General features: G+C 44.0%; 1 protein-coding gene across 7 annotated transcripts; it reads left to right on the top strand.

Moving 5' to 3' along the window:
* Positions 1-70,597: 70,597 nt before the first annotated feature.
* Positions 70,598-140,939, top strand: TMTC4 (transmembrane O-mannosyltransferase targeting cadherins 4). 7 transcript variants are annotated; one of them, XM_050765970.1, is made up of 18 exons: positions 70,598-70,692; positions 76,714-76,929; positions 81,140-81,255; positions 82,284-82,500; positions 88,900-88,987; positions 103,305-103,405; positions 107,546-107,638; positions 107,866-108,030; positions 108,837-109,039; positions 110,368-110,539; positions 110,934-111,065; positions 119,654-119,733; positions 119,912-120,019; positions 120,129-120,270; positions 130,038-130,152; positions 132,588-132,700; positions 138,443-138,512; positions 139,721-140,939. In XM_050765970.1, exons 2-18 carry the CDS (start codon positions 76,768-76,770, stop codon positions 139,867-139,869), a joined length of 2,226 nt encoding a protein of 741 aa, XP_050621927.1. In that variant the 5' UTR covers positions 70,598-70,692; positions 76,714-76,767; the 3' UTR covers positions 139,870-140,939. The 7 variants fall into 7 exon arrangements, with proteins under 7 accessions (XP_050621927.1, XP_050621929.1, XP_050621926.1 ...); XM_050765969.1 differs by having other exon boundaries at positions 70,674-70,692; positions 74,956-76,929; XM_050765973.1 differs by lacking the exon at positions 70,598-70,692 and adding an exon at positions 106,720-106,893 and having other exon boundaries at positions 71,314-76,929.
* Positions 140,940-144,179: the final 3,240 nt, after the last annotated feature.

Here is a 144,179-nt window from a genome sequence, read left to right as displayed (position 1 = left end):
TATGTGGTTGTGGTTGCCTGTGTGCAGACGTCTGCTGGCAGGAGACTGGAGGTAAGTGGGGAACAAGATAGTATCTGTGTTAAATAAGATGATTTTCACATATTTGTCATGGGGGTAGGAGAGAATCTTTGTTTCATATTTGGGTGGTTTTCTCGCTTTCATGCTTGTGGAATACCGGCAGTGTGCTACCCAGACCCCACACGTTTGACTATGCCTCATCTGACATGACCTAGGAGGGACACTGCCTCTCCTGGGCTTCCACCCCAACCTCTCCAGTCCCCAACAATATTCTGAGCAACACACATAAAAAGGCTTAGGAAACAACCTAGTCTAATGTACACTTCTGTAAAAGATGCTTATTCCACCACAATACCACACGTCCCTATAGGCCCTATCTCCAAACACAGGGGAGTCAGGGCTTCAACATATAAAGTGGGAGAGGGACAACCAGTCTGTAGGTGGAGTCCGGGCATCTGTCGTTTGCGATAACAACTCTCCCAGGTGATTCTGCTGTTCATCCAGGGCTTGTGCCTAATGGCCCTGGGTTGGAGAACTCTAATTCCTGCTTTACTTCCCATATGAGCAGCACAGGCTACCCGTGGGCTGCCCTGCCCAGTACCTGGCCTTGCTCACTCGGCTGTGTTTGGTGATGGCCTAACCATGGAGTTCCAGGCTCTGCTGCTGCCAACCTACTATTTACCAGCCTTGGAAAACTGGGCGAGTCATTGCCCTTCCTTTGGCCTCAGTTTCCTCATCTGACAATGAGGGGCTTGCACAGAAGAGTCTCTGTCCCAACTGACACAAAACTCCGATCCTTAATAGTAACATTCTAGGGGTTCCATCAGGCCCAATTCAGTTTTAGTATGGAATTTTAAAAAGCATTCAGGGCTCCTTACTCCATCCCAACTAAGAATACACTATCTCCCATGCAAAATGTCCAACCAAAAAAGTACCTGGCATGTCGCCATCCTGTGAAATCTAGGTGTCAGGGAGATCAAAACGGAGGTTGTCCTTTTTCTTTGAAGTCGGACATGCCATGTTCTTACCATGAGTCAAAATCCTTTCCTTATTCAGTTCAGGACACAGGTTTATCTCTGGCTTCCTGACTCATGGATTTTCTCCCCTGAACAAAGCATAGTGCTTCTCTACAACCTCTCCAGGCTCCTGGTAGAGATGCGACTTTGAGAAGGATGTTTAGCGGGCATGGGTAAGTGACATATAAGCCCTCCACACCCAGTATCGAAGCCAAGAAGGGGCGAGGGGGGAGGGGAGTGCACCTCTGCCCTTGCCGCCCTGGTTAGCTTTGTCCAGCCTCAGCAGACAAGACCCTTTCACTCCCTTTTGTCTTCCTAGGCCGCTTCCCGCTTTGCCTCCTCCTCTGGTCTTCTTGATGTTTGGAATGCTGCTCTCTTCTGTCTACCTAAATATACTTATTTTCCAAAGCCTAAAGAGTATATATGAGGGACCAGGGAGAGCGAGAGGCAGAAGGAGGAAATTCTCTGAATCATTCCAGCCTACGTGATCTTCCTCTGCTATAAATTACTGTTGCACTCGTGATCCTGACCATTGGCATCCCCTATGCCAAGCCCAGAAAGGCAAGCACTGTGTAGGTTGTGCACAGCGCTGAGTCCCTAGGGTCTGATAGCACTCACCTGGCCCAGAGTGAGTGCTTGGTAACTATTTGTGAAGTAGGGGAATAAGGGAGCCCCACGAGTCATCCTTACCTTACAGTCCCTGCCTCCTCTTGCAGTCTTTTCAAGGACTGTCTTCACGCCTTGGTTCTAAGATAGACACAGACTGTTTGCTTTTTTCTTTTTATCTCCAGAACCTGCAAGGAGCCTGGTCCACTGTATGCACTCAATGAATGCTGGAGTGAATAAATGAAGAGCCACGTCTGAACTGGCATTCAGCACTGAATGGGAGACCCTCCTGCGGAGGTTAACGGTGGAAAAGCAAAAAGGTGTGGAAGGAGAACAGGCACCAGTCCACATCTAGCCACCCAGATGTCCTGGGGTGGTGTGGCCTCCATGGGAGGGCTGCGATGGAGCCTTCTTCCAGATAGTGTGTCAGCTGGCTTAGCAGGCACCTCCGGTGACCCCTGCTGCAGCTGTGGACAGCAGTTGTGTGTCGCTTTTAGGCTCTGCCCAGTATATCTGCCTTCACCCACACTGCTCTGATCCTGCCATGGGAGACCTGGGAAAAAACCCACTCCCTCCATCTCCACGCATTGCTTGAGAGTTCTAGGAGGAGCCACAGCTCCTGGAGCAACACAGGAGAGATGCCTCTGTAAGACCACTCTTGGGTGGACAGAAGGATTGGGCAGGATGGAGTCCCCTTGCTGACAACAGTGGCCTGTCCTGTAACCACCCCTTATACTGACTTTTCCTCCTTCCATCTCTCTCTCTCCCTGTCCCCTCACATACACTATTTAGGCTCTGAAAAATAAGTACATTTAGGTGGACAGAGAGAAGAAAGCCACATTCTAAGCATAAAGAAAAACAGAGGACAGACAAAGAGGCAAGGAGCCTAGAAAGAGAAAAGGATGAGAGAGGCTGCTTGCTGCAGCCACCTGTGTGGTTCATGGTGGGGCTTGTACGCTAAAAGGGTCACAGTCTGCAGGACAATCAGTGCAGGTACCAGACCCATGCTGGTTATCAAAAATACAGAAACATAGCAGGAAGGGCAGGGAAGAGGGAGAGTCCAAACTCGCCTGGGCGCGCGTGTGTGAGCAGCAGCCCTGGCAGAGGAGGCACCTCCACAGGTTCCCTCCATTTAATAATGTGAGGCTGCATTGCCAAAGCCATCCATTCCAAAGCCATCACTTGTGGCTTTCAATCAGTTTTAGATTGGCTTGATCAATCCTAAAGAAGAGGAGCACCGTGCCATCTTTGTGATGCATGGACTAAGACATAAATATGTAAGCAGTTCTATATTAACATTAATTAGCAGCAGTAGCCTGGAAGTGGTTAGCATAACACTGGCAATCGCTAATGGAATTGTGTATCTTTTTCCTGCACCATGAGCAGTCAAGAATCATGCATAATGTAAAAGCATAGATTGCAGCTGGTAGCAGCAGGCTGGATCACAGGAGATGATTTTGACTTGTTTTTATGATCATGCAGAACTACCTTTCAATCAGGCCCCCAAAGCACATACTAGCCTACAGTCCCGGGGGTGCAGAATCACACTACATAACAGTAAATAACGATCCTGCTCAGAGGCCCAAAAGCTGGGCTTTTTATTTATGTTCTGTTCATATTTATAGAGTCTAGAAGGAGCGCAGGCAGAAGTGACAGTAAGCAGGTGCCACCTGACCATATGGGAGGCTGACTGAGACACGGGAAATGAGCTCAAGTTGAGAACAGACAGCTGAGTTCTGGCTGGGCAGAGGATGGTCAGCCTGGAAGCATCATGGACGTGCCGCCTCCTATACAGGAAAGAAGAGCTGCTGGAGAAGCCAAGCCTGTTTAATGGTTTCAGCTCATCTCCTGGTAATAGGGCCTCATCAGTGGGTTAGAACAAGGAAAAGTGGGGAAAATTCTGGCAGACTCCTCAATTTAGTCTTTTGGTCTCCGTCACCTGCGTTTTCTCAACCACTACAATCTATTGCATGGTTTTTTTCCAAAAGTGATATTGAGACATGATTCACCTACCATACAATTCACCCATTAAACATGTATAATTAAATGGTTTGGCATCTATTACGTTATTGGCAAAATTATGATGAAATATACATAACAAAATATACCATTTTCACCATGTTTAAGTAGTATACAGTTCTGTGCATTACATACAGTCACATTGTTGTGCGGCCATCACCACCATCCATCTCTAGAACGTTTTCATCACCCCAAACATAAACTCCCTACCCATTAAACAATAATTCTCCATTCTCTCCTCCTCCCAGCCCCTGGTAATGTCTAATCTACTTTACCTCTATGAATGTGTCCATTCTAGCTATTTCATATCAGGGGATTATATAGTTGTCTTTTGTGTGGTTTATTTCACTTAGCATAAAATCTTCAAAGTTCATCCATGTTGTAGCACATATTATAATTTCATTCCTTATGGCTGAATAATATTTCACTGTATACATATTCCACATTTTATCCATTCCATCCGTTGATGGACATTGGAGTTGTTTCTACCTTTTGGCTGTTGTGAATAATGCTATAAACATTGGTATATTAGTCTGTTCTCACACTGCTAATAAAGACATACCCAAGACTGGGTTATTTATAAAGGAAAGAGGTTTACTGAACTCATAGTTCCACATGGTTAGGGAAGCCTTACAGTCATGGTAGGAAGCAAAGGAGAAGCAAAGTCATGTCTTACATGGCAGCAGGAAAAAGCTTGTACAGGGGAACTCCCATTTATTAAACCATTGGATCTCATGTGACTTATTCACTATCACAAGAACAGCACAGGAAAGACCTACCCCATGATTTAATTACCTTCCACCAGGTCCCTCCCATGACACGTGGGAATTATGGGAGCTACAATTCGAGATTTGGGTGGGGACACAGCCAAACCATATCAATTGGCCTATAAGCATCTGCTAGAGGTCCTCTGTTTAGTTCTTTTGGATATATACACAGGAGTGGAATTACTGGATCATATGCCAATTCTATGTCTGGCTTTTGAGGAACTGTCAAACCATTTTCCATAGCAGTTGTACCGTTTTGTAGGAGGGTCCCATTTTCTCTACATCCTCACCAATACCTCTTATATTTTCCATTTTTTGTCTTGTGCATGTGTGTTTATAGCCACCCTAGTAGGTATGAAGTGGTATCTCCTTGTGATTTTGATTTGCACTTCCCTGATGACTAATGATGTTGAGCATCTTTTCATGTGCCTATTGGCCATCTGTATGTCTTCTTGGGGGAAAGTTGCATGAGTTTGCTAGGGCTGCCATAACAAAGTACCAAGAGCAGGGTTCAACAACAGAAGTTTATTTTCTCTCAGTTCTGGAGGCTAAAAGCCCCAGACCAAGGTGTCAGCAGGACTGATTTCTGCTGAGGCCTCTCTCTTTGGCTTGTAAATGGCAGTCTTCTCCTGCATCTTCACATGGTCTTTCTTCTGTGGTTGTTTATGTGCTTTATTCTGTGTTTATGCTCTAATCTCTTCTTATGAGGACTAGTGCTCACCCCAGTGATCTCATTTAACCTTAATTACCTCTTCGGAGACCCTGTATCCAAATACAGTCACATTCTGAGTACAGGAGGCTAGGACTTCAACATATGAATTTTGGGGGATACATTCAGCCCATAACAAAGGTCAGTTCAAGTTCTTTTTGCCCCCTACCCCCTCTCTTTTGAGACAAAGTCTCACTCTGTTGCTCAGACTCAGAGCATAGTGGCATGATTTCAGCTCACTGCAGCTTTGACCTCCCAACTCAAGTGATCCTCCCACCTCAGCCCCCTGAGTAGCTGGGACTACAGGCACGCAGCACCACGCTCAGCTAATACTTGTATTTTTTGAGGGGATTTCACCAAGTTGCCCAGGCTGTTCTCAAACTCCTCAGCTCAAGCGATTCTGCCTGCCTCAGCCTCTCAAAATGCTGGGATTATAGGCATAAGCCACCATGCCAGCTTTGCCCATTTTAAAAATTGGGTTGCAATCATAAGTTTTGATGTTGAATGCGTGGTTTTATTATTCATTTTGGGGGTGGTGAAGGTGTCAGTAGAATAAGAAAGAGAAAGGTTATAGAGTTTTTAGTCTTGGACTGTTTAATGTGATCAGTTCTAAGCACAGTCACCGTCCCAAAGGAAATGTCTCCATTTTTTCCCCACAGAAACCCAACCATACTATCTCTCTTCCAATAAGTAGTGCAATAATAGTCATCAGAGGTAAACAAGAAATCACTGTATTATGATTAAACCAAAGTCAAAGTCAGTTTTCAAATGTCTGCTAGACTGTAAATTTCTTGAAGGTAAGTGTAATTTTTTTTTTTTTTTTTTTTTTTTTTGGAGACAGTCTCACTCTGTCACCCGGGCTGGAGTGCAGTGGTACAATCTCAGCTCACTGCAACCTCTGCCTCCCGGGTTCAAGCGATTCTCCTGCCTCAGCCTCCTGAGTAGCTGCAACTACAGGCACATGCCACCACACCCAGCTAATTTTTATATTTTTTGTATAGACGGGGTTTCACCATGTTGGCCAGGATGGTTTTGATCTCTTGACCTTGTGATCTGCCCACCTCAGTCTCCCAAAGTGCTGGGATTACAGGCATGAGCCACCACACCCAGCTATCATTTCTTACTCAACTTTGAGTTGGAGTATGCCTCAGGCCATAAAAACATTTTCTCATGTAATAAACCCAATATCCTATGTGGTAGGTATAATAATCCCCACTCCATAGATGGGGAAACAGGGCTCGTAGGGGTCAAGTGGCTTGCCCGAGTTGATAAGGCAAGCAGCAGAAGGAAAATGTGGGGTCCTGAATCTGTCCAATTCTTCTTTCCACTACACTACGATTCCTTCCTCCCTCAACATGGAAATAAGATATGCATGCTCTTAAATCAGGAGAAACATTCATTCCCATGAGATCTCTGAGTGAGCTGAGCTCATCTCCTACAAGTACATGTTTACCATTTAGAAGGTATCATTCATTATCTGTCTCCATAAAAGATTTTTCTGCCTTTCCCCACTCCCTTTTTAGACCTTACATATGAATTAAATAGATTTTTTGTTAATAGACAAGAACTCAAGCCCAGGCAGTTTTGTTCTATTCATGATAATTGTAATAAAGACATGGGATTCAAAAGAAAAAAGCAATAGGATTGGGAGTGGGTAGGCAAAGGGAAATGAGATATAAGTTTCAATACACCAAGAAATGGAAAACGGTCAACAGTTGTTCTCCTCTTTTGTAAATGCTTAATCCAAAACAAGTGACTCACAAATTATACATACTGGTTTCAGCCCTCTGCTTCTGAGATAAATATCTCTTTGTGTGGACATTCAAATAGACCTGGGCTTTTCTTGTAATGGACAAGCAGCTTCTGCAGGTAAGTCACAGCCCACCCCCACAGACTATCAGACAGCTGCTTCCCAAAGGGAACGTGTCTCTGTTTCTGCCACAGTAGAAGCCTGTGCCACGCTGAATCCAATCACATCTCTTCATTTAATAAAGCCTAATGGGCAGTCTTTCTCCAGTGACTACATCAACCATCAGTCACCAACATTGTTAAAGAGAAAATTCTAAAAATTCTAAGAAATTTTGCAAACATTACACATTCTTCTCATGCTGAGTTATTTGTTTTTTGAGGAAGGACATACACAGCCATGTGGTAACTTGTTTAATAATCAGCATTCATATATCCCATCTTTTTGCCCAGGAAGGAAAAATAATCACATGCATAGAACCTGTCAATGAAGTCCCTGTTTCATAAGAGGCAATCTGACCAAGGGTGTCCCAGAACACCTTTTTATATCTATATGTGGTTTTTTGTGTGTGTTTTACTTTTTGTTCTCAACATACTCATTGCTCTACAGGTATGGCCTAATACAGTACATGGTGGTGTGTGTTGTGAAGACATGTTATACTTTGAGGGCCTAAATGATTGGGGTCACATGCTCTGTGGACAGTTTTATAGCCCAAATCACATGCGCTGTATCAAAGTCATCTGGTTTGTACTTTATACAGTTCTTCTGGTGGGTGACTATTTGGGTGGGCTCAGTAACTAGTGGGATCACATGAATGTCTCTGACCAGCTTGGACACTTGTGTCCAGTGCTAGATTCAAAGCCTGGCAACATGTATGGGCCTCTAAGAACAGGGATTCCAGAGCAATCCTGCAAAATGGTTTGGGTTGAACAGTCAGGCAATGTCCATTGCTGTTACTCACTTTTTATCCCGTTTCCCCTTTGATCCCATCCAGCCAGTGGTGTGCTAGTAAATGTTCAACAACCAGCTCTCCAAATAATGCATGGAAATATATACATACCTGAGGTGATTACTGATTTTACTGATATACAGAATGTGTATCACACAATTTACAAAAAGTAAAGTCTACATTGTAAATTCCACATAGCCAATTGATTCTCATAGAATGCTTTCCTTGATTTTTGCCAAGCTCTTGTTTTCATAGCCAACCTTTGGTTGCAGCTGATATATGAGTGTAGTTTTTATTAGAACGTTGACATTTTTGTTTGCATTAATGAGTATGGTGAAGGTGAAATAATGAAGATATATGTAGAAACACTACTTGATCATCAATGATCAGAGCAACTTCTTTGCTGATTCAGGTAACAGTTTTCTAATGCTAAAAGAATATTTCCTCAAGTTTTTGTGCTATTGACAAGGTAATGGCTACAGACATGACAATCTTTAAATTTCATATGGATAACATTAAGAGTCATCAGAACAATAAATCAAGCTTTGATTTATAGCAGTTGCCAATTTCCGTGGCACAAATATCCCTACTATGACTGACTTTAAGCTACCGAGGTGATGTCCTTGGACATGGATTTGGGAAGAGATGCCCCATAGTGCTCCAAGATATACTATTTGCATGATATAAGTGAAATAAATGTAAATAATTCAAAAGGTCAGATGATATTAAAATAAGTAGAAAGTACTGAGGGTTTGAGTACTATGTTTTTAATATAATTTAATTACAAGTTTAGACAATTTAATAAACCTGCTGTGTTTAACAAGTGCTAAAAATTCTGGAAAATTCAACAATCAGTTCTTGCATGCAAGCTATTAGGAGTCAGCTCCAGCATGCTATGCCATCCAACCCATAAGAGGTTAGGTTACACCATGGAGTTTTGGGAACGCTTTAAGCTCTAGGTAACAGGGTATATGACTAAAAGTGTCTAGAATACAGCTCTATGGAACTCAATGATTTTTGTTCATATTTGGAAAGTACTTAAAACAGTGACTAACAGATAATAGATGTCAATAAACATCTGTTGAATTGAATCTATTAAAATAGAGGCATTTAGTAATCACACATTGTGAGAAGTCTACGCACAGGTGATTCTAGAGCCGATCCCTCCAGGACTCTGGGTGAACCACTCTGTGAGGTTCTTGGTCTTTTCCCTTTAGCTGAAAGGTGGCCACCCTGAACACCATAGCCCAAACATAGCCCTAAACACCAAATTCTCACAGCACAATTTCTAAGAAAGGAAACAGGGAACAACCAGATTGATGGGTGATGCCTCCTTGCCATTTTCCTGTTTTCTCAAGTAGCTAGAACAGGATCCCCAGCATCTCTTTTCTAGACCCTCTGATGGGAGATGGGCAAAAAGAAGGAGGTTGGGTATTCCTATGACAGTCAAATAATTTCCCTGGTTTCCTACCAGGCCAATTCAATGCAAGGAATCAAGCAATACAAATATTTATTTCCGTTCAAATATCTTTTTCTGACTAAGACATAATCATTATTCTGGAACTTTCCATTCTCCTTGAAGTATTTTGAAAATAAAATCTACAATGACTCCTTCTAATTACCAAATAATTACCCTTAGAAAGAAATCTTTCTACCTTAATTACCTCTTCAGTGTTTATGTACAACTTGACTGAATGTGGTCTATATCAGATTACAAATTATCATAGTCAAATTTTTAATAAATATAATCGTATTTTTAAATCCCTTATAAAAATTTCCAAGTCCATAAAACATTTACATAAGTTACAATAAGGAAATTTTAACATCTTTAGGAGTATATTTTCCTGGGTTTTGAGTACCATATATGTTATGATTAACAAAGAGAACAATTGAAAGCCATTCACACATAAAACGTTTGTACCCAAGTAATCTTCAAATATTTCAAAAGTTCCTTTCTACCCAATACTCAGAGAGTGCCCAAGGAAATAAATGCAGCTTACCTTGGGCTCCCAGGCCTTTGGCATGGATTCTGGTCACTGGAGAAGATTCCCATCTGTCAACATCCAGACACATCTGTGGCAGAAAGAATTCCTGAGTTCAGGAAAATGCAGCAAAGACATGCCAGAAATAATAGCGACCAGGATTGACCGTCTTTTCAAAATCAGAAAAGAGCCATTGGACTTAGAACCACAAGGGATCCTAGAGATGGTTTTCCTCACTTGCATCCAAAACTATGTTCTCCATGGTTAGTTCCTTCTGGGAAATGATTTTATAGAGAGGATATTAGATTTTTTTTTTTTTTAACTCAAGACTTCTCAGGGGGCTGGCCATGGTGGCTCACACCTGTAGTCTTAGCACTAGCACTTTGGGAGGCCAAGGCGGGCAGATCACTTGAAGTCAGGAGTTCGAGACCAGCCTGGCCAACATGGTGAAATCCTGTCTCTACTAAAAATACAAAAATAGCCAGAAATCACTTGAACCTGGGCGGTGGAGGTTGAAGTGAGCTGAGATCGTGCCACTGTACTGCAACCTGGGCAACAGAGTGAGACTCTGTCTCAAAAAAAAAAAAAAAAAAAAAAAAAAAAACACTTCTCAGTGGATTTGTATACATGAATCTTTAAAATATATATGTATAACTACCTTTTCCAAACCTGATGTAACTATAGAACCTTTTTTTGAATGGAACACTTTAATTTTTCTGCTTTTGTGGTAAAATATGCATAACATGAAATTTACCCTCTTAACCATTTTTAAGTGTATAGTTTTGATAAGCATATTCACATTGTTGTGCAACCAATCTCCAGAAATTCTTCATCTTGCAAAACTTAAACTCTGTATCTGTTAAACAAAAACTCCCCATTTCTTCCCCTACCCCTGGCAACTACCATTCTACTTTGTTTCTATGGATTCGACTACCCTCGGTACCTCATACACATGGAATCATAAAGTATTTATCTTTTTGTGACTGGTTTATTTTATTTAGCATAATGTCCTCAAGGTTCATTCATGTTACAGCATTTGTCAGAATCTCCTTCCTTTTTAAGGCTGAGTAATACTCCATTGTATGAATATACTACATTTTTTTAATCCATTCATTCACCGATGGACATTTGACTTGCTGCCACCTCTTGGCTATTATGAGTAATGCTGCTACAAACACAGGTGCACAAATATCTCTTTGAGATCTTGCTCTCGATTCTTTTGGATATATACTCATAAGTGGAAATTCTGGATCTTATGGTAATTCTATGTTTAATTTTTGAGAAATGACCACATTGTTCTCCATAGCTGCACCGTTTTACATTCCCAGCAACAGTGCACGAAAGTGTAACTCCTTTTTAAAGAATGCTTTAATTAACATAAAGCTTAATAAACGCCAGTCTAGTCCAAATCCATCCTTTTAAAATGGAGAAGTAGAAGCTCAAGAGGGGAGGGACGTGTGCAACATCCCACAGCTCCTCAGTGGTGCGGCAGCCAGGGGCTTGCCAGGAAACAGACCACTCAGCTAGTTATGGAGAGAATTTAATTTCGGAATTGCTTACAGAGGATGGGTAGCATTGCAGGGTGCCAGTTAGGGATATAAAGACACTCAGGAAGAGTGACAGTGAGAAACACTTACCACCCTTTGGCCTAAAGAGGAAAAGAGAGAAAATGAACCCAAGGAAACCTAGCACCTTGAGGGCGGGTTGCTCAGCAGGAGCTGTGCTTGGAGGGTGTGGTCACCACCAAAGCCACAGCACAGAAGAAGCAGGTAAAGAAATACCCCAATCACTCTCTCTTTCCAGCCATTGATCTCCTGCCAGTATCTCCAATGGCCAAACAAACCCAAAGCCAGAGTGCAGGGGAACAGGGCACATACGGCTAAGTCCCCAGGTCCCACAGAAGAGCAGAAATAGGTGAGGAGGAAAGAGAAAGGAGGGAGGATGGTGTTGGATGGGCAATCCAGGGTGTCTGATGCAGAGGGTGGCTGTAGGTGGTTTTCTACACTCAGTGTGTATCATAGAAAATTAAAAGTTTAGAACGTTTAGGGCCAGGCATGCTGGCTCATGCCTGTACTCCCAGCATTTGGGAAGCTGAGCCTGGCAGATAGTTTGAGCCCAGGAATTCAAGACCAGCCTGGCTAACATGGTGAGACCCCTGTCTCTACAAAAAATACAAAAATTAGCTGGGTGTGGGTGTGATGGCACATGCCTGTGGTCCCAGCTACTCAGGAGGCTGAGATGGGAAGATTGCTTGAGCATGGGAGGTCGAGGCTGCAGTAAACTGTGATCGCACCACTGCACTCAAGCCTGAGTGAAAGAGCAAGACCGTGTCAGAAAAAAAGAAAAAAAGAAAGAAAGGAAGGAAGAAAGGAAGAAAGAAAGGAAGGAAAGAAAGGAAAGGAAAGGAAAGGAAAAGAGAAGAGAAGAGAAGAGAAAAGAAAAGAAAAGGATGTTTTGGACATTAGAAAAATAAAAATTAAAAAATTACCAACAGTCTCATCACCCACAGATACCCAAGTTAACATTTCTGTTTCCAGTGTATAACATGTTGCAAGATGATATTGACAAATGAAGTTGGGCTTGTTTTCACTGCTGTGCAGCGGCAGCTCCAGAATGTCTACAGAAGGAATAAAGCAACTGAAAGGAAGGACTAGACGTGAGTCCTGACATCATACTTAAGGAGCAGGCACACCAGTTTTAACTGGATTCCGTGTTTATTTGGGGACCTATCTGGAGCTGCCGATGGAGACAAAAGGCTTTATTTCAAAGCTGCCATGTGCAGAGAGGCCTTTTCGTTTATTGTGGTAAGGTTCAGGAAGAAGGTGATGATTTATGTGGCAGATGAAAGCTCCCCTGCTCAAGGCACCCCTTGACAATGCTGTGAAAGAACTAATATGAGGGTTCTCGGGGAAGGGAGAGAACATATTTTACATGTAGAAGAATGTGAACTGTGGTGGCCAAAGGGCAGATTGTGTCGCATTGTGTCTTCCAAACGTCACCACCACAACCTGCCCCATCCCACTTGCCCTTCTGGCAACATCACCTTGACGCTTTTCTTGTGGTGGTAGTCTCAGTCCTCTCTTCTCGAATCCGGACAAAACTCGGGCTGCTGTCGCCAATATAGTAAGTGAAGCGGCTATGAACTTCCAAGGCTAGGTCTTAAACATGCCCCACACTCCTGCCTTGCTGTCTTGGGAAGCCAGTGCTTGGAACCCAGCCACAGTGAGGAAGCCCAAACAAGCCCATGTGGAAACAGCCCATGGAAACGACACCTCGAGGTTTTTAGGCTGATAACTCAGCTGATAATGAAAGTTACTTGTGGTTTATTCTCTGGATTTTTCCTTGCCCACCCCAAGAAAGCCTTTGTGTTTTCTTCCCCCATGAATAGAATCAGAAGTAGACAGTTCTCGAATCCTATCACTCTTTTGGAGATTACATCCTGAGAACAGAAAGGAGAACAATCGGTGTTTGGAAAAGGGAGAGGGGACATAAAAGGAATGACTATATATAAGGGAGAGTCCCCTACACTAGGAAACTAGAACAGAGGTAAGTACGGGAACTTCCAACCCACCAAGTCCCTCAAAATGACCAAGGACGGTGGCCATACCTCAGGGGAAATGGCTACTTGTTGTGTAGACACAGATTGGACTCCCAGCCCAGGGCACTGCTTTGGCAGAGATTTCTGGATCCATGATGGCAAAGAAGCCACAAAACTAGCAATGGGCCTCAGTGATGGGTTTCTCGGGAGTAACCAGGTCAGACTAGAGGTCAGCTTCCAGGATAACTATTCCTGCTTATGATACCCCAGGACCTTTCTATATAACGGGGTACCCCCAAATGACTGAATTTTTGCCAATGATATAAGAAGGTGGCTTGGAGTTTACTTTCATTTGACATTTTAAACAAATGTTCCAAAACAGATTACCAGTCCCTCTTACATGACATTCATAGAAATTAAAAAGATATAAAAAAGTAAACACGTAAGTGCATAGCCATGATTGGAAAGAAGAACAGAAACTCTGGATGAACCAGAATCATACAGAATCTCTTTGTTTTTGAGACAAAGTCTAGCTTTGTTGCCCAAGCTAGAGTGCAGTGGTACCATCTCGGCTCACTGAAACCTCTGCCTCCAGGGTTCAAGTAATTCTCCTGCCTCCACCTCGTGAGTAGCTGGGACTACAGGTGCATGCTACCATGCCCGGCTGCTACGTTTTGTATTTTTAATAGAGACGGGGTTTCACTATGTTGTCCAGGCTGATCTCAAACTCCTAACCCTGTGATCTGCCCACGTCGGCCTCCCAAAGTGCTGAGATTACAGGCATGAGCCACTGCGCCCAGCCCAGAATCTCTTAAAATTGGAAAGCAGGCAGGCATAAAGAGGAAAAACTGCAGCCCAGCTGGGAGTGGCAGAATTCTGCTATGAGCCTCAAGGGGTGCACCTGACCAAGAAGGGGGGGATCCAGAAAGAGGAGGAGAAACTCAGAGTGGCCAAGGTGAGAGCAGCGTGGTAGGGCAGCCCCTGGGCTGGGCACCCATGCCCATGGATGCAAGTGCGTGCCTTCCCCACAGCAGTAGGTACAGGAACTCTGGGAGCAAGAGACGCAGTGCAGTGCCGCAGGTATGCCTTAAAAACCCACTGTGAGATGCCATCTCCTTACACACCACAGGAGCCTCTGCCAGGCTCACTAAAGCCAGTGTAAAGCAGCAGCGACAATGGCAGTTCCCACCCTGTCTCAATCATCTGTGTGAACTATCATAGCAGATCTTCTAACAGGGAACCTTGGCATTGATTTACATAAGCAGAATCAAATATTCCAGCAGATCCAGCATCAGAAGATAGAAATAAGTGAAAAAGGAAAAACTTTCATTAAAGAAGCAGGTTGGTGAATAGAAGCTGTGTGTGTGTGTGTGTGTGTGTGTGTGCGCGCGCGCGCATGTGCACTTGCACATATAAAATATCTTTAAATATTTAAGGACATAATGTGTGTGATCACAAGAATAGAAAGAGGCTGGGTGTGATGGCTCATGCCTGTAATCTTAGCACTTTGGTAGGCCAAGGCAGGAGGATCACTTGAACCCAGGAGTTCAAGACCAGTATGGGCAACAGAGCAAGACCCCATCTCAAAGAGAAAAGAACCAATCAAAACTATTGGATGAACATTTTAGTGGTTGAAATGTAAAAACCTAGTATGTGGGTGAAAAACAAAATAAGCACAGTGGAGAGGCAAATAGATTGGAAAATGGAACCACAGAATTTGCTCAAAATGACACAAAAATTAAGAGGTTTGTAGAATAAATCTAGTTCCAGCATCCACGTAATAGGAGTTACAAAAGAAGAGCCTAAAGAAATTAAAAGTAAAAAAAAAAAATTTTTTTTTTTTGAGATGGAGTCTCACTCTGTTGCCCGGACTGGAGTGCAGTGGCGTGATCTTGGCTCACTGAAAGTTCCACCTCCTGGGTTCACACCATTCTCTTGCCTCAGCCTCTTGAGTAGCTGGGACTACAGGCGCCCGCCACCGCACCAGGCTAATTTTTTGTATTTTTTTTTTTCAGTAGAGACGGGGTTTCACCGTGGTCTCGATCTCCTGACATCGTGATCCGCCCACCTCTGCCTCCCAAAGTGCTGGGATTACAGGCGTGAGCCACCGCGCCCAGTCAAAAGTAAATAAAATTTTAAGAAATAATTGATTAGAAATGTACAGAATTGAAGTAAGACATGAGGTCTCTGAAAGAAGCCATCAATACCCAGCAGGATAAACATTTTTAAAATGATCCAGACACAGTTGATAAAACATTTGCATCCACATGGCTTAACTATTAGGGCCAAGGACAAAGACCACCTGTTTCAACATGACTTAATTATTTGCTCCAGGAAATCCTTGCCCAGAAAGATAAAGCTGTAAACCAATAAATAACTGCTATTTACTTTAGAAAATTCCTGCAAACCAATTTGTCTGGGCAAATAGTTTGGGCATCTGGCCAGTTTTCCTCACAGGACAACCATGTTTTCATCTGGGCAAAGAACTCTTTTATCAAACAATTTACTTATCAATATTTGCTTTGAGCCCATAGCTTCACTGTGGCCACAATCCTAAACTATTAGTTACACAAACTTTGCTCATCCCAGTCAGTTCCCCAGCTTGAAAGAACTGCCTCAAATATCATGAGCTTAGACCCCAAAACATTATAAATATCCTCTCCTGACTTCTCCCTTTGAGCCACTGCTAAGATCTCAAAGTGATGGTCTCTCTTACGATAGTAAGTTTAATCAACTTAGCTTTGCTTTATCAAAAGGTTATTTTGATAGATATTTTGGAGAGTTGACAGTTGAAAATCCATGAAGAAACTTCATCATTAAAATAAAAAGAAAATCCTTAAAATCTTCTGGGGAAGAATAAACTGGATATCTACAAAAGAAAAATAATATGGCCAGGCATGGTTGCTCATGCCTGTAATCCCAGCACTTTGGGAGGCTGAGATGGGTGGATCACCTGAGGTCAGGAGTTCCAGAACAGCCTGGCCAACATGCTGAAACCCCGTCTCTACTAAAAATACAAAAATTAGCCAGGTATGGTGGTGGGCACCTGTAATCCCAGCTACTTGGGAGGCTGAGGTATGAGAATCACTTAAACCCAGAAGATGGAGGTTGCAGTGAGCCATTGCATTCCAGCCTGGGTGACAACAGTGAGACTCCGTCTCAAAAAAAAAAAAAAAAAATCTGATTGACCTCAGCCTTCTTGACAATAACCATGGGCACAGGGAGACCTTGGAGCAATTATCTTCAATATCTAAAGGAAAAGAATTTTGAACCTAAAATTTTCTAGCCAGACAAGCTATCCTTTAAAATTGAAGTCAGCAAACTATAGCCAATGGACCAGCCCCATTTTTACAAATTTTTTTGGAATACAGCCACACCCATTCATTTATGTAGGTATCATTTGTGGCTGCTTTTGCGCTACCTTGGCAGAGCTGAATAATTGCAACTGACACCATATGGCCAAAGTCTAAAATACTTACTATTTGGACCATTTAAAAGGGCTTGCTGACACCTGCTTTAAAATAAAGACATTCAAAAACTAACAGATGCTGGCGAGGCTGCAGAGAAAAGAGAATGCTTACACACTGTTGGTGGGGATGTAAATTAGTTCAGCCACTGTAGAAAACAGTTTGGAGATTTCTCAAATAACTTAAAACAGAGCTACCAGTAGACTCAGCAATCCCACTATTGGGTATGTGCCCAAAGGAAAAATAAGTCGTTTTACCAAAAAGACACATGCACGCGTATGTTCACTGCAGCACTATTCACAATAGCAAAGACATTGAATCAACTTGGATGCTCATCAACGGTGGACTGGATAAAGAAAATGTGGTACATATACACCATGGAGTACCGTGCAGCCATAAAAAAGAATGAAAGCGTGTCTTTTGCAGCAACCTCTGTTATCCTAAGTGAACGCAGGAACAGAAAACCAAATACCATGTGTTCTCATTTATAAGTGGGAGCTAAGCACTGGGTACACAGACATCAAGATGGGAACAATAAACACTGGGGACTACTAGAGGGGGGAGAGATGAAGGGAGCCAAGGGCTGAAAAACTACCCATCAGGCACTATGTTCACTCCTTGGGTAACAGGATCATGTGTCCCCCAAATTTCAGCATCGCTAAATTTACCCATGTAACAAACCTGCACATGTACTCCTATATCTAAAATAAAAGTTGAAATTATAAAACTTTCTAAAAATTAAGATAAAGACATTTGCAGATATGTAAAATCTCAAAATTTACTATCCAATGATCCTCCTTGGAAGAATTACTGAGAATTCTGGGGGAGTGGGAGGGAAGGTTCCATGAGGAAGAGATGAGAGGTATAATGCAATGAGTTATAAACACAATAGTAAAATTTATTTTTACATTAAAATAAGTGGTAAATGTTTAAGCTTTATGTTTTAAAATCCCATGCAATGTTAAATGCAATGGAAGCAGGTGAGATTTTAAGTAGAGAAAACTAAAAGATCAGTAAAGTTTGTCTTCTCAGTGGGACTGAGGAAAGCAGAGGAAAAAGATAATTGCAGACAAAGCTTATTAATTCTAGATAATTTCTAGGTAATTATTAATTCTAGACAATGTTAAGTATTTAAGTATTTGATATTAAATGTGTACATTTCCAACTTACAGAAGGTAAAAATGGAAAAATTAAACACTAATTAAAGGCAACTAGAAAGCCCAGTAGGAGAACACAAATTAAGAAAATAGGAAAAGAAAATAGGAATAAACCCAAACATACCAGTGAATTTCGTAGATATAACTAAGGGATTTAGTTCATGTATTAGTCCATTTTCACACATACCCAAGACTGGGCAATTTACAAAAGAAAGAGGTATAATGGACTTACGATTCCACGTGGGTGGGGAGGCCTCCCAATCATGATGGAAGGTGAAAGGCACGTCTCACATGGCAGCAAGGGAAGAGAACTTGTGCAGGGAAACTCCCATTTTAAAACCATCAGATCTCGTGAGACTTACTCACTATCAAAACAATAGCAGGGGAAAGACCCACCCCCATGATTCAATTCCTTCCCACCAGGTTCCTCCCACAACACATGAGAATGGTGGGAGTTATCATTCAAGATGAGATTTGGGTGGGGACACAGCCAAACCATATCAGTTCAACCTTGTGCTGATGATGTGTATGCTTTGTGGCTGGCATTATTACAGGCACTAGAGACACCACAATTGATGGCTGTCATGAAGCTTACACTTGAGTAAGGAAACAGACCATCAACCAATAGGTATGTTATAGAATCTCGAATATAGGTGCTATTTTAGAGAGAGAAAAGGCAGAGTTAAGGGCTGGAGAGCAACACAGGTTGGCCAACTTGGAGGTTATTGTCTTAGTCCAGGCAATATGTGATGGGGACTTGGATTAGGGTGGTATTTGTAGAAGCAGTGACAACTTACAGAACTGGGGAGTTATTTTGGAAAAGATGACAGGATTTGCTGATGGAATCTATGACAGGTAGGGGGAAAGTTAGGTTAAATTGGTGTTGAAGGGGATCAGGATTTGTCACCCCAAAACATGCCATTTTGGCATAAAAATTATTTTGAGCTGAAGGCAATGGAGAATGAACAGGTGCAGGGAGTTCTCTGCCGTCTCCCATCCCCTAAAACTAGGGCAAACATTTCCCTTTGTGAAGGTAGCATGTTTCCCTTTGTAAAGGCGTCCCCCTCTCCTGTCCCAGGAAGAGGAGAATGACTCTTATCCCCTGAGATGGAGAGATGGCACCAAGATGAGTCTGCATAAACACAACTTACTAAAATAACCCTTTTCTTCGTTTGTTTCCCCCCACATATTTCATTGTCATTTCCCCACAATTTGTTACCCCTTTAAGCCCAAAGCCCCTTTCCTTTATCAAAATGATATTCAGGCCTAGTGTCTAATCCCCTCTTTGAGTTTTACTTCTCTTCTCTGAACTCCCACACACATAAATACTAATACAACTTGTGTCTTTTGTTTCTTTAATTCATGGGTCGCCATCACTAACGTTAAGAGGGTAGAGGAAAAAGTTTTTCCCTCCCTATGGCATATTAAAAGGAGTATTCAATTTAATATTAAAACACATACACACACAAACACAAAATCAACTACTTGTTTATAAGACACAGACTATAGTAGACACTTGGGACTCCACCCAGACCCCTTTTCAGCCTGGTGAAGCCACCCCCAGCTGCTCTATCTGTTCTCAAAGCCTCACGGGCTGCCAGCCTTCTCTAGAGAACTGCTGACTGCAGCTGCCCTCCCCCACCCCGCCTCCAGGGTGGTTACCCAACCAAAAGCCCTCCAGGTGGAAAAGAGGAGCTGTCTTCAATGATTAATCATGTCATAGGACACCCTGATAGGATCCAATTTCTTTCCTGAGTTACACACATTTCTGTTAACTATTATATTGTAAGAAAGTAGAACTGTTGAGTCCTGTTGGGGTGTTCTGATTTCAATTTAGAGTGGAGTGAAATGGTGGGAGTAAAAACTTTCATCTCCATTGCCACATCATTCTGAACCATTGTGAAAGGATAGTCCAATCTCAAAGAAGAATCCTCAAAAGAGCAAAGCGAAGAGAGCATTTACAAGAAACACTGAAAGCAAGAAGTACCTTTTTTCATTATATTTTTAAACATAAGCAATTATTTTCAGCTGCTCTCAATACTCATGCCTAGGATATTTTAACAGCCAGAAAGAAAAACCATTCAAATAGCAAGAGCAGTAAGAGTCGTGATGTTTTTGTTTTGGTTTGGTTTGGTTTTTGTTTGTTGTTGTTGTTTTTTAGTGTAACCAAAGGCTGGTTGCAGGAGCACATGCCTGTAATCCCAGCAATTTGGGAGGCTGTGGTAGGAGGACTGCTTGAGGTCATGAGTTTGAGACAAGCCTGGGTAATATAAGATCTCATCTCTACAACTTTTTAAGATTAGCCAGGCATGGTGGCACGTGCCTGTAGTCCCAACCATTTGGAAGGCTGAGGTGGGAAGATCCCTTGAGCCCAGGAGTTTGAGGCTGCAGTGAGCCATGATCACACCACTGCAGACCAGTCTGGGCAATAAAGCTAGACTCTGTCTATAAAAATAATAAAATAATATAAACAGAATTTTTCTGGAAATAAACTTTTAACATATTCCTGACAAAACTCACAGATAAAACACTAATATGATTTCTTGCAGATCAACAAGACACTTAAATAAAACTTTTTTCTGACCATAGTCTCTCCTCATGCCAGTTTATCACATAAAGTATTTTATTTTCCACTTCCTATTAAATGAATTAAAAATAAAGTGGATGCTGTGTCCTCTCATTTTAGTAATAGACCATATTGAACTATCAAATTCGCTTACTGTTGCTATAATAACAAATTATTACAAACTGAGTGCCTTAAAACAACGCCAATTGATCATCTTGCATTTCTGGGGGGCCAGTCTGAAATGGATTTCAGAAGGCCACAATCACGGTGTCTGCAGAGCTGCCTTTCTTCTGGAGGTTCTAGGGGGAGAATCCATTTTCTTGTCTTTTCCAGTGTGTAGGGGCTGCCCACGTTCCTTGACTCATGGCCTAATTCCTCCGCCTTCAAAGCCTGCAACGTGAGACTGTCCTTCTCATGCTGCCATCTTTCTGGTTCTCTCTCTTCTTTCTGCCTCTTCCACTTATCAGGATCCTTGTCATTACACTGGGCCCACCTAGACAATCCAGACTCATCTCAAGGTCAGTTGACTGGCAACTTTGCTTCCTTCTAAAACCTAATTCCCCTATGTCATATAACTGAACATATTCACAGGTCCTAGACACTAAGATACAAACACCATTGGGTAGCTGGTATTTTGCCTATCACAGCTGTTAAGAAACAATTCTAATAACGTGTAGTTTTAGGTTTATTATTTATCAAAATTTGTAGTATATTACTCCATATAATACATTCATATATTATTTTGATCAATTGTATTCTAATTTGTTATAACTAAATATAAAATAAACTTGTCACTAAAAGTCTAATATTGATAAGAAATAAAGCAAGATTTTGAATCAATAGACACAATTTTACTGCAAACAAATATAATAGAGTGAGTACTAAAGACTTTCAAGCATAAAATTCCATTATATTTATTGGATAAAATTCTATGGGAGAAGTAGAAGAGAAATTCAAGCCAAAGAGAGAGATGAAATATACATTTTCCCAATGTTTAGGAAAGCTTTTTGTGTGTACGTTTGTAAAAGATGACAATGTATAACAAATCACTATAGCATTTAGGTTCCATTGGATATATTTAAAAGTATAATTGACAGGTTTGCTTTAAGATGTTGATACCATCAAATCTCACCAACTATTGCTGAGAAAAAGAAGTCAAATGAAATGATTCATTTATATACTCAGGACAGTCCTCCCTGTGATCTTGGACCAACCCAGCTCTCCCCTCTCCCCTCACCCCCATCCCCCACCCCTACCCCCATTCTCATTTGTAGTTCTCAAGAATAACTGTAGAATGTGCTGGGATGGGGGAGCTGGCCAGAACAGCCCAGGCTCTATTCTAGCCCCTACCCTGGAAACGAGATGTCCTTCAACACTTTAGCCCAGCAATTCGCGTTTCTCCAGGGCATAAAACCCTAGGTGCAAAGCCCAGGGCAGGCTGCTTTTCAGGGTCCCTCAGCTGTAATGGAAGTGGGTCATGCACAGTCAAGATTCCATCTGTCCTGGGCAGCTTTCCAGAGCTTGGGGGAATGGCTCATGGTGGATCCTAGGCTTCTGTCATCCCTTGCTGCCTATATGTGAGTAATGAACCTGCTCTATGTAATTTGTATGTGGGGGTGCTCTGTCTCACCAGACTCAGAGAAGTTGGTAACCAGGGCACAGTGAACTTATTTCACAAGATAAAATTCAAAAATAAGCAAACTAGCCAATGGTATTAGAAGTCAGGATGGGCCGGCGGTGGTGGTTCACACTTATAATCCCAGCACTCTGGGAGGCTGAGGCGGGTGGATCACTTAAGGCCAGGAGTTCAAGACCAGCCTGGCAAACAAGGCAAGACCCTGTCTCTACTAAAACTAAAAATTAGCCTGGCATGGTGGTGCATGCCTGTCGTCCCAGCTACTTGGAAGGCTGAAGTACAAGAATCACTTGAACTCATGAGGTGGAAGTTGCAGTGAGCCTAGATTTCACCACTGCACTCCTGCCTGGGCAACAGAGTGAGACTGTGTCTCAAAAAAAAAAAAAAGTCAGGATGGTGGTTATCCTTGAAATGGAGCAGGGAGTGACTGGAAAGGGGACAGGAAGCTTCCGGGAGAGTCTGCTAATGCTTTGTTCCTTAATCCAGGTGCGGTGCTGGTTATACAGGTGTGCTTGCTTTGTAGAAATTCATGAACTGTACACTTATGCTTTATTCACTTTTCTGTATGTGAGTTGTAATATAATAACATCATTATTTAAGATGTCAATATAGCCTTTATGCATTATGGATATCTGTACACTGTTATTTATTTTCAGATATTTTTCTCACTCTGACAGTTGTACTTTAAATGCTTTATAGAAAACTGGACAAAATTGACAAGGAGGTAATTCAAAGAGGGTGCCATACATTAAATAGCCAAACAGACATGAAACGACATGCAGTTTCACTGCTAACCAGGGAAATGCAAATGAATACAACATATAACTCTTTCACTCAAATTGGAAGACTTTCTAAAGGTTTATAACATACACTGTTGACAATGAGAATGGGGAAAGAGGCATGCATATGATTTTGTTCAGGGTATTAAATAGTACAAAATTGCTGAAAGGCAGTGTATTAGTCCATTTTCATGCTGATGATAAAGACATACCTGAGACTGGGTAATTTATAAGGAAAAAGAGGTTTAATGGAGTTCCACATGGCTGGGGAGGCCTCACAATCATGGCTGAAGGCAAAAGGCACATCTCACATGACAGCAGATAAGAGAATGAGAGCCAAGCAAAAGCGGTTCCCCCTTATAGAGCCATCAGATCTCGTGAGACTTATTCACTAACACGAGAACAGAAGAGGGAAACCACTCCCATGATTCAATTATCTCCCACCGGGTCCCTCCCACAACACAAAGGAATTATGGGAACTACAATTCAAGATGAGATTTGGGTGGAGACACAGCCAAACCATATCAGGCAGCTTGGCAGTATCTAACAAAACTCCACATGTAAGAACCAGAAGAGCCTTCTGACATTCTTGAGCAGCTGAATTGATGTAACCAACCATCTATCTGCAAATCTCTAGAGAAGAAAATAAACCCTAATAATTCTTTTATTCTCAATATAGATACCCCCACCTCCATCCAAATTCACACCTTGTGAATTCAGGAACCAAATAGAGTTTGGGTAAATCCCTCACTATCTGAACTCTCGCTACACAGCATCCAAAATTTAGAAATTGAATATTATATTTACTATTAATATTATTCAAACATTATATTCTTTTGAACCATTTAAACTTAGTCAATTTTTTTTTTTTTTTTTTTTTTTTTTGAGATGAAGTTTCACTCTGCCACCCAGGCTGGAGTGTAGTGGTGCAATCTAAGCTCACTGCAGCCTCCGCCTCCTGGGTTCAAGCGATTCTCCTGCCTCAGCCTCCTAAGTAGCTGGGACTACAGGCACCCAACACCATACCTGGCTAATTTTTTGTGTTTTTAATAGAGATGGGGTTTCACCATGTTCACCAGGCTGGTCTCAAACTCCTGACCTCAGGTGATCCACCTAACTCGGCCTCCCAAAGTGCTGGGATTATAGGCATGAGCCACTGCACCCAGCCTTACAGTGAGTATTTTTAAATGCCAACTTAAAAATGTACAATGGGGAAAGGGTGTAAATTTTTGAAAAAAGTGTTTTAGAGCAAAAGCCTTTGAAGAAAGCAGTCTTAACATGCCTCTTTTGAAATATATTCTTCAAGCAGACCAAAAATAAATAAGCAAGCAAAAATTCAGGATTTTATTTAAACAATTAACAAGACTAAACAACTTATGTTTTCTGTTTCCCAAAGCAGAGGATATGCGTTTTTTTTCAAATGCCCACTTCATATTTTGAAAAATTAGCCCTATTATAGGCCACACAAAGCTCAAAGTAGTTCAAAAAAATTGATATCATACTGTGCCAATCACTCCCCATGAAATAATGTTTTAGCCCCAATATATTTTTGCCTGGAAATGTTTAAACACACATCTACATAGCCTTGAATTAAAGAGGACATCAACATAGAGGGAAAAAAAGAAACTAACATTTCTTACACTTCTCATGTGTCTGTGGGGTTCCCCTGGGTCTCCCCATGTTGATACCCAGCTGCCATGCTTGCCATGTCCCCTCCACTGACAGCACCTCCCTATGGCCAGGGCTCTCCCCACCTCCCCCAGCCAGTGTAACTAGCAGGCAAAGGCACCCAAGAGGCAGGGCTGCAGCAAATTGCTTGGGCTCTCCACACCCTCCCAGATAACCTTAAGGGGCTCTGCCAGTGGAAATTCCTGTCCTTCCGTGACCAATTAGTGCTGTCTTATTGTTACACATTCGATGCCTATAACTCCTCCTTTTCTTTTGAAAGGGAGGTTTTGAACTTCTTTTTAGTTGCCTCCAGAAAGATCTTAGTTCATTTTGTTCTTGGACTTCATATTTTTCCTCAGCCTAAATTTTCTCATTAAAAAATCTCTTTTTTGTTCTATTGTAAGGCTTCGGCTTTTGGCTCTTGTCTAAGTGACTTGACGGTATATAGCTCCTCAAATCATTTTTGGAAATAGATATGATATAAATATAAAACATACATATACAAACAAAACTTAAAAGGTGAAATTTTCATGATAGACTGGAGATCGTCAAAGGTGACATTTTTTGGCAGCTAAGCTCTTGATGTATTGTACAGTCATATCAGGGATATGACCACTTTGTACAAGAAATTTTCTCCATTCAGAAACAGTATAGATTGAACAACACTGAGAAAACCTTGAATACGGTTATCTCCTGTCCTGAAAATGGTTCAAAATTGCAAAGGAAGAAATGCCGCCTCTGGAAAACTGAGAGTTTAATATTCTACAGACAGCCCTGTTGGGGACCCCACAGCAATTTCCTGTAGTAATTAATAGATTAGCTCTTGGGAGGTTACAACCGTCATTCTGTGCAGAAATGACTGAAAAAAAGACACAAGAGTTGCTTGGGGAACACAGTCATTTATTCAACCTTTGAGATAGAAGAACCTGCAATTCCAGTTGTATTATAAAGAGTCACTCAAAGTGGAGATAGCTGTATTTGCAATTTGGCACATTGCAACTTCAGTCATTCTTAACATGCTTTAGTTGGTTTTCCATCAAGTAGCCACTACAAAAACACACCAAACCTTTTGATCTTAAATATTTCAAAGTGACATATTCACAATAAATTTCACAAGAAATAAGTAGAAGTTGCTTTTAGACTTTCAGGTAAAAAACAATATAAACCTTAAAGCTCTGTTCTTGGGAAAATTTATTTTTCTGATGGTTTCCCAGCATGGTTTTTGAAAGCAATATAGAAGAGATGTCTCTTATTTTCCAAAATGCTGTACCAAAGAAAGTAGCTGTTGGCCAAATGAACCCTTCTTCTCAACCTGATGTTTGTTTCACAATGTGGTTTCCTGGAAGAAGGTTAGCTAATTTTAAGAGATTTATACCTGGAACAAGTAAGCCTAAAATGAAGAACGACCAAAAGTGGAGCTGATTGTTTTTTCATCAAGGACAAATGCTGTCTTTGTTTGAGTTGCTATAAAGTAATACCTGAGGCTAAGTAACTTATAAAGAAAAGAGGTTTGGCTCATGGCTCTGCACGCTGTACAGGAAGCATGGCACCAGTGTCTGCTTCTGGCAAGAGCCTCAGGCTGTTTCCACTCATAATGGAAGGTGAAGGGGAGGCCACATGTGCAGAGATCACAGGGTGAGAGAGGAAGCAAGAGACAGTGGAGGGAGGTGTCAGGCTCATTTTAACAACTGATTCTCATAGTCCTAAAAGAGGAAGAGCTCACTCACCCTTAAAGGAAGGCATTCATTGATTCATGAGGGATCCACCCCCATGACCAGACACTTCTCACAAGACCCCACCTCCAACAATGGGGATCAAACTTCAACTTGAGGTTCGATCCAAACAGCCAAACTATAGCAAATGCTTTTTCCATAAAATGCTAGCATTATGATCCTGCTACCCACCAGGGTCAGGGCAGTGAGCTAGAGGAAGTCCTGAGCCAGCAAAGAGTTCCACCATCTTGAGTTACTGTCCTCTCCTGCTCTTTTCTGGTGCCTTCCCTCTGGCACTGAGCCTACCGATGCCCCTACCCACCACACCCCTATGTCACCCTCACCCTCTCCCCCACCATGAAGAACAACCTGGAATTAGGTATGACCTCAGGCCCTGGCCCCAGTCCCTTCCCACCCCCAGCTCTGTATTCCTCTCCTATTGCTGCTAGAACAAACGACAACAAACTCAGTGGCTTAAAATAACAGAAAAATATTAGTTCTCAGCTCTGTAGGTCAGAATTCTCGGTGGGCTCAGCTATTTCTCTGCTATGGGTCTCCCAAGGCCAAAATTAAGGTGTTGGCCTGCATGGGCTCTTTGCTGGAGACCTGGGAGAACCTGCTTCTAAGCTTATTGAGGTTGTTGGCAGAATTCAGTGTCTCCCAGCTGTAGGACTGAGGTGCCCATTTCCAGGAGCCTCTCTCAGCTGCCTAAGGTCACCTGCATTCCTGAGCACATTACCCCCTCTGTCTTTAAACCAGCACTAGCACATGGTATCGTCCTCACACTTGAGTATCCTACTGCCCTCTCCTAGGACTCTCTGCTTGAAGGGTTCATGTGACCACACTGGTATCCCTCCAACCCCTCCATGACTCAGGACAGTCTCACTATCTTCATGTCAACTGACTTAACGGTAATCTCAATCACATCTATAAAATCCCATTTGCCATGTAATGAAACATATCCACAGGCTCCAGGAATTAGAATGCGGACACCTTTGGGGGACAATTCTGTATACTCCCCTCCCTCCCAGGATTCACTTGTTGCCAAGCACATCTGTCATCTCTAGTGCCTGGGCTGGGGCAAGCCCTCTGCACCCAGGTACACCTTATGCTGGAACTAAACCACGGAATCAGCCTCCAGCCTTCGTTCCTGACTGTGACACGTCATCCTGCCAGGGGCCCAGGTCTCCTTCCCACCTGAGCACCCATATCACAGAAGCTGGGTTTTGGACAGAAGGGAGGCAGTTGGCTTCCTCTCCAGGAGCCTGCCACAGGCTGGTGTTACACTACAATTGCACAGCACTCTAGGAACTGACTGCCATCCATCAATATCCTCCATCCAAGAGTACTGGCCTCTGCCATGCCCTGCTCCCAGAATCCGGTACCAACGATGGCCAGAATTATCCCCCCTCCTCCATACTCCCGACTGCTGCCACCAAATAGACTCTCTTTGCCAAAGCCAGCAGCAGGAGAGCAGGAACCATAGGAGGCTATGAAGCTGCAGGCTGCCTCTTTAAGCCACAAATCAAGACCAGTTAGTTTTTCTGTTGGAAATCCTGTAAATATTTCTGATCAAATCACATTTTTGTAATTTGTAGATGGTGATGTGTTCTCCCAAATATTGCTTGTTTAAAAACATTTCTCCCTAAAAAGAAATATGTTCTAGCTCTCTTTTCTCTAAAGCCAGAAACATAAACAGCACCAAGAATTTATATAAGAAAGATTTAACATTTCCCAACCTCCTCATCATTTCTACTCAACTTTCAACTCCTACTCAATGCATTTTCCTCAGGGAGTCTAAGTTCTTACCCAATTCACAAACATGGAAAGCTGACATAAAGAATCGCTGCAAAATCTGTAGTAAGGAAAAGAGACAGGAAGGGCAAAGAAATCTGCCCACAGAGGTAAACCAACATGCTCCTTGACGCCAGCTAGTGAGTGGCCAGATAATTCATCTATCTCCCCTACTTGATCTTCCAGCCCCCCACACCATGAGTGTTTCCGTACATACAGCCCACCCTGAAATTATGCATACACACGTGAGATCGTTTGTATTAATTCATTCGATGACCCTTTTTTTGTTAATTTCATGTAAGTATCAAGTTCATACAGGAATTACAGTCCACAAACTCAGGAAACAGCACATCTATTTATATAAATTAATTTGATTTCTGATCCCAATGCTAATAATATCAGGCTGATAGAAAATTTAACCTCAATGACTTTCAGAGTTTCCGGATGGCTCCCTAAAGCTATCGCACGGTGAGGGAGGCCTCTGTGCACTGCTGCAGGTCTGTGACAGGCCCCCTGGACTAGCATCAGTTTGCTAATTGCTGAGACGTCTTCTTCCACCTGCATGGCTCCAGCTGGGCCCCATTGCTGCCATGAGACTCCATCTCCCTAAATGAGCTGGATGGCCCTTGGATTCTTGGGTTCTCCCCTGGGTCCTTTGGCACCTCCAGGTGCTTCCAGGAAGCCATGACCAAGACCCCCTCTCCTCCAAGACTCTCAGACTTCCTGATATTAATTCACATACCTCTCCCTCTTGCCTCTCTACAGTATCACATCTCCAAGCAGGACACCTCATCATTGAGGTGCCTCTCAGGGACCTACAGTCTTATCTCCTCAGTGGGCTTAGAAGCAAGTCAGGCAGCCTCACGCCTTCCTGGGGGCAAAGAATCTAAGGGTCTATCTGCTTGAAGGAGGTGGGTAAAGGGGGAAAATTGGGCTGAAAGGCCATAAATATCTCAAAAGCCTATTTAGCCAATAGCAATGAAAATACATAGCCTTTCTCATGCATTTATGGACAGTTATGCTCATGTCCAGCAGAGAAATCCTGAAGTATACATGAGCCCTCCAGTGTCAGTGATGCAAGCCTTTCTTAGAACCCTGAGCTGGCAGGAGGCTAACCCTAGCCACCAGCAGCCTTAGCGTCGGTGACCTCAGAGGACTAATTCTCCCTTTGGAGGTGGGACAACATGTCTCCCTTCTCAAAAACAGTCCACACGTTATTTTAGCACTACTATATCAGAATTTAAAAGGAGGCTCTTTAGGAATGCACCATGGTGTTTTTCAGCAGATTGCTGCAAGGTTGCCTTCCCAACCTCCTAGGACAGAAGGAATTACTCTTTCCTTTGTTCCCACACAGTGTGAAATTTGTAGGTATTTTTAGCACTTTTTTATTCTGCCTTTTCTATGTAGAAATAAATGAACACCACCCACATGAGAAAAGCAAAGGCTATTTATTCAGAGCTTGCTCCATCAAGGGAGTTGGCCACCATCACTTTCGTTTGGCAGGAACTCAAAGGCAGGCAGGGAAGTGGGAGAACTTTACAGAGCACACAAGGGACAGCTTCAGGTGTGCCCTGATCAGAGGCTGTTGGCCTGGGGAAGCCCACGGTGGCCAACCAGGAGCATGGAAGCCTATCTGATTGGTTGGAGCCACAGTTGGCTTTCTCTGGTTGGTTTTAAATTGGAAGCAGGCACAAAAATTAGGGAAGCTGTCAGTTATTAATCAAGTCCTGTCCATTTGGGGCTGACTACTAGAAGGGTTATTGTTTGGCTTCTTAGACCAGTTGCTAGAGATATCTTTCTTTCTAAATTTCTTATAGGAAGTAGCCTGACTTCCCATAAGTCTGGCTTTTAAAGGCAGCAGGTGGCTTCCTGGGCTGGTTACTGTATACAATGGGTTGATTTTCTGAGGTAGTTGCTGCAGATTTGGGGGTCAGAGTTCTATTTTTATATATGGTCTGGCCACTATCTATTTGTATATTCAGTCTCTCATCTACTACAGTTGGCTGTTTATACTGAAGGCTGTAAGATCCTTGAGGACAGGAGACAGATCTTTGTGTTTGTATTGCCAATGGACAGGGTCTAAGACAAACATATTTTGAAAATTGAGCTGAATCAATTTCACATACACATTTGTAGAGGTAAACTGAGTACATTTCATTTTCCCTAGTATAGTCATTAGTCTTATTTTTCCCTTTAGCACAAAATATTAACAGATAGCACTGTACTGTCTTCCATTTTAAGCAAGGCTTGCTCCCTGGCTAACAATACTGCTAACTCCACTGTATTAGTCTGCTCTCCCATTACTATAAAGACATACCTGAGACTGGGTAATTTAGAAGGAAAGATTTCGTTGACTCACAGCTCCACATGGCTGGGGAGGTCTCAGGAAACTTACGATCATGACAGAAGATGAAGGGGAAGCAAGGCACGTCTTACATGTCAGCAAGAGAGAGAAAAAGGGGGAACTGCCACTTTTAAACCATCAGGTCTCATGAGAACTCACTATCACAAGAACAGTATGGAGGAAACTACCCCCATGACCCAATCACCTCCCACCAGGTCCTTCTTTGGACATGTGGGGATTACAATTCGAGATGAGATTTGGGTGGGGACACAGAGCCAAACTATATCATCCATGTATGAATAATTTGTCCTCAATTACATCTCTATCCTTTTGTTATTTTCCTGCAACTTCCCTTGCCTGCCTTCTGTCTGAATTAAGGCAACAGCCCATGAGCTGGTGAATACCACCTGATGGGGTTTGTCAATCTGTATTTTTTTATTGTTGTTATGAAATTGAGCTGTGTCTACCTTTCCCAAGTTGGCTTAAAAACAAGATGCATTTGTATTGAACCAATATTTTCCTAGTATATTTTGGCTTAAGACATACCACAGACTGCAGAGATTTGAAGAGGGCCTTCTCTCCCAGGTGAGAGAATTAAGAATGTATCATTGGTATCCCTTTGGCTTTGGTCTGAACACCCAAATAAGTAGTCCTCTCCTCTCTAATCAAAGTAAAATTCTCATATATAACATTAACCATTTGGAAGTATATAATTCAGTGGCATTTAGTACATACACAATGTTATACAATGGTCACCTCTAATTCCAATGCATTTTCCATCACCCCAAAAGGAAATGCCATACCCATTAAGTTAATCTCCATTCCCTTCCCCTACTAGCCCCTGACAAAACTAATCTGCTTTCTATCTCTATGTATTTACCTATTCTGGATTTTTTATGTAAATGGATTATACAGTATGTGATCTTTTGTATTTGGCTAATTTCACTTCACATAATGTTGTCAAAGTTCATCCATGTTTTAGCACGTATCAGTATTTTGTTTCACTTATGTTATCTGTTCATGTGTCAGAGGCATTTGAACCAGAGCAACCCCATCTTGAATAGGAGCTGGGTAAAATAAGGCTGAAACCTACTGGGCTGTATTCCCAGATGGCTAAGGCATTCTAAGTCTCCAGGTGAGATAGGAGGTCAGCACAAGATACAGGTCATAAAGACCTTGCTGATGAAACAGTTTGCAGTAAAGAAGCCAGCCAAAACCCATCAAAACCAAGAAGACCATGAGAGTGACCTCTGGTCGCCCTTACTGCTACACTGCCACCAGTGCCATGACAGTTTACAAACGCCACGGCAGCATCAGGAAGTTACCCTATTTGGTCTAAAAAGGGGAGACATGAATAATCCACCCCTTGTTTAGCATATCATCAAGAAAAAACCATAAAAATGGGCAACCAGCAGCCCTTGTGGCTGCTCTGTCTATGGAGTAGCTGGGTTTTTTCCTTTCTTAATGAACTTGCTTTCACTTTATTCTATCAACTTGCCCTGAATTCTTTCTTGCACAAGATCCAAGAACTTTCTCTAGAGGTCTGCATCCGGACCTCTTTCCTGTAGCAGATGGACATTTTGTTGGTTTCCACCCTTTGTCTGTTGTGAATACTGCTATTATGTATGTGGGCATAAATGCTTTTGTGTAGACGTATGTTTTCAGTTTCCTTGGGTATATACCTGGGAGTGGAATGGCAGGGTCATGTAATAATTTTGCATTTAACTTTTTGAGGAATCTTTTCTTGTTTTAAAGCAGCAGACGTAAAGAGTGCTGAATCCAATTGAAACATGCAGGGGGGCTAGAGAGAACTGGAATGGTTCTGCAGACGCTCCAGGGGTGTTCGCCTCCTCCCTGAAGCCTGCTGAGCCCTGTGTACCATACCAGACTGCACGATAATAATCTGTTTCCTACGTCTGTAACCCCAAGTAGCCTGCAAGTCTCTCTGCAGCAGGGGACACATTTTATAGGCACCTCTGTGTGTCCCCAGTGTTTAGCAGTTAGCACTGTGCCTAGCACATAGTAGGCATTCAAAAATGTGGGTGGAGTCTAAATCAATTTGTGAATGATTAAACTAATTAAGGCAGCATTGGCTTAGCAGTTTGGTCCTTGTTTAATAAGAACATACTTTTCCTTGGGATACCCACTGAGAGCTGCTGAAAGAGTACAGCACCATCATCTAACACAAAGAACATGTAAATTTGGAAAGCAATAAAGCCTGAGATGCGCTAACGATGATAGCAATCTCCACTCTGGGATGGTACATTGAACTTGTGTTTAAATTAAAAGTGAGCGCCTTGGAGCATTTCTCCATTCTTAGTACAATGGCTCATTATCTAAAGCAAAACACAATCTCCAAAAACACTGTTCAAATAAAGCTACGTATTGTGTCTGTAAGAACAACGATCTAAGTGATTCGCAGTTATATTGTGTCTTCATCATTCAGAATTTCTAGGACTAAGAGTTCACCCATTCTGCTTCTACAGAATGATCAGTACATCTTAGGATCGTGAAGGACAGAGTTAATTTTTAAAATGTACAATAAACTCAGCCCTACTATTAAACGCTACAGTTTCACAGCTCAATCCTCACAGCTCACTGCTTTGTTGGCATTAGGTGTTATCTGAATGCAATACCATGCCATTCAAAAAGCTGTAAAAGAGGACTTAACACACCCAGCTCTGTGAAACTGGGTGTCATCGCAATGAGATCTTTTTCGTTCCCCTGTAAATTCTCCCTTGATGTTGAAGAGCCGAGACTAAAAATGATCAAACACCAATTAAGCCATAATGATCTAAGAATTATGCCAGATGATGACTTGGAAAGGAGGGTCTGCTCCTGGAAGATAAATCAAGAAGAATGCGAGGGAAAGAAACATTAATGCAGAGTGAAAGGGTATGATTTCAGAGTGGCAGACAGGGATGGGAGATGGAATTCCCCCTCTCCCTTCTAGACCAGCCCTTCTCTCTGTGTTTCAGATTCCTGCCAATGGCACCGCCTCTCCCCTCACTCCAGGGCATCAGTGGGGGTGCCTTCTCTCCTGCCCCCTGGCCAATACAGCGTCTGAAGTCCCCCTCCTGTGCACCGCATTCCTCACCCTCCTGCTGCCGCACCCTAAAAACTGATTTTAAGCTTTTGAGAACTCAGGATTATTAAAATAGCCTTCCAGCTGCCTTATTGCCTCCAAGTTTCCCCCACGCTAATGTATAGATTAACCCCCCTCCTGTAGGCTGATTGGCAGTTGAGGAGCTGCTGCTGACATCCCCTTCCTGCAGAATAGAGTGCAACCCAGCCTTGCCTGGCACTCGAAGCCGACTGCTCTTTCTGCACTGCAGTTCAAATGAGCTATTTCCACTCCCCAGACACTTTCCTGCTGTCTCAGGTGGGGTTCTGCAGAGGCCCTGAGATGAGAATTCATGTGCAGGTGACTTACTGAGGAAGCCAGACAGATGACAGGCAAAAGCCTAGACGGGGGTGACTTCAGACACAGACCTTGGAGGGAACAGAGGGGAGCTCTGAAGTTTATCTTTGTCCAGGCTGAGGGCACTGGGCCTTCAGACCCCCTATCGCCCCCAGCCCCTGCCTGCCACTGGAGAAGGGCCAGGTGGGGGCGGGAGGGAAGACGGGCTGTAAACCCAGGCGCTCCCGGGCCTCAGTAAGAGAAGGCAACGCTAACTGAGTCCCAGGTACAGAGCTGTGGGAAGCAAATCACACAGAAGTTTGTGTAGGGGGATGAGTGGGTGGGGGTGGAACAAGAGGAATGGAAAAGGGGCCTAAGGACTTTGGGTGGAGTCACATGTCGGTCACACCTGCTTCCTACCTGGTGTTTTATGGGTGACCATAGAGAAGGCCATACCTTCATCTCCACTTGCCTAAATCTAGACTATCTTTCATAGCCCAGCATCCACAAGCCTTCCCCAACCACCAGACACACACGCATGGACACACACATACACACACACAGAAGTAGGCCCAGGCAACACTGACCAGCTACCAAATGGACAAGGTCCTGATGAACACAGTATTCCCAGGCCTGGCCCTGTGAGATGGGGGCATTGGAGGAAGAAAGGAGAGTGGGCACCCCAGCAGGGCACTGAGCCCAGCGACCCTGGGTCACCAAGGGTGGGTGGCACCTGGGAGTCCAGGTGGTTAGAAGAACAGGGCCAGGCCTCTTCGTGGGTGGTGGGGCTCCAGCTCCGGTACCAAGTTGGGAGCAATCCCTACCAGTCTTCCTGGAGGGTGGTATAGCTGCGGGAGGCAGAAATAAAATCAGAAACAGAAGCCAAAAACAGAAGTAAAATTACATGAACTGGAACCAACAGTGGAGACAGAAGGATGAGAGAAAGAAAGCTGCAACTTGGTAGGTGACCAGGCCCAACCAAGGTACCACAGCCCAGTCAGCCTGGCTGAGCAGGGGGCCAGATATAGACCTCCACCCACAGTCAGGAGGACGAAGCTGCTGAAACACAAAGAGGTCCTCTCAAGGATCAAAGAGGCTGCCTTTAAAGTTCTTGAGATGAAATGCCAAAAAAGAGACTAGTGCCTACTTGCTCATTTTCAATACTATGTCCCTCTACAGTAGAGACTGGCAAACAAAATATTCAAATTCCCCGCCTCCTTTGCAGCTAGAGGTAGTCACATGCCACAAGCCTGGCCACTGAAAAATAGGTAAAAGTCCCCAGAAAGCGTTCCTCTCTCCTCTTTCCTGGTCTCCTTTCTTTTCTGGCTGGGATGCAGCTATTGGTGGCTGGTGATGTGGCAAGTCATCTTATGACCATAAGGATGAAAGCTACATCTCAAAGGTAGACAAGGTAGAAAGAGACTAGTCTCCTGATGTAATCTTTGTAACTTAACAATAACTGCAGTAACAGGCAAACTCTGAACTCTCACACAACAATCGTTTATGATGTATGTAAAGTTCAACTAGCAGGGGATGGAAGGAATTGCTCTGCTCCCTGTCATGATTCAGGGACCCAGGCTGATGGAGGTGCTGCCATCTTCAACATGTGGTTTCTCAGATTACCCTGGGTGTGAACATCCAGCCAGCAGACAGGAAAAGAGGGAATGAACCAATCCTTCAGTAAAGTTTTATGAACCAGAACAAAAAGCAGCATGTATCACTTCCAACTGCTTTCCTTTGGCCAGAATTCAGTCATCTGGCCACACCAACGGCAAAGAAGTCTAGGAAATGTAGTCCAGCACAGGAGGAAGGGAAAATAATTTGGCATCTGACATAATACTCTCCTGTGGCTATGCAAACCCCAAACTGCCTCCCTCTTGCCTTCTGGTGGCAGAAGGCTGGAAGGAAGATATACATCTTCCTTAAGATATTGTTTGTTGGGGGTCCTTGCTATTCTCAGCCAAGTATAAACCCAGGATAACAGACACTGTGGTACAGTTCAAACATTTACATGTATAAAATTAATCCTTTTAACATTCCTACAACAAATGCAAGATTGTTTTTTTGGTTTTTTGGTTTTTTTTTTGAGATGGAGTCCCGCTCTGTCACCCAGGCTGGAGTGCAGTGGCCGGATCTCAGCTCACTGCAAGCTCCGCCTCCCGGGTTTACGCCATTCTCCTGCCTCAGCCTCCCGAGTAGCCGGGACTACAGGCGCCCGCCACATCGCCCGGCTAGTTTTTTGTATTTTTTAGTAGAGACGGGGTTTCACTGTGTTAGCCAGGATGGTCTCGATCTCCTGACCTCGTGATCCACCCGTCTCCGCCTCCCAAAGTGCTGGGATTACAGGCTTGAGCCACCGCGCCCGGCCGCAAGATTGTTAATCACAAGATAATTAAAGCATGTACTAAAAATATTAATTTATAATGCTATAGAGGTGTGGTTAGTAATAAGATGCAAGGTTCAATTTATATGACATCATTTTTTCTCTATCTTGTCAATGATTTCTGTCCCTGTGTGTTTAACTTCAACAGGAGAAGTGAAATCTAATGTCTGAAGTTTTTCATGGATGTGGGGCCTGGGCCAAAATGCTCCCCCTGCTCAAATTGGGAGAGGGGGAATAAAGGAAGAGAGGAAAAGAATTGATCTACCTCTGCCTCTGCCACTGGATTAAGAATAGAATTTATGTGACTCATCTTTATATTTCCAACACCTAAAACTTAAAAGTGGATAATGGATAAGACTTTCAGAGTGACTGCTACAATGTCAGATATTAGCAGCTACAATTTTCTACACAAAAGACATAATAACTTTGGAGACATGTAAAACTGAAGATTTCACTTTTGGTAATTTACGCATTTTTGAAATAAGGTATAATGTGGCTTTGTGAAATATGATTCAATATTCATTTCATAAATCTTAGGACTGGAAGGGATCTTAGTCCAGGCCCCTGTTTAAGAGGAAGAAAGGAGGTGAGAGGATGAGGTGACTCGCCCAAATTACAAGTGACTGAGCCAGGATTGAAACCCAGACTGGGCTGACATCCTTCATATCGTGTGTGATAAAAAGAAGTGCAGCAAGGGTTATGATCCAGCATCTTTTGGCTACATACCCAAAATAACTGAAAATAAAGACTCAAACAAATACCTGTACACCCGTGTACATAACAGCCTTATTCACAGTACCCAAAAGGCAGAAACCACCCAAATGTCCCTCAACTGATGAATGGAGAAGCAAACTGTGACATATACCTACAGTGGAATACTATTCCACCTTCAAAAGGAAGGCAGTTCTGATACCTGCTACAACACACATGAACCTGAAAACATGTCAAGTGAAATAAGCAAGACACAAAAGCACAAATGTTAGAGTCCACTTATTTGAAATAGCCGGAAAGCAAACGCACAGAGACAGACAGCAGAATAGAGGATACCAGGAGCTGAGAGGAGGGGGAATGGGAGTAACAGGAACAGTTTAACAGGAACAGAGTTTCAGTTGAGGATGATAAAAAAGTTCTAGAAATGGATAGTGCAGATGGTTGTACAACATCACGACTATACCTAATACCACTGAATTCTTCACTCAAAATATGGTTTAAATGGCCAATTTTATGCTATATATATTTTGCTACACGAAAAAAAGGAACTACAAGAACTTTAAGAAAAATACTTCTGGCGGGCCGGGCACGGTGGCTCATGCCTGTAATCCCAGCATCGTGGGAGGCTGAGGTGGGTGGATCACTTGGTCAGGAGATCGAGACCATCCTGGCTAACACGGTGAAACCCTGTCTCTATTAAAAAATACAAAAAATTAGCCGGGCGTGGTGGCGGGCACCTGTAGTCCCAGCTACTCGGGAGGCTGAGGCAGGAGAATGGCGTGAACCCAGGAGGCGGAGCTTGCAGTGAGCCGAGATTGTGCCACTGCACTCCAGCCTGGGCGACAGAGCGAGATTCTGTCTCAAAAAAAAAAAAAAAAAAACCAAAAAAAAAACTTCTGGCTGGGCCCAGTGGCTCACGCCTGTAATCCCAGCTGAGGGAGGCTGAGGCATGTGGATCACGTGAGATCAGGAGTTCAAGACCAGCCTGGCCAACGTGGTGAAATTCTGTTGCTACTGAAAATGCAAAAATTAGCTGGGTGTGGTGGCGCGCCCCTGTAATCCCAGCTACTCAGGAGGCTGAGGTGGGAGGATTGCTTGAACCCAGGAGGCGGAGGCTGCAGTGAGCCAAGATCGTACCACTGCACTCCAGCCCAGTCGATGGAGTGAGACCCTGTCTCAAAATAATAATAATAATACTTCTAATACGTATTTGGGAGAGAGGGTTCTGCCTAAGAATTTGATCTCACCAGGTATAAGAAAGTTTCAAACACAAACTTTCAACCTGCTATTTGTTCTGAAGATGAGTGGTCCCTTGGCAGAACGCCTTGGAGGGTGCCTCAGGTCACTAAAACAGTGCCTGTCTCCTGGCAGGTGTTCAGGAAATCAACGCTGAATTATTTGGGGGTTTTCTGGATTTTTTGTTTTGAGACAGAGTTTCACTCTGTCGCCCAGGCTGGAGTGCATTGGTGTGATCTCAGCTCACTGCAACCTCCATCTCCCAGGTTCAAGCGATTCTCCTGCCTCAGCCTCCCAAGTAGCTGGGACTACAGGCATGCACCACCACGCCTGGCTACGTTTTTGTATTTTTAGTAGAGATGGGGTTTCACCATGTTAGCCAGGCTGGTGTCGATCTCCTGACCTCAGGTGATCCACCCACCTCGGCCTCCCAAAGTGCTGGGATTACAGGCATAAGCCACCGTGCCTGGCCCAAATGATTTGTTTTTAACTCAAAAAGAAGGCCCAGAGTCCAGTTAGAGATGAGGATAGAGAACTAAATTGCTTTTTATAATTCAGTAACAGTTTTTTTAGTCTTGCATTGGTAATTGGAGAAAAATAGTTTGGAGGTGGATGTTAGAATGGAGGAAGGAAGTATGGGAGGTGATTTGAGAGAGAGGAGGAGGAAGAGAGAGAATAAGAAAGCACACATACCAGGAAACATGTGGAAAGCTAAATTTAGGAAGAACGTGGGCTGGCAGGTGAGGGATTCGTGTGCTCAGATTGGCTACAGAGCTTTCAGATGGAGATGTTTAGAATATGGAGCTGGGATGAGCACGGGATTACAAACTCCAAGGAAATTCCCAGAAGCATGTAGAGAAGATGCTCAACACCCTATTCTATGCTCAATGAGACACGTGCCATGTTGCTTTTGTGTTAGAGAAAAAGGTAACCCCAGGAGTCTGTAGGACCTGGAAACACCTAGAATATCAAAGGGTGCCAAGTGAAGTGGCTCATACATGTGATACCAGCTACTGGGGAGGCTGAGACAGGAGGCTTACTTGAGTCCAGGAGATTGAGGTTACAGTGAGCTATGATTGCACCACTGCACTCCAGCCTGGGCAACAGAGCAAGACCCTGACTCTCTCTATATATGTACGCATGCGTATACATATATGGATATCTATACTTATATTTGTGTGTATATATACATACACACTATACACAAAAAGATATATAGTCATGCATCAAGTAACAACATTTTGATCAACAACAAACCACATATACAACAGTGGTCTAATAAGATTATAATGGAGCTGAAAAATGTCTATCCCCTGGTGAAATCCTAACTGTCCTAATGTCATAGCACAACATATTACTCACACGTTCATGGTGATGCTGGTGTAAATAAACCCTCTGTGCTGCCAATCACATAAAAGTATAGCAATACAATTATTCATGGTAAATAATACTTGATAATAAATGACTATTACTAGTTAATGCATTTACTATACTACACTTTTTATCTTTAGAGTATGCTCCTTCCACTTATTTAAAAAAAGGTAATTGTAAAAGAACCTCAGGCAGGTTCCTCAGGAGGTATCCCAAAAAGGGACACCGTTACCATTGGAGATGACAGCTCCATGCAAGTTATTGCCCCTGAAGACCCTGCCATGTGACAAGACAGTAATATTGATGATCCTGACCTGTGTAGGCCTAGGCTAATATGTATGTGTGTATCTTAGTTTTTAACAAAAATGTTTAAAAGGTAAAAAAAAAATTTTAAAGCAGAAAAAATGTATAAGAATATAAAGTTATTGTACAACTGTGTGATGTGTTTGTGTTTTAAGCTAAGTGTTATTACAAAAGAGTCAAAATGTTTTAAAAATGTAAAGTTCATAAAGTTAAAGCATTACAGTAAGGTAAGGTTAATGTGTTATTGAACAAGAAATATTTTTCCTAAGTGTAGCCTAAGTGTCCAGTGTTTATAAAGTCTAAGTAGTGACAGTTGTGTCCTAGGCCTTCACATTCACACTCCACTGACTCACTGACTCACCCAGAACAACTGCCCATCCTGCAAGCTCCTTTCATGGTAAGTGCCCTGTGCAGATGGACCATTTTTAATCTTTTATATGGTATTTTTGCTGTACGTTTTCCATGTTTTGATACATCAATACTTACCCTTGTGTCATCATTGCCTCCAGGATTCAATACAGTCACATGCTGTAGAGGTTGGTGGCCTAAGAGCATAGGCTATACCATATATAGGTATATATAGGCTAAACCATATAGCCTAGGTGTGTGATAGGCAATACCATCTAGGTTTGTGTAAGTGTACTCTATGATGTTTGCACATGAAGAAATTGCCTAATGATGCATTTCTCAACCTATCCCCATCAATAAGCAACACATGACTATATACCATATATATATAAGACTGTATATGCAGATGGTCCCCAACTTATGATGGTTTGACATAGGATTTTTTTGACTTTACAATGGTGAAAAAGTGAAATGCATTCAGTAGAAACTGTTCTTTGAGTACTCACACAACCATTCTGTTTTTTCAATACATTACACGAGATAGTAAATACTTTATTATAAAATAGGCTTTGTGTTACATTATTTCTGCCCACCTATAGGCTAGTGGAAGTGTTTTGAGCACATTTAAGGTAGGCTAGGCTAAACTATAATGTTTGGTAGTTTAGGTGTATTAAATGCATTTTTGACTTACAATATTTTCAAATTATGGTGGTTTATTGGGATGCAACCCCACCAAAATTGAGGAACATCTCTCTATATATAATCTTACTGGTTTTAGAAAGAATGTCCAAGGCAATTTTGCTCTTTGATTTTCCTCTGAAGAATTGCATGATGCCTAGAATTGTCATGTTCAACACACACTCATGGAATTCCCCGTATTTAGATGACAATAATTTATAATCACTACAGCTATTTGTTAATGCTTCAGTAATAGTCTGTCCTTACTGGTCGAAACATCAGCAAAATAGAGTTATGCACAGTTCACCCACAGCAACCTGCTCTTTCTCTGCAACTTTTATTCAAAAAGCATGTCAGCATATTAAATAAGTAGTGACCAGTCGTTAGTTTTGTCAAGTCAATCGTCTCCAGCTGATAGTGACACAACTCCAAAGTTGAGTATTCTTTAGAATTACCTGGAGAAGTAATTCTTAGGAACGTACAGGTTCCTAGGCTACAACCCTAAGAGATTCCTATTAATATCATTTCAGGTAGCCCAAGAATCTGCATTTCAGCAAGTACTCTAGGAAATACGAAGCTATTTGGAAACCCTTATCTTAGAGAGACTTTATTTTTAATACAATCTCCAGAGGTACTACCTAGAAGTGCCCCATCAAGGCTCTGGATGGTGGGGGTGAAGAAAAGGAAGAAAAGAAAGTCATATGCTTCTTCCAAAACCAATTCCTCTCGGCTAATCAGCTGTTACGGGCTAAACTGTGTCTTCCCCCACCCCCATATTCCGATATTAAAGCCCTAACCTCCAGTACGTCAGAATGCGACTGTATTTGGAGACAGGGCCTTTAAAGAGGTGATTAATTTAAAATGAAACCATGAGGGTGAGCCCTAACACAACCTGACTGGCGTCCTTATAAGAAAAGGCAATTTGGACACAGAGATACCAGGGATGTGTGCACACAGAGGAAAGACCACGCAAGGACACAGTGAGAAGGTGGCCGTCTGCAAGCCAAGCAGAGAGGCCTCAGAAGAAACCAGACCTGCTGACACCTTGAAAAAATGTGTTTCTGTTGTTTAAGCTCCCCTGTCTGTGGTATTTTGCTACAGCAGCCATAGAAAACTAATAAACCAGCTGAAATGAGTCAGTTCTCACACTGCTATAAAGAACTACCTGAGACTGTGTAATTTTTAACGAAAAGAGGTTTAATTGACTCACCGTTCCACAGGTCATAGAGGAAGCAGGACTGGGAAGGCCTCAGGAAACGTGCAGTCATGGCAGAAAGCAAAGGGGAAGCAGCATATCTTGCCAGGGCAGGAGCAGGAGGAAGAGCGAAGGGGAAGGTGCCGCCCACTTTTAAACAACCAGGTCTTGCGAGAACTCACTCCCTATCACAGGAACAGCCAGGAGGAAGTCCACCCCCATGATTCCATCCGCTCCCACCAGGCCACTCCTCCAACAGTGGGGATTACAATTTGACAGAGATTTGGGTGGGGACACAGACCCAAACCCTATCACCAGCTCTCCGTGCCTGCCTCACCGTTGGCTCACAGCCGGTGGAGCTGGCGCACAATGTGTCACCATGATATAACTCTCTTCATTTTCCCACCTGGGATGCCAGAAATCAGGACCACAAAGCCCACTAATGTTCCTTTGTGGGTGAGTCGCAGGTTTGTGGGAGAGAGAAACTGGAGATCGGCTCATCAACCACTGAGCTAATACAACTGTGCCAATGAGGGTCTGACCTAACCTCTCACTTTTGCATGAATGATGGAAGAGAGAGACACCTGAGGTTTTGAGGCTCGGCTATCAGAAGCTGGCTCAGCTCGGTAAAGCCTCTTCGTCAGCAGTTACATGCGGCAGCTCATACAACTGATTGATCTAATTGGAATCCCTCAAGTATTCCGCAGGCACCAATGATGTACTAGCCAATAACAAACCCCACTGTGAGACAGAGTCCATGGATTCAAAGTCTTATTGCCAAAGTTAGGATCTGTAATCCCTTCTTACTTATTTTGAAATATGCTGCTGCACTTCAGCGAAATCTGATAACATTCTGGCAGGTATTATAAAAGTAGTTGAATAATATTAGCTTAATTAGACTAATTGCTTGCTGTGATTATCTAGGGAATTTCATCCTTATCTTCGCTCTCCTTTCTGGGCTCTTTCCTTCCAGTGTGTTTCCTTATGGGTGGTATATTCAAGATTGCAGGACACTGAGTGAATGGGAGAGGGAGCAATTGCTGAGAGGCGTGTCACGCTAAAGATATTCACCTGTGCTCTTGCTCGCCTTCATACCCCTCTGGGCTACTGTGCCCCAACCCCAAGGGAGCCAGCACCACCACCAGGAGAGACATGGAGACTCCTATGAAGCTGGAAACGAAGGAAAGGCTGGTCTGGGGTGAAGGTGAATGAGACGGTAAGATACAACTGTGTAAAGAGAAAAGGGAACGGTAAAGAATGGAGTAGAAGAGAAGGAGGTTTCATCAGAGGGGAAGAGAAGGAGGAAAGAAGAACTTTGTGAGTGGATTGAAGACATGTTGAAGTCTTAATCCCCAGAACCTGTGAATGCGCCCTCATTTGGAGATAGGGTCTTTGCAGATGGAATCAAGTTAAAATGAGGCCATACTGATGACAGCCGGCCCTCATCCAACACGACTGCTGTCCTTCTAAGAAGAGAAAAATTTGGACACAGACACAGAGGGAAGATCACATAAAGACGGAGGTAGAGGTTGGAGTGATGCTGCTACAAGCCGGGGAGTGCTGGGGGCCACCACAAGCTGGAAGAGGCAAAGAAGGACCCTCCCCTGGAGCTCAGAAGGACAGCAGCCCTGCCAACAACTTGATTTCAGACTCTAGCCTCCAGGACTAGAGAGAGAAAGTTTCTGTGGGTTTACAACTCCCAGTCTGTGGTACTTGGTTATGGAGCCTGAGCAAACTAACAAGGAGAGAGTGTATGGAGAAGCTTCCTGAAGGCTGTGTACTTCTCATGCTGCCTGGAACACGGTGGTACTCAGTAAGGAAGTGTGGATTAATAGACTAGGTGACACGTACACAAGGCACTGATGACAGACGTGTGAGAGGAAATAAAGTGCAAACTGATGCCATATCATATGTCTTTTTTTTCCCTCATTGGCTAGCTCAGTGCCTTACAGAAAACAGGTGCTTAACAAATGTGTTGACGAACTGATTAAATCATTTCCATAGTTATCTAACATTTATAAACGCGGGTGCGAAGTTCTGCAGTGAGATCTTTTTTTTAAGAGGTGGAACGGCAATTCACCTTGAAAAAACTGGGCATCTCATCATGGACAGTTTTATCTCTTCGTGGTTTGCAAAGGAATGAGGAGAAGGACAAGGAAGCAGAAAGACAAGAAGAAAGAGAAGGGGAGAGGAAGGAAAAGAAGGAAGGGAGGTTGTTTTCTCTCTGAATGTAGGAGAAGTGGTGAGTGTAGCTCATGCGTGGTACATGGATAGAGAAAATTTCACTCATCATAATTCTCTTAAAGGAGAGACTTTGGCAGGATGCCTTCCTAAGTTCCTGCCCACTGAGAACCTGGGTCAGCAGGCATAAAGTCCTCAGGGTGGGGAAAGACATTTTAAGTGAGGACAGAGGAGAAATTTGGCTAGTTTGACTCTTGAAGAGAAGTGATGGTGTTGGCAGGAGCAGGGGTAGAGATGGGGAGAGGATGGGTGGGGACCCAGCGAAAGTGGGAGATGTAGGGAGAGATGAAGGTTAAACTCAGTGGTGGAACAGCTACTTCAGTTATGTACTGTTCTGTATAAGACAATCCACGCTAAATCTGGAGTCACCTGGGTGTTTCTTTTGCCCCACAGGATGTGAGCTGGGTCTGAAGACATCTAGGAGCTCAACTGAAATCTCCTTAGCGAAATCCACAAATTCATTGGCTACATTTCCTATCTCCCACATTATCATAAGCAGCTGGAGTTGTGACATCTGGGTACTCAGCTAGACTAGAATGTCCAAGAAGGCTCACTCACAGGGTTGGGATCATTTTAATGGTCACAGAAGACATTCTCATTTTTAAAACTCCATCAGCTGCCTGCTGTTAAAGATGGCAAACAAATTCTTTGTCATTCTCCTCATTAGAAGATAGAGTTTATATCCCCTTCTTTTGAGTCTGGGCTGGCCTCACGCTGCTTAGCCAATAGATTGCAGTACAATTGATCGATATCAGTTTATTTGAGGACTGGTGGCTTCTGTGACCATTAAAATCGTTTGCTTTGTTTCAAAATAAACCTCTTCAGCCTTCTTTGGGAGTATACATTGTTTATAGAAGCTTTGTATAGAGGATTTTTTTGAATCCAAATATTAACTTTCTCTTCTGGATTAATGTGGGATAAAATAAAAACATTAGATGCAGAAAAAGACAGCTGTAAGAATATGTATCCCTGATAATTCAGTGGAAGCCAGTCTGTTCTCTAACACTGATAAATAAATATAAATAAAATAGTATTTTCTTAACTTTTAGAAAGTCATTACAAACAATATAAGTAGAAGTATTTAAAACAGGGGATCCTGGGGAGTAGAACTGGATATCAGGCTGGTACAGATGACATATGAATTTTAAAATTTTCAGTGTTTTATTTGAAATATTTTTGAAAACAAAATTAAGCTTTTCTTGCCTATCAGAAAAATCATATATGGTGATAAAACCTGTTTGGGCAAAACATTGAGAAATGAGATTTTATGTATTGTTGAAGGAAATATAAATGGGTATAACCTTTCTAGAGATGTTTTGTAAAATGTTTGCAAAATGCCCCTTGATAGAGAGTTAATTAAGTAAATTATGTTACGGACAATGCGATAGTCTCCAAACATCATAAGTGATTTTTAGATTTAGATTTATCAAAATGAAAAGATGTCCATGACGATGGAGTAATGATGCTGATTACAGAACATGTATAGTATACATTTATAGAAAACTGTATACATATACTTAATGTGCCCGAATGCACCAATGTAGTCATCACTGTGAAGTAGAATTTCTAGTGTTTTCTTTCTTTACTTTCTGCTTTATTTAAATATTTTCCAATAGGTAGCATTTTCAGATATAAAGCTAAGTTTAAACATAGCTACGAAAACAACCATAACAGTATTTGCAACAATTCAAGGTTAAACCTAGGCTTTTGTATATCAACTACTCAGAAAAGATGAAAATATCTCTGTATTTTTGTAAAACAAAAACCATAAAGAATAATACAAAGTGTACTTTGGCAACTGTCAAAAACAAAGCAAAACAAACAAAACAGAAATTGTGGCCTCCTCTCTTCTGAATGAGGTTATTCTACCCAATTTTCTTAACTGGTTTTCCAGAAATAAGAACAGCACCATTCTAGGCAGAAAGCCAGATTTGTCACACCAAGAAAAGAAAAAGGAAGCGTCACTTACCTTGGGGGTGACTTATAGTGACAGAAAAACAGGCAAAAGAAAATGTTACTGAACATTATAACCCGTTGAGCCATTTTGTCAGCCTGGGAAACAACCAAGGTCAGATCATTTTTCTAATTTCTTGTTTGAGCCCCTGCCTGTGCTATTTATTAAAACTTTCATTATCTGCTTCTTGAATGCTTCGCTATATTTGCCATCTCAGTGCCAAGAATTCAAAGTTCAATTGCTCAGCCCCAAAGGAGCAGGCAGAGGAAAAGCTCAGCTGTGCAGACAGAATCCAGCACCACTGCTCGGAGGCCACTATGCCCAGTAGACGCCCAGCACTTTCTGGTCTCAGACACAGCAGTGCCCCTTAGTGGGACCTTGAGGCGCTATCACATTTAGTGCAGCCATCTGCACAGCTGCTTTCCCCTGCATGATACTCGGCCAGAACAGCTGGATTTAGAAAGGCCACAAACAGCTATGGCTTGTGCTGAGCCTGGTTCACCAACCCAGACACCTCCTCCACCCGCACAGATACATACATGTGACGTGGGATTTGATTTCTGGTCACAACCCTGCTGACTGAAACGGAATCTGGTCCATATGGGCTGAAGTCAAGGAACCAGCAACTAGCAGATGGTGAAAAAAGCGATCCCTAGCTGTCCTCATTGCTCATTAGTGTAAGACACTCCCACCAGCACCGTGACAGTTCACAAATGCCATGGCAACTACTTGGAAGTTACTGCCCCTTTCCATGATAACAACCCAGAAGTTGCCACCCCTTAAGGTTCTAAATAACTCCCCAAATTTGCATTAACCCACCCCTTAGTTTGCATGTAATTGAAAGTGCGTATAAGTGAGTACAAACACGGTTGCTCAGAGTCCATATGTTGCTGACCCTGGGATCACTGCCTATGAGTTAACCCTGCTCTGCAAGGAGCAGTGCCATTCAATTAAAGATTGCTGTTTAACACCACCAGCTCACCCTTGAATTCTTCCCTGGGCAAAGCCCCAATTTTGGAGCTCACCTGTCTTGCATCATCTGGCGACCATGAAGAGACAAAGATGTTGGCAAATGGCAATCAGTGGACAGGCAGTGAGACAGCAGAGACAGTGGTGATTGGCAGAGAGATGAGATGACAAGAGACAGCGAGAGATGATGAGATGGTAAGATGTCAACCAGAAAGATGGTGAGAGGTGGTGCTCAACAGGGCAACAAGACACCAAGAGGTGGCGATCAGAGAGAGGTGGCTAGTGGCGATCAGCAAGCAGCAATCAGTGATTGGTGAGAAAGCAGAGAGACAGCAAGAGACAGCAATGGGCAAGAGATGGCAAGACGCTGATAAGCGCTACAGCAATCAAACCAGCAGAGCTACAGTACCAACCATAGACTCTTTTAAGAGCCATTATCTTTCCTGACAAGTGGCAGCGCCAGTCCCCTTGCATCAACCGAACCCACGCAACTGGGAAAACCTGGAGAGACTTTCACCTGGGTCCCATGTTGGAGACTGGACAGCTCCATTTTGGCTCCATTGAAAGGGTGTTCCCTCTACCACTCACCTCAATATCAGGTGAGCCAGAAAATAAGGCTTTTGGCTAGACAGTCGATTCAAAGTCCCCAAGAGCAGGACAGATCAACTACATCCTTCTTGCAACTTCTCTCGGTCGTTTCTCCTGTAATGCCATTTTAATTTGCTTCACTGGCCATTTTCTTTATTTCTGCTCTGAAATGTATGTTTCATTTGCAATTTTTGCTGTCACTCCCTGTTAACTATACTTGGGCAATTGTTTACGGCAGGACACTTGGCTATAAGAGGTCCCCTGTTGTGTCGACCCTGGGATGACAGAGTCACATTGTTCTGTCACCTGAATGAGGCCTTTGGCGTTCACTGTTGGTCCCCTCTGGATGTTTCAGGGTTTTCAGCCTTTGGTGTGGGAACCCTAGTTGGCTAATACTTGGGTACTCTGGGTTTTCAGCTTTTGGTATTGTTGGCCACCCCCAGGATTCTCTAGGGTTTTGGTGTTGGTATTTCCTCTAGGATTGGGGGTTGAAGACCCATCCAAAGGAATCTTGGTCTACCTTTTCTTGTTTTCTGTCCTAAAGTTATTTTCCATAAAAGTATTTTTTTCTTATTGTCACTGTATTATACGTTTCCTTCTATACTTTTATTAATCAATATACTTCTTTTGTCATATTTTGTTCACCGGCAAACACTTATAGTCCACTTTTGTAATGCCTTGCTGCCTATACTTACACCTTCTCTGCAGGAACTGGGAATCTAAAAGGGAACCTAATGAGCCCAATTGCTTTCCCTCTCACTAGACTTAGAAAAACTTCTGTGTCTAGTAGAAATTCTTGTTAGATATGGGACAATGATGAGCATATCATAGGACTTGCCACTAGGGTGACTTTTAGGCTATTAGAGCAAATTCAAATCCAGCTTAAAGCAAAAGAAACTCATTTTCTTTTGCAACACCATTTGAGTCCAACACAAATTAGAAAACCAAGGTATTTGGCCTAAATATGGTTCTATACATTATAATGCTATTTTACAATTGGACTGATTCTGTAAAAACAGAAGGAATGTGGGAGGAGGTCCCTTATTATGTAAAGGCTTTTGTGGCCCTTTTCTGGCTCATGTTACTTCTAGGTACCAGGATGCCATGCCTAAGGGATCCCCTCCTAGCGGCTCCCCCTAGAGGACTACGCCCTCCTCAGAGCCTCCTCTGCCCCACAATTCTGAGTCAGTCTGCCTCTTCTCTAACACAGGATTCCACTCCAAGGTCATCAGGCACTCCTCTCCCTTATCTGACTAGCCCCAGCTTATGTCCCCTGCTGCCCAAGAGAGTAAGCCCAACCAGTACCACCAGGAGTGGGACTTTATCTCAGCCTCTAAAATCAAAACTGTATCCATCGTGGGAAGTAGCTAAAAGAAATGAGGAAACACTCAGAGTATGTGTGCCATTTTCTATCTCGAATTTGGCTTTATACAAGGAGAAATTTGGCTGGTTTTCAGAAAATTCAAGGAGGTTTATAGAGGAGTTTGTTCAGTTGACCACATCCTTTAACTTGGCATGACTTGCAAATTTTTATCATCCACTTGCTGTGCCATGGAGAAGATGCAGAGGGAAAAGTGTGTGGTTAAGCCAGTCAATTATGACAAGGTTAGAGAAGTAACTCAGGGGAAAGATGAAAGTCCTGTTCTGTTTCAGGGTCGTTTGGATGAAGCACTCAGGAAATATACTAATACAGACCCAGACTCCCCAGCAGGGCAAGCTCTACTGGGTATGCATTTTATTACTCAATCTGCCCCTGACATTAGGAGGAAACTACAAGATGCAGGAGTGGGACCTCGAACCCCTATAGCCAACTCTTTTTTTTTTTTTTTTTGAGACGTAGTCTCACTCTGTTGCCAGGCTGGAGTGCACTGGCATGATCTCAGCTCACTGCAACCTCCGCCTCCCGAATTCAAGCGATTCTCCTGCCTCAGCCCCCCGAATAGCTGGGACTACAGGTATGTGCTACCACGCCCAGCTAATTTTTATATTTTTAGTAGAGATGGGGTTTCACCATGTTGGCCACGATGGTCTTGATTGCCTGACCTCGTGATCTGCCCATCTTAGCCTCCCAAAGTGCTGGGATTAGAGGCATGAGCGACTGCATCCAGCCATGAGCCAACTCCTAAATATGACCTTTTAAGTTTACAACAATAAAGACAGGGCACAAGAAGTGAAAAAAACAACTAAAAATAATCAAAAAACACAATTATTTGTGGCTGCTTTAAGCTCTCTGCCACCTCACAGTTACCTATGCCAAGAAAGTGTCCTGAGGTCAGTGTCTGGGATCCCCTGACTCACCTCCCAAACATTTTGCTTTTCTCCTTTTTTGGTTTTTGAGACAGAGTTTCGCTCTTGTCGCCCAGGCTGGAGTGCAATGGCACAATCTCAGCTCTCTGCAACCTTCGCCTCCTGGGTTCAAGCGATTCTCCTGCCTCAACCTCCCGAATAGCTGGGATTACAGGTGCCCGCCACCACGCCCAGCTAATTGTTGTATTTTTAATAGGATGGGGTTTCACCACGTTGGCCAGGCTGGTCTCAAACTCCTGACCTCAGGTGATTTGCCCGCCTCAGCCTCCAAAGGGCTGGGATTACAGTCATGAGCCACCATACCCAGCCCGAAACATTTTTCTTTGGCGTCTCCACTGAGTGAGTTCTCCAGCAGCTCAGGGACTCTGAGGTCTCCCTGGAGCAATGCAGTTCACCCCCTCCATTCCTTATTTGAGGCTACAGGATCCCCTTCCCTGCATTGTCCTGTCTTCCATGTCTATTGGGGCAAACAAAATTTGGCCAGCAGACGAGTCCCAATTTTATAAATAACTTAGATCCAGTTATCTCGTGTAGGTCACCTCATTTGTGTGATGTGTGTTGAGTCCAGCGTGCTATCCAATTGGCTTATGAATAGAAGAGTGCTCATAAACTCAACAAATAAAACGAGTCTAAACTTACCAGTTTGAAAAATATGTGTCTTCTAGAATTTAAGAATTTTACCTGGATAAACCACTGAGGATTCATAGGCTTTAGAATGGTTTAAATGGCTTTGAGTAGAGAGTACTTTGTGTGGCTTAAAATCTTAAAATTGTTAAATGGTTCTCCTCTATAAAACACCAATAGGCATTTCAGGATTTCTTGCTCCCTAGGTTTATATAGAATATGCCAGGGAAGGTGTATTTTTTATTGTGAAAAAAATTTTGTTGGAAAAAAGAATAATTTTTGTTTAATTCGGAAGTTACTAAAAGGAAGGATCAAAATAGGAGAAAGCCAGTCAGTAGAAAAGAGAGATGTGAGGAAAGCTATAGATGGAAGATATATTTTTTGCAGGGAGAGATGTGGAAAAACAGTGATTTTATATGAAGAGAGATCTTGTGTGGTAGATTCTTGTTTTAAAATAAAGTGACTGGTTGTTTAGGAGGTACGTGGTACAGGCCAGGTTAGAGGGTCAAGCCATGTCATTGAATGGTCTTTGTGGGGTCATAATAGGGTTTGTGAAAAGGAATTTGCGACCGAAGTTTTGTGTGTGATTAAGCTGGCTGTGATTAAAGGGAAATTGTTTGCGGTAGACTTTCTAGAAAAATGGTCTATGTGTTGGACCTGGGTTTTCTTAAAATATTAATTTGCCAAATTGTCAGAAATGTTGCTTTTCAATCCCATGATCTATTTCTTTCAAAAGCTTTTCAAATTCGTGTCTTGAACATTCAGTTGTTATTGCGTCTTGAGGCTTTCAGATTTTTCTCCCTGTTAGTAAAGGCCTGAAATAACTCTTTCCTTTAGCTTTTCCACCAGCTCCTGTGACTTTTTCTCCTGTTTCTGATTATTGTTGTTTCTTAGAGGTCTGGGGGAGCAGTGTTTTCCCCCAATATAGCTTGATTCTATGCTCTTGGTGTCTTAGTCTGTTCTCGTGCTGCTAATAAAGACATACCTAAGACTGGGTAATTTATAAAGGAAAGAGGTTTAATGGACTCACAGTGCCACATGGCTGGAGAGGCTTCACAATCATGGTGGAAGGCAAAGGAGGAGCAAAGTCATGTCTTACATGGTGGCAGGCAAGATAGCGTGTGCAGGAGAACTTTCCTTTTATGAAAACATCAGATCTCATGCCTGTAATCCCAGCACTTTGGGAGGCCAAGGCAGGTGGAGTACCAGGTTAGGAAATTGAGACCATCCTGGCTAACATGGTGAAACCCCATCTCTACTAAAAATATAAAAAAATTAGCCAGGCATGTTGGCGTGCACCTGTAGTCCTAGCTACTCAGGAGGCTGAGGCAGGAGAATCGCTTGAACCTGGAAGGCAGAGGTTGCAGTGACCTGAGATTGCACCACTGCACTCCAGCCTGGTGACAGAGCAAGACTCTATCTAAAAAAAAAAAAATCAGATCTCATGAGACTTATTCACTATCACGAGAACAGATTGGGAAAGACCCACCCCCATGATTCATTTATCTCTGCCTGGCCCTTCCCATGACATGAGGGGAATATTGGAGCTGCAGTTCAAGATGAAATTTGGGTGGAGACACAGCCAAACTATAGTACTTGGTTTTTCTTGATATATAACCTTGTTTGTGGCTTTTTGTTTTTGACTCTTATATTGCTTAAAAAAATTTCAAGGGCTGATGAGGGCCCACTTTCATTCACATCTCACCTGAAATATTTAATTGGTTATAAGTCTTTTGACTCTAAGTCCCTTAACCAAAGGGGGAAAAAAACAAACCTAAAAAAATGAATTCAGGCCATGATTGAAAATAGAGTATCAGACATGCCTCACCATGTCCTTTCTTAAATTTCAGGCCAGGTTCAAAAGGCCTTTCAAAATTACAAAATAAAGTATTGCCCTTCTCCCCCATCCACAAAAAAAGAACAGCTTCTCTGTTCAACCAGAAGACCTAGTCTTACTAAGGACACACACACACACACACACACACACACACACACACACAAAAAAAAAAAAAAAAAAAAAAAAAAACATCGAATCCCTGAAGGATTGTATTAGTTTATTCTCACACTGCTATGAAGAAATGCCCATTGACTAACAATTTCACATGGCTGGGGAGGCCTCAGGAACTTACAATCATGGTGGAAGGTGCCTTTTCAGAAGGCAGCAGGAGAGAGAATGACTGTTAAACAAAGGGTGAAACCCCTTATAAGAACCACTTGAGCTTGTAAGAACTCACTCAACAGCATGGGGGAAACTGTCATTCTGGGGGAAACTGCCCCCATGATAAATTATCTCTACCTGGTTCCGCCCTTGACACATGGGGATTATTACAACCCAAGGTGAGAATTGGGTGGGGACACAGAGCCAAACCATACCCTGTCCCTGGCCCCTCCCAGATCTCATGTCCTCAAATTTCAAAACACAATCATGCCCTCCCAACAGTTCCCTGAAGTCTTAACTCATTCCAGCATTAGCCCAAAAGTCCAAGTCCAAAGTCTCATCTGAGACAAGGCAAGTCCCTTCCTCCCATGAGTCTGTAAAATCAAAAGCAAGTTAGTTACTTCGTAGATACAATGTGGGTATAGGCGTTGGGTAAATAAACTCATTTCAAATGGGAAAAATTGGCCAAAATGAAGGGGCTACAGGCCCCAAGCAAGTCTGAAATTCAGCAGGGCAGTCAAATCTCAAAGCCCTGAAATAATCTCCTTTCACTCCATGTCTCATACCCAGGTCACACTGATGTAAGAGGTGGGCTCCCATTGCCTTAGGCAGCTCTGCACCTGTGGCTTTACAGAGTACAGCCACCTTCCCAGCTGTTTTCACAGGCTGGCATTGAGGGTCTGTGTCTTTTCCAGGTGCATGGTGCAAATTGTCAGTGGACATACCATTCTGGGGTCTGGAGGATGGTGGCCCTCTTCTCACAGCTCCACTACATGGTACCCCCATTGGGGATTCTGTGTGGGGGCTCCCGCCCCACATGTCCTTTCTACACTGCCCTAGCAGTTCTCTGCGAGGGATCCACCCCTGCAGCAAACTTATGCCTGGACATCCAGGCATTTCCATACATCCTCTGAAATCTAGGTGGAGGTTCCCAAATCTCAATTCTTGACCTTTGTGCACCCACAGGCCCAACACCACATGTAAGCCATCAAGGCTTAGGGCTTGCACCCTTGAAGCAATGGCCTGAGCTGTACCTTGGACCCTTTTAGCCATGGCTGGGACATAGGGCATCAAGACCTGAGACTGCACAAAGCAGGAAGGCCCTGGACCTGGCCCATGAAACCGTTTTTTCCTCCTAGACCTCTGGGTCTGTGATGAGAGGGGCTGCCAGGAAGGTCTCTGACATGCACTGGGGAGATTTTTCCCACTGTCTTAGTGATTAACATTTGTCTTCTTATTACATATGCAAATTTCTGCGGCTGACTTGAACTTTTTCTCAGAAAATAAGGGACAGCATTAGGAGAAATACCTAATGTAGATGACGGGTTGATGGGTGCAGCAAAGTACTATGGCACATATATACCTTTGTAACAAACATGCACATTCTGCACATGTATCCCAGAACTTAAAGTATAATTTTGTAAAAGAATATAAAAAAGAGTTTTTCTTTTCTATCACATTGTCCAGCCTGCAAATTTTCCAAACTTTCATGCTCTGCTTTTCTTTTAAACGTATGTTCCAATTCCAAACCATATCTTTGTGACTACATAAAACCAAATGCTTTTCAATAGCACCCAAGTCACCTCTTAAACACTTTGCTGCTTAGTATTTTCTCTCACCAGATACCCTAAATCATCTCTCTCAAGGTCAAAGTTCCACAGAGCTCTAGCCCAAGGACAAAATGCCACCAGTCTCTTTGCTAAAACATAGCAACTGTGACTTTATTCCAGTTGCCAACAAGTTCCTCATCTCCATCTGAGACAACCTCAGCCTGGACTTCATTGTCCATGTCGCTCACTATCAGCATTTTGGTCAAAGCCATTCAACAAATCTCTGGGAAGTTCCAAACTTTCCCACATCTTCCTGTCTTCTTCTGAACCCTCTAAATTGTTCCAGCCTCTGCCTGTTACCCAACTCCAAAGTCACTTCCCCATTTTCATGTATCTTTACAGCAGTACCCCACTTCTGGTATCAATTTAAGGATCAAGCATAACCAAAATAAAACAGCCCTTATCAGGTATTATTGAGTACCCCCACTGTGGTTAAACTTCAGAGAATCAGTAGCTGGGCACACCTGTCCAAGATTAAACCTTTTTTTTATGAGTCCCTGCAGGCATAAGAGGACTGAATGACCTATACTTGTGAACCTGTAGAAGACTTAAAGCTGTTGTTTCACAAATGCACAAATAAATAACATGACAAGGAGGAGTATGTGCCATAATACACCACACTTAATATTCTCACCTAGTTTTTACCTTTCCTAAGACCTATGATAGCTATTTTATTATTACTAATTTTTGCCCCTTGCTTGTTTATTCTCTTAGTTAAGCTTATGTCTTCTAGACTACAATTCCACCTGAAGATGATGCTGGCACAACGCTTCCAACCCGTCCTGTTTTCTGATGCAGAGAATGAAAACATTCTGCCATTGGGTCCCTTAGGTTAGGTATCCAGAGATTTTTATTCTTCCAATGCCGGGCAGGGCCTGTGCCCAGAAACTCAGCAAGAAGCAGCTACAGAAGATGGACCTCCACCTTTCTGCACCCCCCTTAAGATTAAGAAGGAGTATCTAATCTCTGAGTAGGGAACGCAGTAGGATACTGGGAAGACTTGCTTTCTGGTCGCAACTCTGCTGACCAAAACAAGACCTGGTCCAGATGGGGTGAAATGAAGAAACTAGCAGGAACCAGCAGATGGCGATGAAAGTGATCCCTAGCTGCCCTCATTGCTCATTAGCATAAGATACTCCCACCAGCTCCATGACAGCTTACAAATGCCATGGCAGTGACCCAGAACTTACCATCTTTTTCCATGGCAAGAACCTGGAAGTTGCTCTGCCTTTCCTTGAAAATTCTAAATAACCCACCCCAATGAGCATTAATCTGCCCCTAAATTTGCGTGTGCTTGAAAGTGGGCATAAGTGAGAATAAACACAGGTGCTAAGAGCCCATATGTTGCTGACTCTGGGCAAACTGCCTGTGAATTAGCCCTGCTCTGCAAGGAACAGTACCCTTCAATAAAATATTAGCTAACACCACCAGCTCACCCTTGAGTTATTTCCTGGGCAAAGCCAAGAACTTTCCTGAGCTAAGCCCCAGTTTGGGGGCTCACCTGTCCTGCATCAGATGGATGGATGGCTTGATAGAAGGATGAATGAAGAGATTCCAAATCAATCTCTGTCTCATTTGGGTTCTGAATGGCCTTTACCATCAGTAGAGTTCATCTGGGTTGAGGCCACCTTAATTCATCTAAAAGATCTCGATAAGGTAATCTCTAATCAGTGAAAGATAGGAGATGCGTCTCAATCTTCTATCTCTCCAATTTACCCCTCTTCTAATTTAGTAATCATCTCTGCCAACCAGGATTTTTGGAAGAAAGTCTAGCCAAAAAAGTTCCTATTAAATTAATATAGAATCTTCCCTGTGGTAGGGAAATGCAGTAGTGTAATGAATCCCTACTCACCTAACATTTGTAGTATTAAGAAGCACCCTGGCTGGGTATGGTGGCTCATGCCTGTAATCCCAGCACTTTGGGAGGCCAAGGCAGGCGGATCACAAGGTCAGGAGTCCAAGACCAGTCTGGCCAACATGGTGAAACCCCATCTCTACTAAAAATACACAAATTAGCCGGGCATGGTGGCACATGTCTGTAATCCCAGCTACTCAGTAGGCTGAGGCAGAATTGCTTGAACCTGGGAGGCGGAGGTGGCAGTGGGCCAAGATCACGCCGTTGCACTCCAGCCTGGGCAACAGAGAAAGACTCTGTCCCACGAAAAAAAAAAAAAAGAAGGGACCCCACTTCCCCCAAAAAATTCTGCAGAGACTTGCTGCAGAGGCTAACCTTGATAAGTGCTGGTAACTCCTCTGTTAAAAAAAAAAACAACAACAAAACTAAATTCTGCCCGACTGGACTTCCTACAAAAAAGCTTTTATTTAAACAAAAAATGGGAGGAGGTGGAGAGCTGCCTATATAACTTAAAATTTCCTCCCCTATTCTTAATGTGTGCCAAGACTGACTTTCCTGAGTCTGCCTTAATAATTCCAGGGACATGTCACACACCAAAACAGCTCATGAAAATGATTTTTCCCAAAATAGTAACTGAACAGCTAGAGACCTGCCCTGGAAATTAAGTCTTTTGTATCATTACATTCAAACATTTTTATTTGATCCATTTCTTACATTTTTTATTTGAAACATATGTAATATCTTTCCTTTGTGTGGCATCATTAAATATAGAGCTAGCTCCAGCTGAATGGCTGACAACATGTGTGAGATGCCAGTGGAGAGACTGGGAAAGTGAGACTGGGAAAGTAAGCGACTACCCGTGGTAAGAAGAGTACTTAAAACTTGGAAATAGGGGAAAAGAGTAGGTAGGATGTCCCTTTCTCTGTGTTATGGAGTATATTGAGTTGAATAATCCCTCCCTCAAAAATAAAAAAAACAAAAAAAAAATAAAAAATCATGTTCCTTCCAGAACCTCAGAATGTGACCTTATTTGGAAATAGGGTTTTGCAGATGTAATTAGTTAAGACTAAGTCATACTGGAGTAGGTTGGGCCCTAAATCCAACATGACTGGTGTTCTGAAGAACACCATGTGATGACAGAGGTAGAGGGTGACATGTCTACAGGGCAAAGAATGCCAAGGATGGTGTGTTAGTCTGTTCTCGTATTGCTATAAAGAATTACCCGAGACTAGGTAATTTACAAAGAAAAGAGGTTTAATTGGCTCACAGTTCCACAGGCTGTATAGGAAGCATGGCTGGGGAGGCCTCAGGAAACTTACAATCATGGCAGAAGGTGAAGGGGAAGCAGACACATCCTACATGGCTGGGGTAGGAGGAAGAGAGGGAAGAGGGAGGTGCTGCACACTATCACAGACAATCAGGTCTCATGAGAACTCACTCATTATTATGAGAACAGCAAGGGGGAAATTCACCCTCATGATCCAATCACCTCCTACAAGGCCCCTCTTCCGACATCGGGGATTACAATTCGACAGGAGATTTGGCCGGGGACACAGATCCATACCATATCAGATGGCCAGCAACTACTAGAAGCTGGGAGAGGGGCATGAGACAGATTTCCCTCAGAGCCTCCAGAAGGATCTAACCCTGCCCACACCTTGATTTCAGATTTCTAGCCTCTTGAGAGAATAAATTTCTGTTGTTTTAAGCTACTCAGTCAATTATAGTTTGTTATAACAGCTCTAGGAAACAAATACCCTGGGCTATTGTTTAATAGGCTCACCCAAGTACCCAAGTATTATTAAATTTTTTAGGGGACTGTGACTTTGCTGTTTCTACTTATTACAGTAGGTAAGGGTACAGTCTCTGTAAAGTTACAGATTAATTTGTAGACCTTGACCAGTGGAGATGCAAATAATTTTTGTCTAGTGAAAAAGATAACCTTAAAAGTTATTATTTTAATATCCTATAAAGTATTAACCAGTTTTGCTTCAAACTCAGCAGATGTACCAGAATGTGTTTTCTGGTGGAGACAGTTCTGATCCTTCTAATTTTCATTTGAATTGGTTTTACCACCTGTTCCCTTATTAGAAAGTGAAATAAAATTCTCGATGCTTCTTCATTCTACATACAGATTAGTCATGTTTTTAACTTTTTTGAAATTATACTTTAACAACCCAGAATCTTCACGGACCAGACATCTTTCTGAGGTGGTCTGGTTCAATGTCCCACTGAATGGAGGAATGCATTCTTTCATCTGTGCATTCATCAATAGGCTTGGTCAGTCTGTGCTTGAAGATTTTACTTGATGGGGAACTCATGATTCTTTTTTTTTTTTATTTCAATAGACTTTTGGGGGAACAGGTGGTGTTAGATTACACGAGCAAGTTCTTTAGCGATGATTTATGAGATTTTGGTGTACCCATCACCTGAGCAGTGTACACTGTAGTGTATACCCAATGTGCAGTCTTTTATCCCTCATGCCCCACTCTCAGTCTTTCCCCCAAGTCTACAAAGTCCGTTGTACCTCTTATTTTATTTTATTTGAGACAGAGTTTCACTCTGTCACCCAGGCTGGAGTTCCATGGTGCAATCTCAGCTCACAGCAACCTCCACCTCCTGGGTTCAAGCGATTCTCCAGCCTCAGCCTCCCAAGTAGCTGGGATTACAGATGCCCACCACCATGCCTGGCTAATATTTTGTATTTTTGGCAGAGATGGGGTTTCACCACGTTGGTCAGGCTGGTCTCAAACTCCTGACCTCAAGTGATCTGCCTGCCTCGGCCTCCCAAAATGATGAGATTATTGCCATGAGCCACCATGCCCGGACGATTGTATCATTCTTACACTTTTGCATCCTCATAGCTTAGCTCCCACTTATGAGTGAGAACGTATCATGTTTGATTTTCCATTCCTGAGTTACTTCACTTAGAATAATGGTCTCCAATTCCATCCAGGTTGCTGTGAATGCCATTTCTTTTTCTTTTCTTTTTTTTTTTTTTTTTTTTTTTTGAGATGGAGTTTCACTCTTTTTGCCCAGGCTGGAGTGCAATGGCGTGATCTTGGCTCACCACAACCTCTGCCTCCCGGATTCAAGCGATTCTCCTGCCTCAGCCTCCTGAGTAGCTGGGATTCCAGGCACACACCACCATGCCTGACTAATTTTGTATTTTTAGTAGAGACAGGATTTCACCATGTTGGTCAGGCTGATATCAAACTCCCGACCTCAGGTGATCCGCTCTCCTGGGTCTCCCAAGGTGCTAAGATTACAGGTATGAGCCACCATGCCCAGACAAATGCCATTATTTCATTGCTTTTTATGGCTGAGTAGTATTCCATGGTATATATACACCACATTTTCTTTACTCCTTGATGGATGGGCATTTGGGCTGGTTCCATATTTTTGCAATTGCAAATTCTGCTGCTATAAACATGCATGTGTAAGTATCTTTTTCATATAATGACTTCTTTTCCTCTGGACAGATACCCAGGAGTGGGATGGCTGGATCAAATGGTAGATCTACTTTTAGTTCTTTACGGAATCTCCACACTGTTTTCCATGGTAGTTGTACTAGTTTACATTCCCACCAACAGTGTAAAAGTGTTCCCTTTTCACCACACCCACACCAACATCTATTTTTTAAATTATTATGGCCATTCTTGCAGGAGTAAGGTGGTTGTACTGTGGTTTTGATTTGCATTTCCCTGATCATTAGTGATATTGAGCATTTTTTCATATGTTTGTTGGCCATTCATATATTTTCTTTTGAGAACTGTCGATTCATGTCCTTAGCCCACTTTTTGATGGGATTGTTTGTTTTGTTCTTGCTGATTTGTTTGGGGAACTCATGGTTGTTTTTATGGTAAGCTGTTCTATTGCTAGACATTTATAATTAGAAAATTATTTCTCAAACTAAGGCAAAATCTCCTTCCAACTTCTATCCACTAGTTTGAATTATGCTTTCAGGAGCAGCACAGAATCTGACAGCCCTTAGGATATTTGATATTATACTCTTCTTGTTTTTTTCTCCCCCAGGCTAAGTATCCTTAGATCCACGTGAGCACTAGAGTGTTCCTTACATATTTTGTCATCCTATTGAATTTGGGAACTGAATTAAATTCAACAACTCCACTCCTGTTTTTTGAGCTTCTACTGTGTTCAGTGCTGTGCTCAGTACTGGAAAAGGAATCAGATGAGAAAACACTACTCTTATAAAGGAATCTTTGCAAGAGCAATGAACAGATTGGAAAGACTCAATAGCTTTATGGGATCCATTGAGGAGAGCATGATTAATTCTACCTGAGGATTTAAGCAAGGCTGGTTTACAAAGAAAGTTCTCCTTGAACTAATTCCTGAAGGTGGGTGCGAAGTATCCAGGTGTGAGGGACATCCCAGGCAAAGGTAGAAAGACATATGAGAAAAAAAAAAAAAAAAAAAAGAACAAGAGAAAATTCTCAAATAATCACAAGGTATTAGAGCACCCTCCAAATTCCATGAGAGCTAAAAAGATATAAATGTGATTAGTGGGTAAAATAATAATTATGGAAATAAACCTGTCCCTAAAAATGTAGGCAGGAGGGTGGTAGTCTGCACAAAGACCATAGAACTTGAGCTAAAGAGCAAGATGTGTCAATGTTTACTCAGCCCAATCCAAGGAAAAGGGAGCATATTGGGAAGATTTATCAATTTGCAGGAGAAGAGCAAAAATTTGTAAAACCAGTAATCAAATGGTAGGAAATTTTGTGTGCCGATTTTACAATGGGATCTGATGTCAGTTTGCCTAGTGCACATCCCAGTTCTGACTCTTGCTCTCCACATGACCTGGAGCAAGCTACTTAATATCACCAAGATTCAACTTCCCCATCTGTAAAATGGGTCATAATAGGCCAGGCACGGTGGCTCATGCCTGTAATCCCAGCACTTTGGGAGGCCAAGGCAGGCGGATCACAAAGTTAGGAGATTGAGACCATCCTGGCTAACATGGTGAAACACTGTCTCTACTAAAAATACAAAAAATTAGCCAGGCATGGTGGTACACACCTGTAGTCCCAGCTACTTGGGAGGCTGAGTCAGGAGAATGGCATGAACCCAGGAGGTGGAACTTGCAGTGAGCCAAGATCGTGCCACTGTATTCCAGCCTGGGTGACAGAGCAAGACTCTGTCTCCAAAAAAAAAAAAAAAGAAAAAGAAAAAAAGGGTCATTATAGCAAACTTCAAGGGATTATTAGGTTTCTATAACATAATTAGGTTCATACACATAATGGAAGTGTGTATCACGTGCCTGGCACATGCTAAGTTATCAGTGCAGAATAAATTTTATTATTATTGTCTCATTTATTTAAAATAGCAATTTAAGGTGAGGAAGCTGCAATTAAAAGAGAACAAGACCCAGGGAGGGGCTCTTACAATCAAGCTCTTAGAATCTTTTACTTCGTATGCACATTTTCCTTCTACATGACCTTCTGGGCCTTGGGATCCTCCCTGCTCTCCGGGGCTGTCAACCCCATGACCCACAAGTCACGGCAGAGACCAAAGTGTCCATTCTCAAGCCCGGCTCATGCGGACCACTCGTTCTCTCTAACTCCGGTCAGACAGCTAAGATTGAAAGCAGACAGGGCAAGGGATGGTGCGTAGAAGTTAAATTCACCCACAGGTCTGGTTCCTTGTCTGACACAGATAAATTCTCAAATCTTCTTTCCAACAACCTTCATCTTAATCAAGGTTCCTTCATCTAAAAGGAAGAAAAGCTATTCAACATATCTAAAGAAAAAAAGAATATATTGGAAGGAAACAAAAGCATCTCCCCGAATCATGGGGCAATAAGATCTAGGAGGCCTCCCAAATGAGAGACTTTGGACTTAAGTCACCTCTCTTGGCCTCCAGTGCTGCATGGTATCTGGGCACCATGTCTCTCTAAACATCTGATAAATCCTTGTTTTTCCAGCAAACTCCCTGCTGCTGGAGAAAAACAGGGTTGCTTCAGCCCTGGCCTTATCCCATCTCACTGTGTACAATTTCTGCTGATTAATCCCCTTTAACATGGCTCGGTTAATTCATTCTCTCAAGAGAAATTTCAGAGACCTCCTACTGCCTATAGAAAAAAGTCCAAGTTTCTTATGACATTGCATACCCTCTTCAATCTGGAAAGTTCAACCCTTTCCAGCCTGCTTCCTCCACATGGATTCCATGTTTAGACAGTCTGGATTTCTATAAATATGGCCATAACTTTCCAAAATCTCATGCCCATTCATGGCTGGAAAGCTGTCCCTCACCAATCCTCTCCTATTAAAATCATACACAAGTGAAACCAAACTCATTTTGTCTTCTAGGCCTATAATTAAACTACATCGTCCAGCCCTCTTGCATCTAGACAGCATGACTGCTTTTCTCCAGTAGAAAGAGAGTGGAAGTAATGTGTGTAACTTCCAGGCCAAGGCAGTTAACAGCACATGTGTCTTTTCAATCTATTCACTCTTTTCTCCCCTCCTCCCAAGGAATAACGTAAAGCAACTGTTAAGCCAGTTAAAGATGAAAGCCTGGAGCCACGACATGGGTGGAGTCTGGGTTCCAGAATGACTATTTGGAGACTGTGCATGGCTAGGACATGAGAAAGAAAACTTGATCAGGCTAAGTCACTGAGACTCAGCATTGTCATAATAGCAATTGAACTACTCTGATGGCACATCATACCTCGACACTTTGCTCAAATTTTATACCTTCTTATGTCACTCCTGTAGAAAATGACCACTCTGTCATCTGAGCATTTTTCTCTAGTGCTCCATTTACAGTATTTATCATTTAGCCTTATGTCATACAGGTTGTTTATGTGTTCTCTCTTTCTCTCTAGATTGTACATTTTTTGAGGACAAGTGTTGAGGTGTTCCTTGCCCAGCAACCACATTTTAGTCACTGCTAGTATATGGCGAGGGTTGTTGCTGCTGTCCAGTGTACATGCTGTTCCTTGATGGAATTTCTATCTGGTGAACAGGGGTGGCAAGCAAGAAGGAAATATGAGAGTCCCCTTACATTCTCCTAGGGCTGAGGGGCTCTCATGAAAGGAGTCCTCCAAGTCCAGGGAAGCTGTGTACACCTGGGAGAGCTGTTTCCTGCCCAACTCCAGAGGGCTCTATTCATGCAAATTATAGTGCACCTGTGTGCACATTTCAGAGCCCAAAGACTTCCCAGACACCAAAACCATTTCAACCACCCCCAAATCTACAACCAAGCTAACTGAAAGTAGTTATCCCCAAAGGCTCAAATGACTCATCTCCCTCCAACAACTTTTGACATCCACTCTTCATAAGGGAGAAGGTATGGGGAGACAAGACAATATGTACTCACTTTTTTGTTCCAGTTCTTTCCAGTCTGACATAACCTTATTAGTCAGGTAAGGGGTTCTTTAACTCTCTGACTACATCCCTTGGTTGCATGCCCAACCTTGGCTTCACTGAGTAAAGTACTGACTGTTTAACCCCAGACCTCTCTCTGTGCTTCCTTCCTCATCTGTAGGATGAGGATAATGATATGCACTTGGAAGAAGTTGTTGCAGGAAGTCAGGGACCCCAAACAGAGGGACTGGTTGAAGCCACAGCAGAAGAACATACATTGTGAAGATTTCATGGACATTTATTAGTTCCCCAAATTAATACTTTTATAATTTCTTATGTCCGTCTTTACTGCAGTCTCTGAACATAAATTGTGAAGATTTCATAGACACTTATCACTTCCCCAATCAACACCCTTGTGATTTCCTACACCTGTCTTTACTTTAATCTCTGAATCCCATCATCTTCGTAAACTGAGGAGGATGAATGTCGCCTCAGGACCCTGTGATGATTGTGTTAACTGTACAAATTGTTTGTAGAGCATGTGTGTTTGAACAATATGAAATCTGGGCACCTTGAAAAAAGAACTGGATAACAGCAATCTTCAGGGAACAAGGGAGATAAGACTTGGAGTCTGACTGTTGGTGAGCAGGACAGAACAGAGCCATATTTCTCTTCTTTCAAAGGCAAACAGGAGAAATATCGCTGAATTCTTTTTCTCAGCAAGGAACATCCCTGAGAAAGAGAATGAGCCCCGGAGAGTAGGCCTATGAATGGCCCTTGTGGGAGTGGCTGCCTTTTATGGTCGAAGCCGAAGGGATGAAATAAGCCCCGGTCTCCTGTAGTGCTCCCAGGCTTATTAGGATGAAGAAATTCCCGCCTAATAAATTTTGGTCAGACAGGTTGTCTACTCTCAAACCCTGTCTCCTGATAAGATGTTATCAATGACAATGCGTGCCGGAAACTTCATTAGCAATTTTAATTTCACCCCATCCTGTGGTCCTGTGATCTTGCCCTGCCTCCACTTGCTTTGTGATATTTTATTACCTTGTGAAGCATGTGATCTCTGTGATGCACACCCTATTCATGCACTCCCTCCCCTTTTGAAAATCACTAGTAAAAATTTGCTGGTTTTACAGCTCAGGGAGCATCATGGAAACTGCCGACATGCGATGTCTCCCCCGGACACCCAGCTTTAAATTTCTTTCTCGTACTCTTTCCCTTTATTTCTCAAACCAGCTGAGATGCTTAGGGAATAGAAAAGAACCCATGATAACCGTCAGGGGTGGGTTCTCCCAATAAGAAGTTATGTTTTTTTGTTTTTTTGTTTGTTTGTTTGTTTGTTTGAGACAGAGTCTTGCTGTATCACCTAGGCTGGAGTGCAGTGGTGTGACCTTCGCTAACTGCAACGTCTGCCTCCCAGGTTTGAGCTATTCTCCTGCCTCAGCCTCCCAAGTAGCTGGAATAACAGGTGCCTGCCACCACACCCAGCTAATTTTTTCTTTTTTTTTTTTTTTTCTGTATTTTTAGTAGAGATGGGGTTTCACCATGTTGGCAAGGCTGGTCTTGAACTTCTGACCTCAAGTGATCTGCCCCTCCTCAGCCTCCCCAAGTGTTGGGATTACAGGTGTGAGCCATCATCCCTGGCCGGAACTTTTGTGAGAATTAAATAACACAAGCACAGCCCCTGGAGCACATTGAGTGGTCCACCACCATCATGCCTTTCATGTGTGACAGCAACCCCAGAGCTCCTGTCCAAGAGGCTGGGGGTTGCTGTCACATGCAGAAGGCATGATGGGGGCAAGGGGTTGTGGTCAGTTTAGGGGAGCAGGAACAGGGAAATTCTCCCTGCGTCTTATCCTTCTTACTAAACCATAAGATTGTAAGAGGTGGAATCAGTGTCATGTTTACCTTTATCCTCTCCACAGAGCCTGCCCCTATGCTTTGCACATAGTGTTATATCATTTTGGTCATGGTTGGCTTTGCAATTTACAGCACAAAAGAACATTGGATAAAGTCAGGAGACTCTGATTCTAACTCCAGTATTGCCAATAACATGTAATGCGACCTTAAGAATTGTGCGCCTCTAGGAGATACCTTGTTAAATGCCTGCTGTGTGGTAGGCATGGTAGCTGCAGGGGTGCAGGAGTTAACTACACAGACATGGTTCTTGCCTTCATGGAACTTACAGTCTAATGAGATAGAGATAGACTTTATACAAATGGCCACACTGTCAGTTAATTATAGTTTTAATAAAAGCTATGAGAGTATATACAGATGGACCTATATGTGTTTGGGGAGATAATTCAGGGAAGGGTTTTCAGAGGAGGTGACACTTGAGTAGTGACCTGAAGAATGAATTAGGGCAGCGAAAGTTTGCTCCCCAACCTTTTTGACACCAGGGACCAGTTTAATGGAAGACAATTTTTCCATGGATGGAGTTGGGGCAATAGTTTCAGGATGAAACTGTTCCACCTCAGATCATCAGGCATTGGTTAGACTCTCATAAGGAGATTGCAACCTAGATCCCTCGCAGGCACAGTTCACAGTAGGGTTCCCACTCCTATGAAAATCTAATGCTGTTGCTGATCTGACAGGAGGTGGAGCTCAGATGGTACTGCTCCCTTGGCAGGCTCACTTCCTGCTGTGCCGCCTGGGTTCCTAACAAGCCATAGACAGATACCCATCCATGGCCCTGGGGAGCTGGAGACCTCTAAACTGGAGGTAGCCAGGTGTGATGGAGGAGGGCAGGAGGGAGCACTGCATGTGCATGTGCACAGCCCAGGATGGAAAGGAGCTCAAGCACACTGGAGGATACAAGAAGGCCGACATGGCTGGGGCCTAGGGAATGCAGGAGAGAGAGGCATGAGATGACTCAGGAGCACCAGGCAAGGGGCCTGATCATGCTGTGGCACTGCAGATCATGAAAGATTGAGGCCTTCAATCCAAGAGTACTGGGAAGCAGGGGCCCACCAAGAGGGGCCATGTGGGGAAAAGCCATCCTGAAGGCAGGAAATAAGGGGTGCATTGTCTATAGAGAGTTGACAATAATAAAACTGACTAGGCCAGGCGTGGTGGCTCGCACCTGTAATCCCAGCATTTTGGGAGGTCAAGGCGGATGGATCCCCTGAGGTCAGGACTTTGAGACCAGCCTGGCCAACCTGGTGAAACCCTGTCTCCACTAAAAATACAAAAATTAGCTGGGCGTTGCGGTGAGTGCCTGTAATCCCAGCTACTCAGGGAGGCTGAGGCAGGGGAATCACTTGAACCCAGAAGGCGGAGGTTGCAGTGAGCTGACATTGCACCATTGCACTCCAGCCTGGGCAACAGAGCGAGACTCTGCCTCTTTGGCAAACCTGACAAAAACAAGCAATGGGGAAAGGATTCCCTCTTTGACAAAGGTGCTGGGAAAACTGGCTAGCCATATGCAGAAAGCTGAAACTGGATCCCTTGCTTACACCTTATATAAAAATTAAGATGGATTAAAGACGTAAAAGTTAGACCTAAAACCATAAAAACTCTAGAAGAAAACCTAGGCAATACCATTCAGGACATAGGCATGGGCAAAGACTTCATGACTAAAATACTGAAAGCAATGGCAACAAAAGCCAAAACTGACAAACGGGATCTAATTAAACTAAAGAGCTTCTGCACAGCAAAAGAACCTATCATCAGAGTGAACAGGCAACCTACAGAACGGGAGAAAATATTTGCCATCTACCCATCTGACAAAGGGCTAATATCCAGAATCTTCAAAGAACTTAAATTAACAAGAAAAAAAAAATCAAAAACTGGGCAAAGGATATGAACAGACACTTCTCAAAAGAAGACATTTATGCAGCCAACAGACATATGAAAAAATGCTCATCATCACTGGTCATCAGAGAAATGCAAATCAAAACCACAATGAGATACCACCTCATGCCAGTTACAATGGTGATCATTAAAAAGTCAGGAAACAACAGATGCTGGAGAGGATGTGGAGAAACAGGAACACTTTTACACTGTTGGTGGGAGTGTAAATTCATTCAACCATTGTGGAAAACAGTGTGGCAATTCCTCAAGGATCTAGAACCAGAAATACCATTTGACCCAGTGATCCCATTACTGGGTATATACCTAAAGGATTATAACTCATGCTACTATAAAGACACATGCACATGTATGTTTATTGCAGCACTATTCACAATAGCAAAGACTCGGAACCAACTCAAAAGTCCACCAAAGATAGACTGGATTAAGAAACTGTGGCACATATACACCATGGAATACTATGCAGCCATAAAAAACGATGAGTTCATGTCCTTTGCAGGGACATGGATGCAGCTGGAAACCATCATTCTCAGCAAACTATCGCAAGGACAGAAAACTAAACACCGCATGCTCTCACTCATAGGTGGGAGTTGAACAACGAGAACACATGGACACAGGGTGGGGAACCTCACACAGCAGGGTCTGTCAGTGGGTGGGGTGCTGGGGGGAGGGAAAGAATTAGGAGAAATACCTAATGTAAATTACGAGTTGATGGGTGCAGCCAACCAACATGGCACATGTATACCTATGTAACAAACCTGTACATTCTGCACATGTACCCTAGAACTTAAAGTATATATACATAAAAAAAAAAAAAAAAAAACCTGACTAAAATTTCATCTGCTTTTTATTTCCACCAGGCACTGGTGATTCTATATCAGTCAGCAGTGTGCTGGTAAATGTTCAACAACTAACTCTCTGGGGAAAATAGAAATGTGTGCCTACATATACAACCAAATGTGTGTTATAAATGTTTCTGATATAAAGGATGTGTAATAAACAATTCACAAGTAAAAAATAGGCAGACACTCTTTATTGTCAGTTCTGTCTACTTGACTGATTCTCACAGAAAGTTTTGGTTCCTTTTTGCCAAAGGCTTGTATCTGAATCGATTCAATGCTTGTAACTCAACCATGATGTGACTAGTGAAATTACACACCGATTTTTGCTAACAAATTTATTGTCCTTAAATCTGATACGTGATCTGTTAGACTACTTCTAACCCTCGTATAAACTCATTAAACTGCAATCTTTTTGTTTCAGCACTAAGCACAACACATTTTAAAGTTTAATCTACATTATTAACATTTTCCCCATCACTTTCTTAAGTCTAGAGACAATCGGCAAAACAAATCGATCCCTGATTCATAATGTTGGCTAACTTCCATGGTGTAAATACTTCGACCATGGCCCATTACAGTCTACCAATGAGACATCACTGAGTGTGGGCCGGGAAGACGCATGCGCAGTAAGCACATTATGATACCTAATACTGGAAATGGAAGTGGACAGACTGCAGAGATATTTAGGAAGTAGAATCTTGGCAATTTGTTAGATGCCGGGGTGAAGGCAGAGTTTGGGAAACACTGGATGGTGGTGTCTTCACTATCACAGGGAGACAGGGATTTGAAAGCAAGCAGGGAAAGGACACATTCAGCTTTGGATGGGTTCCATTTGAGGTGCTTGTTACGAGGAATAGCTGAATAGGAAGCTAGACAAACGGATTTGGAGTTCAGAGGAGCAAAGATTAGAGTTGTAAATTTGGGATATATTGAGTTAAATGTTGACAGCAGGTTAAATCATTCAGGGAAAAATTGTGGAGAGGAAAGGTCTGAGACCTTGAAAACTCTGTTACTTGGTGGTCACCCAGAGCAGACAAGCACGCCAAGACTGGGGACAGACAGGAAAGTGGAGCACCCTCCCGCCACAGGAAGACGTGTTTTAAGGAGGAAGAAGGAATTTTTGCTCAGATCAGGTAACACAAGAAAGGAGAGTGTCCTTTGACTTTAGTGATGTGGATGTTACTTGCGACCACTAAAAAGGCAATTTCACCGTGTGTGAAAACGAACACGTGAATGGAGTTGAGAGACGACAAAACTGGGGGGAGGCGCCTCTTTCACCAACTTCAGCGGTGCAAGGGGAAGTGGAGTAGAGTCTTGGGAATGATGAAATGCCGAGGATACGGATTCCAGCCCAGAGGGAGCAATGGATCGGATTCTTCGATACTGGAAAAACGGACGGTGGGGGGGCTCGGTGATGTAGGGAGCAGGTAGTGCAGCTTTGCCGGCGGAAAGTGGAAGAAGTTTCTCTTTTTTCCTGAAGCAGGCGGCAAAGACCTCTGAGAGTGGGAGTGTGGGGGATGTGCCGGTCACCCGGATGGGAGTGGAGGTTTGGGACCAAGTGGACCGAGCCTGCGGTGAGTGGGCCCGCCCTGGGTGGCTCTGGCCGCAGCAGGGTCGATGGGGCAGCACGGTCTCAGCAGGAAGAACACGGCTTCAGTCAGTTCTGTTCTGAGAAGCAGAAGGTGGAGACACGCACATTTTAAAAAACTCCTCCCGGACAGGAAGAAGTGAAGTTCTGGCTGTTCTGCGAGGACGCCGCAGTCACAGCGCGGAGACCACCGCGCGGGCGAAGTGCGACGCAGGCCAGAAATAGGGTCCCGCACGTGGACCGCGGAGGAAGAAAGAGGGCTCACCCGGGCTCCCGCAGCTAGCCTCGCCCAACCAGGCTGGTGCCGCCTCTTCCCGCCCCGGCCCCGCCTCAGCTCCGCGCCCACAACCCGGCTTCCTCCTCTCCCGCCTGGTCTGTCTGTCCCTGCGCCTCCTTCGCCGCCGACTAGCGCCCCCTGGCCTAACGTCACCGGCGCGTCCGCCAATGAGCTGAGGAGGGACTCGGCTGCGACCTGAAAGTGACGGGAGCAGCAGCCAATGGTCGGGCGGAGGGGGCGGGTCGAGATGGGTGTTGGTGGGGAGCCCGGGCGCGTGGGGAGCTGCGGGAGGCGCGGGGCGGGGGGCAGGGGCGCGGCGGGGGGGTCGAGGGGGGCGGTGCGCGGGCGGCCCCTCCCCCTGTCAGGTCCGGGCGGGCGCCTGGAGCCGCCGGAGTTTCCGCACCCGGGAGGGCGATGCGGCCGGGGCTCAGGCTCCTTGCAGGTAACGCGCGGGGCGGCCCCTGCAGGGCCGAGCGCGCCGCGGGGCTAGTGGAGTTGGACGCGGAGCCGGTGCGGGCTCCCCGCTGCTGCCGAGTCCCGAGCTCCGCACGGTGGCCCGGGCCCGGCCGCGGCGCTGCTAGAGGAGTTGGTTCCGGGACCTGAGCTGCGGCCCCGGCTGGGGTCAGGGGAGACGCCGGCCCCTGTGTGAGCTGCACACGGGACAAAGGGCGCGGTGTTGAGGCTGCGCGCCCCACCTCCCCGCGCCCCGCTCGGGCCCCTGCGCTACTCAGCCCGAGCGGAGGTCGCCGCCCCCAGCCCCTGCCTTCAGCCGCGCGGGCTCCTTCGGCCCGGGCGCACCCGGCGCCTGCGGCGCGTCCCCGGAGCGGCCATCTGGCCGCGGGGCCCCGCGCCTGGCCGCCAGCTGGCCGCGGCGCAGGCGATGGCTGGACACAGCCGGGCCGCTTGGCCGCTTGCCCCGGGTTCCGCGGCGGCTCCCCCACCGCGCCGCGAGCGCCTGCTCCTCCATGCTCGGCTGCGGAGCGGAGCGGCGCGAGCGCGGGGCCAGCGGCCCGGGCGCCCAGGGCCACCGAGCCGCCACTTCCCGGCGTGGGCTCGGAGTTTGGGGAAGCCGAGCAGGTGGCGCAGCCACTGCCCACCTCCTGCGAACTCTGCGGGGCTTCTAGTCATGTTGATGTTGTGACTATGGGCTGTGTGTGTGTTTTTCTTTTTTTTTTTAACCACACACAAAAGAAGGGAGGAGTTAGAGGAAAGATGTAGCCACTATGAGTCATCCCACACTTCGCTCTTTCTCCGGGATAGCAAATGCATGGGGAGAATGTCTTGAGAAACAGTTATAGTAGGGACTGCCTAGGTCCCCTCCCAGTCCCCTTTCTCTGCAGTCCTGTCTGCGCCGGGCGCGCCCCAGATGGAGGTGGGGTAAAATGACGGCCAGCGCACCTAGATGGGGGAAATGGCTACAAGCTAGCAAGCTGGAAACTTTCTGGGACAGTGGAGCTGTGAATATCGAACCACTCACATTCTTGCTATAGGCAGCCATGGCCCTCGTGCGCTACTGAATTATAAATGGGAAGGCCATCACAGCAGGACGATACCTTAGCCTTCAGTAGCATGAATTCAGCACTGCACGGAGGAGGGCGGTGGTGGTGGTTCACGCCTCTGCCTTGAGGGGCCCAGGATCGGATCAGCCAGGAAACTGCCAGGACCGGGGATGTGGGGTCACAAGTGATCACGTTCTCTAATCTGATTCCCAGAGGTGCTGTCACCTCTCAGCGTGGCAGAGGATGGCTGGCTATGTGGTTGAATGTCACAGGTGAGGTAGAAAGGCTGGGCAGAGGTCAGCAGGCCCCTGGATGCATGGAGAGGAATATTCTTCTGTAGGTGGCTGCTGCTAATTTTCCCAAGGGGAAACATTTAGGTTTGGTGTCGCCATTCTGTTTACTGCAGTCCAGGCTGCTGTGTCAGCTGTCATTGGGTCCTCATCACAGCTGGATGACATTTGTTTTTCGCGCGTCCCTGTGTGGGGTCTTTTTGACCTTCTCACAGATAATTAGTTTGTTTTAACCTGCTGAAAACAGAGGCTTGAAACGAGAAGTTTGAGAAATTGTAGGATAAAGGGACCTCTGCTTTGTTCCAGATTTCAGCCCCTGTAGAGGGGCCAGTTGATTCTGTTGCAGGAGTCAGGTAGCGAGCAGAACACTGACTTCATTCCTCCCGGGTTGTGCCCTCTGCTTGGCCTGTAGCTGAGGCCACAGTGGGTCTCTCTTGTTGCTTCATAAGGTGAACTAACGATCCAGCTATGGCAGAGGAGCCAGGCGGGACATCACGTGGAGAAGAGGGACCAGAAAGTGCAAGCTAGGGCCCATCTGGAAGAAAACGGAGCATCCCTTCCTATTTCATGGCCTGAGTGTAAAAAACGGTGGAGGCTGGGCACGGTGGTTCACACCTGTAATCCCCATGCTTTGGGAGGCCGAGGCAGGAGGATCGCTTGAAGCCAGGCGTTTCAGACCAGCCTGGGCAACATGGTGAGACCCTGTCTCTACAAAGAAGTTTTTAAAATAGCCAGGCATAGTGGCATATGCCTATAGTCCCAGCTACTTGGAAGGCTGAGGTGGAAGGATCCCTTGAGCCCAGTAAAGTGAGGCTGTGGTGAGCTATGATCATACCACTGCACTCCAGCCTGGGTGACAGAGTGAAACCCTGTCTCAAAAAAAAAGGGGAAGGGGTGTAGAGAGGGTGGTCCCCCATCTCTACCACCTTACTCAGACAGGGCTGCTTTTACCTGAGTGCCAAGCCTGGCTCAGGTCATTGAGGAACAGAAGTCGTTTAGTGTTAGAGGAAGGAGAGTTGGGAACAGGGTCACTGTGTATGGTTGTACAGTTTGTACCAGACACCGGACCAAGGAAGCCATGTGCCCTGGGTCTGCCCAAAAGAAGGGTCTGCCTTTCTCAGTTGCACCAGGTCACCCGATGGGCTGCTGCTGGCCCTAGTGCTCAGCCCATCTGCATGAATAAACAGTCGCAACATGGGTGTGCGCAAGACAGGCGGTCAGGGACTAGGAAGCAGCGGCTAATTTCTCCAAAATCTAACAATAATGAGAACTAGTTGTTTGCATGCATTTTCTCCCTTTAATTCTTTACCACCGCCCTCTGAAGAAAGTAGTGGTGGTACCATGTTGTGCCCAGTGAGGAAACTGATTCTTAGAAAGACTAAGCAGTTCAAGGTCGTGCAGCCGGCAGGTCCAGGTTTGTCTGTCACCAGAGCCTTTGGTCTCAACCACTGGACTAGACTGATCACTTTGCCTGGCCTTCTAACAAATTGTAGCTTTTTTTATTTTTTTATTTTTTTTGCATTTGCTAGTGAAAGGCATTTTCCGAACTATTCCACTATGTACATTAACAGTAAATCCCTTGAAAGAAAAGAGCATTTGTGAGTATTTTCGGTGGCAGCAAAGATGTGGGAGGCCTTGGAGAAAGGAGAAGGAGCCCCCTGAGATAGAGAAGCAGGGGAGTCACAGCGAGGAGGGGAGAGCCAGCCAGAACTAGGAAATGATGTGGGGGCAGGGGCATTGGAGGTAGGCCAGGTTCTCTGCTGTCCCTGCAAGAGCAGAGGAGGAATCATCTGAGATCCACTGAGTCATCCATCCAGTTGACTTCCCAAGAGTTTGGACCTGGCCTACCAGGGTACCTGGTTGATGGTACGGTCCACAGTCTACCTTATATGTACTGGGGCTGTTGCTTGGAACATATTGCTTGGAACATGATTATTGCTTGGAACGTGATTATTGCTTGGAACATGATTATGCTTAGAACATATTATGCTTAGAACATATATTGCTTAGAACATGACTATGCTTAGAACATAGTCATGTTCTAAGCAATCTGAGGTACGGCTGCTAATTTAGGAGCACAAAGTATTTCCTGATTTAGTATTCTACTTAGAAAGCCATTTGAACCTTGACAAACGTGTGTGAAATAATTTTCAAATATTTGGGACTGAAGCAGATAATATCCAGGCTCAGTGGTACACTCCTGTAGTCCCAGCTACTTGGGAGACTGAGGCAGGAGGATTACTTGTGCCCAAAAGTTGAATCTAGTCTGGGCAACATAGCAAGACACCATCTCCAAAAATATATTGCATGAGCCAGTAAATTCACTATTGAAACAATAAAGCAGATAACGTCAAAACCAGTTACATGACCTTTTGTCAACTCATGATTCTATTGTGCATTTCAAATTGCTATAAATTGTTTGTTTTCCTTCACAGTAATTTTCTAAATTTTCTTATTCTCTCCATGTTAAATCATAGTATCTTCCTAACTATTCAGTGTTTGGCTTTGTTGGGGTTTGTTGTTTCCGACAGGGTCTCACCCTGTTGCCCATGCTGTAGAGCCGTGGTGTGATCTCAGCTCACTGCATCCTGGAACTCCTGGGCTCAAGCAGTACTCCCACCGCTCAGTCTCCCGAGTAGCTGGGACTGCAGCCATGCGCCTCCACACTCAGCTAATTTTTGTCTATCTTTGTAGACATGGGGTTTCACCTTGTTGCCCAGGCTGGTCTTGAACCTCTGGGCTCAAGCCATCCACCCGCCTCAGCCTCCCAAAGTGCTGGGATTACAGGTGTGAGCCATTGCAACCAGCCTTGATTTGTTGTTTTTTAAGTAGCAGGAGTAATTTCTTTAGCTGAAATGTAAGCATAGATGTTGAGGCCTGTGTGCTGACCTGTGTTATGTTTGCGTTGTAATTTAGATTCGAGAAGTGGTTTATCCTTTGACTGGAAAAGAAAAGTAGCTGCAGTATTCCCCCAGCACTTGCTGAGAGCATGCCTTACGTCAGGCTGTGAGGCTTGAGAGACAAGCAGTGGAAGAGTTGTGGCCTGTTTCATCTCTGGATTATAAATCTGAGCCTCCTTCTGGCTCCTGGAAGGGGACAGCATCACCATGGAATGGTGTGTCCCGTTGCCTGTTGGATCTGTCTCCATCTTCACTCAGACAGAAGGCTATAGAAGGATGCCTGTGACTTCAGGTGGCCTATTTGGCTGGCTTTTTATTGATTCCATGGTCTGGGGTATCCACTTAGAGATCCAGAAACAAATACATCCAAACTGTCTTCCCAATCAGGGGGCTGGGATTCTCTTTCATCTCGGCAGGAAAAGAACAGGGTCCAGGTCCCTTAGTAAAGACAGGAGCCTCGGTACCAATCAACCAGATACTAAAAGGGATTTCCCACAGAAAATCATTCTGCGCCTCTGCTTTCAGCCTTCTGGAAGAAAGTATAATAGCTGGCCTCCCCTGAGCCTTCATTACAGCCAGGCGGTGTTGGGAATCCCGTTTAACCCTCATGACAACTCTAGAAGGCAGGCACTCCTACCACCCCCATGTTAGTGTTGAGGAAACAGGCCCAGAGAGGTCAAGTGAGTTGCCCAGAGGTACCCCAGGTCAGAACCAAGCAGTCTGACCCAAACCTGATGCTGGTAAGTCCAAAGAAAGCCCCTGTCCAGGATGTGGTGGGAATGGGGACAGATAAAAGTGTGAGTTTGGGGGTAGGTTGGGATTTGTTTTGGCGAATTCCAAGGCAGGAAGCTATCAGGCACCTCTCACCACTGACCATTAAGATGCTTTGCAGAGGGCCGCAGGGGGTGGGCTCAGAGAGGAAAGAGGCTGTGCACAGGACTGCACAACTAACACATGGCAAGGATAGGGCACAGGCATCCCCGGTGAGAAACATTATGCCCATTTGAAAGAAAAGTTCAAAATAGTATATATTTTTAACTTGACTCTTTCACCAGGATTGAAGGTCATATCCTCACATCGAATAGCCTCCCTTCCTTTCCTTTGTATGGCTCAGCCTTTTCTGGGACAAGATATTGTCCCCACCAGTCATTTCCTCTATCTGTCCTCTGTGTCGAGCCACTAGCCTAGGAACCCAGCATTCGATCCTGTGCCCCGCCTTAGGGTTTCTCCATTCGACTCCCGTGTCTCTGTCTCAGAGTCTCAGCTCCCTGGCCTGTGTGCCTGAATGCTACAAATAGACCATAAGCTCTTTCAGAAGCAGGATTGTGTTTTACACACTACCCTCTCTCCTGCCACACACGCAGTGTGCTAAAACCCAGCAATGACTATTTATTGATTTTTCTTGATTGGATGAGGTAAGATGGTAACTTCTTTTTTTTAAGCTCTGTAAACTGGTTCAAGGATGATTAAAAATGATTTGCCTTGTGGGCTTGATGAGGATACCATTAAATTCATGTTTCTAAAGGGTATTCCAGCATCAGAAACCAAAGGGCATCTGATTTGATAGATCCTGTGGTCGGGCCCAGGTATCTGCATGTGTCCCGTGTGACTTTTCTGCCCACTAAAGTTTGGGAAGCACAGCTTCAAATTGTTAATGATCACATCCTATAAAATCATAGCATAAATGACTATCTAGCTGTTACTCACGGTGCCCACTGCAGAAACGGTCCTACCAGTGTTGATAAATATTTATATGGTGTTGTCTTTCCTGCAGATTCCTAACCAGCATAATGCTGGAGCCGGGGGCCACCAGCCTGCAGTTTTCAGAATGGCCGTGTTGGACACTGATTTGGATCACATTTTTCCATCTTCTGTTCTTCCTCCATTCTGGGCTAAGTTAGTAGTGGGATTGGTTGCCATTGTGTGTTTTGCACGCAGCTATGATGGAGACTTTGTCTTTGATGACTCAGAAGCTATTGTTAACAATAAGGTTTGTATCTCAACTCTCTTCTGGTAAACTTAACTGCCCACCTGTGTCTCAGTAATCATCTAAGTTTGTGTTGCATTGTTCTCCGTGGAACGTAGGTTAAGCATTGGCCTGGGCCCCAGTGGTGCTCTCGATTTTTCTGTCTCTTTTCAACATCGCCCCCTTGATTTAGTGCCTTTCTTATTGCTGTCACCAAGGTTCTGAACCCCTGCCTGAGCTCAGACATTCCCCTCAAGAGCCCCAGTCCCCATATGGATCAAAGAGGCCGTTCTTCTAAGATGACAAGGCAAGGGTATTGCAGGGCATTGCAGACTTAGTATTTCAGATTTTGTGAAACATTTCCACAGTTGTTCAAAAAAAAAAAAAAAACCCATCATGCATTTGCTGCAGTGATGGACGGGTGTGATCACCTGCCAGAAGGTGCGTCTTCAGCAGCAGGCAGGGAGCTGGCTGCCGCTTTGTCCTTCTCCGAGACTGTCAGGACAGCCTGCTGACAGCTGCTGGGGCAAGAGGAATGTGCTGCCAATGGGCGCTGCAGTTCCTGCTTGTTTGGTGTTCGGAGAGTCAGTTTTGCTGGACTTGCAGAATCCCAGTCAATTTTGCTTACCAGTGGTTGCTATGTATCAGTGCAGGAAAAATGGTCATCTTTTTCCACTCCCGACCCGGAGTTAGGGCAAAAGAAAGAGGTTTGTGGGAAAAGATGAAAAAGATTCAAGCAGGCTACAAACCAGAGCAAGAAGTGCAGAGGCAAGCAAGACCCAGAGGAGAAAGAACTCGGAAATGGCACAAGTTAGTCTCTCGACAATCTATTACTCAGAAGATATTTTCTGTGTGTTCCTTAGCCAGTGAAGAAGACTTAGAGGAAAATACACATTTAGCTCCCTGCTAGATATAATTAGAGCAACTCTTTGTAACACTGTTGAATGCTCTTAAAAATCTGAAGTCATGGATTCTACCAAATAAGTGGAAAGTCATTTTCATGCTGAAAATGTTGAGAACTCTCTATATGACAAGCATTTATTGTATGGGGGGGAACATGACTGATTTGCGTATATTTATTTGTGACATAATATTGCAATTGATCTCCATTTTGATGGCACAGACTAGATCATTGTTAATGGGTTTTTGTTGTTGTTGTTGTTGTTGAGACAGTCTTGCTCTGTTGCCCAGGTTAGAGTGCAGTGTCACGATCTTGGCTCACTGCAGCCTCCGCCTCCAGGGTTCAAGCATTTCTCCTGCCTCAGTCTCCCAAGTAGCTGGGACTACAGGCATCCCATGCCTGGCTAATTTTTGTATTTTTTGGTAGAGATGGGGTTTCACCATGTTGCCAGGCTGGTCTCGAACTCCTGACCTCAGATGATCTGCCTACTTTGGCCTCCCAAAGTGCTGGGATTACAGGCATGAGCCACCACACCCGGCCAATGTTTATTTTTAATTCAAGTTCTTCATTTGTAATTTTCCTCAAATTCACTCAGCAGTTACTGTAGATGATTCTGTTTCAGTTCTTTTTTAAACCATGCTTAAAAGAACTAAGTAAGTCTACACAGCTATGTCAAACTGGTGGCTTTTTCGTGAGGTGGGGACAAAGTCTTACTCTGTTGCCCAGGCTGGAGTGCAGTGGTGCAGTCATAGTTCGCTGCAGCCTCCAATGCCTGGGCTCAAGTCATCCTCCCTTCTTAGCCTCCCGAGTAGCTAGGATTACAGTCATGCACCACCACGCGCAGCTGATTTTTAAAATTTTTTGTAGAGACAGAGTCTCACTGTGTTGCCCGGCTGATCTCAAACTCCTGGCCTGAAGTGATGCTCCCACCTTGGCCTCCCAAAGTGCTGGGATTACAAGCACAAGCCACCATGCCCAGCACAGATTGGTGGCTTAATGGCCACAGAATTGTTTTTCTCACAAAGATAGAGTTTTATTATTTAAATTCCATTATTCGTTTTGGTGAGAATATCTTGACTCTTCTACTCGTGTGAACCAGAAGACATATAAAGTGTTAATTCAGAAACCATGTTGAAAAATGTTGGTCAGCTAGGAAGAACAAAAACACGAGCCGTGTTGTGTGTGGAGGCCCTGGTGTCTGGGTGTAATTCTCGTTCCTTCTGTGAGGTGAGGCAGATGAAGCCATTTCGTGGTTCTGCTGAGCATGGTCTTGGCAGTGTTTTTGGGAGCATCACACTGTGCCCCTTTTGTTAACTTGCTAGCCCTCCCTTTTTCTTTTCCTAGTTAATGAAAGGCACTCCTCCATTCATTGGCACTGTGCCTACAGTAATGTGAAACAGGCTGTTACTGGATTTTAGTGATGTTAGAGACTGTTTTCCAGATGCTTCCTTGCCGTGTGGAGTTGCCTTTTTTGTTCCTTGAGATGATGATCTTTGAGACAGTGGAGTTAGGGGGAATTTTAGACACAATACATTTTTTCCATAAATCATTATGCGGAAGAATTGACCTTTCTTTCTGTAGCACACCCTGCTGTGGAGGCTCCACCTAATCAAATATTTAGAGCCTCGTTGGTGTTCATTTCCTGTTCAAAGGGAGGAAAAGATCCTCCACCCAAGCCCCTCACAGCTGACCGGGTGCTTCTGTAAGAGTGTAGAAGAAGGTAGGTTTCCAGGTTTGTCACTGAGTCAACGAAGGGAGCAGGTGACTCTCACGACCTTCACAGAATCTCTAACCCATTCTCGGGGAGTGGTCAGTGCACTCCTGGCCTCTGAAGCTGATCACTGTGGAAGCAAATGTCACCCTTAACAGTGGACATTGGTGACCAGCTTTGCATCTGTCACCTCTTTTCAAGCCTTTCCCTTTGAGTCAGCAAGTGCTTAAGTCGCAAGTGCCGAGCTGCACGGTGGGTATGGATTTTATTGCTCTTTGGGGCCACCCATCATTTGACCCATTTCTGTTTGGGGCATTCTTAGGTGCTCAGAAGACGATTTGATTAGGGAACTGGCACAGATGGGCTGTCCCGTCAGGTGCGCCCACCTGTTGGAGTTAGGAACTGGTCACGCGAGGTGGGGGCCCAGAGGCAGCCGGGCAGTCTCTGCGAGGTGCCCGGGGCATGATGGGTGGCTTTGCTCCTGCCATGTGGCCCTGCCCTGGCTTTCCAGGCCACAGGGGACTCTGTGAGCTGCACACTGCCCTTTGAAGAATTCCCTTTTTGTTTAAATTAATCAGAGTTTGGTTATTGCAATGAAGAATCTTGACTGACAACCCAGGGAAATGATCAGCATGTTGTTATTTCTAGTCCCTAAAACGTTGGTTTAATTACGCTTTAAAGAGAAAGTTAATCTGTCATTTTTCTTACTTACTCCACCACAGTGCCTTGTTTGCCTCTCTTCTCTTTAGACACAATTTAAGCCATCTACTTTCATCTTTTAAATGTAAAAAAAAAATGCATTTTAAGCATCTGTAGTATAGTACCAAATTAAACTACCTCAGCAGTAAGAGAGGTATAGAGTTTTTTTAATATTGAGTGATTTTTGTCTGTAAAAATTAAGGATTTTTTTCTGATTTCATAGTCTGCTAGCTCATGATCAAAAATGGAAACTTACGAAAATATGTTTATCCACTTTTGTGTTTTAACTGGGACATTTTGGTAAGTTACCCTATTTATTAGATGTGAGAAGTTAATAGTGATCTTATTTAGCTGTGTGGTCCACTTATATTTGACACATATTAAGCACCTTCTGTATATAGCCAGCAAACCCAGATGTGGCCCAGTCCTCGTGGAGCCCAGTCTAGTGGCACAGACAAATAGTCATGTGACTGTAAGTTGCCAGGGTGCCACGCACTGCTTGACAGGGTGAGATGCCCAGAGACCCATGGAAGAGGGACGGGATCAGCTCAGGAAGGGCAGAGCTGGGCAGCTGGGAGATGAATGGCGGGAGGAGTTGAGCCGTGAAGAGTGGAGGGTGACTGTCCAGGGACGACCCGCACATGCAGAGCCTCTGGGTTGGGAGCTGGCAGGAGCACAGCACCAGAGACATGGGCCTGCAGAGTTCAGGGGAAGCTGTCGGTCCCAGGAGGGTGAAAGCTGATCGGTGTTTGAAGCCCGGTGGGGTGAGCCCATGTGTAGTTTGAGATGATCAACATAGAGAACATGCTGGGCGCAGCAGCCCCGCTAGGAGGCCTGACTGCATCCCGGGTGAGAGATGGAGGAGCTTGGCTTAGGGCTGGTGGGAGACCCTTGTCCAGAACGTCCCATTTGTGTCCCTGCAGGACCTCCAAGCAGAAACGCCCCTTGGGGACCTGTGGCACCATGATTTCTGGGGCAGTAGACTGAGCAGCAACACCAGCCACAAGTCCTACCGGCCTCTCACCGTCCTGACTTTCAGGTAAGCCGTGACATCGAAGGGCCTGGGAAGGTCACTCCCGGCTTGTGTGTGACATTGGAGACAGGTGTGTGTCAGCAGGCTCTCAGCATTCAGGAGTCCAGTCAGTGACTCAGGTGGGGTCTGAGCTGCTCACATACATGGGTGTCTAGGTGCAGAGAAGGCGAGCGGGGCCCCTGTGAAGGATGGCATGCACATGGGTGGTGGTTCATATTTTTCTCAGTTCTTGGAGGTTTGACCCTTTGCTGGTTAACACCAATGGAATAATATGAGTGAAAGCGACATGAGGCCTCTGATGAAACTTATCTTTTTCACTACAGAAATAAATAAGGTATAAGTCTTCCTACTGTTACCAAGTCAATATGCAAAAGCAAGATGCAGCTTGCAAACAGTCCCCCCTCCATTAAACAGGGAGCCACTTGCACTGAATGGATGCATTCACCTCACAAAGGTTCTCGTCCATACCTGTTTCTCGGGTGCATTTAAACACTTGTGTGTAGACGTCCCATAGGAGCGTAGGAGTGATGAATTGGAACCACCAGCAGCTGAGAAACAGAATAGGAATCCCTGCCAGCGGAGGGTGTTTCGCTGAGGGAAGGCTGGTGGGCATACTGATAAGAAGCCCTTTGGAGGATAAGCAAGGTATAAGACTCTCTTAAATCCAGGTCCCTAGGGGGTAGCCATGAGTAATGTGTGGAATATTGTATCTTCCTGGAATGCAGCCTTGCCCCTTCTGCATGTAAAACATCGTCTAGCTTTCCTTTCGATTTTCCTCTGCAAGTTGCTTCAGTGCCACTCGCCTTGGACACATCCATTTCATCCCTTTTTCCCTGTAGTTACATTCCCACCTTTTCCACAGCCTTCTTAGCTCGACAGGCATTATTTATCTTGGTGCTATTTTTATCAAGCTGGCACAAAGTCTTCCACTTCTCCTTTTAGTATTTCCACACACAAGCCTTCCCCTCCAGACCGTTGCCATTTCTTGCCGCTTGCCGCTGCACGTGTACCCTGAACTCCCTGTGTTTCTGCAGGATTAACTACTACCTCTCGGGAGGCTTCCACCCCGTGGGCTTTCACGTGGTCAACATCCTTCTGCACGGTGGCATCTCTGTCCTCATGGTGGATGTCTTCTCCGTTCTGTTTGGCGGCCTGCAGTACACCAGTAAGGGCCGGAGGCTGCACCTCGCCCCCAGGGCATCCCTGCTGGCCGCGCTGCTGTTTGCTGTCCATCCTGTGCACACCGAATGTGTAAGTGTCGTCTGCACGAGGCATCTGTATGCATGTGAGAAGTGATGTGACACCCCCGTGTCGCCTGGTTTCCTAAAACAGGCTCCCTTTATGTACCCATCTTGGTTCCAGAGCTGGAGAAAGTCTACTCCACAGTATACTCTAGAAATAGGACACTACATAAAAACCCTGCCAGACATTTGAAACGATTCTGTCTGGGGCAGAGACATGTCTCTGGTGAAAAAAATGCAGAGCACCATACTGGTGGAGACTGTGTAATAAGGTATGGTGTGATCTCTGCTGATGCTTTCTGTTTAGCTTCTAGGATAACACCAGCGGTGAAGGCACGGATGTTAAATATTGCCGGGCTTTGGGGTCTGAAGTTCGGAGGCTAAGAACTGTTCTTCAATGGAGGGTCTGATGCAGTGTTTCTGTGTTCGCTGACAGTTTTATGATTTATAAAACCCTTTCTTAGACTTAACATGATTGTTACGAAAACGCTGTGACATCACCTGGGCTAATATAACCGTTTCCACTTTAGGAATGAGGGAAAGGCGTGGGGGGATAAAAATTTATCCAGGGTGAGGAGCAAGTGGATGTCGGGCAGGACTTAAATTCTGGGCTTCCCCGGCCTCCACTGAGGAGATGCTGACGTACTTGGTGTTGAACTGGAAAGTGGTGCCCGTGCCCTGCTGGGGAGCTGCTCGTGAAGCCTCTCCACCCTCCTCCTCCTCACCCTGTGTGATCCTCTCCCCAAGGTGATCAGGCAGCTCTGGTGGGTGCCCACCCTCCTGGAGGCTACGTCTCCATCCCATCGAGCTGCCTCTGTGTATTTGGAATAGGCTGTGCTGGGATTTCACTAGACATTTGTGAAGTTTTCAGGAACCACCCGCTGCACCACCACATGGACCCTTTGAAAATGCAAAAGGCAGCATGTTTGCTGAGGGACGAGATTTGACTCGAGTCATTCATTCTGTGAGCACGAAGTGCATAAAATAATCACATACACTTTATAACTTCCCTCACGGTAGACTTCTCATTTCATCGGGATTGAAATCTCTACATTTAACCAGTTGCATGTTGCTTCTTGGAGTTTCAAGATGCTGAGCAGAAGTCCTGTTTTTAGCATCTGACTTTATTAAACTGTCTATTCACTCCAGTATCAGGAGTGTTGTGGAGTTGTTATCACACCCCCCTCCTGATATCTTTTTAAATCTTTATTTTTTACCTCAGCAAATTCAGAGGACGTTAAGGGCTGGATAGGCTGGGGACTGCTGTGTAAAAATTTAGTTATAAGCTCTTTATAGATAACTGTGACTGAATTAGACTTTGTTTCAATCCGAGTTCTCTCTGGGACCCAGATATAGTGTAGCCAGTGGTCCTGAATAAGGGACTGGAAGACAGGGACTCACTGGAGAAGTTCTGGTTCTGTCTTCCTTCTCATCTAATTTAGCGTGATCTCAAAAGCAAAATAATACTTGAATTATTAGCCAAGGAAAGTTTTCTAAAATTCTCATTTTAAATATTCAGAATTTGATTTATAAAAAGGTTTCAAGTGCCAACAAGTATAACAGTGTGCTTACACACGTACACACTCACACACACACATTCTCTCACACACACACTCACATTCCAGATAAATGCAAGCTGGGAACATGTAATCTTAAAAGTCCACATTCCAGATGGTTAAAAGGAAACTGAGGCAGACTAGCTCTAGGAGAAAAAGGAGTATTTGAAAAACCTCTCTCTCTTCCCCTCCCCACCATGACATCCATTCAAACTCAGATTTCAAGAAATACTTGTGGATAATTAAGAGTTAGCATTGGAAGACAGATATTTTGTATGTTTACCTTTCAGTGTTTCTGCAGATAGTATTCAGTTTACTTCTGTCTGCATTCCCCTGTTATCTCCTACCCTGCAGTTAAAAATTCCAGCTCTAGGCCAGGCACAGGGGCTCACACCCATAATCCCAGCACTTTGGGAGGCCAAGGCAGGTGGATCACTTGAGGTGAGGAGTTCCAAACCAGCCTGGCCAACATGGTGAAACCCCATCTCTACTAAAAATACAAAAACGAGCTGGGCATGGTGGTGCACACCTGTAGTCCCAGCTACTCGAGAGGATGAGGCAGGAGAATCGCTTGAACCCAGGAGGCAGAGGCTGCAGTGAGCCAAGACCATGCCACTGCACTCCAGCCTGGGCAACAGAGCAAGACTGTCTAAAAAAAAAAAAAAAAAATTCCAGCTTTAAAAACATGCAAAGAACGGAACACCCAAGGAAACGGGTGGCAGGCGAGCTCCTCCTAGGTGTTCAGCGAGGAGTCAGTCCCGCTTTCTGGCCGGCAGAGCCAGCAGCCTGAATCATGGCCTTGGGCACAGCAGCCCCAGCCACATTGATCCCTGTGGGATGAGGACAATGGGGATTTGGTTAGTAAACTGCCTCAGTTTACCCCATTTGTCTCAGCGTACATTTATTAAGAGACAGTAATAGCAGTATAGGCCCCTGCAGGTTTTAGTGACATGAATTTCTTTTTTTTTTTTTTTTCTTTTTTCTTTTTTGATACACAGTCTTACTCTGTCACCTAGGCTGGAGTGCGGTGGCGCAATCTTGGCTCACTGCAACCTGCGCCTCCCAGGTTCAAGTGATTCTCCTCCCTCAGCCTCCCGAGTAGCTAGGACTACAGGCATGCACCACCACACCTGGCTAATTTTTGTATTTTTAGTAGAGATGGGGTTTCACCATGATGGACAGGCTGGTGTCAAACTCTTGGCCCCAAGTGATCCACCTGCCTCAGCTTCCCAAAGTGCTGGGATTAGAGGCGTGAGCCACTGCACCTGGCCTAACATGAATTTCATTATATTAACATTTACATTAATATGTTTTAGGTCTTTACACTCTCCAACATTTCACACTGAAAATGATTTTGCCCACTGCAAATAAGCACCTGAATTTTCCAGTCTTCTAGGGTGATCAGCCGTCTCGTGTGCCTGAGATTGAGAGGGTTCTGGGACTGGGGACTTCCCATTTGAAAGCAATGACAGCCGGGCAAATAGGGATGACTTGGGCACCCCACAGTCTTGCCCCCTCCTGGTCTTCGCTTGGTGATGCTGTAATTGCAGTCAGTGTTTTGTGCTCCTCAACTGACGGGAGTGTCTGTCTTTTTCTAATGAGCCACCGCACATTGCTGAGTGGTTTGTAGACACCCAAAGCCTCTGATAGGCCAGTCCCCACTGCAGAGAGGAGAGTCTGGGAGGGCCACACAGCCCCTGGTCTGCTGGTGGCTCTTCAGCTCTGTGTGGCCATCAGCAGGAGGATCCCAGCGCTTCCCTGAGGACAGAAGTGGCTTGTATGGGCTTTACTTTTTATTTTCCTCAGAGTGTTGGGGAAGATTTCACTTTGTCTGAATTCCAACATCAAGGAAAGAAGCTCGGGCCCCCTTAAGAGTTCTTCCTGTAGCCGGGTGTGGTGGTGCGCGCCTGGAGTCCCAGCTACTTGGGAAGCTGAGGTAGGAGGACCGCTCAAGCCCAGGAGTTTGAGGCTGCAGTGAGCTATGATCACGCCAGTGCACTCCAGCCTGGAAAACACAGTGAGACCCTGTCTCTGAAAGTGAAAAATGAAACAAAATGTTTAAAAAGAGTTCTGTCTATCTAATGAACCCAGACTTTAATCCAGAAGGAAGTTTCCCCACCCCCCTAATTCCTTTTCATGGCCCCCATGCAAATTGTACCTACTGGGGAAACAATGGTACCGCCTGCTTTATGGATTCAGAGGGATTGCAGTGATTTCTCCAGAAAACTCTGAGTGTTTCACGTTATTTGTGAGAAAAAAAAATAGCCTTTGTAGAAAAGTTTGCCTAAAAATACATATTATGCAAATATCAGAAAAGGAAAAGAAAATGTTTTCTTGCTTATGTACATTCTCAAACAGTGATTGGATGCAGTCCCTCCTTGGGTAGCTTTTTAACATTCTTTTAGTGAAATCTCTCTTAATTACTATGCCAAAAACATTCATTGTAAATACTAAATGCTGTCTTGCTTTAAAACACTTCCCATACTTTAAAAATTTTGTTTTTCTTTATGTCAAGGAACATAATGTACATTGCTTAAAGTCGTGGGATGGTCTTCGACAATTAGCAGAAAGAAAAATTTCTGTAAAAATAAGCTTTTGATGTTTAAATTTCATTTTTGGTGATTCTTCAGATCTCCCCTAGCCATCCAGATAGCAAGTGGTTTAGGCAGCCTGGCCCTCCTGGCCCCTAGCCCTAGTATTTTTCCAAACCACTTCCTTCCCCCTCTCTCACCTCACTTCCCCTTGGTCTCTGACACCTGCTCCCCCTGTTTCCTGTGACCCTGTTCTCTGTGGTCTCCTTCAGACAGGCTTGTCTGGCTCGGCATTCGTTGCTTTCTCTTCTCCAGAGGGTTGGGATTCCAGTCCATCCCGAGGTGCTGTAGATAGCCACAGCTCTAAGACGCTCTGTCTCCTCTCGTGTCCTCCTGGCATGAGGACCACAGAGCCAGGATGCTCCAGCTGCCTCCTCACTCACCCAGGGCTGTGGAGATGACACCTGAGCTTCTGCGTCCTTTGTCCTTTGCCTTTCTGCTACTCCTGTTCATAGACACACCCCATAGGACCGGGGAACTCACAGTGAGCCGCACCCACGCTGTACCAGGCTCTGTTCTGTGTGGCTCCATCTCTGACTATTTTACTGTGTCCCTGATGGAGTGAGTTTCCAGCCCTGAGTATTCCAGAGCTCTCATTGTATATTCATTTCATTCATAAAGCAATTGGATTGTTCCCCTCCAGCATACTGGCATACTTGTTCCAGATCTGTTAAGCCTTTGTTTTGTCCCTAGCTTCCTTCTCGGTAGCGTTTGTGTGTGTGTAGTGTTCATTGGGTGGATTTATCAGCTTATTCAATCTTCCCAACCATCACCTAACACCATAGGCTGCCACGTACGCATCATCGGGAGGTCACAGTTACAGTGACAAATGGTCCTTGGCATTTCATGTATAACCGGTGTAGGGGAATCTGCTCCTAAAAGACATTCTTTTTTAGCTACTGACTGCATGTGAACTTGAGAATCACATGTAAATATAGTAATTTCATAGTCAGTGTATATTTTCTTATCTTGATTTATAGAAAAGTCCTTTATTCTGCAGCTCATATATCACATCCCCATCCTCTGGGAAGGGATTAAACTACCAGCCTTTAAAGTGATACCTGGACAATCACAGCAGAAGCTTTGGTCCGTGTCACATTCAGGTGCCAGTTAGTAAAGAATCCCACCTAAACTAGTCCAGTACTGCTGGGTGGAATTCTGTGTCTTTCATCACCGTACAGCATTGGGAGAACAATGACTGGAGTCATCAGCCTGAAAGAAAGAAACACATAGTTTATATCGCTTCATTCTCACTGAGGAAAGGAAGGGCAGAGTCACCATGTGGAAAATGTGGGAAAGAAATGGCAGAAACTGTATTCTGTGCTCATCCTACTTGTTAATCACTCTTGAAGCATTCGGCTTTCCAGGTTAACCCACTTAATCAGTTTTGGTCTGAAGGGAAAAAAAAGGGAGCAGAGGCAGCTTTGAAGGATTACTCCTGTTTTTTTTTTTCTATCGGCAGGACGGCTTTTCACACTTCTCTTGCACCTTTATGTCCTTCATGTTTCCAATCACATTTTATTTTTTAAATATCATGCCCTTTGAGCTGATAACATTTTCCGATTGAAAATCCACTTTGTGACCTCAGAAGACTAAGTCTTTGGAGCTCTTGGGTATCGTGTGTTAAAGAACACAGCTCACAGCTTTTACGGCACACACATATCGCCGTCTGTGTCCAGCAGAATAGCTAGCAGCAGGTTCAGACCAATCCGCTGTTCTCTTGAAGCAGTTAAATCAAGTCCTACACCCAAAAGGAAGGAGAGAACTGATTGTAAGGTAACACCAAACGCTGTTACACAGCTACATCGTGTATTTATTTTAATATGTGGCAGAGTCTGGGAAGTTTCTTGTTTTATATGTCTAAAGAATTTTGGTTTTGGCCAGGCACAATGGCTCACACCTGTAATCCCAGCACTTTGAGAGGCAGAGGTGGGTGGATCGCTTGAGCCCAGGAGTTCAAGACCAGTGTGGGCAACATGGTGAAACCCCGCCTCTACAAAAAATACAAACAGTAACCAGCTGTGGCGGTGTGCTGGTGTGCACCTGTGCTCCCAGCTACTCAGGAGGCTGAGATGGAAGAATTGCTTGAGCCCAGGGGGTTTGAGGCTTCAGTGAGCCAAGATCACACCACTGCACTCCAGCCTGGGTGGCAGAGTGAGACCCTGTCTCAAAAAAAAAAAAAAAAATGGTTGTGTCTCCCAAGTTTAGGATTTGCTTAAATGTGTTTTATGTAATTCTTTGTTTTCTTCCCCCTCTTTTAAGGTTGCTGGTGTTGTCGGCCGTGCAGACCTCCTGTGTGCCCTGTTCTTCTTGTTGTCTTTCCTTGGCTACTGTAAAGCATTTAGAGAAAGTAAGCATTCCGTTTGCCTCCTGAATTTTCCACCTTCTTCATGTTTTTGTCCTGTTGAGCAGCGTCTTAACAGGTGGGAAAGAATCCATCTATATGAGTGTGTCACTCTGAGGGGATGTGGACCAGAGGGTGCATAAACTCTCTTTAGATATGTATGTCTGTTTGCGCCATCGCTTTTTCCATAATGCAAAGCTCTGACATTGGTGTTCACACTGTGGCCTATCCTATTGGGTATTGAGACCAAGAGCAGAAGCAGCAGCAGGATTGAGTTTTGCTATTTTATTTCCTGCAAAATTACAGGATTGCGAATGATTCCAGGACAGCCTTTCCTGTTTTGATGTTCTAGGTATTTATTGCCCAGCTATCCTTCCACAGCTTCCAAAGGTGGCTTGGAAAGAGCCAGGGAGATTTTTCATACACTGTCCCTCCTTCATCCCATCCTGTCCAGACTGAACCCAGGCTCAGGCCCTGTCTTGGAGCACCTGCGACTGCACTAAGGTGCAGCAGAAAAGTGACCCCAGTGGCCCTAGCCTGTGCCAGTACCCACTCAGGGCGTGGGTACACACAACCACACCCACCCCCTTTTATTATTATTACTTTATCACGCCTGGATAAAACCACCACTTCTTCCCATCGCTCGTTGGTTTTCTGATGCATTATAGAGAGTTTGGGGACAGCTTAGCAGAACAGCTTCAAGTATCGAGAATAGTGGTGGTAACTTTTCTTCCTATAACTTAGCGATAATGCACTTCAGTCTCTTCCTGGGGTGGGGGTCTCCCCACCTGTGATGATTATAAATCTCCCAAGAGACACGCAGCCACCAGAGACCTGGGGAGGTTGCATCGGCTGGCCCCATAATGAATTCAGTACCATCATGTGGCTCTTCATGAGACACTGAATCAGGAACAGGACTGGGAGGGAGGGGTGCCTTCACTGCCTGACTGTTAACATTCACTACAGATAATGGTTCTTCCTTTTCAAAAGTTGGCAATTAAATCTGAATTTACAGATACAGATGATAACAGTTTATCAGAAATCATATTTTTCCTGAAGAAAATTAAAAATTAGGAGTTGTGGGCCCGGCACGGTGGCTCACGCCTGTAATCCCAGCACTTAGGGAGGCCGAGGTGGGCAGATCACTTGAGGTCAGGAGTTCGAGACCAGCCTGGCCAACATAGTGAAACCCTGTCTCTACTACAAGTACAAACATTAGCCAGGCGTGGTGGTGTGTGCCTGTAGTCCTAGCTACTCGGGAGGCTAAGGCAGGAGAATCGCTTGAACCCAGGAGGCTGAGGTTGCAGTGAGCCAAGATTGCGCCATTGCACTCCAGCCTGGGTGACAGAGCGAGACTCTCTGTCTCAAAAAAAAAAGGAGTTGTGACTTTTCTCAAAGACAACTCTAAAGTTTCTGAAAGTGCCATTTTATTGATTTTAACATAATTTTAACATATCTTCCCTTAAAGTCACTACTCCCTATTCTGCATGGATTTCAAAGACATCAAAGTGATTTTTGAGGAAAGTACTAAACCTTGATAGATTCAACTTGTGGGGGACATCATTTAGTAGATATGATGGAACCTGTCACTACTTCTAAAGATTGCTCTTGTGAAATAATGAAAAAGCTATCATGATACGAAACACTCTTCCCTCAGGTGAACAGATACATGTATTGGCCTCCTTTAATGGAGTATTCTCACAGAAAAGTGAAAAGGCTAGATATTTTATATCCTTTTTCTGGAAGCTTTTACTAACCTTTTCTCTGTTTTAATTCACAAATTTGTATATTAGTATATATTACATGTATATTTTGCATACATTTGTAAATTATAAAATTATTTCCAAGTATCCATACAAAAGATACTTTTTTTATAAAGCTTTTGGCAAGAAACCAATACCAAAGTTAAAGAAATGTGTGGTGGCTGTTCAGTTAGTTAACACTTTGACTTACAAGACATAGGCGAAGTATATTTCAGTACTGACATAAATATATTAACTGTAAGTACCAACGTGACCTTTCTTTTTTCTCCGATAACATTCTTTTAGCATTTATAATGTTTATTTTAAAATTGGAAAGAAATTACGAGGACTTTAATGTTAAGTTTGTAGATGTTTTTGAGAATGTTAACCTGGGCGTTTTTGCATTTGCAAACCGATAGCAGTGGTAGATGTGGCTTCCGTAGAAACTTTTTTAAGATGACTAGATTTTGATTTGGTTGAGTTACTTGGGGCAGTTAAAAGACGGATGGATGGACTGGGAAACCTTTGAAGAATGCTTTCTCTTGACCTCTTGTCTGCAAGCTGCCCCTTCTTCATGGGATCTGTTCTCTTGTTAACATGAACCCTCTTGAGGAAAAGGAAAGCGCTGATTTAAATGGAGCCGATGGAGTCGCCTCCAGACTGGTCTCTGGGCCTTTGCAGGCACCAACAGCTTACTGGGTCTTTGGAAAATACAAAACTAAAATACAATATAAAATACAAAATACAAAAATAAAAAACTACTTTGGACAGTAGTTTGCATCTTATGCTCATCCAGGCCTTGGTGTCTTGACCCCGAAACTGATTGTTCATCCTGCATTTTGTGTCCTTCCTCTCCCCTCTTGGTGCCCACCTGCCCCGGCAGGCTTTGAGTTACGGATCATCACAGTTTTTCTCGGCAGTGTAAATTGGACGGTTTGAAACACCCATCCTCGAGCTGCAGTTTCCATCCTTTGGAATTGGCTTTCACTGCTATTTTCTATTCCCACTCATCGCTTCCAGACTTCCGCCGGAGTGATCGGATTCTGCCTCAGTTCCATCGCAGGCCTGGAGGCGCAGAGCCACCTGATTCTTGAGAGAGGGCCTTAGACACACGGTGACTAGCTTACTTGGGGGAGTCCCCTGTGTCCCACATGTGAGCAGGTCTCTGACCCCTCCCCAACAAGGTTCTGTGCCCTGAGACCCACCCTCTGTCACTTCAGGACCTCAGGACTGGATACCCAGCCCCACCCACCTCGTTCCCTGGCCCAGCGACATCAGAACAGCCCCTCACGCTGCCAGCCCGTCTCTCCCCTCCTCCTCACAACTCCCAAAGTTCCCTTTGTCTGATCAACCCCAGAACCAGGGCTAATGAAATCTGCTGGAGCCTCTCCTAGTCTCTTAGCAGAGGCACTGTTTTTAGCAACTTTTCTGTTTCTGATTTTCCATACTCCTTTTTAAACATGCTAAGAATAGAATGTGCTTCTTTGTTGATAGATGACAACTCCTTGGAATAATCCTTGAACATCATCATGTTAATGTTCAATTAAGTTCGTAGGGTGCTTAAGAGTCTTTTCTAGGAGGAGAAAACTTTCTACAAATGAATAATACCTTTACAGAGAAGCAGCAGTAAGAGTCTCATATGCAAAAATAATTCTGGTTAATGTGTTCGTGAAAAGCCGTGGTTTCTGATTCTGTTCTAAAATAGTAGAAAGGCTTACTGATTTTAGTCATTCATTCCATCACCAATAGTTAATCAAACTTTAAGGGTGTTTCTTGTACCAGGTCCAGTTTCCAGTGCTGGGGATACAAAGACTAGAACAACAAAGTTCATGCCCCTGAGGGGCTTACCGTAACTCCAGTATATTTTGATTAAAATAAAGCTTCCGTGATTCAGAATGTCTACAGAGCAGAATATTCTGGTTTTCCTTCCTTTCCTGTTGACTTTTTCCTTCCTGTACCCCTCATAGCAGGCACTCAGTAAGGATCCTTTCTTTTCATGGTGTGTTTATGCAGAATGGGAGGCCATGGCCTTTATTCTACTTATTTCCTTCATCTTCTATTAAATTTCCTTCAGTACAACAAAACAGAACTCTTGATCCTAATGAAAATTCAATTGTATATATATTTTCATTTGGATCAAGAGCTCTGTTCCTTTGGAGTTTGAGATATCTTAAACAGTCACATGTTTATTTACTTATTTATTTTGAGACCAAGTCTTGCTCTGTTGCCCAGGTTGGAGTGCAGTGGTGCAATCTCAGCTCACTGCAACCTCTGCCTCCCAAGTTCAAGTGATTCTCCTGCCTCAGCCTCCCAAGTAGCTGGGACTACAGTCACCCGCCAACATGCCCAGCTAATTTTTGTGTTTTTAGTAAAGACGGGGTTTCGCCATGTTGGCCAGGCTGGTCTTGAACTCCTGACCTCAAGTGATCTGCCCACCTCAGCCTCCCAAAGTGCTGGGATTATGGCCTGAGCCACCGTGCCCAGCATTGTTTTTTGTGTGTGTTTTCTGTGGTTTTTGTTGTTGTTGTTGTTGTTTGAGATGGAGTTTTGCTCTTGTAGCCCAGGCTGGAATGTAGTGGCACAATCTTGGCTCACTGCAACCTCTGCCTCCCAGGTTCAAGCGATTCTCCTACCTCAGCCTCCAGCCATGTTTTTATTTTACCCTATCTAGTCAGTACAAATTGTACAAAAAGCCGAGTGGTAAACACATGTATTTATTGTCATTGCAGTGGTGATTTCTTGTTCCAAGTGCCCGTGTCTATAAATGTTCAGCAGAGAACAAAAACTAACTCTTTTGTGGTAGACAAGTCCATTATTTATTGAGATACAAATAATAATGCTATTTAATGTTTAAATTTCAGGTTTAAAGTAACCCTGGTCTTTGTACTTTTGGGATCTGAACATAAATTCAAAGAAAGGCCTAACATCAGAGGAACAAATTTAATATTATTTTATAAGAGAACAAAAAATTAAGTACTCTGAAATTAATGATTCAACTAGTTAATAAGTTCTTTCAGAGAATGCATTTTTTTTGGTAACATCATTAACTTTTTTTATGGATGGGATGTCTTTATTATAAAGCTCTGGACAATTTTTAACTGCTTGAGTTTATCCACAAGCAGTCCTGTCCTAACCTCTGGAATCCTAGTATTTTCAGAAAATGAAGAATGTACTCACATTTCTGGGACTCTGCCTCTTTTTTTTTTTTTTTTTTTTTTTTTTTTTTTTGGTGCATAAATAGAATGTCTAGCAAGATCTTTGCAACAGAATTTTTTAAAAGTAGATTCCTTATAAAGGAAGCATGCATTTTCTTAAAAAAAAACAAAACAAAACACTAAGTCAGATGAAATCAATGGCACACTGGGTATTACTTCTGAATGCCCAAAACAAAAAGTGTTATTCTTACAATGAGGTATCTTGTATTTACATCTCTCTTAAAGCCTGGTATTTCAGATTGGAAACAGATCATCTCTGCACATGAAACTTGCTAGAATAGCCAAAACAATTTCGTTTCCAAACTAATACCTTAAAATACTTGTTTCATGGGAGTTAAGACCAAAAGGAGAAATTTAATCTCATTTATAGTGGGGAGAAGAGAGTCTTTTCCGGAGGGGGATGGATTTTCTATATACCTAGAACAATCATTTTAAGTTCTAAATTCTTATTCATAATATCAAAGGCAGGATCTCAAATCTCCATTATTCTTAAGCTATATAGCTTCCCTTAAGCTGTATAGTTCTATAGCTGTGTAGTTCACCTTAAGCTGTATAGTTCAGGCACTAAAATGGGGTGACTCTTACTCTTGGGATATCATTCCCTCGTATTTTCATTCTGATTAAAGACACCTGTTTTTCTTTGACATCGAATCACACTGCTTACAAAATAGGGCAGTTGGCTAACTCATGTCCGATAGGACACTTGGTTTTAGATTTGGGGCCATTGCTGACTGCATTCTGACGGTGGGAGTCATGCAGATTCTCTTTTCCCTGTTTCTTTGGTTCCTTCATTGCTTGATTTTCCCCCAAATGGACCCGTGTTTTAGAGCAGCAAGCCTGACTTCTTTCATTCTGTGCATAGAAGCACGGCTCGGTCGTTCCAGCTTTTGGAACGTGAATCTGATGCTCATTGTGTTGCTCTGGCAGAGAGAGAGTCGCGGCCACCTGTCGGGGTGGCGTGGTTCCCACACACAACATGACGTGCCAGTTTCGAGCGGCAGAGATGCCAGGCATAGAGTGGTGGAGAGGGGTAACTTGTATAATGTGATGCTTTTTCTGAAAGGAGATCTTCCCACTGGAAAGGAGTGCCAAATCCGAGGCACATGCTTCATTAAATGGATCACATCTGCTGGCACTTGTGGGTGTTAGCACTGACAAGTGTCTTTCTGTCATTGCATTTTTTTCCCTGTGCTCCCTTCACTCCATTAGCCTTTGCCTCCATTTACCCAAGTGAGTGAATTCTCTTAGATGCTAGAGACAATATACTGAAACGAGAAGAACGTTGCCTAGGCACGTCTCTAGTCAATTCTGGATCATAAACTATTGATGTTTGCTAATGCTGCGTAATTATCCTAGAGCAAGTTGTCTTCTTAAAGGATGAGAGAGGCAGCATGGTGTCCAAATGGTTTTTGGTTTTTCCCATCCTCTCCTGGGTCATTGGTACTTAAAATTTAACAGTCTTGATGGAGAGGAGACAGAGAATGCTGGGGAAGAGTGATGTCCTCAGATGCTTACCTAGAGCCATGTACAAGTTAGAATTTTAAATCTGGGGAAGATGTTTCTGAATAAAAATATTTATAAGCGCAGCTGTGCTGAAGGTGACATCTGCCACTCAGAATTTATTTGCACTGTTTTTAACAGTTACTTCTAAATTTAAAATGAAAATTATTGATTTTCTCCATGGTTTTTAAATATTTCTTATGTAATTTTCATTTATTTATTTATTTATTTTAAAGAAGAATATCTTAATGATGGCGATTCTTCCAGTGTGAAGGGGTTCAAAGATTGAAAGTGAAAAGACCTGAATTCTGGCAGTATTTGTCCACAATGAGCAAATGATTAACTTTTGGGTATTAAATTACATATCGTAATTGCAAGAAAAATGTAATATAGTAAGACTCTGATAGACATAGAAATAAATGAAACTATTTATTGATTCAACAGATACTTTTCGAGTGCCCACTATATGCAAGGTGAACTACTGTTACCTGTCTCAGTTGTCTTATTAAAATGCTCAAACTTGGAAATAAAATAATGGTTTGCATTTGTTACTGTGTAAGAACATAGTCACAAAAGCACAGAGTCTAAATTCCACTAGATTATATGTTGATAATTATTAGCATTAGTCACCTTCACAAACTAAGGCTTAAAATAAATCTTAATTTGGGGAATTATGTGGGCCAGACTTTGGTGGAGCAGGTCATATTTCCAGAAGTCCACTAGTCTGGGCCATCTAAACACTCAGAGCTAGTTTTTCACTTGAATTTTTGTAAGGCCTTTTTTGTTCACCTCCAAAAGTGGAAACATTTTGTCATCGCTGTATGGGCTGGCCTTGGTTTATCATTCATGCACATATATACTGCATATATATAAAGAGGGCCCCTTTCATTTTTATGAAATGGTTTTAAAATATTAAGCTTTCCAATTTAGATTCTGGGGAACTCAAAGTTATGTGCATGCTTCGTCTTATGACTCTGGATAAAATACTGAGTGGCAGCTGGGCACAGTGGCTCACACCTGTAATCCCAGCACTTGGAGAGGTCAAAGTGGGAGGATCAGTTGAGCACAGGAGTTTGAGACCAGCTTGGGCAACATAGTAAGACCCCCTTTCTCTACAAAAATAAAAATTTTTTAAAAATTAGCCAGGCCTGATGGCATGTGCTTGTGGTCCCAGCTACTTGGGAGGCTGAGGCCGGAGGATTGCTTGAGCCTGGGAGGTCAAGGCTCCAGTAAGTTGTGATCACGCTACTGTACTCCAGCCTGGGCAAAAGAATGAGACCTTGTCTCAAAACAAAACAAAAAAAACACCAAAAATTGTCAAGTGACGAATCTGGTAGGGATTGGAGAAAGAGTTGGATTTAAATAGGCAAACTCATTTCATATTTTCTGAGTTTTCAAGGACAGAGCTGCATACAAACATAGCAATGTCCACACTATGTCACCTGTGAGCTGGGTCTTTGATCACATGGTCTAGACACTGCCATGCAATAGAAATACAACAGGAGCCATACATGGAATTGAAAACTTTGAGGTAGCCATGTTTTAAAAAGAAACAGGTGAGATGGATTTTAATAATATATTTTATTTGCCTTGATATATCAAAATTATAATTTCAACATGTAATCAATATAAAAAAATGAAAATGTTCACATCTTTTTTTCATACTAAGCTTCCAAAACCAGGTGTGTATTCCACACTAACAATACATCCCACCTGGGTCTAGATACATTTCAAGCACTCGTTAGCTCTAATTATTACTTTCTTGGACCGTGGCGGGTCTAGAATGTGGTGCTCACTAGGTTTATCTCTGACCATCGAGCTTTTGCCTTTGATCTGAAATTGCCACAGTTTTGAGAAGTGATACTTAATATTTAATAATTGCTGAAACTGAAGACACTTCTTCAGCAAAGAAACATTACCTTCATCTTTCATATCTTTTCATGCTGGGTGCGTTTGAAGCAAAATCGGAAGTCTAAGGAAAAACAATAGGACTCTTCTGTCAGAATTGCAATAGAGGACGGGAGAGGTGGGGTTTAGAGTTTGAGAATGTGGTGAAATTATGAGGTGAGATTAGGGAGAAGGTTATCAGTAAACCTGAAGGCTGTGTTTCCTAGTTGTTATTTTTCTGTTTTCAACTAAGCCTCTGGTTTAGCCTTATAAGGAGAAAGCCATTTTAAATTCTAGATAAGAGGAATGTCTAGAATTCTTCTCTAGAGGAATTCTAGAGGAGCCCATCACTTTCCTGTCTGTGTCATAATTTAGCTTTGTGTAAATAGGGTGCTTTCAAGAGCCATCTTTTGGGCATTTTTAATGAAGGAACTGGGAATGTTTTTCTTTTCAAAGGCCTCCCAGTCCATGGAGGAAAATTAATCTATGTTACAGTCAAGTAAAAATACAAGATAATTCCTTTTTTCTAGGCAGAAATGTAAAACCAAGGAACTTGCTTTTGAAATTAAGAACAGAGACTATTACATTGGGGAATGTATTATGTTTAGTTGAGAAGTACCAACACATTCTGAGAGTGAGAGAAGCCTACAAAAACCCAATTCAGGTAACGGGTTGGTGGGATGGGGTGGGGTGGAGGGTGTCCATTTGGTTTCTAGTGAGCCATGGAGCCGAGCGCCTAGTCAACTTGAAATCAATGGATGGAGCCCAGCCATGGCACCATCTCCTCATGCTGGGTCTAGAGTGGCCAGTGGGGGCCCGGGGTCTCTTGCCCTGTTTATCTCTGGATGAGATCCCATGGTAATTAATCAGGTCATTTATAATTAAAAGTTTTGTTTGCAAATAAACTGCTAATAGGAGAAAATCCTAAAGGTAGTTTGACCCAGACTCAGGAAAATGTGTCATGGGAAGAGGGGCTGTACCCTGAGACTGAGTGGACAAAGCCCCCCATCTCTCATGATGTGGCGGAAGGCCTGGACTTCTCAGGCTCTGGCATGAACTTGTAAGCTGGACGCTGTGCTCTCCCCCTAAAGCTTGTGGCCCTTTCCCCAAATCATAGCCTAAAATAATTCATCAATCTGTTAGCTTTTGGGTTATTTTGGCTGTAATTTTTTTTAAAGCTTTAGTGCCTGCCAATACTTATCTGCCAATGAGTGCTAGCAAATGCCCACATGAAACAATAAATCCGTAAGTGCTCAAGTTGGAATTGCGTGTAATTTGAAAGGGTTTTGTTGTTGTTGTGGCTCCTTATTGTGATCTTTTGGCATTAGATACATAGAAAGTAATTACTTTCTGCAAATGAAATGATCCTTCCTTTGCTTGATGGATCCAAGAATACTCATGTATAATGGTTTTCAGTGGAGGGATCCTGGCTTCTGGACTCCACGCCTCCTGAACAACTTGGAGCAGCACTGCCCAAGGGCACAGCTAAGGCCTGAAGTTTAGGGAGTCTGGCTTGGGCTCAGCATTTAGAATAATCTAGCAACCCAGAGTTTAAAAATGAAACGGGTTGTGGTTTGAAAATTAATCCCCATCACTGAAGTTCCTCAAGTCAAGACCAGGTGGCCCCCTGCTGGAAGCATCTTAGAAGGGATTCCAGCATTTCCGTCCTTGCAGGAGAGATGATGCACAGCCTCTAAGAAGCAGTGTTGACCCCTGCGTTTCCATGAGTTGTCGGGAGCTCAAAGCTTATTGCACCCCTTTTGATAGAGAGTAGATAGTCACTTCACTCACTGAACATGTTCTGCCCTTCCAGAGTCAGTCGGGCCTGCTGATTCAGTCAGAATAATTTTTAGTTGCTCCTACGAGCCAGGCGTGGTGCCAGCCGTCCAGCCATGAGCAGGCTTACTCTCAAGGGGGTGCACCCTGCCTTTAGGGAGCATCAGAGCCACCTGGAAAGCTTGTTAAAGGCTGATTACTGATTCCCATCCTCAATTTCTGATTCATCTGGGGCCTGAGTCTAACAAGATCCGGGTGCAGGTTCGTGAACCATACACCTGTGAGTAGCACTGGTTTAGGGCAATGGTTCTCAACTGGGAGGGATTTCCTGCCCTCCCCACGCCCCTACTCACATCTGACAATATCTGTGACATTTTTGTTTGTCACCACTGAGGGGAGCTGTGGGGGTGGTGCCACTGGCCTCTGATGGGTAGAAGCTGGGGGTACTGCTAAACATCCTGTGATGCACAGGGCAACCCCCCTCCAAAAAAAGTAAGCAGCCCACATGTGATTAATGCCAAGGTGGAGAGAACCTTGACTCGGGAATGACAGAAAATCAAGTGCTGGCGATAAACTCCATGAGGAATGTTTTGATAGACTGTGATCAGGGCAGTTTAGAGCACCACAGCTGGGCCTAACCTAATCTAGGGGGGCAGTCAGGGACATGGAGAGGTGAACGGGGCTCACCTGCTCACGGGGCAGTCAGGTGTGCATACAGCAGGGGTGTTTGCTCTTTTAACTGAGGAAGGAAACAAGTGAATTGCAGAGAGACCTGCCTGAGAGGGCGGGGTTTGGCATTTCACAGCATAAGTGACATTTAACAGCTTTATTGATTGGGTAGGATTCCTCCAGGACTGTTCTGCCCCAAGGGAACTCAGTAAGCACACCCAGGTGAGAACCTGCAAGTGGGCAGTGGTGGTGGGCCTGGAGTGAGTGTGTGCTGGGAGGGGCCGGAGAGGGCCCGTGGTGGCCACTACAGCAAGGCCTTTATTTTTTTTATTTTTTTTTATTTTTTATTTTTTTTATTTTTGAGACGGAGTCTCGCTCTGTCGCCCGGGCTGGAGTGCAGTGGCCGGATCTCAGCTCACTGCAAGCTCCGCCTCCCGGGTTCACGCCATTCTCCCGCCTCAGCCTCCCGAGTAACTGGGACTACAGGCGCCCGCCACCTCGCCCGGCTAGTTTTTTGTATTTTTTAGTAGAGACGGGGTTTCACCATGTTAGCCAGGATGGTCTCGATCTCCTGACCTCGTGATCCACCCATCTCGGCCTCCCAAAGTGCTGGGATTACAGGCTTGAGCCACTGCGCCCGGCCCGGCAAGGCCTTTAAAGCCACAGTGTCAGAAGAGGAACCATTATCCTGAAGGCAAAAGAGATAATTGGAAGGCATAAAACAAGAATGTTCAGGCCGGGCTCAGCGACTCATGCCTGTAATCCCAGCACTTTGGAGGCCTAGGCAGGTGGATCACAAGGTCAGGAGTTCGGGACCAGACTGGCCAACATCGTGAAACCCCGTCTCTACTAAAAATACAAAAATTAGCCAGGCATGGTAGCGTGCACCTGTAGTCTCAGCTACTCGGGAGGCTGAGGCAGGAGAGTTTCTTGAACCCGGGAGGCAGAGGTTGCAGTGAGGTGAGATCGCGCCATTGCATTCCAGCCTGGGTGACAGGACAATACTCCATCTCAAAAAAAAAGAAAAAAGAATGTTCATTGTGTTTCATGAGACAATGGGATCTCAGTTAAGAGGCTTTCCTGTCGATCAGTTGGCCTTGTGAAAAGCTTTTAACTAAGTGCCTCAACTATAATGGCCAAGTCAACTTTTTGTATAATAGCTATTCCATTTGTTTGTATTTTAAATCTAGAAATTGGATACACAGATTCTTCCCCCAGAAAGCTGAAAGGGCCAGAGTCTCTGCTGCCGCTGAAGCGTGTGTGGGAGTGAGGAGGCTGTCCCAGCAGCCCAGCCGTGTAGCTGGTCCTGCAGGCTGCAGGTGTTGGGCACATCAGGAGTTAGTCCTGCTCATGCTTTATTGAGAGCCAGGGGCCCAGCTGGGGACAGGCCTTCTCATCCTGACAGGGTCTCAACCCCAATGTAGAGCATTTGAGGTTAAGAGCACCTCCCAGCCGGGTGCAATGGCTCACGCCAGTAATCCCAGTGCTTTGGGAGGCCGAGGTGGGTGGATCACGAGGTCAGGAGATCGAGACCATCCTGGCTAACATGGTGAAACCCCGTTTCTACTAAAAATACAAAAAACTAGCCATGCGTGGTGGCGGGCGCCTGTAGTCCCAGCTACTCAGGAGGCTGAGGCAGGAGAATGGTATGAACCCGGGAGGCAGAGCTTGCAGCGAGCCAACATCACGCCACTGCACTCCAGCTTGGGCAACAGAACGAGACTCCGCCTTAAAAAAAAAAAAAAGAAAAGAAAAAAAGGAGCACCTCCCACCCCCAAGCCAGAACGCACTGGTTGTTTTTGGGACAGGAAGGCCTTCCATCCTGGTGTGTTGCTGATTCTGTCTCAGGTATTCACAAGTATTTTTCTGTCCCTCCATGCAGGGTCTGCAGGACACACACAAACGCTTGTTAATTTCCCCAGCAGGCAGTTTAATGAGCTCACGGTGTATTTTTTACACGATCCAGTTGTCTGGCAGATTTTGGCTGATCAGCCACCCCCTTGACTACTGCATCAAAACCCTATTGGAAATTGCATCTCCCTCTAAGCTGATCAGGTTTGACTGACCCAAGTGCCACAAACATTAATTAAATGATTTCTGTAGTCCCAGCATTATACCAAGTGATTTTTAACATGTTTAGTTTTTAACATAGTTTTTTAATACATGCACATGGTTAAGATAATGTAAAGAGTACTGAAGGTTATGTAATGAAAAGTAAGACTAAAAGTAAACTTTCTTCCTCCTCTACCCCAATTCTTCATTTTAGAACTTCTTAGAAACTAGTCAATTTCTTATGTGTTGTCATAGAGATATATTTTGCATTTGCAAGCATTCTTTATGAGTGTTTAACAAAAATGACCAGGTGTTCCTGTGTAATTTTTTCCTTTCAAATATATCCTGAGGTTGGTAACGTTGCCCCCACGTTATAGGTGAGTTCCTTGAGACCGTGAAAGTCACTTGCCCAGTGTCACACAGTGAGTGGCACAGCTGGCATTTAGATGCTTACGTAGAGCCATAAGCATTCAGACTGGGAGTTCTAGTTGTAAGTAGAATTGAACCGAGTAATGCCAGGCGAGCTAACAATTGGATTCTCCAAGAAAGTTCGCTTTTGTCCCACTTGATACCGATGTCTTTTTTATATGTTGGCTTATTTATTTAGATGAAGAATGAGGGCTTCGCAACAGAGAGGAGTATCCATGCAGCTTCCCTCTCCTCCCTAGCAGTTTAGTTCTGGCCCCCAAATTGCACACACCACTGACCAGTCAGTGTACAGCCAGACCCTGCTCCCAGAAGGCCACTTAGGGACCAGCGGTGGTTACTCGAGCTGCCGCCCAGCCCAGCTTCTTACAGTGTTCACACATCTGGGGATGTTTTGGCTTCTTGTTGGTGCTCGAGCCCCCGTGCAGATTGGCAGCCCAGCCTGGTCTGTGTCTTTACCTGTCCCAGGTGCTAGATAGGCGCCAGCTCTGTCAGTGGCCGTGCACCCTTTGGTAGAGGTTGGAGCTGTTCCACACAGGGAGCAGAGCAGATCCATTCTAAGCCACCTGGTGTCCAGAGGGCCCGAACTCCCATTCCAGGAGGAATGGAGATTCTCAGAGGCTTTCCCAGCAGCTCCATCATGACAGCAGCAGTGACCACTGGGGGCATTTTGAAACCAAATGGACTGTTTGCAGTCTCAGTGGGAGTTCTCAAAAAGACTCATCAGAATGGTCTCGCAGGTGATTGGTAGGTTGGGAACGAGGTACCTGCTGCATGGGGACTCTGGCATGAGGTGTCTTTGTGGCCAGGGCTTCATGACGGTGCCTCCCAAAGGCCCTGGGCACCTCCTTGGGAGAGCTTTGAGAGGGGACATATGTACCATTTAGAAGGTATTGTCTAATGCACTCTTGCCCACAGAGAAGTGCTGTCTGAAGCCCAAACCCTGTTTTTAAGTTACGGTTGTTTAAGGTATTTGCTTAGAATTTTAGTTCCTGATGCTAAAAAACTGAGCTGCATTCCATGACTTTTGCACTGATCATTTCTCTTAATTGGCAGGTAACAAGGAGGGAACGTATTCTTCCACCTTCTGGGTGCTGCTGAGTATCTTCCTAGGAGCAGTGGCCATGCTGTGCAAAGAGCAAGGGATCACCGTGCTGGTGAGGGCCGCGACATGGCCGCCGGGGCCTGCTTTTTCTGTGTATCCTTTTCCCTCCTATAAAGACATCTGGGGCTGGCCCTGCCTTTGTGGCATTCTCCACGCCTTCATCCCATTGCTGGCCTGAGGTGATGACCTTTCTGGGCAAATGACTTTCGCTGTCACAATTCTGGCATTTCAGATGGAGAACTGACTGTCTTCCTTGACAGTCATGTGCAACTGGCGAGAAATGGTGAATGAGGAGTTCTCAGGGAGCCACGATGAGTCCTCTTGAGAGGCCCTATCGAAAAAGATAAAAGAATGGTTTGAGTTTTCTGGGATGCTAGTACATATTTCAGCAGTCCTAGATCACCTAGGACTGACCTCATCAATCGTTTTGATCTCAGATCTAGAAAGGGTGGCGGATAGTTTAGTAATGAAGAAACAGGGCCGGGCACCGTGGCTCACGCTTGTAATCCCAGAACTTTGGGAGGCCGAGGCGGGCGGATCACCTGAGGTCAGGAGTTCGAGACCAGCCTGACCAACATGGAGAAACCCCATCTCTACTAAAAATATAAAATTAGCCAGGTGCAGTGGCACATGCGTATAATCCCAGCTACTCAGGAGGCTGAGGCAGGAGAATCGCTTGAACCTGGGAGGCGGAGGTTGCAGTGAGCCAAGATCGTGCCATTGCACTCCAGCTTGGACAACAACAGCGAAACTATGTGTCAAAAAAAAAAAAAAAAAAGTAAGAGATGAAGGAACAAGAGTTTTGCAGCCACTCAAAGCCTCACGTGCACACACATTCTGTCTCTCTTCTCATCATTCCCCCACCGCCAGCGGTTACCTATGGTTATAGTTAACCATTACCCAAGTGCAACTTCAAGCAACGCTGGAACCAAAATGTTCCATGGTCACAAATGTTTGACCTGAAATTAAAAGATTACTAACTAGTATTTAAAGGAGAATCTGTAATGCTGCTAATGTTTCTAGTGGGACTTTGTTCTCAGAAGACTTTTTATGCCAGATGTGCCGAGTAATCACGTGTTTTAACTTCGAGCCTTGAAGTCTCTCTCTGTGTAATATGGTGCATACACTGTATTCTCTTGGGGTACGTTGTTTTCCTGGAGAGAACCTGTACCTCGGCTTCCACCGGCAGCATCGAGGGGGTGGGGGAGAGAGCTCTCTGAAGCGGAAAGACATCTACCTTTTCAGTCTGATCTGAGTAGATGCTAGGATTAAAGACCCAGGAAAGGAAAAGTGTTGAAATCCTTTTTTCTTTTTCTCCATTCTAACCAGTTTGCTGCTTTACATTATTAGAAGAAAATATAGAAATTAAGGTTGTGAACAGAGGTAGAAAAATGGAAAGATGTGGAATTTTTTCTCCTTTTTTTTTTTTCGAGACAGAGTCTCGCTCTGTCACCCCGGCTGGAGGGCGGTGGCACGATTATAGCTCACTGCAGCCTCAACGATCCTCCCACCTCAGCCTCCCAAGTAGCTGGTACTGTAGGTGCGTGCCACCACCCCGGCTAATTTTCTAAAATTTTTTTGTGGAGATTGGGTCTCCCTGTGTTGGCCAGGCTGGTCTCAAACTCCTAGCCTTGGGATTACAGGCATGAGCCATCGCGCCTGGCCGAGTCGTGGGATTAGAATGATCATATAGAAATAGCTTGGAAAGGAAAGAACAATTAAAGCCGTTTGGGGCTTGATACAAGTCAAGGCAAAAATCAGTGGTTGTATTAGGTTGTATCTATTAATATTAAGCTAGCAAGGAGATGGCATAGGGAGAATTACCGTGGAAAGATACTTGAATTTCATGAGTTAATTTTCTTTAAATTTGCTCTAAAACAGTGTTTCTCAACCTTGGCACTATTAATGTTTTACAGCAGACAATTCTTTCTCGTGGGGGCTGTTCTGGGCTTTGTGGGATGTTTAGCGGCGTCCCTGGCCTCTACCTACTGGGTGCCAGTGGAACCTCTCAGTTGTGACAACCTAAAATGTCTCCAGACAGTGCCACACCCCCTGGGGGGCACAACCCTCCCTGAGAACCACTGGTTTTAGAACCTTTCCCTAATATGAAGTGTGGTTTGAGGACCAGAAGCATCAGCAATATCTGGGAGCGTGTTGGGAATTCAGGATCCCAGGCCCCACCCCCTTCCCAGGCCTGCTGAGTAAGAATTTCCTTCCACAAGGTCCTCAGGAGGCTCCTCTGTGCAGTATTTTATTTTATTTTATTTTTTATTTTTATTTTTATTCGAGACAGGGTTCTCTCTTGTCACTCTCGCCGAAGTGCAGTGGTGCAATCTCAGCTCACTGCAACCTCCGCCTCCCAGGTTCAAGCGATTCTCCTGCCTCAGCCTCCCGAGTAGCTGGGATTACAGGCATGTGCCACCACGCCCGACTAATTTTTGTATTTTTAGTGGAGACGGGGTTTTACCATGTTGGCCAGGCTGGTCTCAAACTCCTGACCTCAGGTGATCCGCCCGCCTCAGCCTCCCGAAGTGCTGGGATTACAGGCGTGAGCCACTGCACCAGGCCTCCTCTGTGCTGTTTTTCAGGAGCAGGAGAGAATTCGGTTGAATTTACATGAATAAAGATACAGTGGAAAGTAGCTATTCTCAAAATTGGATTAAAATGGGGCCATTTTGGTGAAGCATTTAAGAGGGAAGGGGGCAGTCTTGTGTTTGGCTCAGGCCTGTTCACCACATGACCCTGCCATCCCTTGGTAACTGTCCTGCAGCTCACAGGAAGACTGTGAGAAGACAGTGGCTGCTACACAGGGAGCATCTGCCTTCTAGAAAGTGGTTTTCAACCAGGCGGAAACCGTCTTCTGTGGCCCACTAAGATCATGTCTCACATGGGTGAATAAAATCAGGATTCTTTGAACTGATTAACCCAGCACTGGCCCATGTATCGGATAATTAGTGGCTCCCAGCATTTCCGGGAGAGGGTTAAGTAGGGATGTCATCCTTGCTCTGAAAACCACAAATTACCACTGACTTCTGATGATGTGTGATCTCCTTTGCTGCAAAGAAGAGCATATTAAAGAGACCCAAGTCATTTAGGGGCAGCTCTAACTATATCCACCGAGCATGTGCAGACCACGTTATCCAGATTGAGCAGGGAGTTCTGTCGATGACGTTGCCTGCAGCAGTGACATTTGTAGAAAGTCCATTGCAGGAGAGAGAATAGAATCCAAGGCCCATCTCTGTTTTCGCCTGTAACTACAGGTTTAATTTTACCTGCTAGAAAGTAACTATCGTGGTGCAACTGGAAACTGTTAACATAGGTGGACAGCTAATTGAAGTTGTTGTTCCCTTCATGGGTCATGGGCAGAGCTGTAAATTAATAGAGGTAGCCATCCTCCACACCACGGCCCCACCTGGCAAAGGCCTGCTCTCATCAATGTGTGGTTTCCAAAGTCACCTTGGGCATCTCCATTCCAGCCAGCTGGAAGGGGAAACCATGTGGGAATGTGTGCCCAAGTTTTACAACCAAACCTCCAAAATGGTACATGTCACTTCTCCCACATTCCATAAGGCTAGAACTCAGCCCCGCGACCTAGCTTAACTGCAGGGGAGGCTGGGAGATGTCATCTAGCTGTAACCGAGGGAGAAAACTACCAGACAACTAGATTTCTGCACAAGAGATCTCCAGAGCTCCATCAGAGATTATCATGTATGTTCATCCTGTTTCTAAAGATGCCGAAGTCCACTGGCACTTAAGGTTCACTTACGTGGCTGGGTGTTTGAGGTTGATGGCTGCCTTTATCTTCCAGTATGATTACTGCCCAGGAAAACACTCTGTTGCATGAACTAAAGGACTGTTTTATAGTGACCAAAAAAAGTGGGGGGGAGGGATCTCTTGAGGGCTTTTCCTAGGAATCCCAAATTTCTAGTTATCCTGAATCTTGTAGAACCCCTACATGTAGACTGTGAAATCATTACTATCAGGGGCTTACTAAATAATAAATATGATCTATTACCTTGAGCTAATTTCATAGAAACGGAGGAGGGCTGTTTTGTGGTTTTTTAGAGAGCTGCAGAGGTCTTCCGTGATTATGTGTTCCTTGTCTAGATGGAGTAATGAAATTGTGAAGTCTAATTGCTGCCTAACAGAGCCACACTCTCCTGTGGCTGATTGTCTTGCTTTGCTTTCTTAGGGTTTGAATGCAGTATTTGACATCTTGGTGATAGGCAAATTCAATGTTCTGGAAATTGTCCAGAAGGTACTGCATAAGGACAAGTCATTAGAGGTGAGTCTGCACTTTTATCTCCAGCCCAGACATGGAAAATGTCAAGTACCAGCTGATTTAAAATGCCATTTTCAAATATTCCTTGTGATTCTGAATTCTACAATAACCAACCTTTTAAAGCACGGTGTTGAAGTAGTTCAGGCAGAATTGCTGCACATCTGTACCTGGCTCAGCCACACTTTTATTTGAAAATCAGCCACCTCTGGGGCTTTGCGGTGTCCTTGCAGAGTCTCAGCATGCTCAGGAACGGGGGCCTCCTCTTCAGAATGACCCTGCTCACCTCCGGAGGGGCTGGGATGCTCTATGTGCGCTGGAGGATCATGGGCACGGGCCCGCCGGCCTTCACCGAGGTGGACAACCCGGCGTCCTTTGCTGACAGCATGCTGGTGAGGGTGAGTTCTGAGCCTGCCACTCCCTGGACTGTTTTCTTCCCCCACCAGATTCCCAGATCCCTCACCCCTCCTCCTCGTCTCACTCCCCTCCACGCCAACAGACTCCCCAATACACGGGCCACCTCCATGTTTGTTTGCGATCACTGAAGATGTTCTGGGATGAAAGCAGGTCTTCCTGAGGGGCTTGAAAGGGCGTGCGGAAGCTCTTCGCATTTCTGTTCTAACGAGGAGTAAAGCGGGTGGTTCCTTCTCACATAAGGGTCCTTGCCAGTCCCGTGAAAGGGCTCCCTAACCCTGCGGCTGGGTTAAGACTAAATATATAACCTTCTTGGTATCTTTAGAAGACTAGTGGTATAAGACTATTCTTTTAGATTTGCCTTTTTTCTAAAGGCAGGAGTATCAAGCCACAAATTCTTAGCTGTGCATTTCATAGAGACCAAAATCAAGAGAACAGCCATCGAACCCTGTTATGTTATTGGGTGCACAGGTGACCCTGGGGCCTCAGATTTCAGAGGTCATGGGCTTCAGGCAGCAAAGAGATCATAGCTTGGCCAGAAATATAATGAATGTATTGCGTAGTCTGGTGGCTTTGCCATATTTTTATATACCAAAATCTGAATGCATTTAACACATTACAGACTACAGCCTGTATTACAACTTGTAATACAAGTTGGCAACATTTTAGTTGATACAACTGCTTTCATTGAACAGAAGCATATGAGTGCCTCAAAAGTGAAGTTAGTGCGTATATATATGTTTTTTAAGTTCAGTATCAAATAAATGTTTGTTTTCCTTTTGACCGACAGGCCATAAACTACAATTACTACTATTCATTGAATGCCTGGCTGCTGCTGTGTCCCTGGTGGCTGTGTTTTGATTGGTCAATGGGCTGCATCCCCCTCATTAAGTCCGTCAGTGACTGGAGGGTAATTGCACTTGCAGCACTCTGGTTCTGCCTAATTGGCCTAATATGCCAAGCCCTGTGCTCTGAAGACGGCCACAAGAGAAGGTAAGAGGCAGCACTGAATCTTAAGTTCCACGCTGGTTGAGTCAGAAGCGTTTTGTGAAATCCTGCGCTGATCATTTTAACGATTTTGTGGAAGTCACATCTAAGGACATTTGTTTCAAATGCATATTTATGGCTAGGATGAGTTCCACCATTCGGAATCCATGGCTGGCTTCCACCGGTGGGGAGCGAGGCTGGAAGAGGGGCTACGGATGACTGCTTCATCCCTCCCTCCCCCTTTCCCCGGGAAGTAGCATTTTGCGATCCTTTTCGCCATAGGTGGTAAAGAGTAATTTACGGTCAGAACAGAGAGTGTAATTGATGTGTGTTGTGCCCATTATTGCACAATTCTTCCTTAAAACACCCCAGTGAACGCTGCCGTGATTCCTTCTGTTGTTGCTGGGGACAAAACAAGCCACTGCCCCAAAGAGACTGTTCTTTCTTGATGGGAAAAAAAAAAAGTTATTGAGAAAATAATTGGGGAAAACAAATGTGTTTCATGAAAAAGAAAACTGTTTAAGGTGATTTCTTTTAAGCCTAAGTGTTTATGGAATTAGTAATTTCTCAAAATAAATTAAGTTTTACATTTACCTGTGTCTTAAATCGGTTGGTAATTCTAAAGAGCCACAAACTTTCGTCCCCGTTCCGTTATCCACAGGAAATGGGATTTTTAAAGAAATACTGTAGCCACAGGGCCCAGGAAGGAGCCACCAAAATGGACCTAGAGTCTTAGTTTATCCTCTTGCATCACAGGGGACATTGGGAATGATCGAGTGGTTCTAGAAGTGTTTCAGTGCTCAGCTTCGTATCTCCCTGACTGAAATTTATGGTGACGTAGCAACCAAACAATGGTATTTGTTTATTTCAGATTTCATAAACTTTAAACTGCTTCAGTTATTACTCTCATTACATTTTGGAGGAAAATTTTTCCCCCATGAAAACTGATTGGGACAGTTTTTGAATTAATTGAGACCTACAGTGTCCACTGAACTGTTCAGTACCTAAACGGGTTGAGGCATAGTAAGGAGTAGAGGAATTAGTAAGGCCTCAGAAATGTGGTCGTTCTAACTTTCTCCATACAAATTGTATAGCTTTTAAGTTTTACCCTTAGACTCGCTGTGAAGTGCCTGAGGAACATTTTTATGCCTTATCCACATGCTGCCACATGCTAAACTCTCTCTACCGATGATATCCTTTGGCTGAAACAATATCTTTTCTCTGTTGATGCCATGGAAAAGAAAAGGTCTTTAGCATTAATTTAATGTGGAGTAGGACGTTTTTCTTGAGAAGTCTGGAAATAGCCATTTATTTAAATACTTTTCATCATCCAGGATCCTTACTCTGGGCCTGGGATTTCTCATTATCCCATTTCTCCCCGCGAGTAACCTGTTCTTCCGAGTGGGCTTCGTGGTCGCGGAGCGAGTCCTCTACCTCCCCAGTGTTGGGTACTGTGTGCTGCTGACTTTTGGATTTGGAGCCCTGAGCAAACATACCAAGAAAAAGGTACCAGCCGCCGGGCGCGATGGCTCACGCCTGTAATCCCAGTACTTTGGGAGGCCAAGGCGGTGGATCACGAGATCAAGAGATCGAGACCATCCTGGCCAACATGGGGAAACCCCGTCTCTACTAGAAATACAAAAACTTAGACGGGCGAGGTGGGGGGCGCCTGTAGTCCCAGCTACTCGGGAGGCTGAGGCAGGAGAATGGCGTAAACCCGGGAGGCGGAGCTTGCAGTGAGCCGAGATCGCGCCACTGCACAAAAGCCTGGGCAACAGAGTGAGACTCCGTCTCAAAAAAAAAAAAAAAAAAAGGTATCAACCGAGAGTGGTGTTGATTGATGGACAAAACGACTGGACGCATCTCACCGGTGACATTTACCGTGTCTCTCTGTCCTAAGAAACTGATTGCTGCTGTCGTGCTGGGGATCTTACTCATCAACATGCTGAGATGCGTGGTGCGCAGCGGCCAGTGGCGGAGTGAGGAACAGCTTTTCAGAAGCGCTCTGTCTGTGTGTCCCCTCAATGCCAAGGTACCTAGCTGCCACATTTCTTTTAAAGAGACCTTACTAGGATATCTGTTAAGTTCTTGGGCTGAATAAGAACATTTCCTGTCGTACAGTATTTAATGTAAGACATGACCGAATACTTGGGTTTTTCTTTGTTGTGTGTGTGTTTTTTTAATGATTTTGATAAGATTCATTAAAATTCCACTCAGCCGGCCGGGCGCGGTGGCTCACGCCTGTAATCCCAGCACTTTGGGAGGCCGAGGCGGGCGGATCACAAGGTCAGGAGATCGAGACCACGGTGAAACCCCGTCTCTACTAAAAATACAAAAAATTAGCCGGGCGCGGTTGTGGGCGCCTGTAGTCCCAGCTACTCGGGAGGCTGAGGCAGGAGAATGGCGTGAACCCGGGAGGCGGAGCTTGCAGTGAGCCGAGATCGCGCCACTGCACTCCAGCCTGGGCTGGGCGACAGAGCGAGACTCCGTCTCAAAAAAAAAAAAATAAAATAAAATAAAATTCCACTCAGCCAAAATTGAAAAGAAATCATTTAAAAGCAGACAATATCAATGAAACAGATGACTCTAATGAGGTCTTACTCATCTTCCAGATGATCTACTCATCCTTTGAAGTAGCTTCAGGGGAGGTGACATTGCGTATTCAGACTGAGGGTAGCCACGGCACAGATTCTGACGTCTAGAGCACACTTTTCAAAAACCACTCTCTAGTGATAGCATTAACTAGCCTCCTTCAAGCTATAATTTAAAGGGGTGGTAATACCTACAAATTGGCAATAATTTGGTTCAGGAAGTTTAAATTATGCTATGTGCTGCACAATAGTACACATTTTTGTCACCTTTGGGTCCCCTGCTTGTGATTTTTTGGGGGTCAGATTAGGTAAACATAAATGTACATACAGTCATGTGCCATGTAACAATGTTTCAGTCAGCAGACTGCATATAGCGTATATATGACCATGGTCCCATAAAATTATACCTTTTTTTTTTTTTTTTTTTTTTGAAACTGGGTCTTACTCTGTCACTCAGGCTGGAGTCCAGTGGTGTGATCTCGGCTCACTGCAGCCTCCACCTCCCGGTTTCAAGGGATTCTCCTGCCTCAGCCTCCTGAGTAGCTAGATTACAGGTGCCTGCTACCACACCCAGCTAATTTTTGTATTTTTAGTAGAGACAGGGTTTCACCATGTTGGCCAAGCTGATCTTGAACTCCTGACCTCGAGTGATCCACCCACTTCAGCCTCCCAGATGCTGCGTGAGCCACTGCCCCTGACCAATATATTTACTGCCTCTTTTCTATGTTTAGATACACAAATCCTTACCACTGTGTTACTGCTGCCTCCAGCACTCAGTACAGTCACACGCTACACAGGTTTCTGGCCTAGGAGCAGCAGGCTAGACCGCACATAGCCTAGGTGTGTAGCAGGCTGTACCATCTAGGGTTGTGTAAGTACACTCTATGATGTTCAAACAATGACAAAATCACCTGACGATGCGTTTCTCAGAATGTATCCTTGTTGTCATTAAGTAATGCGTGACTGTACTCTAAAATTGGCAATGTTTTTAGTTGAAGCAATCTGGTAGGAATTTTTTCACTTGTATTCTTGATGAATCCAAGCTCTTCACTTGACTAGCTGGTGCCTCTTTGGGCAAAACTACACTTTTTAAAACTTTTCATGCCCTTTTCTATCAGAATTGGATGCTACCCATCTGCTGGGTTTGTGGTTAGGGCTGAGTGAACTGAAATGCCCTCACACGGTGCCAGCACATAGTAGGTGCTCAGAAAGTGTTAGCTTTTTTTTTTTTCTCCTCTGAGACGGAGTCTCGCTCTGTCGTCCAGGCTGGAGTGCAGTGGTGCGATCTCAGCTCACTGCAACCTCCACCCCGGGTTCAAGCGATTCTCCTGCCTCAGCCTCCTGAGTAGCTGAGACTACAGGCGTGCGCCACCATGCCTGGCTAATTTTTGTATTTTTACAATACAAAAGGGGTTTCACTATGTTAGCCAGGCTGGTCTCAAACTCCTGACCTCGTGATTCGCCCAGCCTCGGCCTCCCAGAGTGCTGGGATTATAGGCATGAGCCACCGCGCCCAGCCAAGTGTTAGCTTTTGTAGGCTCATTTCAGTTTGGGTTTTGCATTATGTTGAGTAGAATGCTATTTGCTCAAAATGAGGGCCAAGGGAGTTAGGTTAGAAGAATCTCCTGTTAGTATAGATTATTATCATTAAATAATGATTCATTCTGTCTTAGGTCCTCAGAATAAGAGCTGCCTAGATTGCTTAAATGCAGTCCTTCTGGGTGGAGACGGGGCACTCTCTGGATCTGTTTCATGTGTATGTTCCATATTTAAGGGAAAGAATGATTTCAGACAAAATTATGTAAACAAAACTAATGAATAGTTGACATCTTATTATGAACCTTAAGTAAAGAATAATATATAAGAGATACTGGCTACTTATCTTTTTCTTAGACTAAAATCTCTCGTTCATATTTTACAGTTAAGAGACTTAGATAAAATAATGAATTACTTTCAGCTTTTATCTTTAGTTTGATTTGCTGACTTATCAATTTATTTTATGCTACCAAAAATAAATTGCCTGTGATTTAATTTCATAAACATTAATAGATCTGCTTTGTTTTTCCTTTACTGTTTGAATCATAGTAATTGCCCCTTCTATTTGTGGAGTTCCTTATCACAAGGAGTTCAGATTTCTTTACAAAGGCTCTATAATTCATCTCTGTTATCCTGTCACTCAGCTTTTTAGAGAGAGAGGGTATTATTTTCTCTGTTTTCCCAGATGAGAGAAACTGAGGCATAGCAAGATTAAACTGACATTATCTAGGTTGATAATGTAGGTGGCTCAAGAGATACCTGGTATGCATGTGCCCAGGTGCCTCTAGTAAATAAGGGGGGTGTAACACAGGTGATGTCTGAACCCAAAAACCTGCCCAGGAAGTGATTTCATATGTGACAGGCTAGAAAACACAGGGCGTGCACTTGTGGGCATACACATAAGTATTAGGTTTCCTTCAGTCCCATTATTATAGGGGACATATTTTCTATACTGGTTTCATTTGCTATCTATTGAATATGAAGTAAGACATTGGCAACTGGCTCTAGTGTAGGGCCAGATGTATGAGTTAAGACTCATCTTTTCCGAGAGATTGCAATGTCAGTGTAGGTAGTGCGGGTGCCTGGTCTGCATGTAAATTACCCACAGTGCCTTGCATATGGTAGACACTCAATGTTAGTTATTGAATTGAGCCAAATGGAAATTGAATTCACTGAGACTACTATAGATGAGATACCAAGTATACTTATAATCATTTTTATAGTTTTTAAGGCTTAAAAGTATGTCATACTATCAACTCTGTGATACAATTCTGTAATAAATTCTTTTAACAAAGAAACAGATCATATGCCACAATGAGGTATTTTCTTAAGGAGTAAATGACCCAGGATGCTATAGGATTTTTATGCTTTCAAAACATTTTAAGTTTAACATTAGATGTTGCCAGAATATTTATAACAAATCAGCCCTGGTATTAAAGGTGCCTTTCATAACCAATGCTCTTACTTTCTTGCGTTTACATGTCACTGGGTTGTAATGGTTGTTTCATCTTCAACTTCTCCTGTGCTAGTTCATTGCCTCAGCGTGTGCATCACAAATGCTAGGGGTAAGTTGAAGAATCAATAAGCTTTTCCAATCATTTGTATTTCAGGGAAACAAAAGTCACTCTCTAAACACTATTTTAAGTGACCTGGTTGTGAGATTTTTGTTCTGTTTTGTTTTGTTTTGCAATCTAGGCAGCTATTTTTTATTCAAAGAATTCCCTCTACCTAACCCATAGGATAAAGCTGGCCTCTGGGTAAACCTGTTTACCAGTTCTTAAGGATGGCCTGCCTTCTAAGGCTGTATCAGATTTTTAACTAGTTCCTGTTCCAGAGTCCCACATCCTTCTCCCTTGATCTTCTGGTCTCTGGCATTCTGAGTGTCTAACAGAACACTGTCTATACTGCAGAGGGCGGTTGAACTCTTTGTCTGGGCTTTTTATTGAGAAAACAGAATTTGCCTGGAACAAAGGGAAACAGCAGGAGCTTGGGGCGGAAGAGGCGGGCGTCGTGTTGATGTCTGAGTAGAAGCTATATTTGTATTCTGTAGACCACAAAGACATCACTGGCAGATTGGATTTTCTGACCCTAGGTTCTTTTGTGCATAGGAGAGGAGGTAAAGTCATATGTCCAAGCTGGGTTGGGGAAAGCTCAAATTCTAATCATTTAGAGCACTTTCCTCAACACACACTTTGGCAATAGCATTAACTGAGCCTCCTCCAAGACACAGTTTAAGGACGAAAATGCCTATGAATGGACAATAATTTGATGCAGTAAGTTTAAATTCTACTGTGTAGTGCACAGTAGTACACACATTTTTATCGCCTGCGATTTCTCTGCTTGTGAGTCCTTTCATCAGAGTGGTTAAACATAAATCTACATGCTTTTAAATTGGCAGTTAAGAAAACCTGTTAATACGCACTACTGCATACTCTTCCAGAAATCTAAGTATGTTTGAGGAAGTGCTGAAACTGTAGGTTAAGATGGATAAGGCAGGATGTGGTTGTGTTTTCAGGGGTCATTTGGAAGTAGTGTTCCGACATAATGTTACTTGAATGTGTTTAAACCACTTCTGTATTTAGAGATTTTATTAGTCTTCTCAGGCTGCTATAAACACACACACACACACACACACACACACACACACACACACACAGACACAGAGATTGGGTGGCTTAGACCACAGTTTATTTTCTCACTGTTGTACATGCTGGAATTGGCAGATCAAGGTGTCAGCAGGGTTGATTTCTTGTGAGGCCTCTCTCCTTGGCTTGCAGACAGTGCCTTCCCTGTGTCCTCACGTGGTTTATCTTCTGTGCACACACATCTCTGGTGTCTGTGCCCATATTTCCTCTTCCTATAAGGACGCCATTCAGACCAGATTGGGGTCATGGATGGGGGCCCAACCATATGACCTCATTTGACCTTACTTACCTCTTTAAAGACCCTACCTCCAAATACATTTTCATTCTGGGTGCTGAGGGTTTAATGTGAACTTTGGGGGACAATACCATATAAAAAGAAATGTGATTTTACTTAGGAAAAAGGCCAGTGGTATGAATGAATGGATCTAGAAAGTGCCTCGAGCAGTCACCCTCATCGTCCCCCAGCACTGTAATCAATGTGTAGTATCTAGTGGGAAGAAACACAGGCTTCAGAGCCTGGTTCCAGTCCAACTTCACAGCCCTAGATGAGATGCTGAACGGCCCCAAAGCAGTTTACCAACTCAGAAGAGAGGGTCACAGCAGCCACGGCCTTGAGCCACCGTGAGGAGAGACTGCGATCACACAGCACGCAACACCGCACCCGGCTGGTGGGTGCCACTCGAGGCGTGCCAGCTACACACCATCTTACCATTCACCGTGACTGTTGTTAGCAGCACCCACACTTCATGCTTCTGATTGAGTTTCTATAGCATCACCTCCTCTGGGCTTGCTACTCCCTTTGTATTGTAAAGTCCCAAAAGGAGCTTTTGGTCATCAACAAATACTTTTTATTTTTATTGTGTGTGTGTGTGTGTGTGAGACAGAGTCTTACTCTGTCACCCTGGCTGAAGTGCAGTGGCTTGCTCTCGCCTCACTGCAACCTCCATCTCCTGGGTTCAAGCAATTCTCCTGTCTCACCCTCCTGAGTAGCTGAGATTATAGGCGTGCACCACCACGCCCAGCTAATTTTTGTATTTTTAGTAGAGATGGGGTTTCACCATGTTGGACGTGCTGGTCTCGAACTCCTGACCTCAGGTGATCCACCCACCTTGCCTCCTAGAGTACTAGGATTACAGGCATGAGCCACTGCGCCCAGCCAACACATTCTTTTTATTGTAGTCTTCTTGAGCGTGTGTAGTCTTGCTGCCCTGGGCTTAGTTCAGGTCCCTACTTTTTTCTTTTGTCATTTATTCTAAGCCCACATATACTTGAGAAACTACCAGACGTTGGCTTCCCTGATGCCCTCATTCCAAGGAGACCTGAGAATCCCTAGTAAATTGGCAGCTGGGAGCCCCGTTCCATCCAGCCTACTTCACCCCCTCTTCAATCATTGAAAATCCTTTCCTCATTCTCTCTCTCTTTTTTTAATGGAGGTAAAATTCCTATAACATAAAATTATCCATGTTAGTACCTCAAAAAATTAAAAACAGAATTCTGTTATCCAACAATTCCATTTCCAGGCAAATACCCGAAAGGACTGCAAGCAGAGACTCAGAGAGATTTGTGCACCCATGTTCACAGCAGCTTTATTCACAACAGCTAAAAAGTAGAAGCCTCCCAGGGTGTCCATCCAGGGACAAATGGACAAACAGAATGTGGTGTACTCATGCAAGAGAATATTATTCAGCCACAAAAGGAAGGAAATTCTGGCATAAGTGACACAAATGGACAAATCTTGTACAATTCCACTTACATGAGGTACATGGGAGTCAAATGCGTAGAGATGGAAAATGAACGGAGGTTGCCAGGGTTCGGTGGAGGGGAGAATGGGTACAGAGTTTCAGATTTGCAAAATGAAAAGAACTTTGGAGATGGATGGTGACCGTGGACTTCCACGTCGGCCTATCCTGTCCCCCTAAACAAGCCTGATCGCCCATCACGTCTCTTGAAAGCCATCACACACATTCTGTCCTGAATGTTGGGAACCTACCATTTGTTCTTGACACACTTCCCTCTCTCCTATCAGTTGGTCACCAGTTTCTATGCTTTTTGTTTCCTCACTGTTCTTCAAACCCCTCCACAGATTCACCAGCACCCTAGTTCAGTATGCTGACTTCTCTCCTAGGACTGCAGCCACAGCCTCCCCAGAGGCCCTGACATCTGCTTCTCCCCTACTCACATCCCTTTCCCACCACGGGATTTGTTTCCTATGGACATAAACCTGATGACGACCTCTGCCACCCCCGCCCCAGCCTCCTGCTCTGGGTGGAATTGTGCCTCCCAAAAGCTACGCTCCAATCCTAACCCCTGGGACCTGGGAGTATAGTCTTTTTTGGGAATAGGGTTGTTGCAGATGTAATTAAGATGTCAGTTAAGATGAGGTCATCCAGGAGGATGGTGGGCCCTTAATCCAATGTGACTGGTGTCCTTTGAAGACAGGGAGACAGACAAGAGGTGAGATGGTCATGAAGACAGAGGCAGAGGTGGGAGCGAGGCATCTGCAAGCCAGAGATTACGGGCAAGCACCATGAGACAGGAGAAAGGCAGGGAGCAGTCGCTCTCTCAGCCTGTGATGAGACCGGCCCTGCCAACACCGTGATCTCAGCCTCCGGGACTGTGAGAGAAGTGTGTTGTGTTAAGCCCCTCAGTGTGTGGTGCTTTATTGCTGCAGCCCTGGGGCACTCACACACTTACAGACCCCGCCCCGCCCAGCCTCGTGGCTCTGAGGACAACGACTGATCCAAGCCTGCCCTTGCCCAGGGTTCCCTGCGAGCACAGCTGCTCCTCCTGGGCTCTCTAGCGTGCATCCCTGCTCTGCGTGCTCCAGCCACATTGAGGCCTTTGCTCAGACCCTGTGAGAATAATACCAGAGACAGGGTGGCTTCAACAGCAGACACTCACTTCTCACAGTGCCAGAGGCTGGAAAGCCCATCAAGGTGCAGGCAGTTGGTTGTGTGGTGAGGGCCTGCCTCCTGGTTCACAGACGGTCTTCTCACTGTGTCCTCACGTGGCAGAAAGGGGGCATGGGAGCTCTCCAGGGCCTTTTTGACGAGGGCACTGATCCATTCATGGGCCTCCACCCTCATGACCCAATCACCTCCCACAGGCCCTGCTTCCCAACACCATCACATTAGGAGTCAGGATTTCCACATTTGGATTTGGGGAGTCCACAAACATTCTGCTTAGAACAGATACAGAGTAAAATGCTCTTGATGCTAGCTATAGAAGAAAGGTGTCATCCAAGAAAGGGCCATATTTGTTTAAATGGGTGGACAGAATCATGCTTTCTTCCACTCATGTCCACATGAGATTGGACTTTGTTATCTCAACTCTCGTGGAGTGTGTAGGTGAGGGGGATTTGAGGTTTTGATGATAAAAACAAGCCAGGTGTGGTGGTGTGTATCTGTAGTCCCAGCTACTTGAGAGGCTGAGGCAAGAGAATCCCTGAATCCCAGGAGTTCAAGGCTGCAGTACGCTATAATTGCACCTGTGAATAGCTACTGCACTCCAGCCTGGGCAACATAGCAAGACCCCATCTCTAAAAATCAAAAGTAAAATTTTAAAAAGCCAAGCTTTGTAGTTTTCTGGCTTTCTCTGGTGAGGTCTTTAGTTATTTCCCTTCTGTTGTACTTTAGAGATGTACCATGCCTGTACCCCCTTTCTTCTGATCCTCTTACAGGGTTGGAGATGAAAGCACAAGCAACTCCTAAACCCTGTAAGGTTTTAGCTAAAGTTCTGGTGGGTGATTTTTTTCCTCATCCTTTTGTCTTCAGTTAGAAGAGATGATGGGGTCCAGGCTCTGAACAAGAAGTCTATCTGCTGATGGCCCAGTTATTCTCTCTCTGCAGGTTCACTACAACATTGGCAAAAACCTGGCTGATAAAGGCAACCAGACAGCTGCCATCAGATACTACCGGGAAGCCGTAAGGTATGGCGAGTATGTCTTACAGAGGAATTATGTACACAGATCGTTTTCACTTTCTGGTATGAAACACCCATTCCTTTAAAGACCCCAACTTTGCAATATCTTTGCCGATTCCTGAGAGTTTAGTAAAAATTTACACTGAGTATTTAATGGTCAGCTTGGTTTTTCTCTCAACTTCCAGATTAAATCCTAAGTATGTTCATGCCATGAATAATCTTGGAAATATCTTAAAAGAAAGGAATGAGCTACAGGAAGCTGAGGAGTTGCTGTCTTTGGCTGTTCGAATACAGTAAGCATTGTTTTTTATAATTATGCTAGTGACAAAGAAAGGAGCTCCTGCATTCTGTCGTCTAAGCCTTTTGTCTTCTTGTTTATCTTTGTGAAAACTGCTCCTCTAGGCCAGACTTTGCTGCTGCGTGGATGAATCTAGGCATAGTGCAGAACAGCCTGAAACGGTTTGAAGCCGCAGAACAAAGTTACCGGATGGCAATTAAACACAGAAGGAAATACCCAGATTGTTACTACAACCTCGGGCGTCTGGTAAGCTCGGGGTGCCATGCCTGCGGAAGGAAAGATGGGTTCTTTTTCTTATTTATAATAAAATGACATAGTGACACCCACCTACCCCATACATTTTATGAAGTTCTTTCACATGTTTTTATCTCATTTGAAGGTAGCTATTTGATTTCCTTATAAGTAATTTTTTAAAGCTCTCATTAGAGAGCAGTGCAGTGTGAAATAGTCAAGTTTAAGAGGTCACCCAGGCAAAAGGTTAAACCAAGGAATAAATTAAAATGTTAAAAATCCCGTCCGCCCTGTAAAACAGTGCTCCAACGGGTAACTTCCTGATAAACATCGGTTTCTCTGTTTTTAAAACAAAAATTGAATAAGAACAGAAATTAAATAAATCCGTAGTATGATTTCTGAGCTCCCTTGTTCTCCTTCTTCAAGGGAGCAGAGCTCTTCATCTGCAGGGAGCATTTCTCCCAAAAGCAGCTTTGGAGGGCATGGGATTTACTTAAAAGGGCTTTGACATTATTTGGTGGAAATAAAAAATAATGTGTTCTATAGTAGCTTTATATTTTTGGTTATTGACAGGATGTTTGTGAAGATCTGATTGCTCTTGATTTTCTTGACAAAAATAAAATGAGACACACACATAGCAAAATTCTTAAAACACGAATGGTTGTATTCTTCCTATAATCAACCATTTAATTTGGTTTCAAGAAACCAGATATGTACGTTCCTAATATATTTAGATGTATTCGATAAAAATTGCTAATTAAAAAAAATTTTGTTCATTTTAACCAAACTGGAATATATCCATAGTGATGTGACTTTCACGGAAGTTTATATGTAGATTTCCAGATTTTACCCAGCTTAGCCTTACAGGTAGGAAAGCATCCTCGTGTTCTAAAGAGATACCTGCTTACCCTCATTTTAAAGGCCTGAAGCTTCTTGGTTTTGTTTATTTTTTTGTTTTGTTTTGTTTTGTTTTGTTTTTTGAGACAGAGTTTCACTTTAAAGAATTCTTATGTTGTCAAAACTGGTAGTTCCCTTTGCTGCTTGTTGTGGGTGTGATGGCTTTCAAGGATACTTCATGGAGCTGGGGCGCTTGGCTGCACACAGGCCCTGAGAGCCGGCTCTCCCAGTGGCACGGCCGCGGTGCGTGCCATAGCTTCTGGAGGTGGTGTTTTGTTTTGTTTTGTTTTGTTTTGTTTTGTTTTGTTTTGTTTTGTTTTCTTTGAGACAGAGTCTCGCTCTGTCGCCCAGGCTGGAGTGCAGTGGTGCTATCTCAGCTCACTGCAAGCTTCGCCTCCCGGGTTCACGCCATTCTCCTGCCTCAGCCTCCTGAGTAGCTGGGACTACAGGCGCCCACCACCACGCCCGGCTAATTTTTTGTATTTTTAGTAGAGAAAGCGTTTCACCGTGTTAGCCAGGATGGTCTCAATCTCCTGACCTCATGATCCGCCCACCTCGGCCTCCCAAAGTGCTGGGATTACAGGCGTGAGCTACCACACCCATCCTGGAGGTGGTGTTTCTACTGATAACAAGTAGGTGACTGGCTTAGAGATGGAGGTCATGATGACCACAAGGAAGGGACTGGACCCATACAATGTACTAACCCCCAAGACAGCTTTAGGCACCAAGGAAGACCCTAATTTAGCCCCCTTCTTCACCAACAAGAAAATAGTGGGTGCATCTGTGAAGAGGACAACAGTGCTGTCATCTGGTTTTGGCTGCACAAAGGCAAGACCCAGCAATGCCCCAGCTGTGGAACCCATTACAAGCTGGTGCGTTGAGCGCCTGCACCAAGTTACTCAAAATGTGCTGTAACGTTTCATCTTTCCAGCAAAGACTAGCTGTTGCATTGGCTCCTTTTCCCTCTGTAAAAAAAAACAAAAACAAAAACAAAACCCTAACTAGTAGTTTCCAAACTTGACATGCATCCAGACTGTCCCACCCCATCTCACATTTAGGGAATCAAAGACTCTATAGAGAATCTGTGTTTTTAAAATAACAATAATAAACTGGGCCCAGTGGCTTACACCTGTAATCCTGGCACTTTGGGAGGCCAAGGCGGGCAGATCACTTGAGATCAGTTCAAGACCAGCCTGGCCAACATGGCAAAACCACGTCTCTACTAAAAATACAAAAAATAGCCAGACATGGTGGTGTATGTCTGTAATCCCAGCTACTTGGGAGGCTGAGACAGGAGAATCACTTGAACCTGGGAGGCAGAGGTTGCAGTGAGACAAGATTGTGGCACTGCACTCCAGCCTGGGCAACAGAGCGAGATTCTGCCTCAAAAAAATTAAGTAAAATATCAATAATGAATCACCCAGGTGATTCCAGTACCCTGTCGTTGGCCCTGCACCTGGGAAGCAGCTCTGTCTGAACTTGGATGACAGGGTAATCACGTCAGAGAGAAGCCATGGTTTGTGGGGAACAATCCTAGAAAACATTGACTGCTTTACATTTATTGGAAAACGAGGCTTTGGTTTTTACCATAATGTGAATGTCTTTGGTGTTACTGTCTTTGTTTCTGGACTGGGTAGCCATGATTTTGCGAGTTGTGGAGATAGAATCTTAAGAATGGAGAAAACAAGATGGCAGGAACATCTGGCTAACGGTAAAATGTGGCCTTTCCCCCTCTGCAGAAGTCCCTCTACGTGGACGAGTAATGCTTGTGTTAGAAATATTAAAGTAAAGTGGTTGCATGCATTAGTCTGTTTTCATAATGCTGATAAAGATATTCCCGACACTGGGTAATTTATAAAGAAACAAAGGTTTAATGGACTCACAGTTCCACGTGGCTGGGGAGGCCTCACAATCAGGGCGGAAGGTGAAAGGTACAACTTACATGGCAGCAGGCAAGAGAGAATAAGAGCCAAGCAAAAGAGTTTTCCCCTGATAAAACCATCAGATCTCATGAGACTTAGTCACTACCATGAAAACAGTATGGGGGAAACTGCCCCCATGATTCAGTTATTTTTCACCAGGTCCCTCCCACAACACATGAGAATGATGGGAGCCACAATTCAAGATGAGATTTGGGTGGGGACACAGCCAAACCATATCATTGCATTTTTATTAAAAAATGCAAAACATGTTTCAGTTATGATATGCCATAGGAAGATACATCCTCTATGTGCTGACTCCAGTGTGGAAAGGAGGAATTATTTCTTTCTGGGGACAGAGGCAAGGGTGGCAGGAATGTGGCCGAACCCATGGAATGGCATGATGCTTGAACAAGGAAGATTAATGGCAAGATACTCCTTTGTCTCACATTAACTTTCTTCAGAACCACTGACCTTGCGTGCATTTTTGTTCTTTTACGTTTTAAAATTCTGTGCTTTATGACCTAGTTACCTGCTTTGATGTTGAAACTGCTTTCTCTGTGAGACCTGAAGATTCCAGGAGAGCTGAAACTATTATAATGATCGGCTGTTTGTTCCTGGGGGGAAGGGGAGGCTGTGAAACCTCAACATAATGTTATGAGTGGTGACTTCAAAATTCAATCACATACAAAGGAGGGACGATCCTCACAAAGTTAGTGAAGTGAGAATAGGGGTGGGGTGGAGGATGGGAACACATGAGGTCTTACCTGAATTCATGCATTTGGGTGGTTATGAATATATGGGTGTAGGGATTACCATTTCTGTTCACTATCTGTTAAACTAGTAGTCAAGTGACTAAATATGAGACTTGATATTCATATGAATTCTTCTTTTGTCCCTTTTTTTTCCTTTTCTGGAGGTTGCTCTTCTGTTACTTTATTGCTCACAAAGTGAGTGGGTCTGCCCACAGCCTCCCAGGTTGTCCTCTAGGCTCTACAGCTTAGTCTTCTCCCCTCTCCTAGTAACTGCCCGTCACTGCAGTTCCTTGGGATTTGGAAAATAGAGGATTTATAATAAATGCTCCTTCTGTAAGAGTGATGTCCAAAGGGAAGAATGTAGAGTATAAAGTACCAGCTTTCATCATGTGCTGTAGTCCTTGGGATTCATTACACTTTCACTTGGAAGATCATCTGTAGCATTGAACAGATTGAGACCTTGTACTGCTTTTTGTTTATATTGTTTACTAATTACGCTACTGTGAAATGGTCTTCCTGTGTTCCCTTCCGCCAACTGTTCCTGCTTATTTCGGGCTTTTGCTCTCCATTGTGGTTTAATTATCCAGCTTTTTCCCGTTTGACAGCTTAAAAGCATTAAGAGCTTAATCTTTAACAACTCGACCAACCCATTTATATATTGGCAAATAAGAACTTAATAACTTAAGAGGGTTTTTTTTTAATTGGTGGTGTTTTAAGAAATCACTCTCTAGTAACAGGAGACAGAGATTTGTTTTGATTTCTAGACCCCAATATGGAAACAATATAAGGAAGTTCTCTTGTGGAACAGGAAATCAGGAAGAGCGCGATTACTGGGACATATTACTAATCTTAGAAAGTTACAGTAATAGCGGCTAGAGGGATTACCGAAGACAATGCATGATGGAAGGACTGGATGTGTTCAAGAAAACAGAAACCATTCTAAGTGTTTTAGATAGAGAAGACTTAATATGGGGAATTGGTTAGACTATCATTGGAAGGCTGGCTGAGCAAAAATGGGATGGTAACATGAACTCAGAGGTTAAAGGGAATCCTATAGGTTTGGGAACAGACAGGAGAAAGTAGCACTACCAGGATTTAAGAAATCACAAGAGGTTCCAATCTCTGGAGCTACCACAGGGTCAAGAGCTGTGATCATGGGAGACAGACCACTGCTTCCACCCTGGGATGGTGTAGGAGGGGATGTAGTCACTTCAGAGACACTGCCAGGGGAAGGAAGGAGAGAGTGGGAGGAAAGGACTGCTCCCCTCTCCCCACCACCCGGCACCTGTTGACAGAAAGGAACCAAAGGGTGAAGAAACCTGGGAAATGTAGTTGCAGACTCCCAGCCCCTGCTTCTCGGAGCAGAGTACAGAAGGGTGGGCGTAGGACTGCTGGGTAACTGATGTTACCCGTCTACTTCCTGGATGAGCAGTTTTGGTTAAATCACCACTTTTCTCTGCCTCCCTGAAAGTTTGTTCCCTTTGTGTAGATGCTATAAGATGAGTAGAGTTTGAGACAAAATGAAACCAAATTTTATCTGATTCAGTCTATTCTTCAATAAATAGCAGTAATAATTGTAGTAGTAACAGTAAAGTAGTAATGAATTTTGTCATGTTGGATAAATGAAGTTATGTTGGTTGTTCTGGGTGTGTTCAAATGTCACCATGGATTTTGTCCAAGTGACTCAAACGCATATTATGGTGGAGTGAATTGATCTGAGGAATCACTGGAACATCAAATAGAGATAATTAAGTGTTAGAATAATTAAGCATCCCAAATTATTTTAATTTTCTGAACTTCTCCTATCATTTCCTCATTAAAGGGGTAAAAATATTGTAACTTGAGTTTCTGAGTCTCATGGGAAATTCCGAGAACATCTTAGCAAATGGATGTTCATAAGTGTTTCCATAATTCCATTAAAGCTTTCTTTTTCTTGCATAATATGCTATCTATTTGCTGTGTAGCATAGGACAAGTCAAAATGGTTTTGTCATCTAAAAAAAGGACAGACTTGCCAGTGAGTAAGTAAACAGTCTTAAACTCTGACAAATTGTGATCATTTGTACTTTTTGCAGAGTTAAAGGATCAAGTACACTCAAATAAAATGTGCATTTGAACTGAGATAAGAGGGCAACAGGGTCACCTGGTAAAAAAAATCCATCTCTCTCTCTCTCTCTCTCTCTGTGTGCTTTTATTAACTATGCAAATTGAGAGCTAGCCATTTTATATTCTGTTACCAATGTTAACATTCCCTCTCAAAAGAAGCAACAAAAATCTGGAAGCATTCCCCTTGAGAAATGGAACCAGGCAAGGATGCCCACTGTCGCCACTCTTAACATGGTATTGGAAGTCCTAGCCAAAGCAATCGGGCAAGAAAAATAAATAAAAGGCATGTAAATAGGAAAATAAGAAGTCAAGCTATCTATCTTCATGGACCATGTGATTCTACACCTAGAAAACCCTGCAGACTTTACCAGAAGGCTCCTAGAACTCATAAACAACTTCAGTAAAGTTTCAGGATACAAAGTCAGTGTACAAAAGTAAGAAACATATCTATATACTGATAACATTCAAGCTGAGAGCCAAATCAAGAATGCAATCCCATTTACAATAGCCATAAAAAGGGTAAAATACCTGGAAATTCAGCTAATCAAAGAGGTGAAGGATCTCTACAAGGAGAACTACAAAACACTGCTGAAAGAAATCAGAGGTGACACAAACAAATGGAAAAATGTTTCATGACCATGGATTGGAAGAATCAATATTATTAAAATGGCCATACTGCCCAAAGCAATCTACAGATTCAACACTGTTCCTATCAAACTGCCAATGTCATTTTTCACAGAATTAGAAAAAAGCTATTCTTAAATTCATATTGAACCAAAAAAGAACCTGAACAGCCAAAGCAATCCTCAGCATAAAGAACAAAGCCAGAGGCATCACATTACCTGACTTCAAACTATGCTATAAGGCTATAGTAACCAAAACAGTATGGTACTGGTGCAAAAACAGACACACAGATGAGTGGAACAGAATACAGAACCCAGAAATAAAGCCACACACCTACAGCCATGTGGTCTTCAACCAATTTTTTTTTTTTTTTAAAAGCAATGGGGAGAGGGCTTCCTAGTCAATCATGCTGGGATAGTTGGCTAGCCACAAAAGAGTGAAACTGGACCCCTACCTTTCACAATACACAAAAATTAACTCAAGATAGATTAAAAATTTAAATATAAGACCTCAAACTACAAGAATCCTAGAAGAGGCTGAGCTCAGTGGCTCACAGCTGTAATCCTAGCACTTTGGGAGCCAAGGTAGGCGAATGGCTTGAGCCCAGGAGTTTGAAACCAGCCTGGGCAACATGACAAAACTTCATCTCTACAAAAATCCCAAAAAATTATCTTGCCATGGTGGTATGTGCCTGTAGTCCCAGCTACCTGGGAGACTGAGGTGGGAGGATCACTTGATCCCAGGAGGTCAAGGCCATAGTGAGCCACTGGTTGCACTACATCACACCACTGCACTTCCGCCTGGATGACAGAGTAAGACCCTGTCTTTTAAAAAAAAAAAAAAAAAAAAAAAGAATCCTGGAAGAAAACCTAGGAAACAGTATTCTAGACATCAGCCCTGGGAAAAAATTGGTGACTAAGTCCTCAAAAACAATTGCAACAAAAACGAAAATTGACCTAATTAAACCAAAGGTTTCTGTACAGCAGTAGAAACTGTCAAGAGAGTAAACAGACGACCTACAGAGTGGGAAAAAATATTCATAAACTATGCATCCAATATCCAGATCTATAAGTAACAAATCAACAAGCAAAAAACAACCCCATTAAAAAGTGGGCAAAAGGCATGACCAGACACTTCTCAAAAGAAGATGTACAAGCAGCCAACAAACATGAGAAAATGCTCATCATCACTAATCATTAGAAAAATGCAAATCAAAACCACAATTGAGATACCATCTCACACCAGTCAGAATAGCTATTATCAAAAAGTGAAAAAACAACAGTCACTGGCAAGGCTGTGGGAGAAAAAGGAATGCTTGGACACTGTATAAATTAGTTCAGCCATTGTGAAAAGCAGTTTAGAGATTTCTCAAAGAACTTAGAACTGCCATTCGACCCAGTAATCTCATGACTGGTTGTATACCCAAAAGAAATCATTCCACCAAAAAGACACATGCAACTGGGTGCGGTGGCTCACGCTTGTAATCCCAGCACTTTGGGAGCCTGAGGCAGGTGGATCACGAAGTCAGGAGTTCAAGACCAGTCTGGCCAAGACAGTGAAAGCCCATCTCTACTGAAAATACAAAAATTAGCTGGGCATGGTGGCGGGTGCCTGTAATCCCAGCTACTTGGGAGGCTGAGACAGAATTGCTTGAACCAGGGAGGTGGAGGTTGCAGTGAGCCAAGATCGTGCCATTGCACTCCAGCCTGAGTGACAGAGCAAGACTGCGTCTCAAAAAAAACCCAAAAACATGCAAAAACATGCATTCATATATGTTCATCACAACACTATTCACAATAGCAAAGACACAGAATCAACCTAGGTGCCCATCTACTGTAGACTGGAAAAAGAAAATGTGGTACATATACACCATGGAATACGACACAACCATACAAAAAAAATCATGTCCTTTGCAGCAACATGGATGCCACCGGAGGCCACTATTCTAAGGAAATAAATGCAGGAACAGAAAACCAAATGCCACATGTTCTCATAAGTGAGCACTAATACATAAAGATGGCAACCACAGACACTTGAGACTACTAGAGTGGGAGACGGGGAGGCAAACAAGGGCTGAAACACTAACTATTGGTTACTGTGCTCACTACCTGGATGACAGGATCATTCATATCCCAAACCTCAGCATCACACAATTTACCCATGCAACAAACCTGCACATGTACATTCTGAATCTAAAATAAAAGTTGAAGGCCGAGCGTGGTGGCTCATGCCTGTAATCCCAGCACTGTGGGAGGCCAAGGTAGGCCAGGAATTTGAGACCAGCCTGGGCATTTTCGTGAAACCCCATCTCGACAGAAAATACAAAAATCAGCCAGGCGTGGTGACACGGGTCTGTGATCCCAGCTGCTCAGGAGTCTGAGGCACGAGAATTGTTCAAACTTGGGAGGCAGAGGTTGCAGTGAGCCAAGATCATGCCACTGCACTCCAGCCTGGGCGACAGAGCAAGACTCTGTTTCTAAACACATACATACATACATATGCCTGGCGTGGTGGCTCCTGCCTGTAATCCCAGCACTTTGGGAGGCTGAAGCTGGCGGATCACAAGGTCAGGAGTTCAAGACCAGTCTGGTCAATATAGTGAAACCCCATCTCTACTCAAAATAGAAAAAAACTGCCGGGCATGGTGGTGTGCACCTGTAATCCCAGCTACTCGGAAGGCCGAGGCAGGAGAATCATGTGAATTCGGGAGGTAGAGGTTGCAGTGAGCCAAGATCGCACCACTGCACTCTAGCCTGGGCAACAGTGCAAGACTTTATCTCAAAAATAATAATAAAAGTTGAAGTTATAAAAAATAAGAAAGCAACAGGTATTTTTCTCCTTCCTAAATGAAGCAAACAAACTCGAAAGTGCCAAGAGGTTTTACCTTACCATAGGAGATTTTTCCAAGGAGTTGACAAAGTATGTCTGATATGCTCCTGTTTTTGAATTTACGTTAGACGCAGGCAGGAAGAGGCCCCGAGACCACCCTTCAGAAGGTGAATTGGACACACAGCTTTAGATCATGAGAAATATTTTGTTTACGATTCTAAGTAATACTTTATGAACAATGAACTTATGAAGTCTTTAGTGAAAAAGACTAATGATGAGGCTTGCTTCAGTATTTCAGCAGTCTGAAATATGATTTGATTCCTAAAATCACTAAATAACAGGAAATGGGATATTACAGGTTTGAACCTTGTTCTTATTCCTGCTTTACCCTTTCTAGTCTATAACTTTGGGCAAGTTCATTTCCTCGTGCCTTAGTTGCTTCATCTGTAAAATGGGGATAACAATAGTATTTACTTCATTGGTATTGTTTGGAGGATTCAGCGAGTTGATAGGAAAAACTAGAAGCTACATAAATTAAAGTTAGGTTGGTTTTTTATTTTTGTTTGTTGGGCTTTTTCTTTTGTTTCATAATGTCTTGGAACGAGGAAGCAGGAAACTTGGAATACTAATTTTTTGGTGTGTTTTATTTTCAGTATGCAGATCTCAATCGCCACGTGGATGCCTTGAACGCGTGGAGAAATGCCACCGTGCTGAAACCAGAGCACAGCCTAGCCTGGAACAACATGATTATACTCCTCGACAATACAGGTACAGAGAGGTGGATGGAACAAATCTCAGGACATGGCTCCACAGTAAAGTACCACTGAAGACTTAGGAAATAGAGATTATTGTGCTTTTTCTCCTCCTGAGTTTTAAAAAAAAATATGAAGTTAAATATTTTCTATTACAAAAATGTCTATTCTTCTAGAAAATGGAATTTCTAGGCTGGGCGCGGTTGCTCACACCTGTAATCCCAGCATTTTGGGAGGCCAAGGCAGGCAGATCACCTGAGGTCGGGAGCTCAAAACCAGCCTGACCAACATGGAGAAACCCCGTCTCTACTAAAAATATAAAATTAGCTGGGTATGGTGGTGCATGCCTGTAATCCCAGCTACTCAGGAGGCTGAGGCAGGAGAATTGCTTGAACCCGGGAGGTGGAGGTTGCAGTGAGCCAAGATAGCGCCACTGCACTCCAGCCTGGGTAACAAGAGCAAAACTCCATCTCCAGAAAAAAAAAAAAAAAGAGAAGAAAGAAAATGGAATTTCTTTAGACATACTGGAATGTGAATTCTGGGAAAGTCACACTTCATCTAGAACTGGTGTTGAGTAATGGGGGAGAGGTATGACAGTATCTTGTTTCTTCTGAAGCCTGTTATCTGCCATTGGCCATCCTTTAGGGCGCTGGGAGCACCCAGAAGTGAGCAAGAATGGCCTTGGGGCTAATGACATGGATAGTGCTAGGTCTATGCCCCAAGTTAAGGGACTTCACTCAAACGAGCCCCCTCAGTCTACACTCAGAGCCATGGATTCTTACTTTTTATATGATGCTCATTGACTTGAAGATCTGGTTTCCTATCCCCGAGCAGACCAGATTCAATTGATTAGGAGTTACTCTGCCTCCTTCACTTTAAAACTCAAAACGTCTTTTAAGAAATGATGGTGTTGCCATGGAATACTATACAGCCATAAAAAAGGATGAGTTTGTGTCCTTTGTGGGGACATGGATGCAGCTGGAAATCATCATTCTTAGCAAACTATCACAAGAACAGAAAACCAAACACCGCATGTTCTCACTCATAGGTGGGAACTGAACAATGAGATCACTTGGACTCGGGAAGGGGAACATCACACACTGGGGCCTATCATGGAGAGGGGGGAGGGGGGAGGGATTGCACTGGGAGTTATACCTGATGTAAATGACGAGTTGATGGGTGCTGACGAGGTGATGGGTGCAGCACACCAACATGGCACAAGTATACATATGTAACAAACCTGCACGTTATGCACATGTACCCTAGAACGTAAAGTATAATAATAATAATAAAAAAAAAAAAAGGAAATGATGGTGTTGGCCGGGCGCGGTGGCTCAAGCCTGTAATCCCAGCACTTTGGGAGGCCGAGACGGGCGGATCACGAGGTCAGGAGATTGAGACCATCCTGGCTAACACGGTGAAACCCCGTCTCTACTAAAAATACAAAAAAAATTAGCCGGGCGAGGTGGCGGGCGCCTGTAGTCCCAGCTACTCGGGAGGCTGAGGCAGGAGAATGGCGTGAACCTGGGAGGCAGAGCTTGCAGTGAGCTGAGATCCAGCCACTGCACTCCAGCCTGGGCAACAGAGCAAGACTCCGTCTCAAAAAAAAAAAAAAAAGAAATGATGGTGTTGGGAACGGAAAGGCAAATATCACATGCTGTCAAGCATGGAGGATCTGAAAAAATGGACCTTGTGGAGCTAGAGAGCAGAACAGTAGTTACTAGGGTCTGGGAACGGGGCAGGGACAAAGAGAGGTTGGTTAATGGGTACAAACACAGATAGAAGGAGTCAGTTCTAGTGTTCCACTGCACAGTAGGGTGACTGTAGTTAACACTTTATGATATATTTCAAAAAAGCTAGAAGATTTGAAATGTTCCTAACATAAAGAAATGATCAATATTTGAGGTGATAGTTGTCTTAAATACCCTGATTTGATCACTACACATTGTATGCATGTATCAAAATACCACATGCACCCCATCAATATGTAGTTATGTGTCAATAAAAATATGTTAATGATGGTGTTAATTTGATCATCTGCATGGTATAGAGCAGATACATGCTTGTTTCTAGGGAAAATACAGAATGTATACTTCAATGTGATAAATTCTCAGTTATGAAAGTGTTACTGTCATCCTCTTATTTTGCAGATTTGTTTGGGTGTAACTGGTATCTGAGGAAAAATTAAAACTAGGTTTTAGATGGTTTTACAGAGGTTAATCAAAAGCTGTTTCTATGTTGTGTCAGAAATGTGCTGAATCGCAGTGGCTTTGCCACTGATAAGGTCGTGTGTGTATTTGTATGTGGGTGTGTATTACATGATCTACACAGATTTTCTTCAGTAGTTTATTCATAATTGTCATGTGCTGTGCACATAAACCCTGTCAGTTAGAGGCTAAAATGCGAGTACAACATTAACATGTCTTTTATTTTTCCATGTTTTACTCCCAGGTAATTTAGCCCAAGCTGAAGCAGTTGGAAGAGAGGCCCTGGAATTAATACCTAATGATCACTCTCTCATGTTCTCGTTGGCAAACGTGCTGGGGAAATCCCAGAAATACAAGGTGCGTAAACCGCAGGCTGTGAGTTCTTGCAGTTAATGCCAGCATCTGACAGAAGCCGTAAGTGTTACTTCTGCCCAGTTAAATTAGGAATCAGGCCAAAACAGTGGCAGCGGTGCACCAATGCGGCTTGGCCAGTTTGTTTCCTGGAAAAGTTGCTTCAAAGACAGCAGTGTGGGGGCCAAACCCAGTGTCCTTTCTCATCAGAATTAACCACCGTTGTTCACACGTGGAGAGAGGAAGAGAAGCCCAAGGAAGGGGCAGGAGCAGGCAGGGAACTGTGGAATGGTTGGCCGCAGAGGCCGGGCAGGCTGGTGCGAGAGGAGGACTCGGGGCAGCCACAGTGCATCCCCGGAGGTGCCTGGGTCCCGCCCTGGCACAGTGGGGTTTGACTCTGTCACTTGCACATGGGCTGGAGATCTGGGTTTTATCTGCAGGTTCCATCTTCTGCACAAAAGAATAAGCGACCCATGGAGGATGCATGATTGGTTCTTGCTGCTTCCAGGTTTTTCTTTATCTGAGTTTTACAGGCCACCAGCAAGGCCCAGAGTTTTCTGGCCAACAAAAACCACAAGATACTAAATCTTTGCTCCAGTTGGCAGCCAGGGTGGAGCAGGAATAGGCTGTGCATAACTCCCTGTGTGTTGAAGGGGACTGGTTGTAAACTTTAATTTTGTCTATCAGAATCACTGAGGGAGCTTGTTAAAGCAGAGATGCCCAGATTCTCCCTACAAGGGATTGGCTTCGTGGATTAGGTCAGGTCAGGGAATATACATTTTTACCTAGCATCCTGGGTGGTGAACACAGATATCACAGAAGTAGTGCATTAGTCATTTCCTAAGGTAAATACTTTATTTCAGAATCAGGGGCTATATCTTATTTTGATCACTCAGCCTATGTATAAGACCTAAAGGCAGCAACTAGCTAACATTGGTCCAGTGTTATTCACTTCTCTTTTTCTGTTTAATACATGTCGTTATTAGTATAATTTTCTATAACAATGGTGAGATAATTTCATGCATTTCTCTAGTTTTATAATGTTGGGGAGTTCAATAGCTTTATTATACATTTTTAAAATTTCTAGGTTTTGCTCTAGAAATAGCTTTTTGAAGAGGGTTTTTTATGAATCTACTTGTGTAGCAGGGGAAGGAGGTGAGGTTTACAGGTTTCCCTTCTAATGACCTTTCCAGCCATCTGTCAGCCTGGGACAGGTCCCAAGTCTCAGTTCTCTTCCAGTGACCCAGCTATAGCGAGTCTTCTTGAAGACTTGGCTTATATAATCGTATTGATTTTTCTATCATCACACAGTCTGTAAACTGCTGGAATTTCTATTAAGGGGACAGAACCCAGAGTTCGTTTGGCTTCCAGTTCACGTTGTTCTTCCCCCAACCCCCAAATAAACTAGAAAATACTCTGTAAAACAGAATGAAGAAATCAGCTTCCTCTTTCTCTACACATTTTGCATTTTAATTATCAAGGCCAAGGCGCTGGGCCTAACGTAAGGAAACAGAAGGTGAAATCTGAAACACAGAACTCACGATGAGACCTTCAGGAGCTACCAAGTGGGGGGAACATGATGTGACTTCCTGAGCCCTGGCATTGGCTCCAAGCAAGCATTCCATGTATTTTTTTTATTAAGGGTTTAAATTTTAAACAACTGTTTAGGTTTTCCTCTTGTAATGCAAAAATGATACCGGTTGCTAATGGTCAGCTGCATCCCTGGCACTGCTTGTTTCAGGATGGAGTGAAAGGGTCTGTTTCCTTGCAGAGCACTGGGCAGGATGTTCCAGAGAAGAGGGGATATGGTGGTGAGTTGCAGGGCTGGGTGAACAGACCCTTTAGCCCACCTATCTTGATGGCAGGGCAGGTGTCTGCTGCCCGGCAACTCACTTTTTACCCAAGCGCATGTGTTTTATTTATCATGCACTTGGTAAATCTCTTCAGAGAGTCTGGAGGCTTCTTGAGGTTGGAGCCAAGCCTTCAGTCCCGGTTCTGTACCTCCATTGCTGTCAGGCAGTTACAAAGCACCCAGTTAAGTAATTGTAAAATGATCGCATGCATCTCTCATTTGACCCTGAAATGTTCAGGCTTCCAGAACCTATTTTGAGGTGTTGATAGGCAGAGGGAGTGTTCTTGTTATATATGCGTGGCTCTAAGCACCTTTTTATCCTATCTAAGCAGCCCTTTTTGAAACCTAAGAGCAGTCGGCCTCTCTGGGCCTCAGTTTGTTCATCTATAAAATGGAGATAGTGATCTGCCCAACCTCTTGACAAGGTGATACAAAAAAATGCACAACATAATTTGCAACTATCAAATGGTTAATGTGTATATGCATATATATATATATGTATGTATAGTGAGCATTCAATCATTCAGTGGATCTCTAGGGATCATTAAAATGTATTAAAACAGGCACCTGTAGTCCCAGCTACTCAGGAGGCTGAGGCAGGAGAATGGCGTGAACCTGGGAGGCGGAGTTTGCAGTGAGCAGAGATCGCGCCACTGCACTCCAACCTGGGCAACAGAGCAAGACTCTGTCTCAAAAAAAAAAAATGTATTAAAATTTATGTTACTTCTTGCCATTTAATTTCCTATTTCAAGCTAATGTGGTAAAGCAAAAATAGAAAAGTAATGTTTTTCAGTGCTTAAATCATTGCTTCTCTTACTGATTTCTTTTTTTGTAGTGCTAATTCCAATGGCCCGGTAGCTTAAGTGCAGGTTATGTTGATAAAGTCAGTTTCCTAAGCTCCCGACATTTATGTCACACCTTTATGATTTTTTTTTTCTTGCCACATCTAGATGTTACCTTATTTACTAGACATTTTTATTTAAATAGATTTTTAACACGAATATATTTAAACGAGAAACAATGCATCATTACTATAAATACAGGGTAACTGAAAGTTAAATAATCATACTAAATCCCAGCTAGATACTATTGCTGGCCAAGGCTCTGAGCTCTCTTAGCTTCAAGGAGAGATTGGCAGGTGTGTTAGAGGGTGGGGCCCACACACCACCACCAAGCGCAGACTTCAGCCTGATGCAATCAGAAGGAAGGAGGGAGAATAGAGAATAACTCTCTTCCTGTGTGAGTCACGGTTTCAACTTCACATCAGATCACCCATGTTACCCTTCCTATTCTAGCAGAGGCACAGTGGCCCCTGTGTCCCAGAGTATTCTTGAGTGGCTGCTGTGGCTGAAATGACCTCCACCCACCCGGGCTTCCTCACCTAGACGTGGAGACTAGTGCTTGTTCCTACCTAGAGACACAATTTGCAAGGCTTTCTCAAGTCCTACGCCTTTGTTAATTACATTTTGTCTAATATGCTTTAGAAAATAATACATTATTTTTCCCCTTTCTATTGAGAAAAAAATATCCCCAACTCTAAATGTGAGTTTATTGGTTCATTGGCATAAATCGGCTCATTGCCTGGGTCTTTACACATCCAGAGACCTCCACAGAAGATCAATTTATAAACAGTTCACTGCTTTCCTGAATGAGGCCATTAGAAGCCCTGATTTAATAGATGAACGTTTCATGGGCTTTGAATACTCACAGATGCTGCGTTCTAAAGAGGCCCATCCAACCCCACTCCCAGGCCCAGGTACAGGCCCAGGGGCTGCCCCCGTGACTTGGATAGAGCCAGGCCGGCCCACCCGCACCTCCTCTCAAACCAGCCCTTCCTCCTGATACCCCTTCTTTTGTCCACATGCTGTCATGTTTCTGTTGCCCTGGCTTGGAAATCTTGACTCATTTTTCCTCCCTTGTCCCCCTGGCCCAGTTCTCTCTGCCTGTTCTTCCTCATCCCTGTTCCTTCACACCAGCCTCCTCCTCACCCTGCAGAGTTTGGGCCCAGGCCTGCTGAGAGCAGTAGCTCTCTTAACAAGTTGTCAGATCTGAGTCCTTCCCTGTCTTCAGCACCACTGTGTCCCCCAAACTGCTGACTCCTCAATGTCCTGAATGATGTTCGTCCTCACAGGCATCTGAGAACTTAGCTGAATAAATAAATGAATTTAGCAACACTAGAAAACTCCTCACTTTTTGTCCCTAAGCCATTTCTCTCCAGTTAACACTACTTCATTTACAGGTAGGGAAGCATTTTTGAGTAGATTTGGTTCCCTGACCTTCCTGTGTCTCAAGTTTTAGGTTTTAAATGGAAATGTTTGAAAATCATCAGAAACAGCCCCGCAACTCAGAAACCCCTGCAAAGCTACACAACCCATTTGACTGTCTTTCTGCAGCCTTCCTGATATGGCCAGAGTCTTAACCCTCTTGGAAGGAGTTTCAGCCCTTGAAACTTGGAATGTAGACGCTGACTTTGAACTGACCTCCCATATGTTATCCTGGTGTCTTTCTTAAGTCCCTCTTGGATGACATTTTTAAAATATACATATTTCTCTGCCAGCTCTGTCCAAAAGGTCATGGTTTTGGAGGTGGTTCCCCCACATTTCCCAGCCGATTTATCAGGGGTACCACAGGCTGTAACAGGGCAAAGGAACTGGTGGTCTTGCACATTATAAAATGCACAGTCCCAGATGTGGGAAGCCCACCTGGAAAAATTCATGTATGACCCAGGTAGAAGGCACTAGAACTATCCCCACACCAACACATTTGGTTGGTTAAGCTCAGTGTGTGATACCGATTTTTTTTTTTTAAGGCAGTGTCTTGCTCTCTTGCCCAGGCTGGAGTGCAGTGGTGCAGTCTCAGCTCACTGCAACCTCCACCTCTTGGGTTGGAGCAATTCTCCTGCCTCAGCCTCCCGAGTAGCTGGGACTACAGGCACGCACCACCACACCTGGCTAATTTTTGTATTTTTAGTGGAGACGGGTTTTCACCATGTTGGCCAGGCTGGTCTCGAACTCCTGACTTCAAGTGATCTGCCTACCTTGGCCTCCCAAAGTGTTGGAATTACAGGCATGAGTCACCATGCCCAGCATGTGATACTGATTAAAACATGCTGCCCTTAAGGAATGTGAAGGTGGATGGAGTGAACAGCACCCCCGGGGCACATGTCAGTAAAAACAGGATAGGCATCTTTATTTATCAGCATTATGGTAGAAGGGGCCATCCAGCCAGCAGTTCTCAGCAGTGATCAGGGTAGGAAGACACTTTGCCCTGCCTTTTAGTGGCCAGGCTGGAAGTGAGGATGACTTGGAAGAAATGCAAGGTTGTACAAGAATCAGTTCACCCCCATCAGGGGCATTTGGTCATGGTCATGTCCGGTACTGTGACAGTATAGTTGACAGGTGGCCATTCCTTCCTCTTTTCTGCTCATCCTTTCCAGATGGATGCGGCTGCTTTCTGGGCTGCCCAGAGTGTTGTAGGTTCTTGGGGGAGAGGAAATGGGCCTCAACTCCTACCCTGGGAGCTCTGGAAATGGCATTGGCATGGGTGTGCTCCATGGCTCAGCCCTCTCCTGTTCCCTGGGCCTCCTGTCTTCATCACGCACCCTGACCTGGGCGACTTGCATAACATTGCGGAAGTCCAAGCACTGCAGGGAGGCAGGTGGTGGCACTCACGAACATGTTCGTCCCCTCTCTGCGGCCACTGCTCCCTCCCGCTGCCCCTTGTCAGCCTCTCTCTGGCAGAGCGTGGCCCCCCCGGGCCTTCTGAGTGTTTCTAGAGGAATGCAGTGATACAAAAGGAGGTGGTTAAAAGTTTGAAAACCATAGGTGATAAAACTGGGAACTGCTTTTGGTTCGTGTACAATAAATACCTTCCTTTTTATATTTCTCATTTTTTAGGAATCTGAAGCTTTATTCCTCAAGGCAATTAAAGCAAATCCAAATGCTGCAAGTTACCATGGTAATTTGGGTAAGAAAAATGTTCAACTTGAATCGTGTTGAAATTCTGTTACTTTAATGAAGTGCGTGCATGTCTATAAAATTGATGTTGGGAGAGTAGTTTTTTCAAAGCTAACCTGGCTTTACAGTGTGATTCTGTTATTACATTAAAGATAGCAAAGTGATAGCCACACTTCCAAATCTTAATTGCATGACCAGAACGGCCCTAAAGTTGCCCACTCTGTTTATCACCTTCTCATGATGAAACTCAGATTGTCCTTCTTTGTGTTAAGCTGAGAAGGGTGAGATCGGATCAAGAGAATGAGGCTGTGGTTACGAAGGGTTATCCTAGTAAATGAATCGTATGTTCTTTGGAAGCTTGCCATTGAACTTACCTCCTTTTCCTTCCTTCTTACAGAGTAGACCTTCCCCTTCCAGCCTGGTCTTCTGCTTTCTTATATCCTCTTATGCCTTGGCTAAAATGCATTTATAATCATTTATTCCCTAGAATTCATTTCTTGCACCCTTTTGTGTCTCCGTGGTTAAGATGTTTAGAGCATAGCATGGTGATGTTTAGAATGCCCAGAGAAATGTTTTTGGACCAAAGCTGTTCTCTACCAACTCTGAAGCTTCTCTTCACAAAAGCCAACAAGCATCCACAGGTGCTCTTCTGCCCATATAGAAAGTTAGTTTTACTAACAAAATCACTGTCATGATCAGAGGCTAATCATCCTAATGATTAGGTTTATTGTAACTATCATTTTGATATTAGAGGCCTTATTTCCAAATGGCCCCACACAAGCTTTTACTTCCCCAAATGGTGTGGGGAAATATCTATTTAAAATAAACAGCTGAACTTCTGCATAGTCAAGGCTCTAGGCAGCGCCTGGCATCCGTCACCCCCACCTCCCATACCCAGCCTTGCTTCCTGGAAATTTCATGGCAGCACTGAGACATTGCATGTAGTCTTCTTACTTCTTTATGTAATAATGTTCCTACAGGCAGATGTATCCTGTCTAGTGCTATGAAGAGCCCTAGGAGTAACTGGCAGTAAATGGATAATCATCAGGGAGTGTGATTACAATAAATAAAGTTTTCAGTACAAACAATATTGTTTCATACAATTGACTTTTGAAAGCTGTTTGCATAGGATCAGTAATATTTCTTTGTCCAAGAGGGTAGGAATTCGGCACGTTACTCAGAAGCGTTCCCAGTGAAATTTATCTCCTGCTATTTCAGCTGTGCTTTATCATCGCTGGGGACATCTAGACTTGGCCAAGAAACACTATGAAATCTCCTTGCAGCTTGACCCCACGGCATCAGGAACTAAGGAGAACTATGGTCTGCTAAGAAGAAAGCTAGAACTAATGCAAAAGAAGGACGTCTGATCCTTTTTCCTTCATGTTTTCAGTTTGAGTGTGTGTGTGCATGAGGCATATCATTAATAGTATGTGGTTACATTTAACCATTTAAAAGTCTTAGACATGTTATTTTATTGATTTTTTCTATGAAAACAAAGACATGCAAAAAGATTATAGCACCAGCAATATACTCTTGAATGCTTGATACGATTTTTCATTGAAATTGTATTTTTTCAGACAACTCAAATGTAATTCTAAAATTCCAAAATTGTCTTTTTTAATTAAACAGAAAAAGAGAAAAATTATCTTGAGCAACTTTTAGTAGAATTGAACTTTCATTTGGGATCTGAGCCTTGTCGTGTATGGACTAGCACTATTAAACTTCAATTATGACCAAGAAAGGATAGACTGACCCCTACAATTTGTATAAATATTGAACGTGTCTATATATTAGCATTTTTATTTAATGACAAAGCAAATTAGGATTCTTGTTTTTTTATCTCTTTTTTTAAAACAATATACTGTGAACTTTGTAAGGAAATATTTATTTGTATTTTTATGTTTTGAATAGGGCAAATGGAATGAGGAATGGAAATTGTAACATGTAGTATATCTAGATCTATATGCTTTTCCCCATAGGAAGAAATTGACTTCTGCAGTAGTTTTTGGATGCTCTGACTTGTGCAATTTCAGTACATAGGAGGTTATGTAATGTAATATTTTACATAAACAATTACTATCAGTTGAAAGTTCAGGCCATGCTTTAGGCAAAAGCAGGCAGCCTCACATCTTTATTTTTGTTACATCCAAGGTGAAGAGGGCAACACATCTGTGTAAGTTGCTTTTTAGTGTTTTTAACTGAAAAGCCGTTTTCCATTTTGCTTAATGAAACTGCAGACATTATCCAGAAAATGCAAAATTTTCTCTCAAATGGAGCCACATTCGGGGAATTTGTGGTATTTTTAAGAATGGAGTTGTTCCTGCTGTTATTTGATCCAAACAATGTTTTGTTTTGTTCTTCTCTGTATGCTGTTGACCTAATGATTTATGCAATCTCTGTAATTTCTTATGCAGTAAAATTATTACACAAACTAGCATGAAAATGTCAAATTGCTTTCTTAATCGATGATTTTCAAGTAGTGAACTTTATATCCTCCTTTACCTTAAAATGAAATCAAAGTGACCATATCATCTTTTATGTGGCTTCTATTTGACGTGGGGACCATTTCATAGAATTGCACTACAGTGTTTTCCAAGTTCAGAGAACAGATGAATAGATCCACACTGAGAGGAATTTGATTCTCTGGACTCACTTTTTGGGGGCAGATCTGTGTAGTGTTTAAGTCAATAATTGTAACTTCTGGTGGTTGAAATAGATCAAGAAATAAAGTGCTGTGTGTAAAATATTTCTTTTTTTTTTTCTTTTTTTTTTTTTTTTTTGAGATGGAGTCTTACTCTGTCTCCCAGGCTGGAGTGCAGTGGCACCATCTCAGCTCACTGCAGCCTCCGCCTCCCAGGTTCAAGCGATTCTCCTGCCTCAGCTTCCTGAGTAGCTGGGATTACAGGCGTGCACCAACACGCCTGGCTAATTTTTGTATTTTTAGTAGACATGGGGTTTCACCACATTGGCCAGGCTGGTCTGGAACTCATGACCTCAAGTGATCCATCCACCTCGTCTTCCCAAAGTGCTGGGATTACAGGCGTGAGCCACCACAACTGGCCTTCAAATATTTCTTAAATGGTCCCAAAACAACAGTAATAATTTATAGCTCTCTTCAGTGGTGAAGACCATCTTCCTCTTATTTATGTTCCTATAGTGCTTCACTTGTCCTACGATAGATGCACTATATGCTTTGTTGATTTTTTTTAAAGCAAACTTCTTTTTTTGAAACAGTACTTGTCTATTGAGAGTAATCAAAAAATGATGTTTCTTACAAAAGCCCCTTCAGGATCCTCTTTTTTTTCCTACCGATTCTAAAACTAGTGCCAAATCAAGTTATGCAAACCTGGACCCCTGCCTACCTACAAATTCCCTTAGCTTTCACTGCTTCAGCTTCCAGCATTTCCATCATAGCTGTTTTCTTTCCAGAGAACACAGTGATTGATTTGATTGATATTTCAGGAAGTCTTTGATCTGTGCAGATTTTGGAAGCATACCACACTGGCTCCCTTTTCTTTTTCCATCTTAAGGCAGCCACCCTCTTTGTTTCTTGGCTTTCCTTTCCAATGAGACTGAAGTGGAAGGCCGCCTCGCAGTTCTTCTCTTACTTGGAGTCTTTTACTCTTTCAATGTTTTTATCACTAATGACAGTTGGGAGGCAGGTGTCAAAACAAACATGGGGAAGTCAGAAGTTTGAGAAACTTCATTATCCTTCTCTTCCTCGATAGCAAACATCAGCAAACCTGCAAAGAGGCTTGGAGCTGGGTGTTGGTTTGTTGGGTGGTTTAACATATGTAGCACATGTGAAAATGCAGCACTTCTTCCCTGTTCTTGTTTGGATTTTTAAAAATTTAAACGCAGGCTTACATTTGTTTCTCTCCCAAGTTCATCCTGTCAGGCATAGCCTACAGGCCTTGACAGGGCCCCTTGAGGGTCTCATCCTGTCTGTCACATTGCTTACAGATGTTCTTTCTCTCTCTCTCTTTTTTTTTTTTTTTGAAACAGGGTCTCACTCTGTCACCCAGGCTGGAGTGCAGTGGTGCGATCTTGGCTCACTGCAGCCTCTGCCTCCCGGGTTCAAGTGATTCTCCCACCTCAGCCTCCTGAGTAGCTGGGACTACAGGCGTGTACCACCATGCCTGGATAATTTTTATATTTTTTGTAGAGACAGGGTTTTGCCACGTTGCCCAGGCTGGTCTTGCATTCCTGGGCTCAAGTGACCCGCCTGCCCTGGTCTCACAACGTGCTGGGATTACAGGCATGAGCCACTGTGCCCGGCCATTCTTCACATTTTATTTCAAATTACTGACAAAATATCGGAACAGAAGACTGAGGCCTCCACCAAAACACTGGACGTCTATGTCCATATTCACACCCAACCTGCCTGGACTTTGGGGTGAGAAAACCCAGACTTGGACCTTGGTGTCTCCCCCTGCGGTATCACAGGTAAGGCATTGAGCATTGCTCAGGCCCCAGTTTCCGATCTGTACAGTGGGGATAAGAAGATCTCTCATAGCCATAACTTAGAGAGCCCAGTAGACCCTCCGTAAGTGATAGGCTGGACTTTTGAAAGAGGGGGTCGGTTGGGAGCACACAGATCTGGCCTTAGATACCTTTATTCCCCATTCACTCAACACATACTAAGTGCTATGTACCAGATACTTTCTTAGGCTGTCTAAATACTAAAGTGGGTGGAAGAGGACACCAGTGGACAGTCCAGTGAGAAAACAATGATCAAAGAGTCGCATGAATAGTAGCTGAGGAGGGAGGCCTGCTCTAACCTGGAGAGTCAGGAAAGGGCGCCCTGGGAAGGTGGCTTCTGAATGGAGATTGATAGGCAGAGAAGGGGAAGGTCACTCCAGGCTGGCTGTTCTCAACCAGGGAATTTCTTGCCCTTTGGGGCAGGGAGGCATTCAGCAAGGCCTGGGGATATTTTTGATTGTTAAAACTGATTGGAAAGTGATGAGGGAGAGAGAAGCTTCTGCTGTACATGGAATATGCACAGGACAACCCCCCACAAAAATCACCTGGCCTAAAACATCAGTAGTCCCAAGGTTGAGAAAACCTGGACCACACAGAAGCAACAGCATCTGCACAGGCCGTGCTGTGGGAAAGCTGAAGTCCGAGGAGGTCGGGGAGGGTGCTTGAGAAGGCTGGCCTTGGTGATGAGCCGGCTCATACAGGGTTCACAGACCACGTGGTGCTTACTTTAAACTGGGGGAGAATCCAAAGCAGGTCAGTGACATGATCCAAGTTAGTGAGGTTTTGACAAGGTCACTTGGCTGCTGGTGGGAAGGGAATTGGAGAGAGGCTAAGAGGACATGAGCAGAGAAGCCAAGAGACCATCCCAGGTGTCAGCGTCGAAATGAAGGTGGCTCTGTGCAGCCAAGTGGCAGAGGAGCTGGAGAAATGTGGACAGTTAAGAGTAATGATAAGGAGTCAATCAACTAGTCACGGGCCGGAGGTGGGTGGTGGGGGAATGAGAGGTGCTAAATAAAATTCGGCACAGAAGCCACTGAGGGAGAAGCTGGCCTTAAACTGGAGAGAGAAGGTTCTTGAGAAGAAATGAGATAGGGCCCCAAATCAGGTGGAGTTTGGCCCTACAAAAGAGGAAATAAGGCTCCTGTATATTAAGAGGTCCAGATGGGAACAGAAGTAGGCACCTCTGCACATTCAT

The sequence above is a fragment of the Macaca thibetana genome, chromosome 17, assembly GCF_024542745.1.
Source record: "Macaca thibetana thibetana isolate TM-01 chromosome 17, ASM2454274v1, whole genome shotgun sequence".
Taxonomy (NCBI): Eukaryota; Metazoa; Chordata; class Mammalia; order Primates; family Cercopithecidae; genus Macaca; species Macaca thibetana.
This window is presented reverse-complemented; position numbering and strand designations above follow the sequence as displayed.

Excerpts from the sequence above, each read along its gene's own strand:
- TMTC4 (XM_050765973.1), top strand. The coding sequence starts at position 76,693 with ATGGTGTTGTCTTTCCTGCAGATTCCTAACCAGCATAATGCTGGAGCC. Across the intron at positions 82,501-88,899 it reads ATCCTGTGCACACCGAATGT|GTTGCTGGTGTTGTCGGCCG; the intron begins GTAAGTGTCGTC and ends CCCTCTTTTAAG. Across the intron at positions 138,513-139,720 it reads AAGTTACCATGGTAATTTGG|CTGTGCTTTATCATCGCTGG; the intron begins GTAAGAAAAATG and ends CTGCTATTTCAG.